The sequence below is a fragment of the Leptidea sinapis genome, chromosome 23 (assembly GCF_905404315.1).
Source record: "Leptidea sinapis chromosome 23, ilLepSina1.1, whole genome shotgun sequence".
NCBI lineage: Eukaryota > Metazoa > Arthropoda > Insecta > Lepidoptera > Pieridae > Leptidea > Leptidea sinapis.
Window position 1 is genome coordinate 2,227,079 of NC_066287.1, and position 144,179 is coordinate 2,371,257.

Below are 144,179 nucleotides of genomic sequence, written 5' to 3' on the forward strand. Positions count from 1 at the left end.
GTATCACTGTAAATGATGTGAAAAAGAAAATAGAGAATATGAGAGCCGCGTACAGACGAGAGAGGAAAAAGGTTAGTTAAAATCAGTCTTTCATTTTAGTATTTTTCATTTATTATTTATATTATGACAGTAGGTACAAAAATTAAGATTTGTGTTTTTTTAATTGCAGGTAGAGAAGAGAAAATCTAGTGGTGCCGAGACAGAAGACATTTACACACCATCCTTGTGGTATTATCAATATTTTACGTTTTTACACGAAAAACAGAATCCAGCGGTACAAGGAGTAGACAATTATGACGACTCTGACAGCGGCAGCGAGAGAATTGTAAGTTTTTAAATATTCAACACATTTATCATCCTTTCTTGAAAATCAACACGACCTTCGCCATTAAAGTGATCAGTAAATATTTGCCGAACTTGTCTCCCAACTTCTGTGCGCTCCCTTTCACTACGAAGACCGATGGAGATATCGTTTTGTCGCCAATCTCGTGGTCGGAAGGTGTGTTGTTCGACATCTTCAAAATCAACACAATTTCTAGTCATATAGGGGCGACTCTTTTTTCTTAGAAAGTTGTGCAGGGCACACGAAGCCATTACGATTTTTTGCACATTGTTTACGCTAATCGTAGTTGGCTTTTTGAATATTCTAAATCGTTCAGCTAAAATACCAAATGCATTTTCGACAATTCGTCTGGCCCGAGAAAGCCTGTAATTGAAAATTCTCCTGTCATGTGTCAAATTTCTCTGTGGGTATGGCTTTAAAAGATGTTCACTCATCGCAAAAGCACTGTCTCCAACAAAACAATACGGAGCCATGGTATTCGATCTTGAAAAATTTGATGATGGTGGTATATGCAGCTCATTGGATAGTAGTTTATCATAAAATTGTGTATGTTTAAGTGCTCCAGTGTCGGAAATACTACCATTTATGCCTGCGTGTACGTACAAGAGTTCATAATTTGCATTGACAATTGCAAGCAAAACTATACTGAAAGATCCCTTGTAATTATAATACAAAGATCCACTACGGGCCGGTTTCTCAATAATAATGTGTTTACCATCAATAGCACCCAAACAATGATCAAATTGCCATTTTTGTTCAAATAATCTCACTGTATCCAACCATTCATCTTCTGTTGCAGGAACCTGAAAAAAAAAAACAAGAAACTCAAACAAACGACAAGCAAATGAAATCCTTCAAAAACAAGTACAAGTGCTTAATGCTGCAAAAATTTTACTAAATGATTCTGGTGAAGAATTTTCAGCTGATACTTTTGAACGTTCTGTTAGCTCTCAACTAAAAGAGATCCCAAATACATTGCAGCGCTGTTTAGCAGAGAAATTAATAGGGGAAATTTTATTTTATGCCAAATTAAGTGAACTAAATATAAATACTGTAATTAATTTAGATTTACGTCCAGGTCAGTCTCAAACAGGTTTTCCACGTTCATCATCTCTGTACCCATCTTTACATTCGATGATTCAGCCATACTCACAATCACGTCGGGACGTAGTCCAATATACACATTCATTCTCACACTCGCTGTCACCTCTACAACAAGATCAGTCTCCAAACTCACATTGGCAGTCACCTCGCCACCAAATCCAATCTCCACACTCAAACTCAAACTCGCCGTCACCTCTTCACCAAGTTCAGTCTCCAAACTCACACTCGCAGTCACCTCTTCACCAAGTTCAGTCTCCAAACTCACACTCGCAGTCACCTCTTCACCAAGTTCAGTCTCCAAACTCACACTCGCAGTCACCTCTTCACCAAGCTCAAACTCCACACTCGCTCTCACACTCGCGGTCATCTCAGAATCAGTCCCTTGATTTTAATTTAGATTTGAATAATACGTCAATTGATACTACTGATAATTATGTGGTAAGAGGCGAATGTAAAGATCTCAAAGATTTTTTGATTTTTAAGAAACCGCTTTAGTAATAACTAATATGTTTTTAATAAAGATAAATATTTTATTAATTTTTTTTTATTCAACCTCTTTAACGAAAATTGTAAGTTGATGTGTAGGTACATACCTTAATGTAATCTTTAAGTACGTTGTAGATTGCATCGCAAGTTTCTGGTATTATTTCGGAGAGTAATTGTGACGATATACCAGTACTGAATTTCAGCTCTCTAAATTATCTTCCTGATGCAAGATATTTTAACGTTGCAATAAGTCGCTCTTCAGCAGTAACAGCTTTCCTCATCACAGTATCAGTTTTCGTGATTAGAGGTTTAACCAAATTTAAGAGTTCCTCAAAGGTTTCGTGATCTAGTCGCAAGTATATACGGAAGTCTTCGCAATCGAGCGATTTGATTAACTTCATGTGACTAAATTCATCACGGTTTTTTAAATATGTTTTGCCCACTCCTTTCTTTTTTTTCGTGATATTTGTGGCGGCATTACTGTTGCCGCAACAACAATCGCAATTTTAGCGCGCTTGGATAACGTCGGAGGCATGACGTCTGAACTGTGTACACGCCACGCGGTTACTGCGAGATCCGGCCGTGTGTTGTGAGTAGCGGATTTGGTATGCCATACCAATCCGCTATCCGGCCCGTACCAAGTTCGATCGTCTGTTAATACTATATAGCCTAAGCACATGGTCGAATTTGGTACGGCCGGACCATTGTCGAACAGTCCGGTTGGCGCCTCGCAACAATTGGTCCAGGGTCGTACTCGTTACGGTAAACGGTAAAATAATAATTTTATCCGATGGATAATGCGACATACCATCGAATATGGTCTGAACGTAGTATAAATTCTCTTTGTATGATCCGGTACCGGACCGCGTCTAATGGTTCGACCGGACCAAATCCTGTGTTTAAGCTATTAGCACGAACGGGTAGTACAATAGCATCAATCTGTTATTACTTTTATAATTACTTAGACCTTGTGAAGGGCGAATTCGTCACAAATCGTATCGCGCGAATTTATACGCGCGTTGTCGAGGTACTAGACATCAATACATCGCGTCCACAAGCATCGCGCGAATTCAAATTACACGCGTAAATCGCGTGCACTACGCCAGACTCTCGACTCGCGCTTGATTCGCGCGTATTGCGCGCGAGTCGAGATACTAGAGACGCCTTGTTGCGTCCAGTTAAAGCGCGAACTCTAGAGCGAGTGCACGTATCGAGGGAAATGGAGTGCCATAATTTTGACACGGAATTGTTTATAGACGAAATAGAAAAAAGACCGGCGGTATGGGATTTGGAATCACCTGATTATGCCAATACGATTTTAAAACGTAGGTCTTGGGAAGAATTGGTGTTAATATTTTCTGATAAAGAACACTCCGAGGAAAAAAATAAAGATTTCGATAAGTAATTATTATCTTATTGATTAGTAACAAACAAAGAAAATTAGATCATTTTATCTTGCCACGGCAGTCGACCTTCCTTCATGAAATAATCAGCGAATATATCCCTCGTGTTTCGAGACCTTACACCAGGTCGAATTGTAGTCGTACTCAGACCATCTAGAGCTGTATCGAACAATGTGTCTTCGTATCTGTATCCATCTCTTAACCTGACGTAATTGTGACGAACACAAAAAGCTTTAATTATGTTTTGCGCAAATTCAATATGTACATTGAGTGGTGGCATTGTGAAATATTCGCCATTTGTTTACCAGAATTCGAAAACAACACTCAATATAACGTCTTGCTCTAGAGAGGCGGTAATTAAATATTCGTTTTTCTTTGGTTAAATTCTTGCCGCAATATGGTCGCATAATATTTTCTGATAAGCTAAATGCCTCATCTCCAACTATAACATGACGGAAACGTGTTGTACGAATCTATGATACTGGTTTTGGTCTCGGAATGTTCAAAGATTTTTCCGTGAGTTTTTAGAAGAATGTGGAGTTTTTAAAAATCGTTGAATCATTACTCTTCCCACATGTTCCAACATCTATACAGATAAAGCAATAATTTTCATCACATACGGCAAGCAGCACAGTCGAAAAAAAATGTTTATAATAATTGTAGAACATAGAGCCGGAATCTAAAGGTTTTATAATTCTAATATGTTTGCCATCAACTGCTCCAATGCAATTAGGAAAATTTGTATATTTTTCGAATCCTCTCACAATTTCCATCCACACTTCTGACGAAGGTTCTTTCATTACTCTGTCTTTTAACTTATTCCAAATAACACATACAGTTTTTTGAACGATGTCAATTACAGTTGATTTCCCTAATCTATACAATGATATTATAGTATTAAAAGAGGTAGATATGTCACTAGCGCGCCGAAAATCAATCACTTAAATGGAGTCAATTGGTTCTTTTGGTCGCAGTCGCTCTCTCAATACGAAAACGGTACACACGCGTTTGTTGTTGACAGAATTGCTTACAATTTGATATAGGTACAGCATTAAAATGCCGTCTTGTGTTATGGGAAGATGCACTAATTAAAAAAAAACCATAGAATTACATACCACACTTAAGAAATCGTGAATTAGAAGATTTTATTTGATTTCATTATTTATCTAACAAAATAAATATGTCGCCATGACAACGACGATCACCGCCAAGCCGATCATAGATTAACGTACAGAAATGACGAAATATTGATGCAGTCTGTTGCGGGATGATTGAGGTAGAATATTTTAGGAAATGATGTAGAAAAGTCGTTGTTGCAGTGAATGTAATACGAAATGTAATAATTTTTAATAAACAAGTGCGTATATAGGTAGCTGAACTATCAAACTACTAAAACAAGTTTTAGGGTAGGTAGCGGATGTAGACAGTGAGTGCTATTTGTTTACGTAGGAGTTTTTTCAGTAACACTGTCCCTTTCAGTATATCCCTTGCTAACTGCAGAAGAATCAATGGATCATTTTCTTCTTCTCCCATTACCTTATTGTAATAAACCCTCAACAAAAAGACATTCAAAAATAATATAAGATACAAAAAATAATAATTGTAATCTTAAAACTTTTTGGAAGCCGTCGTAGTAAAATTATAAAAATGGGACTCTTACTGAAGCAACCTTTCGGTTTTGTTTTGGTGTCTGTATGTTTTTTATTATTTTATGTATAAATAATTGATATCATCAATGTGGCTATATATTATAATGAATATTAAATTATTTTTTTATAAAATCAATGACAAATTATCTACCTAATTTCAATACAGTTTTACTACTTTGAAGCTTTTACTACATGAACTCATGAATGAATCGTAATTTAGGCATAAATCACGGTGTACGGTAAAAAATCATATCTGATGAATAAACTGTATTTTTCTATACAAATACGAAGCAATAAGCAAATTAGATTTATCTCTTTTTCGCTTGCGATACTTGCATTTACTATCCTTCTTTGACGTGTAATCGTAATGTAGTGTGCTATTGCAATGTTAAATTTTTCGTGTGTGCGTTAGTGTATCATTTTCAAACACCGAATGTTGTCTACGTAACCTATCTATACTTTTAAATATCATTGAATCTATAGGTATAATGTAAGTCAGCAAAATAACATCCAGTTGCTATATACCTGAAACAAAATTGAAAATTATTGTTAATTTCAGGTAATACTCTTCAAAAAAAGTGGAAAAGCCTTTGCGACACATTTGTTCGTGAAATGAAAAAAACAAAGAATGCACCATCAGGCTCTGGAGCTTCGAAGATTCAATATTTATACTGACACCTCTGGATACTCAGAGATAGGTAACGAAGAGTCTACAGTAGTAAAAGGGAAGACATAATGAGGCCGCCGAATCAAAATATTAAAAGAAAGAAAATGACTGCCGCTGATGCTGAATTCCTGAACATAATTAAACACAATATAAGCTCTAGGAATCAACAACAACCACTGGCTTCCAGCGTAACGGAAGGTGATGATGACAAACTGTTCTGTTTATCTTTACACAAAGAATTACTGATGGTACCTGAGGCCAATCGTATAGCATTAAAAATTGAATTAATGAAAATTTTGCAAGCGGCTCAACAATCTTCGCAATCAACTGTGTATTCAAGCAATTCGTATTCGTACTTTTCTAACAGTTCGGTTCTTCAACTTCAATTCCGGTTCGACCTCGATACCATGCACAACCTTCAAGAGCAAATGAATTTACTTTTCAAGAATATGACCCAGAAACACCATCCATAACAGCATGGCAAGGCCAAAATTCTATTTCAGTGCCAAGATCTTCACAGGAAGCATTATACGAAGATTCTCCATCAACATCATCAAGAGATTCTCAGGATAGTGAATGTCTTGACCTCTTCCAAAACCATGACATTCTTTAATTATTATATTTAATCTGATACTACATTTAATTTGTTTTTATTAGTAAACCTGATTTTGTATCCTCAAGGACTGTATAAGTATTATAAGAGATTATGAATAAAACAATACTTAGCTTAAAGTTATCACGAGTTTTTGTTCCGCTGAAACAACATCCTCGCGCGGAACATAATTTGCACGTGGCGATAAATCTTCTTCAATTAACAAAAGTAAATCATCAAATGATTTCACGGACATACGAAAGTAGTTAAAAATTTCTTCTCATGTTGTCTTAATTTCGGATACAAAGTTTCAAACATACTATGTGTCATTCTATCATTAAGAATTGGATGTACTAAATACATTCTATTTCCACTCCGTTTCTGTCTCTTCCAGCGACGGTAAGCTAACCACAACGAGACCGCTTCGTTCAACTCCATGTTTTCGACTGGCTCTGGTCCCAAATGCTCGCACGTTAGTATGCTCCTTGTGGACTCAACGTACGCGCGTATTACGCGCGAGAGATTCGCGGCGAATTCGCCCTTTCTGGACAAGGCCTTAAGTATTTATATTAGTAATGCGTAGAGAGCATAGTGTAGAGCATATTGTAACGGCCTTACAAATAAACTTGGTATAAAGTTATACCTGATAAACAAATGATGATAAACAAAGAAAATGCAAAATGTTTACATTATCGTTGACAACAATGTCAATACAATGACAATTCTGAAGTTTTCCTAATGACAAGCTGCCTTGCAAATAAACGCAAACGTAAGCAAAATGTCTATTTATAAACATTACATATACATATTCTTGGTTTATGCTTAGTTATAACTTTATGCCTTAGTTATATTTTATTTGTTAGGCCATAAATGTATAAGTATAATTTTTTGACACACAATTATAAAGGGTTTTCGATTTAAAATAATGAATCAAAATGTAAAGGACACCAAAGAAAATACAACAAGTATAAATATAATAATATTTATTCTTCATTACAAATTAACAAGATTGGTTCATCAACAACTCATCCTCATATATAAATGTACTTAGAGATCTGTACAATATAAAGTTGCTATTTCTAAAAGCTGTTTTATGTCTGTATATTTTTGAAGTTAACTTCTTTAGGCACGTTATGAAAATATTATGAGAGTGAAATTTTAAGATGCGCCCGCATCACTGTAACACAAAACTGTAATGTTGTTTTGATCTGATTATTGGGTGGAAAATGCTGCATCCCTCCATAGAGAGGGAAAAACTCATACAAATTACTTCCCACCTAAGGGCCGGATTGAACTTTAAAAATAGAACTGCTGTCAGCTGGTAAAAAAAATGCTGCGGCCATGTGACTTTCTAAACAGCCAGTGTGAACTTAGCACAAACTTCTTTGAGCGGAATAAGCCGCAACAATTACGCGGTGAGTTCCATATTTAAAATTTAAAAAGTCGACATAAATTGTTCTAATTTGACAATTAATTTTAAATAGGTACTACTAATGTTATTATATACTATCCAACAAATAGTTTAGATATACAACTACTATTATTTTCCTCATATTGGAAATGAAAAGTAGAGTGTTTAATACGGGTAAAAGAATTAATTCCTACTCGGACTATAGCCGCAATTGCTGCGCTCGGTCGTCTAAATACCTCGGGAATTGATTCTTTCGACCCTTGGTTAACAATCTATTATACCAATTCACCACTTTAAGCGTGACGAAGTCGGACGTGTCGTATACAAGGATGGCTCCAGACACCAAAAAATAGGTCTTTGCTTTTTTTTTTTTATAATTAATATATTTAATTAAATTTTTGTTTCAATAAAATATATACACAATATCGTTAAAAATTTAACACAGTATCTCCTAAAGTAATAAAGTTATAAATACAAATACAAATACACGTATTTATTTATTACAACAAAATACAAAATACAATCAGTGTTGGGGTCTCCTTTTTAGCAAAGAGTTGCCTGTAGTAGGAGGCCCCGCTCTTCCATAGCAAAAAACATAATAATAAGGTGTAATAATAAACAAGTTAATTAACTAAGGGAAAGAAATCTACTAACAATAATAACATACTAAAAATTTATTTATTTGTTATCTAAACTTAATGTGCTGTGTGTGTGTGTGGGTGTGTGTATGTATGTACGTGAACGAGTGTGTGATTGTATGTATTGTTGAGTGTGTGTGTGTTAGTTTGAAAGAAAACTTAAAGATTTAGTACCTAACTATAAGTAGGTTTTCTGTGTCATCATAATTAAATGACCTTATCCACTCAATTATTATTTTCTTGCATTCATAGGATGATTTTTCATATATATTGTTTAGTTTATTTATTTTGTTATACAGTAAGGCCGCACGTTTTTCATACTGTATACTAGCAAACGATGTTTTGGTGTGAGGTACATGAGCAACAGTGTGTTTAATTCTCTTATTTAGTAGTGTACGGAATAGTTTTATTTATTTTTAATACCGTATGTACTATATACAACTTTCTAACTGTTAATAAGTTACTGTCAGAATAGATGCTATGCGTGGGATGACGCCGTTTCTTAAAATACATAATTTTAATTAAAGCACATTGTGCCCTTTCAAGTTCTAAAAATTTGGATTTTGCTGCGCCTCCCCAGATAGGTATACAATATATGAGTATAGACTGGACTAACGCTACATATACTCTTATTTTATTCAGAGGATGCTTAGGCGTGTTTGTAGAATTTGAAGAATTTTCAGGAACAACGTGTCTTAAACTTCTAAAAATCCAGGTAAGTTTTCGAATTCTCTCAGTAAGTTGCTCAAGATGTGGGTACCAAGATAATTGCTCATCTATCACGATTCCTAAATATTTGGTGCTGACAACTTTCCTTATAGTGGGGCATTCACAAGTCTTACCATATATTATGTTATCACACTTATGAACTCTTATATCAAAGTTCTTTGGCTGAGAGGGATTACATAATATGCTGAAACAGATATAATTAGTCTTAACTGTATTCAGTGTTAATAAATTCATTTGTAACCAATTAGCTACATGTATTATTCCTGATTCAGCTTTTTCTCGAACCTCATTCCAAGAAATTCCGCTAAAGACAATAGCATTATCATCAGCGTAGGATAGTATACAAGCACCTTCTATATTCATGTTACAGAAGTCATTTATATAAATTAAAAAAGGGTAGGACCTAGAACACTGCCCTGAGGAACCCCAAAAGATATTATCGCATCATCGCTAACATTCTCACCAACCCTTACTTTTTGTGTTCTGTGAGTGAGATAACTTCTAAACAAATTAAGCTGTGTTCCTCTTATTCCGATCTTCTCTAGTTTGTCTATAAGGTTTGGGATTGAGACGGTATCAAAGGCTTTTTTAAGGTCTAAGAATACAGAAATACACTTGTTACCTTTGTCTTTGCTCTGTCACTAAAGTTGATAAAGAAGCTACTGCATCCTCTGTCGATTTACCTCGTCTAAACCCAAACTGGAATGGAGATAATATATTAAATTTATTAAAAAATTGTACCAACCTATTATTCAGTAGCTTTTCTATTAACTTTGAGATACATGGTAAAACAGATATAGTTATTAATATCATCCTTATCCCCCCCTTTATGAATCGGTGTAATTATAGATCGCTTGAGGAGGTCAGGAAAAACACCTTTTTCAAAGCATAAGTTAGCTAGATGAGTGATAACATGTACAACTTCATGACGTATGTGTTTCAAATAGCTCGTAGGTATGTTATCCCATCCCGCTGCACTAGACGACTCAAGACCAATTATAATTCTGTTTATCTCCTCTACGTCTGCCTCCAGTAAGACCATAGAATGTGGTATTGATTGATTATTGTCATTCTTTAAGGATTGCACAGTAGAAGGTAGAATTTGTTGAGCCAGTTGTGTACCAATGTTAACAAAATAATCGTTTATGAAATTCACCGACTCTGATGCAGTATTTTTTATGTTGATTAATTCTGAGTTAGAATTATTAGTTAGAATATGTAATTAATTTAATATTTTTCCACAATAGTTTATTATTGCTTATTGAGTTAGCTAAAAGATCCCTTTCGTATTTTCTTTTAAGTTTTTTTAATACATTATTACAATAATTTCGGTATCTAGTATAAGTTATTTTAAGTATTACGTTGTGCGGTTCCTGGCGACGTTTTTTTGTAATTTGTTTCTATTTTTTATGCAGCGTAATATACCCGAAGTTATCCATGGTTTTAAAGTACGTTTATTGTTTGGGATTCTTGTATTGGTGGTGTTAGTTCAAATTGATTCTGTTAACATATTAATCAGTTTATCAGTCAGTAGGTTTGGATCATAATAGAATAGTAATTGAGGTAAATTTTGATCTATTAGATATTTAAGGGCCTTATCATAATCTATGATTGTTTTGATTTTAAAGCATTATATTTTAATTTAAGTTTAGATAAACGCAAGAAAGGTGTAAAGTGCTCAGTAATAGAAGTATGGATAATCGCTATATCTGCCGAAACATTCTTTTTATTAATTTTTAACATAAAATGATCTAAGCATATTTTATCTCTGGTGGGTATTGTGTGTCCTGGGAGAAGCCCATGCGTTGCCAGCATATTAAGGTAGTTTTATCTATTCCTATGCTGTTGGGAAGATGCTGTGTCTTTATAAATAATATTAACCACAAGGGTCTATTCTTGGACCCTTCCTCTTCCTAATTTATATAAATGATCTACCTAACCTTGTAGAAAAAAAACACAAGGTGGTATTGTTTGCGGATGACACTTCACTTATATTCAAAGTGAAACGAAGCCAAGTTTTGTATGACGAAGTAAACAATGCTCTATCTGACAACGTGTACTGGTTTAGCGCCAATAACTTATTGTTAAATAATCAAAAAACCAAATATATTATATTCACCGCGCCAAATGTCAAAAATGTAGATGCGAATATTTTATTAAATGGAGAGGTGGTAAAACCAGTGGAATCTGCAATATTTCTTGGCATTACTCTTGATTCCAAATTGCAGTGGGGCCCCCATATTGAAGGATTGGCGAATAGGCTTAATTCTGCAGCATATGAGGTTAAGAAAATTTGACGGTTAACTGACATAGATACGGCGAGATTAGTATACTTTAGTTATTTTCATAGTATTATGTCCTATGGTATATTGTTATGGGGCAGTGCGGCCGACATTAAAACTATCTTTGTGCTGCAGAAGAGGGCTATTCGCGCGATTTATAACCTAGGTCCTAAAGAATCATTAAGAGAAAAATTTAAATAAATAAACATTTTGACTATTGCTTCTTAATACATTTTCGATAATGTTTTGTATATTCATAAGCACATTGAGGAATTTTCTAGAAACTGTGACATTCATAATGTAAACACGAGGAACAAACATAAACTTGTTATGCCTACTACTCGGTTGGGTCGAGTTAGCAAGTCTTTTGTTGGGCGATGTATATGCTTCTACAATATGATCCCAGAAAATGTACAAAACAAATGTGTTACGAAATTTAAAAGAATTGTTAAAAAACGTTTGTGTGGGAAAGGTTATTATAGCATAAACGATTTTCTTAATGACACCACGGACTGGGAATAAAGCGAACACCCTCATCTCTTTAATTATAAATGTTTATTGTACGATATTACATTTTAATCCATATTTTATATTAAAAAAAAAAGGCTCGCTGAGTTTCTTGCGCCCATTCTTCTCAGGTCTGTGGCAGTCTCTTTTGAATGGGTGGTAGATTTTGACGTTCAATAAGTGATTTTAAATCCTATTTTCAATAAAAATATTTGAATTTGAATTTAATATTAATATCACCACTTAGAACAATGTTTTTATGAGTTGTTGATGTACCGAGATTGGTACTTAGGGATTCTATAAAGGTATCAGTGTTAGTGTACGATGGGGAGCGATATATATACGTAAGATAGTATTATTCAATATATCTACTTGCATACATGATGCTTGAGATAGCATGACTTCCTTAACTCTATGTCTGAGTTCTTCTTTAACATATATCGCTACTCCATCCTTTTAGTTATTCTGCCATGTGGTATGATATGCACAGTAATTAGATATTTGCGGTGTTGGTTTATTACTTTTAAGCCTGCATTCTGTCAAAATGATAACGTCAGTTTGAAATTTAAAATCTGCCAAAGTTAGTAGAAAGTCGTCAAAGTTGCAATATATACTACGGATATTCTGTGATATAATAGTCAAATCATTTTTATTAACGTTTAAAATTTTATTTAAATTTGAACTATCACATTCAAAAGTACGCGCGATTTTAATTTTGTCTTTTGTTTATCAATTAAAATTAAAACGAGGACATGGGTGACGGAATATTAATTACTGCGCGAAAAGTTAGCAATCATGGGTATAATGAGTGTTTTAGTACCAGCGGACTTATTGTACTACGAATTCGAGATCGTTTGACATATTATTAAATCTTGTGACACCACAGAGTAACACCGTTTATTCAAAAGCAAGATACTACTCCTACGAGACAGTATTAGTGCAAAAGAAAGATTGGTCGTAAGACTAAGATTTCATGCAACAGGAAATTTATATTATCAAGATTTAAAATTCAGTTCTTTAATATCCCAATTCCTGCTGGCAAAAAATATCCCTAAAACTTTAATTAATTTAATTAATTATGGCTATTATTATAATTATATATATTATTATATTATAATACTAGCTGACTCAGAAAACGTTGTATTGCCGATATTCAAATCGCGATACTTAAGTAACTGTTGATCGTAGATGGGTGAAAATTTGAAGTTGTATGTATTTTTAATGCTGACTCATAATCAAGCAAATTTAAAAAAAAATGTAAGAGAATGTAAGAAATGCAAATTTAAAACAAATAAGAAATCGTATGGACCACCCTTAACATTTAGGGGGATGAAAAATTGATGTTGTCCGATTCTCAGACCTACCCAATATGCACTCAAAATTTCATGAGAGTCGGTCAAGCCGTTTCGGAGGAGTTCAATGTTTAACACCATGACACGAGAATTTTATATATTGACACACTTTTACACAAATTATCTTGCCCCAAGTTAAGCATATATAGCCTGTGTTATGGGTTACAAGACAATGATATATTTAATACTATATACTTACTTAAACATACATAAATTCATATAACATACATAAATACATTTAAACATCCATAACTCGGAAACAAACAAACACCTACCGGGATTCGAACCCGGGACCTCTAGCTTAGTAGGTAGGATCGCTAACCACTCGGCTATACAGGTCATATTAGATTATACTAGTGGACCCAACAGAAGTTGTCCTGTACACACGTCTTAAATTTGAAAAATCGGGCCAGCCGTTAGGAGGAGTTCACTAACATACACATAAGAAGGAGAATTATATTATATGGGCGGAATTGAGAATCTAAACCAATCTCACGTTCACTGAAACAAACAAATAAAATCAAAATCGGTCCAGCCCTTTAGGAGGTAGTTTAATTGTGAATCTAAACCATTCTCGAATCCACCTGAAGACACACACCAATCTTAAATTTACTGGAATACAAAAATTTCATCAAAATCGGTCCAGCCGTCTAGGAGGAGTTCAGTGACATACACACGCACACAAGAGATATATATATATTTAAAAGAATACACAAAACAAAAAGAGCCACTAGCGACTGAAATCAGAAACTTAATGCGAATTGCGAACGCGATTACACATTACACCTTCCTAAATACGTTTCTATATTATGATTAAGTCGGTCAGATACCATCCTTATTTCTAAATTTAGGATGCTGGCTCGCTGAATGCGATTATATTTGTCTAAATCAAGATTACAGTAGTCAGTAACGACTGAAATAAGTCGACTAAAATTCAGTGAAGAGTAATACTTATAATTAATAGTAATACTTCACTACTAATTTCTTCGATTGTATTAACATTCATCAGTATAGGTTAAATTTCATTTATATTTTATTCGTAATTAACTATTTATTGTTATTTCATATAGTTTACAATATAAAATATTCATAATAGCAAGATTCATTAATAAGAGCCTTTTCTGCACTTGCATGCAAATAGGCTCACTTCAAAAATAATAAACTAATAGTGGCAGTGGGCATTACTGGGTAGTAATAGCCTACCGTGTATTAAGAAAATATATTACTTGTGGATGTCGGTTAACTTATATATAGCGCGTTTTATTTTCTGCGGAGATTTGTTTTAACGCCATCTGCCGGTGATTTAAGTAAGCTTGGATGGACTCTACCTACCATTGTAAAATCAGTGCAGGCGTGATTCATATCAATATCGACTATGAATTCGATCTATTTTAATTCAAATCAGGCTTATAAAAAGCTTTTTACTAATGACAAAAAATATATATTTGAATAGCACAAGTAGGTACAAATGTTGAAACGGAAATTGAGACGCTCAATGCTCATGTTCTCTTCTAATCATAATAGGTAATTACTAACTAATTAATTTGTTACTCTTATAAAATATACATCGAAATTCGAAACAATTGTTAAATGTTAGTGACCATGTCTACCTACCTACCGAATCCAGCAAGACGCAATCGTTTGTATAACGATTATAAAATACTATCTAGAGTTTGGAGTTGGGACCAATTTTCATAGTGATAAGTTAAGCTGTTGAGGTGAAACGATAACATTCTACATAAGTATATAAAACATTAATAATATTAATACACTAGCTAGGTATACTGTGCGCGTTGCTACGCCTCTAGCTAAAATAAATTGAATATAATAGAAATTCATTGCAATGATAGTGGCGCCATCTGTTGACGAGTGGTCGTACCAACTCGGAAACCTTCGCTGGTATTGTAGAACCGTTACCGGCGTATCCCATCTAGGAGACGGGAGTTATACTCCGCGCACCCTACCTACGGTCGACTGCCATCCACAGCCAAATAAATAATCACAAAATGAACAAGCACGAATAATTTAAATTTAAATTAAAATCTGTGAGCCATTAAATTATAAATTGTACATGAATTAATAAAATAAATAGACAGACATAAAACAGCTATGAGAAATAAAACCTTTATTCAATTAAATTAAGCAATCAAATTTACATTTAGTTTATATATAAATATATCTATATAATATGGTCGTTTATGATTAACTATATTATCTCATCCAGTTTCTCATTCATTCCTCCTCTAACATTCAACGTCGCAAATCGGCATTCCGATGGCCACTTTCCACTCCGGCGAGAATAATTTAGTTTGATGCAGGATGATAATAATAATTATCAAAATATGAGTTATTCATATATTCTGTGATTGAAAATAATAAATTAATAATTCAGAAAAGCATTCTAAAAGAAAATAAAGTTGTTACTGTATGAAACGAATATAGAACCTAGACTTATGAACCTATAAATATTACAAGTAACAACAGAATTCACTTATCGACTTGTTACTCTGTGTTAATGGTTGATTATCGTTTACAGAACAATTTCTCATCATCATCATCATCATCAGCCGAAAGACATCCACTGCTGGACAAAGACCTCCCCCAAAGATCTACACGGCGACCGGTCCTGCGCTGCCCTCGTCCAACGTATTCCGTCGTCGGGCCATCTTGTGGGGGGCCTACCGACACTGCGTCTTCCGGTACGTGGTCGCCATTCGAGGACTTAGGACGAGGAGGCGATATGACATCGCCAATTTCTCATACTTAGCTCTGATTTACTTATTTTCAGACTTAAACTTATCATATAAATCTTATAAATTTTAAATTTCTCATACTTATTTCAGATTATCTCTTATTTATTGATCCGGCTTTACTCACGTTTGATCGGTGTCGGTACCGACTAGTTTCGGACCATTCGGAGGTCCTTCATCAGGGTGAGTTCGGTGGGTTTAAACCTTTTACTGCGGACTTGGGCTCGTAGTGTGTGGCTGGACAGGACGGGGTCGCGGGGGACGCCGGTGGTCATGACGAGCACAGTATCACTGACACTGTGTCACTATTGGTGTCCACGAGTGCACAAAATGTACTCACAATGTCCACTACGTGATAATCAGCACTATGGGTCTTATTGCGTTTTGTAGCACTGGTTTCCATGTTGGTGGCAGAGCCCAACCCTTGTCTCTATTAAAATTAGGTCGACGTGAAGAAACTTGAGTATAACCGGATTAATAAATAATTTAATAATGACTAACGAAAGTTTTAATAATTGATTTTCAAACTTGTTTCTAGCTGAGGTATATGCCAGAAAAAGTGAGATACTAGTCTTTAAAGCCAGCGGTGGTAAATGCCCTGATCCGTGCCCGCGATCAAAGTAAATGGTAACGAATAAAATATTATCTAGGTCTATCTGTTCAAGTACCTTGGACATTATGTAACCGATGGCCATGATTTTATGATATTTATTTATTTATTAAAACATACCACATCATATACAATACAATTTTCTTAATCTTATGTTACAATTAGTGGTTCTAAAGTATAGGACAATTATGGTGAACATAAAAATTAGAAAAAATACTCTCTACTTACTATTGAAAAATTTATCTAATACTATCGCTACAATAAAAACCAAATAATAAATGAAAGTGCAAAATATTATAAATTGAAAATGATATTGAGAGGGAACGAAGGGTGGTGAGGTGAAGCGAAGCAATCCATTGGAATGTGTTGGTACGCAGTTTTGCACGTTATAAGTTATAACAAACAAGTTAAAATTACGCTTTTTAAAGTTTATTGCTAAGTATATTACACGTATTTTACACATTTTACACTCAGCGCTCTGCGGGTGCAATATTACAATGGATTCAGGATGCTAATGGGGCTGTCCTGCTGCTACAGTGCATCTGGTATGCACAAGTGCAAGCTCATTGGTGATGGGCGTTATGATGCATATTGTTTGCAATAATTTTTGCATTTACATCTGAAAATTATTCAAAAAAAGGGGCAGTTGTGATGGGCGTTTTGAGCACATACATGAATTGTAACGATAATCACCATGAGGATGTTAATATTCGCTAACGGTGTCTGCCTCATTATTTCCAAAAAGTAAAGAGAAAAAAGAATGTTTCGCCTGTTCGCCTTTTTCCTGGCAGGGTCGCCATGTTGAGTTTGGCAGTCCAGGTCTGGGTTATACACACGACTCTGCTTGAAATCATTTATTCTTTCTTCACAATATCAATAAGGAGTACAATCTGACTCTTATCCTAAGCTATCTATGTATCTAAATACTCGTTTTATATGTACCACAAGTGACATTAAGCACGTTTGTTAGATAGGTGCGTTTTTAGGTCTTTCCAGGTTACAATTGATGTGCGAGCACAAACCACCCACCACAGATTGCTTGCATGTCATCATCCGATATAAATCTGCGACGCTGCTCTGTAGAGTGCGAGCCAGCCGCCTTATTATTTAATAAATAATAATAATAAACTTCACCAGCCACCCCCGTGACTGTAATAATATTTATCAGTCGTTGAGTCTATTAGAGCCGAGCAGCTTAGTAGTCTCAGTGTTGGTCGGATATTAAAAAAATAATGTTCGCTGCAGGTACTTCAGGCCAGCAAAAAATTTAACTAACTATCTACTTACCCCCTTATTCATAATAGTCTGCTAACTTAAAGCATTGCTAATTCTCACTCTGTCTTCTTCTATTGACCTAAGTCAGAATGAGAAAAAACACTCCTAAGCGGCTGTTTAAAGTTAGCGGACGATAATGAATAAGGGGGTTACTAAGTAGCAAGAGTAGTAACTAAACTCGTGATAGTAAAATCAGTAAAATGTTATTTGCTAGTTTCACCACTCGCAGGTAGATGGCGCCCATAGAGTGTTTCACAAAAAGAATTTATCATTTAATTTCCGACTCCTACAAGTATATCTTGAACCTTAAATCCTCAACACACGGTTTAGTAGACAATTAGAAAGCCGGTTTATAATAAAATTCCCGCCCGGTGACGTCGTGCGGCGTGTAGTCAGTTGTGCCCGTTTCGCTTTAAAGTTATTTATAATGTATGCTGCCGACATGCTTATAAAATAATAATAAAGTTAGCGTCAATAATAAATAATCCATACATGAACACTGAACAGTATTATTTATTATTTCATAACTTCATTTGTGTATTATTAAATTAAATAATTAATTAAATCAAATCAAAAAATCAAAATCAAATATATTTATTTTCTCTCACAATAAAAACTTACAATACACAGTTTATTAAAATCTATATAGATACATTGTTATAATTGTGAGAGACCGGCGCTTGAAATAGGTAACAAAATACCTGTGCTACAAGTCACCGGGCCCCCAAAGCACATGGTTAAAATGATGAAGCGAATATACAAAAAATAAATATATTATAACGAAACTTAATTAGATAAACAAAACTTAATTAGATACAGAAAGTAATTGGTTGTTAAGGTGTTAGTGTAGATGATGGTTATGTGAAGGTGTGTGTGTGTGTGTATGTAGTGACTTAGTGTATGTGTTGTAGAAAATTTTTACCTTATAATATTAAGGACGCGTTTACGAATCCGACAAAATTAAGATATTTTGCGGTAGAGTTTGTGATGAAATGAAACTAAATCTAACAAAACTAAAAATTGGATTAAAAATCCAAGATGGCGCCTATGAATTTTACCAACTTCTCTTCATGGGTGTCATTTTTATGGTTTTCGGGGTCAACAATAACGAATATCGGGTCAAAATCGAAATCCAAGATGGCGCCTATGAATTTTACCAACTTCTCTTCATGGGTGTCATTTTTATGGTTTTCGGGGTCAACAATAACGAATATCGGGTCAAAATCGAAATCCAAGATGGCGCCTATGAATTTTACCAACTTCTCTTCGTGGGTGTCGTTTTCATGGTTTTCGGGGTCAACAATAACGAATACCGGGTCAATATCGATATCCAAGATGGCGCCTATGAAATTCACCAACTTCTCTTCATGGGTGTCATTTTCATGGTTTTCGGGGTCAACAATAACGAATTTCGGGTCAAAATCGAATTTCAAGATGGCGCCTACGAAATTCACCAACTTCTCATCATGGGTGTCATTTTCATGGTTTTTGGGGTCAACAATAACGAATATCGGGTCAAAATCGAAATCCATGATGGCGCCTATGAAATCTTCTATTTCAAAAATGATCCCAAAATCGTTCTCTGCACCCTCGAGAACCTTGGATACGATACCCATATTGTGGAATCAATTTTTTTGCGCCGCGGCCATCTTGTATTTCAAAAATGACAAAATCGTTCTCTGCACCCTCGAGAACCTCGGATACGATACCCATATTGTTGAAATCATAATTTTGTGCGGCAGCCATCTTGTATTTCAAAAATGATCCCAAAATCGTTCTCTGCACCCTCGAGAACCTCGGATACGATACCCATATTGTGGAAATCATATTTTTGCGCGGCGGCCATCTTGGATTTCAAAAATGATCCCAAAATCGTTCTCTGCACCCTCGAGAACCTCGGATACGATACCATCAACAATATGTTGAAATCATAATTTTGTGCTGCAGCCATCTTGGATTTAAAAAAAACTGCATTTACTACACACGACGTTATGCGACCGAATTGCCATCTAAAGTTCTAATATTTAACTACTAAACGAATACATCAAACAATTATCAAAAATACATAGGTATCAAAAAAAACAAAATTCAAACTTGCTAAAGTATCAAATTTATTTCATTCCCGCAACTAACTTTAAGTACGTGTATGTGTTTGAGCGGTGTCATTGTAGTGGTGCGATTCGATACCTCTCTGTTTTGAGAACGCGTCCTTAAGTAAATTTTCAGTTACAGTGTAGTCCAAGTGTTTCAGCCATTCAAATAGAAGTTTTATACATAAGTTTTTTACTTTTTTGATAGTTTACTTTGTGTAATTTTAACTCTTTATTTATGTTATTAAACAAAAAGCTACCTAAATAACACGGGAATCTATTGATGAAGAATGTATTAAATTTTGGTACGCTAAATAGTTTATATTTAATACGTCTATTTTGGGCTTCCTTTATGTCTTCCACATTAACCAGACCATGAAATCGTAACATTAATCTCTGAACGAAGAGTTGCCTCACAGTTAGTACATTACTGTCTTGATATAAAACAGAGGTAGGATACAAAAATGAACGGAAAGTACTCACCTTAAGGATGGCTCTTTGAGCTCTTTTTACTGTTATCAATTGAGTTTTTGCAGCACCTCCCCACGTGTCAATACAGTAAGAAACTAGAGATTCGCACAAGGCATGGTAAATAATCTTCATTAGTTTAGGATCTGCAGAATGACGAATATTTTTAAATAAGGCTATCAGTTTACGAATTCGCGTAGTTAAAAGAAGAATATGTGGTTCAAAAGTTAAATTATTATCTAAGATGACACCTAAATATTTTACTGTTGTAGTTCTGTTGATAATTGGACAATTACATGAAGATGAAGTGGACAGCGCAGTACAGGAACAAGAATGAGCTATGATTTTAAAACTATCTACTGAAGGTTGGAAGTTTTTTTTAATTGAGAAGGTCATATAGTTCGTTTTATCGGTATTTAAGCTAAGGAGATTGGTTTGAAGCCAGTTATAAATTTTATCAAAACCAATTTGAGCATTTACAAAGGCTTCGTCCCAACTCTCTCCCCAGAATATGCAAGCAGTATCGTCGGCGAATGTAATTATGCGGACGTTGTGTAGTGTAGTGTTACATAACTGGTTGATGTAAACTAAAAAGAGAGTTGGACCGATTATACTTCCTTGAGGGACGCCATAGATAACATCGCGAGGGCTACTGGTGATATTATCAATACGCAAACACTGAGATCTCCCCTTTAAATAATCCTCAAATAAGTCCAACTGGTGGCCTCGTACACCTAACTGGTCGAGCTTTTTTACTAGAATCTCAATTGATACTGTGTCGAATGCTTTGGCAATATCTAAAAAAATTGTAAGACATTTCTGCCCTGCATCCAACTTCCCTGCAACAGTGTTTGTTAGCTCAAAGACTGCGTCAGCAGTAGATAGAGTTTTCCTAAATCCGAACTGATTATTAGATATAATGTGATTTTTTTCTAAGTAATTTACGAGTCTATTATTAAGGATTCTTTCAAGTATCTTAGTAAGGGTAGGAAGTATAGCAATAGGTCGATAATTTTGGATAACTGTCTTTTCCCCACTTTTATAGATTGGTGTTATAACTGATTTCTTAAATACGTTTGGAAATTTCGATTTTGCAATAGATAGGTTGAAAATATGGACTAGCGGGCCAGCTAAGATCTCTTTATTTTCTTTTATTATTTTGGAATTAATATTGTCCCACCCAACCGAACTAGTATTTTTGAGAGAGTTTATTAATATTTTAACTTCGCTAATGTCAGTTTCCAAAAGGCCAAACGATGAAGGAGGAGAAGGCAACGTTACTAACCGAGGACATGTTGGGTAAATTGAATAATTTATTGAATTTGCCATGTTTTTTCCTATATTCGCAAAGTAATCATTCATAGAATCAACTGCGGTTAGTGGTGTAGGGTTATTGGCTAATAATTCATGACTAGTGTTTGATTTGGATTTAAAGTTTGTGATCAATTTTATAACATCCCAAGTCTTTTTTACACTTGTTTTACTCGCCATTTCCAGTTATGACTTTTCGTATTGGGTTTTTAATTTACGGAGCAATCCTGTACAGAAATTTCTGTATCTTCGATAAGTCACGCTAATAATTTCATTTAGAGTATCCGTTTTCAGCTTAGCGTGCATTTTGTCCCTCGTTCTCAAGCAACGTAATAGGCCAGGGGTCATCCATGGTTTTAAAGGCCTCTTTCCACGTGGTAAAGTTACCGTGCAAGAATGTTTATCAATAATTTTTGTAAGCATCTTTACAAGCAAAGAAGCAGACTCGTTGGGGTCATTTGAAGTCAGGACTGGCAGAAGGTCGACTTGTTTCAGGTCTGATAAGATACCATGGTAATCAATTTTAGTAATTTTATGTTTTGATGTGTTTTGGTCAATGCGCCTCCTTAGATCGATAGACAACATTACGCTATAATGATCTGTCAAACTATTTTTTAAAACCAGGGTTGTACAAGTGAGGGTGGTTTTTACTAAGACATGATCGAGACAGTTTTGAAGTCTAGTAGCTATGGTATGGGCTGGAAGCAGTCCATGCGCGGAAGTAAGATTGAGATATTTTTGTGAATTGGGATCTGTATTATTATGTTTAATATCAATATTTACATCTCCTATTAACACAATGTTTTTACTTTTACTCAGGGATTCTAACAAGTTATTTAAAGATTTTATGAATACATCAATCTGACGGAAAGCTGGTGGTCTGTATATGGATACGATTGTTACAGCATTTTGTATTGTAGTTACAAGGCAGTTGGCCTCATTGAATGTAGGTTCAAAACTGTTTGTTATTAAGTCTTGTTTCACATATAAAACAATACCGTCATTTTGATTATAATTATTTATATATTTTTGATTTAATATATTCATTAAAAGAGCACGTATATGCGAAACTGAAAATAGACATCACTTACAGGATATCATTTTTCAAAGCTAATTGCAAAATTATTCCCCAATAATATACCTACTGTATTTTTAAAAAATAATCTGATAATTGCATAAAGAAAAAAAGTTATAAACCATTTAAACCTATAGCTCATTCTGCGCCATCTGTACTATTTACTGATACTGGTAGTTACAGAGGTAAGAAAGTTCAAACTCTTCAGCATAGATTTAGTGTGTGCGGATTGATACTTACTGTACAATCCGTTTGCACAGTTGGCTGCCGACGATATGACGTCACTCAAGGCGTAGTGCTTTCGATGCAGTATGTACTCAGCAGTGCGGTAGGCTGTTGGGGAGGTAGCACGCATTCCACGGACCGGCAAACTTATAGCCTAAGCACATGATCGGATTTGGTACGGCTGGACCATTGTCGAAAAGTCCGGTTGGCGCCTCGCACCAATTGGTCCGGGGTCCTACTCGTTACGGTAAACGGTAAACTAATAATTTTTTCCGATGGACAATGCGACATACCATCGAATATGGTCTGAACGTAGTAAAAATTCTCTTTGTATGATCTGGTACCGGACCGCGTCTAATGGTTCGACCGGACCAAATCCGACCATGTGATTAAGCTATTAGCACGAACGGGTTGTACAATAGCATCAATCTGTTATTACTTTTCTAAGACCTTGTCCAGAAGGGCGAATTCGTCACGAATCGTATCGCGCGAATTCATACGCGCGTTGTCGAGGTACTAGACATCAATCATCATTTGTTTACCAGAATTCCAAAACAACACTCAATATAACGTCTTGCTCTAGAGAGGCGGTAATTAAATATTCGTTTTTCTTTAGTTAAATTCTTGCCGCAATATGGTAGCATAATATTTTCTGATAAGCTAAATGCCTCATCTCCAACTATAACATGTGGTAAACGTGGTGTACGAATTTCTGATACTGGTTTTGGTCCCGGAATGTTCAAAGATTTTTCCGTGAGTTTTTTGAAGATTGTGGAGTTTTTAAAAATCGTTGAATCATTGCTCTTCCCACATGCTCCAACATCTATACAGATAAAGCAATAATTTGCATCACATACGGCAAGCAGCACAGTCAAAAAAATGTTTATAATTGTACAACATAGAGCCGGAATCTAAAGGTTTTATAATTCTTAATATGTTTGCCATCAACTGCTCCTATGCAATTAGGATAATTTGTATGACTTTCGAATCCTCTTGCAATTTCCATCCACACTTCTGTCGAAGGTTCTTTCATTACTCTGTCTTTTAACTTATTCCAAATAACATATATCTAAAGTTTTTTGAACGATGTCAATTACATTTGATTTCCCTAATCTATAGGCATAAAGTAAGTCAGCAAAATAATAGCCAGTTGCTAAATACCTGAAACAAAATTGAATAAATATTGTTAAATATTTAATTTCAGATAATACTCTTCAAAAAAAATTGGAAAGGCCTTTGCGACACATTTGTTCGTGAAATGCAAGGTGAAATGCAAGTGAAATGAAAGAATGCCCCATCAGGCTCTGGAGCTTCGAAGATTCAATATTTATATTTTCAACGTCTTATGTATCTCGAAAGGTCAGTAGGTAATAAAAAACAGAAAGCAATATTCAAGACACCTCGGAAAACTCAGAGACAGGCAACGAAGAGTCTACAGCAGATGCAAGTGAAGACAAAATGAGGTCGCCGAATCAAAATATTAAAAGAAAGAAAATGACTGCCGCTGATGCTGAATACCTGAACATAATTAAACACAATATAAGCACTAGGAATCAACAACAACCACTGGTTTCCAGCGTAACGGAAGGTGATGATGACAAACTGTTCTGTTTATCTTTACACAAAGACTTACTTAAGGTACCTGAGGCCAATCGTATAGCAGTAAAAATTGAATTGATGAAAGTTTTGCAAGCGGCTCAACAATCTTCGCAATCAACTGTGTATATAAAAAATTCGATTCGTACTTTTCTAACAGTTCGGTTCTTCAACTTCAATTCCGGTTCGACCTCGATACCATGCACAGCCTTCAAGACCAAATGAATTTACTTTTCAAGAATATGACCCAGAAATAAATCTTCTTCAATTAATAAAAGTAAATCATCAAATGATTTCACGGACATACGAAAGTAGTTAAAAAATATTTCTTCTTATGTTGTCTTAATTCCGGATACAAAGTTTCAAACATGACGTGTATATGGGCGCAAATCGCCACCTACCGTCAGTTGTTTGCAACTATTGATATTTATGTTTTAGTTTATCGTTAAAATGAATATATTATTATAGATATATCTGAAATATATAAGATTTAAATACTAGCTATTTGTAAACATAAAACTGTTATTTATTAAGGTCTAACTAATTTAATAGACACTGTTTTGACTGTTTGAAGATGTTTGATGTTTCATTTATTGTTAAAATACTTAATTGAATGTGTAAATGTTCAAATTAATTTGTATTAGAATTAATATCGTTATTCTGTATCAACCTTTATTATTTTATGCAATAAGTCTTTCTTAATCGTATTTTGAAACTTGCTTGCAGCGCCTTGCAGTAAGAAGATTTACTTCGTAATGTTTGTTCAAATTAAATGAACAAACTATTATATAAATCATTTGAAGTTATATATAAATTCACTAAAATATTTATTGAGCTGTATTTAGGAAGTATTTTACAATACCTAATTTTATTTGTGTTTTAAAAGAAGTTGTATCTACTCTGTTTCATCTATTGTATGAAAGCTATAAAAGCGGTTGTTTTATGTAAAGACGGCTCATATCTATACTAGCAGTTGTGCTTCAATAAACTGAGAAATTCTAAGTGTTGTATTTATTCATGGTGGACAATTCAAGGAAACTCTGGTTTAACGCCGACATGTACTATGTGTCATTCTATCATTAAGAATTGGATGTACTAAATATTTTTCTCTATTCTATTTTTCTCCGTTTCTGTCTCTTCCAGCGACAGTAAGCTAACCACAACGAGACCGCTTCGTTAAACTCCATATTCTCGACTAGCTCCGTTCCCAAATGCACGTTACACGTTAGTACGCTCCTTCTGAATGCAACGTACGTGCGTATTACGCGCGAGAGATTCGCGGATTAGACGAATATTTTCAACTAAAAACTTGACTATATACTACTGCTACTAATCTTTTGTTAAATTTACATTATTGTAACTAATGATTTTTTTTTGTATTGTAAGAAATGTATTTTATAAAATTTGCACGTCATAAAAGTGGTAAACATGTACTCAATAATATTTATGTAACATCAATCTAATATGTTTATGCAAATAAAAAGTTTGACTTTGACTTTAAGTATTTATATTAGTAATGCGTAGAGAGCATAGTGTAGAGCATATTGTAACGGCCTCACAAATAACCATTCGTAAGCTAAATGTCTATTTGTAAACATTTTACATATTCTTGGTTTATGCTTAGTTATAACTTTATGCCAATTTTATTTGTAAGGCCATAAATGTATAAGTATCATATTTTTTGACACACAATTATAAAGGATTTACGATTTAAAATAATTAATCAAAATGTTAAGGACACCAAAGAAAACACAACAAGTATAAATATAATAATATTTATTCTTCATTACAAATTAACAAGATTGGTTCATCAACAACTCATCCTCATATATACATGTACTTAGAGATCTGTACAATATAAAATTTAGAACTCTATTTACAAGTGGGTAGTTCTAAATCTCACCTTAAGCTAAGTCAAGTCGCTAAAACGCGGCTCAATGAGATTGACGTTCCGGTCTCGCGGCGTATTCGAGACGATGTCCACACTCACATATTTACACAACCGATGATACTACACTAGCCGACACTTGTGGAACTGGCACGCAGGCGGACGTAGTGACGCGCCGTGTTACTACACACTTCTGGCATTTTCGGTTGAATTTAAGGTAAGAGGCATTTTACAAGAATGTGGAATAAATATTACATTAGAGTACTGTTATTCGATTCAGATTATCAAAAGGCTTGGAGAAACATATATTCGACTGCGCTTCTATTGGCTGGTTGATTTCCATTAAAATTACGGGAACTTACATATAGCTGATACATCGACCTTTTAACACTGACTCCTGTAATGTATTATTTGCCAAGCAAACAATTCAATAAACCAATTGAGGTGAACAGGATAGGGTTATTGACTGCTCATTGGTTGCATTATAAGGCCGATGAGTTGTTATAAATGTACAGTTCTAGGATTCCATTACTATTCATATTTAGATGAATTTCAAAAATGTCTCCAAGAAAATATATATTTGTACATTTACTACAACAATAGAATGAACCTAACTGAAAACTGATTTGTTTGATTGCAAGAACAGTAAGAGTTGAATTATACAATATACAGTATAGTATAGACATTTAAAGCGCACAAGACTGATTATAACACATCACTGTCTTTAACATAATTTTTCTATGTATACACAAGTTTACTGACAAGTAGAACGAAATATAAAATTTATATTTAAACATTTGTGTTAAAAAAACACTGTAGACTTACTACACGGACAGAGTTCCTGCGTTATTGAGATTAACTTAATAAATACAAAAATCAATTCCAAATTAGGAATGTTATTAGCGGCCGTAAGAAACTACCTTATGTATTACAATTGCAAATCAAATATAAAACAGGATTTTATTGAAATCACAGATAAAATACAATGTATCAGTACATTTAGTGGCAATCAAAAAATTATATAAAACAACACAGATATATTTTTTGATGTAGTTACCAATTCATAACGTGAAAATGTATAGTCAACAAATAAAAAAGAAGTTCAACTAGTTGCTAGTTTTACAAGCGGAACTATCATATGGCATAATCGTGTAGTTTGTATGTGCTTCTGTTGAGATTTATAGAGATAAGTGTAGAGGGGACCTACAGGATAAATTCCATTACACTGTTGATTTAAACAATTTGTTATTTAAAGTTAAATCCCTCACTTCTGCAATTAATTTTCCAAATAAAATTTTGTAACAAAAATTTATGAATGATGCGCGACTCGAACCCGCGCCCCCGGGATTCCGTCCGAGCGCTCTTTTTAACAAGCCAACCATTCGAGTGACGCATGGATTGTAAATCTTGGTTATGTCTTGTGGCTTCATCTACAGGATCTACTTTACAGTTGATAACCTGTCAACCCCAATAACAGCATATTTGGAAATTTACTTGAGATGTCGCTCTTTCAAATCTAAACAATTTGTTATTTTAAAGTACTATTCCTCACTTCGGTGATTAATTATACCAATTAAACTTTGTTGGCTGTTCTTAAAGGTTTATAGAACTGTGTTATAGTGATACTTCACTAATACTGTCTTATAAAGCCTTTGTAACAGTTCCACAATGTCGGGCGATACGAAACTACGTTGAGACGCGAGTGGCCAGCCAGGCTTGGAAGCGTTCCCGCCGCGTGGATGACACGCGCGGTTGAGACTCTCGCGCGGCGCGGAGACACCCCGCGCGATACAGTTGGTGCGGTCGGCACGCCACCAACCTGTAACAAAAACATTTGGAATTAGATATTTTTATGACAACAAGGACCGAGACGCGCAGGACGTTCAGCTGATGGTTATTGATACGCCCTGTCAACTATAATGCAGTTGTAGCTCAGAATTCTTGGAAACTCAAAAATTCTCAGCGGCACCTTGAGACGTAAGATGTTAAGTCTCATTTGCCCAGTAATTTCACTAGCAAACGGCGCTCTTGAGACCGAAACACAATACAACAAAACAACGGCAGAAAAAGACGCCGTTGTGGTACCCATAACCTAGCCGGCATCCAGTGCAAAAGAGCCTATCAATGGTAAAATATTATTATTACTAGCTGACCCGGCAAACGTTGTTTTGCTATATAAATTGTATTGATCTCGTGCTTGCTAGTTGATAAGAGATGGCGCTAGTTGTATTAATTAGTAACAATCACACTTATTTTATATTTTGTATAATTCACACTATAGTTTTATAAATTATAGCCTACTTGTTATTCTGGTGTGTAAGCTATATTATTGTAAAGTTTCATCAAAATTCATTCAGTGGTGTTTGCGTTAAAGAAGTTCATACAAACCTTCACATTTATAATATTAGTAGGATACTAGTGGTGCAAGTACCTGATGGTGTGTGCGAGCGTGCACTCGGCCAGGTCGGTGACGCGCGGCGGCTTGCGGCGGCGCGCGGCGGGCGGCGGGTCACGCGCGTGCGGCGCGGCCACGGCGTCAGCTCCGCCGCCGTTGCGGCGCGCGTTGCGGCGCAGGTACACGGGTCGCCGGGCGCGGCCGCCGGCGTCGGGGCGCGCGTACCGCTCCGTGTACAGCGACCACGCCGCCGCCGCGTGCACCATCGTGCCGTTCTCGCGGCCGCACTGCGCGTCAGTAGACACATTAGTGTTGCGTTCTCAGTGTTATCAATTTAAATTAAATTTCTAACCAAAATGTATGAGCAATGCGTGACTCGAACTCGCGCTCTATCGGTTTCCGTCCGAGCGCTCGTCCAACTGAGCCAACCGGTTCAGAGACTGAACGTTTGTTAATCTTATTTTGTCTTGTTCACCTCTCAAGTTGTGGCTCCATCTACAGGATCTCCATCTATAATTGATGACCTACTCGACTCCAATAATTGCATATTAGGGAATTGACTTGAGATGACAATGATGTCAAGATGTCGTTCATAAATTTTGGTTACAAATTTAATTTAATTAATCCCAGAAATGAAGAATACTTTAAAAATAAAAAATTGTTTAGATTATCAATTTCTAATTAGTTATTTGTGATACTGGTTCGATAAGTTGTGTGTGCTAATCAAAGTTTTCAAACCATATGCTAGAAGACAAACAAAATAAAATTGTTTAACAGCAGAACTGTCAAACCGTGCGTCCATACATATATTATATAAGTTATGAAGAGAATTTATTGACGCACAGTTTGACAGTTCTGCTGTTAAACAATTTCATTATAACAACAGGAAGACTATTTTACGAAATACTCCTTGATATTATAAAATATTATTGAAAAATTATCTAAATACCAATATTTAATGTACACCGTTACAACAAATATATGAAGTAAAACTAAATGCTACATTATTTCCACCACTGGCTCTTAATCAAACTGCTGTAGTATATAATGTCTCACCTGATTGGTAGGTGACAATCTGGAGTTGTCATTAAGCTGAGGCGACGTCCGTCCTTCACTCGCCGGCTCTAACAACTCAAACGTCACTTTGCACTCGTTACCGCCATACTGTGTGACAAAACAAACCGCATGTTACGATAAAGAATACCATGTTACATTATATCTGGACTTTACGTCGATTAAAGGCCGGCAACGCTCTTGTGATTCCTCTGGTGTTGCAAGAGAATGTGGGCGGCGGTGATCACTTAACACCAGGTGACCCGTGCGCTCGTTTGTCCTCCTATTCCATAAAAAAAAACTTTACTTCGATGACGTTATATTATCGTCACTTTGGTACAGTGTGCAAAAAGAGCATTACAGGGATATTATTATTATTAAATAAACAATGTTTTATTTTTCAGTATTATAGATTGATGTAAAGATGCTGTGTTGTAATACTGATTATTATTATTGTAATGATGAAAAATAAATGAAAGAATCTCGGTTAGATGAAAAAGTATTTATATTTCTGGCAGACACAGAAACTACAGAACTAATAATTTACAACAAAGTCAAAACGTAGCAATGAAAACTTCAAAAACAATGCAGTGATCGCACGAAAATATCTCGTCATGTACCTAAACGGCAATGAAACAATATTATATTAGTAACTTTAAAGTAGAGACGGGTTGTAGAGACGGTATTGCGTCTATTACCAAAATCGAAAGCCGAAGTTTCGGTCCGAAACGAAAAAACGACAAACTTCGAATCAAATCCTATTACCAAACTGCTTTCGTACCGGAACCATAGCCATAACCATATAAAGCGAAGTTGTAGTACGATCATAATAATGTCAAGTGAATTTGGGAACAAGGTAAACGAAAGACAAAATGTCTAATCGCTAACTTCGTGTCGATATTCGGATCCGAAATACTTTCATAATTGGAAAATGTACGATCCGTCAACCGAAACTTTGTATTTCGATTTTTTGTAATAGGCCCCTGGTTATAGTTGCGCGACCATCTGTCGGTACTCACCACTCGGACCAGGAAGGTGGTGTGCGAGCGCTGCAGGAAGGCGGCCGCGCGCCGCACGTACGACAGCGGGCCGCGCATGCCGCCGCGGGCGCACAGCTCGGCCGCGCGCACCGACCAGCGCTCGGACACGCAGTGCTGCAGCTGTAACAGTATTTAGATGATTCAAGTCAAGTTCGTCCGACAGCTATATAAAATCCCCGCGCGTCGCAGGCCGCCATTTTAATGAAGTCAGAACCAGACGCACACACTAGAAAATTCACCAATCAGTAGTACCGTTTGCATATTGACAGCCATTTTTCCATACAAGTTCTTGCCCGTTTCCACCTCGGTTTCTCAATAAAATTTTAATTTGTTGTTTTTAAAGTGATAACCCTCACTTCTAGGATTAATACACAAATTTTATTTCAAAATTTTAATTTCAACATTTTCTCAAGATTAATATCATTATTTGCCCTGTGCTTCCCCGGGGCGTAAAAAGAATAGGGTAGTCCCAGGCCCTAGGGTGTCGTAAGAGGCTACTACGGGCTTATTGAAAGTGGGAGAGTCACGCTACCGTCTTTTGACGTCAGCACAATCGGCCCAGACTCGTCCGGGTTACTTACCACACTCGCACAGAATACCGGCGTGAAGCAGCGGCCTAGTGCCGCTATGTTTCGCATAGGTTGATGTCGAGGACCGGAGGCCATTCCGAGGCAGTAACACCACGGCACCCCGCTCCACGCTTAATGTGGACTTTTGTAACATCAGGGAAATTCACTCCAACTTAAACGCCGTCCACCATCACCTTGAGACGGCGCAGCCGGCCTTGTGTTTCTTTACGGAGACGCAGATATTTCGCCCTAGCGATACGTCATATTTATCGTACCCCGGGTACAAAATTGAGCACAATTTTATGCCTCATGCCAGGGTATGTGTACGTTAGGGAGGATATCTGCTGTCGCCGTCTCGGCAATTTTGAGAGTAGAGACCTGTCTACTCTCTGGCTCCGCGTAGATTTAGTGGACCGCGTCCACATCTATGCGTGCGTCTACAGATCCCATAGTGGTAACGCAGAAACCGATCACCTCATGGGCTACGTTCAAACGGCAATTGACGACGTGCTTGCACAGATCCTCCTCCGCAGAAATCGTAGTCTTGGGTGATTTCAACGGGCACAATGCCGAATAGCTTGGATCACGTACCACAGACTACGCAGGGCGATCTGTGCATAATTTTGGATTGGCGTATGGTTGAGTCGCCAACGCGGCTCCCGGATGTGGTCAGCCACATGCCGTCTTTATTAGATCTTCTGCTGACTACACATCCTGATAGTTACCAGGTCTCTGTCAACGCCCCTCTCGGAACGTCCGACCATTGCCTGTTCAGGAGTGTAGTGCCCATCCGACGCCAACGCCGCAGACCACCAGCGACTCGCCGCGTTTGGCACTACATGTCAGCAGATTGGGATAGGTTGCGTTGCTTTTTTGCATCCTACCCTTGGGGCAAAGTTTGTTTCCCCTCGGATGATCCTAGTGCCTGCGCCGTTGCAGTAGCCGATGTGATACTGCAGGGCATGGATATTTTTATACCAAGCTTTGTAGTACCGATCGGTGGCAGATCACAGCCCTGGTTCGATGCGTCAGTTAAAGCAGCATCTGACTGCAAAAAACAGGCGTATCGAACTTGGGTTGCGGCGCTGGGCACAAAGGATCCGAACTGCAAAGTTCTTAAGAGGAAATATAACCGTGCCTCCAGATTTTTAAGCGGCAAATCGCCCGTGCGAAGTCAAAGCACGTCGTCAAAATCGGCGAGCAGCTTTCCAGTTACCCGACCGGAACACGCAAGTTCTGGTCGTTGCCGAAAGCTGGTCTCGGTAACTTCAACCAGCCGTCCATGCCGCCGTTGCACATGAGGAATGACACCCTGGCCCATACGGCAAAAGAGAAAGCCGATCTCCTGTGCGCTCTTTCGCCTCCAACTCGACTCTTCACGACAGCGGAAAAACACCGCCGACCATCCCGCGGTGTCAGAGTTCTATGCCTGAAGTACAGTTGAGACAGAAAACTGTTAGGCGAGCTCTGTTTTCGTTGGACGTCAGGAAGTCGAGCGGGCCGGATGGCATTTCTCCAATCGTGCTTAGAACGTGTGACCCCTGAGTTGACGCCGGTGCTAACGCGTTTATTCCGGCACTCTTATTCCAAAGGCGTAGTCCCTGACTCATGGAAGTCAGCCCTTGTCCATCGGATCCAAAAAAGGAGACAGTTCGGTTCCGGCAAACTACAGGCCTATTGCTATAACCTCCATGCTCTCCAAAATCATGGAGAACATAATTAGCCGCCAACTTTTGGTGTACCTAGAGGGTCACCAGTTGATCAACAACCGACAATACGGCTTTCGCCATGGTCGGTCAGCAGGTGATCTTCTGGTATACCTAACACATAGATGGGCGGCGGCTATTGAAAGCAAGAGGGAAGGCCTGGCAGTTAGCCTGGATATAGCGAAGGCCTTTGATCGTGTATAACACAAGGCACTCCTCTAAATTATAAAAAAATTCCATCATTTGTGCTTCCCGAGAGCTTATGCAAGTGGACCTCCAGCTTCCTCACTGGGCACAGCATACAAGTCGTTGTCGACGGTTTTTGCTCGAATCCCAAGCCCGTGAACGCTGGAGTGCCCCAAGGCTGTGAGCTATCTCCCACGCTGTTTCTTCTGCATATCAATGATATGTTGGACACCTCCAACATGCAGACGACAGCAATGGAGATGCCGTATACACCGGCCATGCAGGTCTCTCTCGGGAAAACGTCGACCAGTGCCGGGAGAAACTTGTGTCTTCTATAGAGTCCTCTCTCGAGGTCGTGGAATGGGGTAAATTGAACCTTGTCCAATTTAACCCGCAGAAGACTCAAGTTTGCGCGTTTACCACTAAAAAAACCCCATTATATATGATATCGTATCACCGCTCTTCGATAACACTTCCCTAAAAGCCTCGCCTAGTATCGGAATACTGGGTCTCGAAATCTCGAGCGATTGCCAATTCCATGGCCATCTGGAGGGCAAAGCCAAATTGGCTTCGAAAAAGCTGGGCGTCATCAGTGCACGGCAATACTTCAAGCCCGCCCATATTCTAGCGCTCTAAATGTAAAGCGCAGGTCCGGCCACACATGGAGTATTGCTGTCGTCTCTGGTCTGGCGCACCCCAGTATCAGCTCGATCCATTTGACCGCGTGCAAGAGCAGCTTGAATTGTCGGGGACCCAGTACTCTGTGAACGGCTGGATCACTTGGCGTTGCGTAGAGACGTCGCTTCATTGTGTGTCTTCTACCGCATTTCACGGGGAGTGTTCCGAAGAGCTGTTCAACCTGATTCCTGCCGCCGAAATCCACCTTCGCACGACACGCCACAAGTTAGGATATCATCCCCACCATCTGGATGTGTGGCGGTCCTCCACAGTGCGGTTTTTAAGGAGCTCTCATCCACGTACTATAAAGCTGTGGAATGAGTTTCCTTGTGCGGTGTTTCCGGGACGATACGACATCATGGGTACCTTCAAAAAAAGCGCGTACACCTTCCTTAAAGGCGGGCAACGCTCTTTTGATTCCTCTGGTGTTGCAAGAGAATGTGGGCGGCGGTGATCACTTAAAACCAGGTGACCCGTATGCTCTTTTGTCCTACTATTCCATAAAAAAAAAAACATTATTATCTTTGTCTATTTATTTCGCTCTTTTTAATACTTTTTCATGTATAACAAGGCTCAGTTATATAGTTGAAATTAAAATACTAGTAAATCCGAAAACAAATACATTATATTTCCATCCCATTCAGTTTAAAAAAATTCTTTACGATTGGATAAATTATTGAAGGAGGAAATAGTCAAGAGCGAAACCCTTCATTTCTGAGTTTTTTAGTCAGGATTTTACTCAGCAGTTTTTTGCGCATTTGCTGTATCTCTTTACCTGGATTGCGATAAAAGTAAACGCAGTTAGACCACGCTGATTCAGCTTCTCGAGCCATACATGGCAGTGAATTTGCTCATACAATGATGTAAGTGACCAGGTTGGACGTATTTAAATATTAAAACAATTATTAATTAATAAACATTGATGAATTACAAATTAAATACAATCACCCGATGCAATTTACTTTTCTATATTTTAGTTAACAAAATTTATGTTATTTAGAATACATTAACTGATCGTTTAGGTTTAACTGAGAATTCCTAGGTCAATTTATTATTTTTAATTATAACATTTGATTTGAAGAAATGAAAAAAAAAAACGGTTGTAGCTTGAGTGAATATTTGGCATTCAAAGTCAATTCAGGCCTTAAAAATAAAATCTCATGACAGTAATCACCTGTCTGACGGCGGTGGACACGATCTTGTCGAGCGTGTAGGCGGGGTACGCCTTGATGCCGAACATCTCGCGCGCCGCGTCCTCGTAGGCCGCCGCCTCCATGTTGCCGTCCAGCACGCCCTTCACCAGCTCCAGCAGCGCGGTGTAGTACTCCGCGGGCGACGACGCCTCCGACGGCAGATCTGACATTTATTTAAATTATTGAAGTGAAAACTTCTTCGCATCATTGTAAATTGAGAGTCGATAAAAAGAAAAAGCGACAGTAAAAAGAGGGGACGGAAGGAGATGAGCCGCGAAGCAGTCAGGTTATTTCCACCAAAGCGGAGAGGAAATGTGAGCTGGGAGAGCTCGAAATCGTGCCCGCCTACACGCATGCGGCACAGAAGAGACATCTCTGCCCCAGTACTCACTGTGCGGCCGCAGCCTCAGCGCGCGCGCCACGGACGGCGGCCGCTCGGCGCCGGCCTCGCTGCGGGCCTGCGCCAGCGCCGCGCGCCGCGCGCCCGCCAGCCGCGCACACAGCACGCCGTGCAGGCGCAGGAACAGGTACCACGACGACGTGCACACGAACCGCGCCTCCTGCACACGATACTAACTGTATTACAATCATTGTAAAGTACTCGTTCATTAAAAGAATGACCCTCGAGTCTCTTGTAAATTAAACTACCCCGGTTGTTTTACTGCGTTTGAGTAATATACTGTACAAATTAATAATTAAACAGGAGTACTGCATAAAGATGGCGAAGGCAGAAGTGAGCTACTTTAGCCGTGTTGTAAACTGGATCTAAGGACTATATACAAATGTAATTTGTATATTGTCTAAAGCATTACAAGTGCAGTTGGTTTTGTCTGTGGTCTATAATGTCAATTTACTCTGTGTAACAAAGATCCGAACTGTGTTGACGAATATTGTGTACCTCCGAGCATTTCCTTGAAAAATTACTCTCAATTCAATCGAATCTTTATCATTGCTGCGTTTTAACCAAAAACCCATCAATCCGAATATAATATGGTAAATCCAGTAATTTGCATTACTTAAATATTTATAATGACAACACAAAAGCCCGGTTAAGTTTAAGCCTTTTTGAAAAAAGATCAGTTTTATGTAAGAGAAGGACCAAACCAGCGTAAGATGATATTAAGTGATCACCGCCGCCCTCTTCACCGCATTCTCTTGCTACACCAGAAGAGTCCCAATGATTCAAAATTGCTTTAGTTTCCCTGATATTTAAATATTTATTTTCGACTGAATAAATTTGGCGGCATGTAGCTATTACAGACTTACTACACTTATTGACTACAATAAAGCAAATGCATACATTAGGTGGATGATCTCTGTAGTCGTCCTCAATGTCCATCTCAGTCTTCACTTCACTCTTGACACTGTCGTCATTGCTGCTGCTGCGTTTGATACTGGCGTTTGAGCTCTCTGTACATAAATACATATTATATTATAGCAATTATTGTAATACAAATAAGGTCGAGTATTAACTTAAATATAGACATCAGAAGGAAGGCAGCATGCGTGTATCACCAATGTAATTCTGTACAGCACATCGCATGTGTTTCATCATTGTCATTTTACCTTAATTTAAAATCAATTTTTTTTCAAAAATGCCTCACGTAATAATGGACGCCATCTTATGAAAAAAACAATTAATTTTATTACTGTTATGGGTAGAAAATGTCCGTCAACATGAGAATGACCTGTTTGTTCAGCCACTATCTCTCACACATAATAATACCTTTGCTCTCAGTGTTGTTATTGTTCTTGGGTTTGTTCTCCTTGTCTACTTTGTTGTGACGGCTGCTCTTATCCGACGCGTTGTCAGATTCCGATGACTGTTGACAATAAACTTTTATTAAATTATATAATTAGTTATATGAAGTTGATTTTAATATGTATTTTATAATTAATAATTTGAAGTTCACACATTTGATCGAAAGTTATTTTTAAAAATAATTTGCATTTATAAATACCTATAAATTATTTTATTTATTACTACCCGTTTACATTATTTCTGGACCTGGAGCCCTATTACCGAATTAATCGAAATACGATGTTTCGGTTGACGGTTCGTACAATTTCGTATTACGAATGTGTTTCGAATCTGAACATCGATACGAAGTTCGCGATCATACATTTTGTCTTTTATTATTATTGTTATTCTTACCTTATTCCCAAATTCACTTGACATTAACTTCTTCGTTGTTTGACATTATTATGATCGTAACTACAACTTCACTTTTTATAGTTATGTCTAGGGTTCCGAAACGAAACTCGTCCGCACTTTTCGGAACCGAAATACTCGGTGAGCAAAACAAGCATCTGTCACTAAGATATTAATAATAAATAATCAACGTAAAGAAACTGAAACTGTAAACGGTATTAACGCAACAGGACTAGCGCGAGGGGGTTGAAGGTTGAATGGGCTTCACGTTCCAGCGAAGTCCACAGATAATGTGGCCGATATACAGCGATGATTTTTATGAAACATTGAAAATATCTTATGAGAAAAACACCCTGTGTACACACCTCATGTTTCTCTTGTTTGACCGACGCCTTCTCATCAGTCTGTTCTGTAGGACTGCCAGGGCTCCGAGCTTCATCTTTATCTTCTGCTGCAATCAGAGCTATAATATTACTATAAAGAATTGTTTCTCGGCCATTACATAGTTTTTTAATCGACATCAGAAGGAAGGCAGCATGCGTGTATCAACAATGTGGTTCTGTACAGCACATCGCATGTGTTTCATCATTTAAACTTTTATTAAATTTGTTTTTTAGGAGGACAAACAGCGGTGGATTTCCACTAGGGGCAGTTGGGACAAGTGCCCAGGGCGGCAAAATTTTAAAAGTGAATAATTTTTTTTTAGTCTTATCAAGATTGCTCAATATTGCTCAACTATTCTATGCATCAAATGCGAAGATATAATCAACCAATTCGCAATTCAAAAAGTCAGACGTGTTTGCCTGTGAAAAATTGATGTTATCTAATTATGAGTCACCCTCAGTGCCAAATTTATAATTGTTAAAAAAAACAAATATTATGTTTTTAGAATATATAACATATAATAAAGTTTTTGCAATAAATTATTTATTTTAGTTTTCAAAAATAAAATATATAAACTATTAGTTTAAGTAAAATTCCAGTATTGGGGCGGATTTTTTCCCGGTGTCCATGGGCGGCATTAAGTTTAAATCCGCCCCTGAGGACAAACGAGCGTATTGATCACCCAATGTTAAGTGATCACCGACGCCCACTTTCTATTGCTACAACAGGAGTGTTGCCGGCCTTTTAGAAAACAATTACTCTCTCCAAATCGATACAAGTCAGGAGAAGTGCAAAAGATTTGCACCAGAATAATTAATTAATAAGTATGTTGTACAGTTCTACTGAAAAGTTGAATATTTGGCCACGTCTTGAGACACGAGAGATACCAACTGCTCAACTTATTATGATGGGCAAAGTAGAGGTCAAACAACGCTGTGGAGGAAAAAAAATTCCTGGTGTGATTTACCCGGAAATGGATGCAGATTGGCAACGTAGAAAAACTATTTCGCTTAGCGCAAGACCGCGAAAACTTCGCTGAGCTAAAGGTCAACCACCAGTAGTGGAAAGGCACAAGAAGAAGACAGCTCTACTTCAACTAAATGGGTACCTTCAAACATAGCTTGTACGAGTGGAACATCGCACATCACGTTGCGCCCTGTCAGCGGTTGCGCTGGCGCGTGCCGTGTTTCCACATTTTCCCCCAGTTCACGTTCGAGCATCCATCGGTTCGCGTGTGCTCATAACCATTTACTATTATAACCATTTAGACTAAGTTCAATAAACTAATTGTTCTTAAGTCTAGTTTAATCTATGAACCAAACATAAATTAATCTGTACGGCAACCAGAACACCGTACATCGTGGTCCTTCGAGCCGGATTATGTGCATGTTCAAAAGGCAGGCAATGATTCCTCGTGCAAGATTGTATGGGCGGTAGTGATCTTTACCTTAACGTTCCATAATAAATGACAAGAGTGCGAGCGGGCGGTACCTTCGTCGCGCTCGTCGTCGGAGAGCGGCTGCCGCGGGTGCGCCAGCAGGTCGGGCAGGAAGTGCCGCAGGAGCTGCTTGATGCGCCGCTTCTCCGCCTTCTGTATGGCGGTCTGCCGGCGCGCGTGGTGGATCAGCAGCTCGGCGGCGTCGCGCACTATCTTGATAGCTACACAAATCAAACAAACATCATCAAAAAATCAGTAAAAAATACTTAATGGAAGTTTCTTTGAAAAGACAATAAATTACAAAAAAGTATTTAATATTGAATTTGCTTAATTTGAGAAAAGCTTAAGTTATCATTTAAATTTTATGTATATTATCATGACATAATGTAAAGAAAGGTTATTTATTAATAAAATCTTTTATTGATTATAAAATTTTTTTTTTTTATGGAATAGGAGGACAAACGAGCGTACGGGTCACCTGGTGTTAAGTGGTCACCGCCGCCCACAATCTCTTGCAACACCAGAAGAATCACAGGAGCGTTGCCAGCCTTTAAGGAAGGAGTACGCTTAATTATTTCATTCTTAGTTACAAGTCTTCAATATGTACATTAGAATTTTGTGTATGTACATTATTAGTATCATTATTTAATCCAATAATAGCAACAATTTGTTTGATTGGGAAGGAGGAGCCTGCCCACTGCTACAGTATGCGTGAGCGAAAAGGAAGCCAGACAGACTGGCGCCGTATCGCGTGACGTTAGGAAGTGGTTTACCATACCCTAAGAAGTTATCACTTCAATAACTTGAGATAAAGGCATGAATATACATTTGTCTCGAAAATTTTTAAGAGATTTGAATAAGAGGGTGGTAAGAGTGGTAGTCACCTTCCTGGCGGGTGTGCACGTTATAATCGGCCACGTAGTGCGGGCCCGGGCGCCGCGCGGCGTACGCGCTCTCCACGTCGTTGAACAGCGACTTAGATCTCATCGCCTTCAAGTCGCTCTGCTTGAAATTGATGCCCTGGTGGTCCAGCGACTTCAGGTAATACTTCTCGTTCTGCTCACGCCACTGCTTGTTGAAGCCCTGCAAAACAGTTTTTTTATGAAGTTGAGGAGCAGGAGAAGGTTCAGCTGATGATAATTGATACGCCCTGCCCATTACAATGAAGTGCTTAGGATTCATGAAATACCAAAAAATTCTGAGCGGCATTACAATTGCAGTCGTCACTATGAGACATAAGATGTTAAGTCTTATTTGCCCAGTAATCTCGCTAGCTACCGCACCCTTCAGACCGAAACACAATGTTGACACATTACTGCTTGACGGCAGGAAAAGGTGCCGTTGTGTTACCCATAATCTAGCCGGCATCCTGTGGAAAGGTGTCTCCCCCACTGGTAAGGTGTTCAGTAAGTTGTCATTACTAGCCTAACCTAGCAATGGCTAGAGCCGTAGCCTTTAAATGTTATATTCGTGAAGCATTGGTATGATACCACAAAATTTTGCGATTTTCGAATCATCCAAGATTTACGAACCATGCGTCACTCGAACAGTTGGCTCAGTTGGTAAGAGCGCTCGGGCGGAAAAAGCATATTAAAAATAAAAGTTGCCTTACCTTTTGTGCCTCTCGCCATTCTTCCTCTTTAGCTTTCAGCCTTCTGAGTACGACAGGCACAGCCACCACAGGGTTCTTCTTCAAGCCGGCTATTATATCCACCGCCTGTTGGACATAAATAAAATATTATTTATAATTTCCGATGATGTGCGGCTCATATATTTTTAAATCTCGATCGCATTTTCTAGCGAAATGAGTGTGTTGTAATAGCTCTTGCATAAAACTTAAATTGCAAAGATATTCATGCCTTTTGCAGTTAACAAGGGGCATTAAACATTGTATGGATTAGTTATGGTATTATATAGGTGGAGTGGAGTGATTCACAATAAAACGTGGTAGTAATGTTCAATAGAGCCTTGCGTTTGTATAGTTAGCAAAAAGATGTATAACATTTAAAAACACTTCAAGAAAGTAATCCATAGAAAACACAGTCAATACATGTAATACAGTCAAATTATGGCTTACTTCAAGGAATTCTATAATATAACTAAAGCAATCTGCTACAGTATTATAGCCAGCTGGACCCAGCTGGATTGATCAAATTAGGATGATTTACACTTTTCCGTTCAAAATAAGTGAGGTAATCGGGTGTAATTTAACTCATTATAGGTACTTTATTAAAAAAAAACTATGTATAAAATGTATTTCTAATGTTAAGATTAGACTACAATCAAAAAGAATCCAATAATCTAGGATTAACCTATGCGGGGGCCTGCGCGGCGTAGTGACAATCTGAGACGACAACAACTCGCACACACATTGCACCTTGCTATTTTATATTATTTTGTCATAAACTGTTAGCACTGGGCCCGGTCACCAGACCCATTATATTGGTGTCGGATCCAATAAAGGTTTAAGGATGATGGATCCGCTGGATTCCCAGTCCTTTTTTCTGGAGTGCAAACCCTACTCCTTTTTTTATATGGAAAAGGAAGAGCGTACGGGTCACCTATAATTGTTAAGTGATTACCGCCGCCCACATTCTCTTGAGGAATCACAGGAGCGTTGCCGGCCTTAAAGAAAGGTGTACGCGCTTTTTTTGAAGGTACCCATGTCGAATTGTCCCGGAAACACCGCACAAGGAAGGTCATGCTACAGCTTTGTTGTACGTAGGTATAATTCGGCGGCTAGAATCAGGTAAATCAGCTCTTCGGAACACTCCCTGTGATAAATGCGATAGAAGATTACACAGTAAAGCGACTTCTCTATGCAACACAAAATGATGCTACTTACATTTAATATCAACTCACTCAATACCAGACAGTGTAAAAGTCGAACGATAAGGTTTAAGGTTCTTAAATTCTAAGCTAAAAGGTAACATGCAAAAACAATACGTAGGCTTACTGTTGGCGCAATTATTTCAGTTAAAACAAAATGTGGAAATTCTAACAAACATTGTCATGCTATAAAGTGCGAAATTGGTGTAAGCTTTGTTGTTCTAGCAAAACTACTTAAAGGTGTGTATATAATTATGTATTATGTGAAAGTTTTGATTAAATTAAAAAGACATAAGCTACTTAGAGAGCCTAAGTTGAATATAATATTAAAATGTTGATGTTTTAATACTGAATAATAATAAATAAATTGGTCTGGTTTTGACCAATGGATAAGTTTGTCAAATAAGTTCATTGTATGTGTAACTTTGTTACATTAACTATGCACGTTTGTTTCACTAACTATCAAAATCAAAAATGTATTCATTTAGCATTTTTGTAAATAGAATTTGAAGGACTTCCCTTTCAAGTTCGCAGAGCGTGTGCTAGGGACGCTTTTTAATTAAAAATAATGCAAGTTTGTTACATTAAATATGCAAGTTCGTTACATTAAATATGCAAGTTCGTTACATTAAATATTCAAGTTCGTTACATTAAATATGCAAGTTCGTTACATTAAATATTCAAGTTCGTTACATTAAATATGCAAGTTCGTTACATTAAATATGCAAGTTCGTTACATTAAATATTCAAGTTCGTTACTTTAAGTATGCAAGCTCGTATGTATTCTATATGTTCTTTTTTTTGTATTGTGCAAGTACTGTTTGTAGAGTGTGTTATGTAAAGCTTGTCATAAAACAGCGGTACTCTAGCTAGCATGCCAACAGTGTGCACCGCTCGTACCACCTTATCACCGTATATCCGCCGCAGCGCGCGCTGGTGGATGGTCGGCGAGTGTCCACCCAGACAGTCATCCAGCCGGTACCGCGCCGCCTCCTCGCTGCTCATGCGCGACAGCTTCTTCTGCACGCCCTCCAGCACCAGGATTGTGGACGCGTTCGTTTCAATCACCACGTCCAACTGCAAACGACCTCTTGTTTATATATCTATGCTATTTAACGATCCGCTTGTTTAAACCAATAATCTACAGTTAGCGCACGAGTTGAATGCAGTCGGGGCTTGGGAAGGGAGCATCTACCCCCGCTGTCCACACGCCACGCTTCGCGCGCCTATAGTAAACTTGCTGTGCCGTAGTCGTCGCTTACAGTGTTATCGCGTTAATACTAAAGTTGGGATCCCGTCTTATTTTTTTATTTTAATAATGAGTGATCCGAGTCCATCAGATTTCGTTCCAAAAAAAATAGGTTTTAACCATCGCCAAGTACGAGAAATGGGAAGAGTGTTTGAGACATGTGTTGAAGAAAGGCAGAACGTGTATGATTTAATTATTAGGTTAAAATGATGAATGATGAGGAAAAAATTAATGAAAATATTTTAGTGTAAAATGTTAAACTTAAAGCATTGTTTAAATTTATCGACACACTCATGATTATGGTCATTAATTAGGTCACAGCACTATCGCATTCCTGAACACTGCATTCAATCGCGCGTTATCTGTAATATGCTGTAATATTTTCAGCAACAAATTTTATCCCCATTCTTTGTCCGCCTGTCTTTTCGTTAGTTCCGACTTATTTGTTAATAATTTATTATTAATATACTTAAAGACATTGAAGCTGACTCTTTATAAGTTGCTCCAGCCTGCCTTGATATTTTATGTTTATCTCTATTTCTTCCTTCACAACTGTGAGTTCTAAATATTTATTTCATATTATGTGTAATGGAACATTGAACATGGTTTTGCTATAAAACAAACTATTTTTCAATTATTTCAATTTACACTTGTGCATAATATTTTATATTCGCGCAAAATAGATATTTTTTTATTTACATACATATGTATGAAAAGTACTATTATATTTGTATATTAGTTAAAATCGGGTGATTTTAAATGTTACCATAAATAGTAGAATTCATTACAATTAGCCAAAAATGATAACCTTGTAACAGAATAACCATATGCCCTGAAAACTTTACTTAAGCCATAATATGCAGTATTACACAAATATTACCTCGAACCTCTCGTCCTCGCATCTGTATATGTACTCCTCATATTGAGTCTTGCGTGATGTCACAAACGTCGAGTCTTCGCTCCACGTCGGTATCGACACCCAGGTATCATTCAGCACCTAGAGTTGTTAAAATTGCATTGTGATTCAATTATATGTTTAAAGGTTTTATAGCTCTATCCTCGAACTTCTAATTGTGTCAAGTAGCAACAATTAAATCCAATATTAAGGTTACTTATTATCAATAAAACTATGTTCCTTTTTTTATGCCAGGTTTGGAGACGGACATGACGTTTAGCTGATGGTAATTGATACGCCCTGCCCATTACAATGCAGTGCCACTCAGTCTCATTTGCCTGGGCGAATGACTGGTAATTTCACTAGCAACGGCGCCCTTCAGACCGAATCACAATGCTTACACATTACTGCTTCACGGTACAAAAAGGGGACTTATGGCTGTAGAGTGCCAATAAATTTAAGATTTCCAGGCATACAGCCTTTAAAATTCTGTAAGCCAGCATCTGGTTCTACCAAGTATGTTTTACCTATATGAGAGATAAAACAGAAACATACCTCTTTACACAATGGAGTTCTTCCCGAGCACCGTTTGTTAGCTGCCTCGCGTGGCAAAGCGCAGTACGAGGTGCCAAGCCGCTTGCACGTCGACAGATCTAGAAACATTTAAGTTTATGTATTAAATCATTGTAGTATAAATTATACTTTTTAAATCTTCACTATTCATGAGAATCATTCTTGAGAACTTGTATAACTAAGTTTTGAAGTTACACCTCATGTTGATGGGCAACATAGTGACTGTATGTACCCTTTTGTATTCTTCCCTGTATGGCTCCATCTACAGAATTGGCAGTTGATAGCCTGCTCAACCCCAACAATTATTGCATATTATGAAATTGACTTGAGATGTCGCTCTTTCAAATCTAAATCATAACCTGAGTGTTGAAAAAAGACATACCGAGACTTAGGAACCATGCGTCACGCGATTGTTTGGCTCAGATGGTAAAAACGCTCGGACGGGACCCTAGAGGTCGCGGTTTTGAGTCCCGCATCGTTCATAAATTTTGGTAAAAAAATTGAATTTGTATAATGTTTATTATAATACATACCGATATCCATATTGGTGTCTGTGTGTGGTCTGTCATGTCTGAGCACTGAACTGGCAGTGGCGAGCGGCTTCGAGTCGCTGACCAGCCGCGAGCGCTCATACCCCAGCACCGGTGTCGACGTGTTGTTGCTGATACCTGCAAACAAATTGCACTCTCAATACAAATATTTGCATTACTAATATTAACTATTGAATAAATCAACAAATTTTTCATTCATTAAAATAAAAATAAATATTAATTAAGTGGTTTTGTATAGAAATTTAATATTTTTTTTCTTAATTGTACATTGTGAGGCAACGACAGTGTGAGGTACAGGTTCCTTTGGATCTGGAGGGTAACTTAATAGCCACAATTTAAAACTATAAAACTGTTAATAAAGTATTCCTATGACAATGTAACTCATGATTGTCATAGAATTCGTAACACACACATCAGGTACATCACTTACGGGCACAGCAGGTATGTAGATGTATATATTTGCAAATTTGGGCAAAAGTAACCCCCCCAGGTTCAAAGTACTTACCCCATTGTATGTTACTATAATTTATATAATTTAATAATATTTTAAGGCTTTAAAGGTTCACATTTTACTAACTTATTATAAACATTACTAGTCACATATTTTTAATATACATTGATCATCATAAAATATAATAGTTGATATTTTAATTTTAATGAATGAATTATTACTTATAATGATTAAGAGACATCAGAAGGAAGGCAGCATGCGTGTATCAACAATGTGGTTCTGTACAGCACATCGCATGTGTTTCATCATTGTCTCAAACATTCTCCTAACTATAATAAACCTGGAACTAAGCAAATTTCGAAGAATTTATATATGAGTTCATCATTTCGACCTGTGAATTGCATACTAAGAAGAATTAACCACTGGACTCGAAACTCAAGTAGAATATATTACACACTTACAATATAGACAAATCATGTGAGAAGGAAGAATGTCTATAACAGACATACAGCATGATAGGAAAACTAAGCGAATATATTGTTACTGTAACCGATTCTGATTTTACAAGTCATAAACAGTCAGCCACGCTTGACATTAGCTCCTGAGTATTTGAAATAGTAAACCACTAGCTAATGCACACATTGACAAATTTAACATTGGGCTCACATTATCAGTCTGTCAGGTGATCCATATGCCAGTATGTTCTAAGTCTGTACATACAGTGTGGAGTTACAATGGCGACATTAAATCAACACACAGGTAAAGCTACTTAACCTAAATCATAAAAAAATAAATCAAAAATAAAAATACATAATTCACCTGAATAAATCAATTTTCATTAACATAATTTCTGAACATCCTGTGAGTAATCTAGTAGCCGCGAGCTATCGTAGGCTCTGACACTACTACTTCCACGCTGTGCCGTAGCTGTCGTAGACCCGTAGATGAGTAACGCCCACGTGAGGGTTATTTTTTTTCTAAATGTATAATTCTTTATATTTTCTTTTAGTTAAGTCACTCTACCCGTGTGTTCATTTATTGTCGCTACGCTGTATATGGAATCATTCATTGAAGTAGACGTAATGGTTTGGATGAAGTACTCTCTGTGACAGAACTTGGAGAGGGAAACTAACCGGGATGGTGCGTTGTGGGTGTGCTCGGTGGCGACACAGGCCCCAGGAAATCCTGCAGCCACTTGGTGAGCTCAGGGTGCCGGCACAGGAACGGGGACACCACACACATCAGCTCCGACGACGATATTATCTCGTTTGTGAACAGCAGCAGGCATCTGTTGGGGTCAATTATGTAACCATTGTTTATTATAAAGTCAAAACTATTATAAGTATAGCAGGGTCACAAAACTGTACTTGCAAGAAACACATGTAATTGGTAAATTAGTCTAATCTGTAAAAAAATTATGGCAAAAGTTAAAATTTTAATATTAGTATAACTCAGTATTAAAGTAATGAAATATGTCTACAGTAAGGAAATGTATTATTTGTTGCGAGACTGCCGTTGGAAGTGAAAACTTACAACTTTTAATATTAAAATATGAAAACAAACAATAACACTATTTCAACAAAGCACATTGAACTTTTCATTAAATCCATTTAATTTCACTTATGACGCTAACTCACGAGATTTCACACATCCAAAAAGTGTATAACACACATAAATTTATATCATTTTTTAAATTATTTATTTATAGCGCACGCCAGTCATGAGCATGTCGGTGACGCAAGCCCATAAGATTTTCCCGTAACAAAAAGTACCCAACGCAGGTAAAGAAGTTTTTACTTCAATGCCTATTTGTTCTCACAAATACAGTGACGTCGGTTGATGTACGAACCTGAGGAAGTTCTCGTAGACGTGCTGCGAGCGGAGCGCTTTTCTCGCGCGGTCGAAGAAGTTGTACTCGTGCGCGGTTGCCAGCTTGGCCGCCTCGGCGTGCGACACGTCCCGCACCACACTCGCGCCCGCTGACATGGCCGCCGACATGGCCGCCGACACTGGCGCCGCGCCCGCACACCGCGCCTTCTTACTGGGTGGCGCGCCCGCGGCTGCAACGTGCACGGACACATATAGCGCTACCTTTATATTAAGGCGAAGAGTAAGCAGAAAACACGAAAAATTACAATTGAATGAACGTAGAGACATCAGAAGGAAGGCAGCATGCGTGTATCAACATAAAAATTCTGTACAGCACATCGCATGTGTTTCATCATTGTCTCTTTTTAATTTTTCGGTTAATGGGACAGTTTTTATGTAATATCTTCTAGAATTACGCATTAGGAGGAATTCAACTATTAGATTTAAACACAAGTATTATTTACGGCTTTTCTAACAAGTCCTTTATATTATTCATTAAATTCTAATTAGAGATAACTTACACAGTGGTGTGGTGGAGGAGAAGCTAGGTGATCTCTTCAGGTGGTGGTGTGGAACCGGCGGCGCGCTCACATTGCTAGTGCTTGTGTGTTTTGGAATCTGCGCATATTAAAAAATATTTAATGATAATTAAAGGAATTTAGAAAATGACTGCTTATTAAATATTACATTGGCCGCAAAATAATCTATTAAAAGGAGATATACATATAAAAAAAAAGTGCTGATAATTTTCGATGTCATATAACTCGCGCACGATATGAAGAGGACAGGTCGCCATCTTTGTGACTTCAGGGGCATAGGTTGATAAACTATAAACAGTACATACTTGTGCGTGGTGTATCGTGTGCTGAGCTGCAGGCGGCGACACCGACGCAGTGGGGTACCGATCCGGTTCCGGTTCTACACGGGCCTGTTAACAATCACAAAATAATATGCATGAAGCAATTTCAAATCTATACATACAGTATATAAAGTTTATTTAGTTAGAACGCGTTAATTTCCCGATAACCAGAACCGATACGACTTAGGGACCTAAAGCATAGATCATACTCTCAACTTAAAAGCAGGATGTACACGGGCAGTTGCCTCACCACGCTATGCCCCCTCTTATATAAATAAAAACCAGATTCATGAGCAATAGAAGGTCACAGGGTCCCAACGTTTTACAGTTCACGGCGCACAAAAGATTTAATACACTGTCTCAGCGGCTTACCTATTTCGAAATAGGCAGAAAAAGTGATCTTCCACAATATGTACATACGTCTTTTAAGGATTTTTTTTTAATGCACACAATAAGGAACCGTGAACTACAACAATACAGCAAGGGTTATGTGTTCCATACATAGTTTTTGTTAAAAACTATTCTCTATAAGATCTGTACGGCATCGCGGCGCACACTTTGTGAACCCTAGGCATACCACTTAGTGGTAGACTAAACCTCTAGTATTATTAATTAATATTGATTTTTAACAGACTTATAAAAAGGAAGAGGTTCTCAATTCGTCGGTAAGTTAAAAGTTTTTGTAAAGCAAGTTGGAAGAAAAAGCTTGCCGGAAAACTGCTTTACCAGCGTGTTAATGTTCCACCAAACTTTTTTTTTTATGGAATAGGAGGACAAACGAGCGTACGGGTCACCTGGTGTTAAGTGATCACTGCCGCCCACATTCTTCTGCAACACCAGAGGAATCACAAGAGCGTTGCCGGCCTTTAAGGAAGGTGTACGCGCTTTTCTTGAAGGTACCCATGTCGTATCGTCCTGGAAACACCGCACAAGGAAGCTCATTCCACAGCTTCGTGGTACGAGGAACAAAGCTCCTTAAAAACCGCACAACTACTATATTGAAATTGAAATATTACATTTAAATACACAAATTTTCAAAGGCAACGCGAGTTGTATTGTACATATTGTGTCGATATTTTGGACTTAAAAAGATGTGGACCTAAAGGCGTTTTACTATAAATTAAGTGTTAGAACATTTTCGGCACGCCACCCACCACAGAAGCCGGTGACGCTTCCAATGTCCTGTTACTCTGTCCCCAAGTACGCAGCTGACACGCCTATTATAAGCGCGCAACGGGATATGGGGACTAACTCTGATTGGTATTTTGTTTGTGTTATCTTTTCCTTAACCTCTAACACCTTTATCCTAGCAACTTACCCGTTACCTCCTGAATCGTGTTAAAATAATAGCAAATAATGCATGAACAATAATAAAGAATAAACTGCATAAGAATTAATTATCGTATATTGGATGCATCAACCTTAAGAGCTTGAAACTTATTGTTAACGAAACATCCTTACATATGAAAGGATGGTCGTGATTACTGTCATAATTAGTAATCACATCCAACAAATACAATCATCAGCCCATAATATCGTCAATATGAACAGTTTGAAAGAATACAAGAATTGAACGATCATACTATCATTTGTGTATATATGAAGGAGAACCAAAGTTACCCACGTAGCCCAGATGATTGCGAAACTGAAGTGGCAGTGGACAGGGCATATAGCTCGACGGATAGATGGCCGGTGGGACAGTAAAGTACTCGAATGGTGACTACGTAGCGGAAGACGAAGTGTTGACACTCCCCATCAAGATGGATTGATGATCTGGTCAATGTCGCCAGAATAGGCTGAGAGCAGCGCAGGACCGATCGTCATGGAGATCTACGGTCTTTTGTCCAGAGGACGTCTTCCGACTGAAATGATGATGATAATATGAAGCACTCACCGGTGGAGGCGTGCGTACGTGTGGCGGCTTCGTCACCGCCTTGGCGTCCGGTAGAAACTGACCGAACTCGGCCAACAAGTCCTCCTGATTCTCGAACAGTTTCGCCACCTGTACACAGTGAATACACTTTAACAGTCTAGCCGAGTTAGACATTATCAACATATAAATGTATTGTTAGACGTATAGTGAGGAGACACGTCATCTTGGAATCGATGACAAAACTCGTGTAGGTACTGTGAACTAGTATATGGGGAACCCCTACCCGTCTGGAAAGTCAACCCATTATTGTAATTTAGATTGGTATCTATTTAAATTATTAATTACATGTTAACTCTTTTTTGTAATTGATGTTAAAATTTCTATTTAAAAGTTTTTTCTATTTCAATTTCACCTCAGGTGCATAAAAATATCTACTTAAGTAAAAAAAAACTGGTCAACTGCAGATTATCTAAATAACCGACGGAAGAGCTAAAACAAAAAAATTTTTAAAGGTACAGACAATATCACTTCACACTATACTATGCTCTAGTCCGTGTTGTATCCGCCAACGGCGACCTCTGCTAATGGCTCCTGGCACGCGCTTGAAAGTGGCGGTATAATGTATATATACGAGGTGATCACCTGTGCGTACACCTCCTGCTCGGTCTGTTGCTTGGCGTGCGGCTCCTTGAGGTCCCGGTGGCCGCGCTGGTACGCGTGCAGTATCTCCAGGAACCGCTTGTACTTGTCCGGCTGGCGGGAGAACCGGGACTGCACAACATACGGATAATTTATTGTTCCTGTAAACTTCAGTTTATATTGAGCTTAGCGACGTTTAAGTTAAACACAAGCTTAACAATAATAGAAATAGGTAAACCCCATTTGCGACGTCGTAATAACACCGCTTGTCTTACCTTTGTCACTACAGAATTACATGACAAGGAGAAGTAAAGTTTAAAGTTGAAGTAAGTTTAAGACAGAATAAAATTAATAAACTATAAAGGTTTCAGCCGTTCATTCAAATTAAAATACTATAATTTAACTCGAGATAAGCGAAAAGATATTAATTATTACTCATTGTAAAACTTAAAAGTATAAGAAAAACAATCTAATAATAGTAAATAGTACGTGAGCGATTGCTTTGGCGAGTTTAAGGGGATTGCGGGACGATTTGCATGGGGGATAGGACCGCGCTTTCTATCGAAGTCCACAATCTTTCTGACGGGTGATATACTTAAGTTCAACCTTTTAGAAGTGTACCTATGTCTTAACTCGCGATTTGTATTTCAATTTGTGTGCATTGCTTTAAAATAAGAGTTTTATTAACAATAATTATAATAAATATGTAATTCATTAATTAATAATGAAGAACTTATAAGATAACGTTTTTTTAGTTTGGTGCTAGATGTAGAAAAATATATAGATCTACTTCAATTTTAAAAAGTCGTAACTTCTGCAGGATCTAGATCCGACACGTCAGCTACATGTTACTAGTAACATGTAGCTATTTATAATAATATAATAATAATATTGACACACTTTTCACACAAATAATATCTTGCCCCAAGTTAAGCATATATATTATGGGTTACAAGACAATGATATATTTAATACAATATACTTAAATATACATAAATACATTTAAACATCCATGACTCGGAAACAAACATTCATATTCATCATATAAATGCTTGCACCTACCGGGATTCGAACCCGGGACCTCTAGCTTAGTAGGTAGGATCGCTAACCACTCGGCTATACAGGTCGTCATATTCATATTTGCACGATAGTTCCACTTCGCCATGGGAGTGTGCAAAAAAGGCGTGCGCAATTCCAGGCATGCCAAGTAACTCTGGACTGTTGATCTTACTAATGATGGTATTTATATGGCGTTTGTATTTTATTAAGAAGTGTGTTCTAACCTTGATCTTGTTGACGTACTCGATGGCGTGGTTGAATTCGACCGGTTGACCCGCCGTCGTAGAGCCGTGCGAAGCGCCCGTGTTGGGTGGTCCACCTGTTATACACAATATTATTTGAAAACGAAAATCTTTGGCACACGTCTTTTAGTATTTGCCGCGACTTAATTACTACTTTTGGGCCGCTGGAGCAATAGACCTTAAATGGCGACCACGTTCCATAAGACGCATTGTTGGTACGCCTCCCCACGAGATGGACCGACGCGACGATCTGTCCAAGATCGCCGGAATAGGTTGTGTGAGGGCAACCCAGGACCGATCGTCATGGGGATCTTTTTGTAGGGACGCCATTGTTCAACAGTGGACGTCATCCGGCTGAATTTAATTACTTGTGATTGTTTTAACTTTGGTAAACTTACAATAAAATACCATGAGTATGACGAATTCTAATGATGGCCGACATATTAGATCCATAGACTATATACAATTCACTGTGTTGTATTATTCAAAATTTGATACAGTCTTTTAACATTTTTTAATTGATGACGGTGCTGGGGCGAATCATATTGTATTGACACAGAACAATGTCCATTGAAAAACTTCAGATATTATAATAAAGAAATAGTGTCCTAAGGAAGACGTACAAGTGGACGGTTAATAAAAATAACGATGTCCCTTTTTCTTTTAAATGCAAGAAACTTAATAAATACTCTATCAGCGGCGCCTTAAGTAATAAAATGGGCACTGGTGACCACTTATCATAAAGTCAATTCGTTAATTGGTGACAAACAATTGGTTCATTTAGATCTGCTGTCTTTAGTGTACTTCAGTAAATAATCACCAGACTATTATTGGCTACCATGCGTAAAAACCCCTATCACAAGATCGAGAACATAGTTGGTAATATATATGGGTCGGCCATCCCATTTTATGTTCAAAATTTATTATGTACACTTTTAACATTATAATATATCTTGCCAAACTTTAACAGTTTGTAAGCAAGTTATTACGCATAAAAACATTTTTATATGTATCTACTTAATTACTACTTACTTTAAACTAAACTATAAGTTAAGAGAGAATAAAAAGGAATCGATTTACCTAAGCTATCCTAAATTATTATGTTTCATTGATGAGTAGAATTGAACAGTAGTTGGTTAAGATTTATTCAATGCTATTCAACAGCGTATTTACTTGGAATACTCTTCAGCCACGCTAGGTATATCGTTTGCATATGCAACATCGATTTTATATTATATATACAAGCCATTCCCATCCGCTTCAAAAGGAAATAAATTTATGAAGGAACGTTGAAATTCGAAAAATAAGTAGCCATAATCCATCTAGGCTAAATTTCGAATGGTGGTGGTTTCATGTAGATACGATCAGTGGTTTAGGCGTGATTGAGCCTCAAACAAAGACCGTTTTCATTATATACATATAGATATAATACACAGAGATTTAGCTTACCACTTGTGTGATGTATGGCAGCCGCTTCAATCTGCTGGTGTGCCTGCGATATGTGGTGCAGGGTGTTAGCTGGCGTGGGGTTCACCGCCAGGTTGTGAACCACTTGACTGACCGATCTGCATGGGATTATACTCTTTAACATCCGTTCATAATAAAATTAAAATTATTTAAGTGTGAGGATGTGATCAGAACTTAAAAAAAGCAGCCAATAGTTTTATCATGGTTGTCAATCGGTAATTAATGTCATCATTGTGAAATGATTCAAAATTCAGCAATATCAAAATAAATTAATCGTTGCTTGCGGCGTCGTCCTGGGACGGGTCGTTGCATTAACAAGATAGGTCGAGGCCAGCGATGGCTGGTTCGTGAGACGTGCTTTCGAGCGGTTTGATCGTTTCGGACATCGATAACACTGGTTTTGTGCTGTCGATAAAACGTCTAACGTTGTTTATTTCTTGCAAAATATAATTTATTTAATAAAAAAAAATATTTATTTCATCAACACAGGCACACATTGCGTACATAAAAACACGAAACAATTTCATAAATAATACCTACTATGAAATTTAATTGTTATTTAAAAGAAATATTACGATTCTTGTCAAAACATTCCACCTTCGCACGACACGCCACAAGTTAGGATATCATCTCCACCATCTGGATGTATGACGGTCCTCCACAGTGCGCTTTTCAAGGAGATTTCTTCCACGTACTACAAAGCTGTGGAATGAGCTTCATTGTGCGGTGTTTCCAGAACGATACGACATGGGTACCTTCAAAAAAAGCGCGTACACCTTCCTTCAAGGCCGGCAACGTTCCTGTGATTCCTCTGGTGTTGCAAGAGAATGTGGGCGGCGGGGATCACTTGACACCAGGTGACCCGTACGCTCGTTTGTCCTCCTATTTCAAAAAAGATTTTAGGCAATGAGTATTAGAGTTCTTCTCCCCGTGTCAATTGCCCCTTTACGAACTGATGTAGTTTCATGACGTTTACCAAGTGTTGTTGCAATATTATGTTGTTTTGTATATATATTTATTTACCCTATGGTAAATAAATATATTATTTATATTTCTATCAAGTGGCGGAATACTACACAATAGAACAAAATATAGAGATGACCTGAAAAAAATAGTGGGGAACCGCCCAAGATTATGTGATTTGTGGGGTACTACCTATGTTCAGCAATTTCTTCGGGCTGTTGATAATTAAAAAAAATACAAGGTATACTTACTGTGGCACGGGCAATAAATGCACCAACTGTGTTTGGACTGTAGCGTGGTGTACGCCCAGTAGGACCCCGCTACCGTGCGTGGCGTGCTGAACATTGCCCACGGTGCCCACGTTGCCCACATTGGCCACGCTGCCCACGCCCAGGCCAGTGGGCGACGGCATCGAGACAGACACCTGAACACATTCGTCATAAGGCGAAGGGTAGACAGAAAACACGCAATCAAGGTGTTTTTAGACAAGTTCTGTGGTGAAAATATAGCATATGGAGCTATGCACACTACTTTATCCTGTTACACATACCCTTAAGTCTTACTTGTAGGTTGCTTGTGCTTTCTGTTGGTTAAAGTTAACACTCCAGAACTATTATGAACTACCAGTTTTCTTTGCAGTTAAACAAGTTTTTTCTCGGCATGATGCATTTGTTTAGTATACTACTCTCATAAAAGTTGTTTTTATAGCTTTTATTTTGTGTAGGTACATTTATTCAGATTAGTAAGCAATAATGAGGATTGTAAGCAAATAAACTGTTTGCGCCTGCTAAAATGTTACATTTTCGACGCAAGAATTTTTCAAATATAAGCTTTGTTTTTGTTACATAGGAGCCGTGAACTCATATCGCTCAAGGTCGCCGGCATTTAGTGTCGCCTTAAGGCACAAACAATCAATTCCAGCTCTAAAGATTGATGCATCCAATATACGATAATTTATATTTATACAATTTGTACTTTATTATTTTTTATGAAATATTTAATATTTAAAATGCTTTTAACTTTGAACACAATACATAATATATTGGATGAAAGCACCTTACAAACTAATTTGTTTTGTAATTGTAAAATACTCTAGTGATTGAAAAGAGTGGCCGTTAAGTTTCTTGTATGTTCTTCTCACGAGCTCTAATTTTTGCAAACATATGGTAGATTCAGAAATTTAATAGAAATATTTATATTGACGGTTCAAAAGCGCGTATACAAAGCGTAATTGAATAAAGATTATTTGAATTTGACTTTAAGGAATTCATTCATTACACACGGGAAGCTCTTAGTAATGATGAAGCTGTAAATATTTGAGTATTTATAAAAGAGTGGAAATTAGATTATGACCACTACTTCTCATAACCGCACAACTTTTCCGAAGTGGTGGTTAATCGTAAAACATGCATCTTTGACAATCATATAAGTGGCATGTTTTTGATCTTCATCAACAAAAATTTAGCGTTTCGAGTTTCGAGAAAATCCTGAACATTTTGAAGATTTTAATGGTACTCTCGTAAATAAATTACTGATAAGTAGACAATATATATATTAACACTATTATAATGTTATTATTAGATATATGAATTTAGAACCAAAAACAATACATATATTAACCTCGAGTTTTTTCTCTTCTATCGTGTGGTTAACACTTTCTTTTTTCTTCTAGAAGGTAATGTTATATTTGTGTAGCTGGAAGCATTCGCAAATAAATTGATGCATGTGAATGAAATTTTGTCAAAACCGAGGAGGAGAAAAAGCCTCAGGAAATCAAATCAAGGAATTTTGAAAAAAAAAAAAGGTTTATTGTTGTAGTAATGGAAACGCCAACAGCCAATTGTACAACATTAAACTATACAGCCACGAAGTCTTACAACTAAGGGGATATCCATAAATTACGTCACACAAGTTTCATGATTTTTTGACCACTCCCCTCCGACCTTGTCACGGCTAGTCACATTTGTGCTAGTGTGCTGCCACATTTATGAAATTAAAACAGCATTTTTCTGAATTAATTTTTGATTCCATTTTAATTATTTATCTATATGAAAAAACTATATGAAAATGAATAAAACATAAAAAAATATATATCATATTAATTGCAACATTAGTAGGTATGTAGTTTAAATTAGATGTTTAGAATACTTAGATATTTTTAAATAAATAAATAAATTTCGTTTATTTCAAAGATTACATATACATTTTTTTAGTGGTTGAGACTTCCCAGTAAGTTGTCTTAGGACACTTGTATTGGGAATATCCCGCAACTTCCTTAGCAGATACATTTTATTTAGTAAACAATATAGAAATAAACAGAAAAGATTAAAAACAAAATTTTACAATATACAATTGTGTGTGTATGTGTGTCGGTGTGTGTGCGTGAGTGAGTGTGTGTTTGAATTGGACCTTTAATTGGGTCCATCTATACAATGCGTGTGTTTGTCATGTCAGTCTAATCAGAAGATTTTCGACTTCATCATAAGCAAGACAAGTTAGCCAATTATTTAATTATATATAAGATATTAAATATTATATTTTGAAAAAATGTGGTTTCACAAACTACCCTCCTCTTGTCACACAATATCACACCAACTCCATCGCCTGCCTACCCCTAATGTGTGACGTAATTTATGGATGGCCCCAGACAGTAGTAACTTACAAAACAAATTAATTACCTGTCCATTGCTCTGTACTTCGATCTTATACCCTGGTGGTAGGAAAGTGTTGAACCCAACTATCAACTCCGGATGGCCCTTGAACAGGTTTGAAACTCGAGTGATGACTCCGGGCGTATCAATCCTGTTTACATGGTTATATTTTGTCAATAATTTATTCTATAGATATCATAAAAATCAATTAAATGGTGAGCAATCAGAATTATAATGCAGCCAAATTATTTTTCATTTTGTTCAAACGGTAATTGATGTCATCATGAGAAAACTAGACGTCGCATACAAAAAATTATTTTTATGGTCTTCCACAAATACGACTCGCCTGATGTTGAGAAAGACAGAGCGTTACCGGCCTTTTAGAAAAAAGGTACACGATTTTTTTAAGGTACCATGTCGTATCGTCCTGGAAACACCACAAAAGGAACCTCATTTCATAATTCGGATGTACGTGTAAGAAAGAAAGTTGAAAACCGCACTGGATAGAAACGCCAGTCTTGCAAGGTGCATGGTGGGGATGAAACGAACGCCGAAATATGTCCAGATGGTAGGGATGATATCCTATATAGTGCGAAGGTGAAATTCAGCGGCGAGAATAAGATCAAACTGTTCATTTTAAGATCTCGTATAATTCATACTGAACTATCATAGGTTATTACTTAAATTTTATGTATATTTATATGATAATGTAAGGAAAGGTTAATTATTAATTAAATCTTCTATTAATTATAAAATATATTTTATTTTTAGTTACATATTTTGAATATTATGTATATGTAAATTATTAGTATCATTATTAAACCCTAACCCCCTTATTCATAATGGTCCGCTAACTTTAAACAGCCGCTAAGGAGTGTTTTTTCTCATTCTGACTTAGGTCAATTGAAGAAGACAGAGTGAGAATTAGCAATGCTTTAAGTTAGCAGACTATTATGAATAAGGGGGTATAAAAGTAACGACGAGAGAAAAGTAGCATGCCTATCGCTGCCGTATGTTTGAGAGAAAGGGAAGCCAGAAAGACTGGCGTCGTCCTTAAAGAAGTAATAACTTCAAAAAACATGATTTCCCGCGAAAATAGCGCAAAATAATTATCGGTGATCAATGAAACGCTGTTCTTTAGATAGCTTTGTTAATGGAACCTTAAATTAAAGTCATAAAGTATAATATGCATTAACCGATGTTTTTAGGACAGTTCTAATTGTAAATCTTGTATGCGATATTGTATCAATAGTTATGGCTGACAAGGTTGGTGTACTCACGTTTGGCTCTTGAACTCCTTCATGATGTCCAGAAAGTCGTTGTAGACCTGGGGCTGCGCGTTGAACCTGTACTTGACCTGGTCGAGGTATGACAAGGCATCTTCCACCTTGAGCCGCTGGAAGGAAGCGGGAGCGGCCAGAGCGCTTGGAGACTGCCGCCCACATATGGGGGGCTGCACCAACTGTAACCATTGACACCATGTTACTGAGCGTTCTGTTTACATCGTCAATGATAGAACAATAATATTAATAGTGACAAGTCAGATTAATAATATGCAGCCAAATATTTTTTTCATTTTGTTCAAACGGTAATTAATATCATCATTATAAAACATTCGGCATATAGAATTCGTTTACATTTAAGTTGACATAATCGTGAAGCAAACGGGGGAGATTTTCCGATTATCTACACATATAAATAAAGTTGGAGTGTCTGTTTGCAATATTGAAATAACCGTTTTTTAACCGACTTCAAAAAAAGAGGAGGTTCTCAACTCGTCGGTATGTTATTTTTACCACATGTATTTGAATACATAAATACCGTACATACATCAAAATAACATTCTTTACAATTTTTGTCTGTCTGTCTGTTTGTTCTAGCTAATCTCTGAAATGGCTGGACCGGTAGCTGATGTAATAAGGAGTAACTTACTAAATTTGTGTATTAAAAACCTTAATACAAAAGTAAAACTAGGCAAACAATTGGAATTACTCGTTACGAATTGTGATTAATTATTATTATTATTACGAATTATGAGGTCGTAAAAAAACGTTGAACAAAACCCTTACAACGCGTTTTCCTATAACGCGGAACCACTACCGCGTTATAGAGAGAGATGTACCAGCTAAAATAGCAATACGCGGATAGATTGAGAAAATGTACACGTGTGACATTTTCTTATTTCTCTTTGATCAGTCACACATCAACTTATATTTCATTAAATTCAACGTTGCCAGTAAGATAAGAAATTAGCATAACATTGGGGCTGATAAGGTAAAAACACACACAATAATATTGATAATAATATAATTTGATACGGTTGTAAGCTGACTGATACACAATCGTTTGCACTTTATGCAATTGTTATTATCAGCTGTTGACTCTACAGTATTTCCAAACCGCGATATGTCTTGGGGTTAGGACCCCAAACTAGTAAGTACTTCAAAAATACGCTTAAAAGTAAGCAAATAGTATTTTTGAAGTGAAAACTTCTTTATTCGCGTTGGGCACTTTTTGGTAGGGGAAAAATATGTGTTCGCGTCACCTACATGCTCATGACTGGCGCACGCGATAAATTAGTAATTAAAAAACTATATATATAAATCTGAATTGCTGTTCGTTAGTCTCGCTAAAACTTGAGAACGGCTGGACCGATTTGGCAAATTTTGGTCTTGAATTATTTGTGAAAGTCGAGAGAAGGTTTATAAGGAATGAATAAATAGGAAAATGCTCGGAATTAACAACAAATTTGTTTTTCCTTTGATGTGTCCATACGTAATTTCTATAAGAGAATTTATTGACGCACGGTTTGACAGTTCTTCTGTGAAACAATTTCATTACGACAGCAGACAAATTCATAAAAAAACATTATTTTATTTATTATGTACAGAACAGCGTCTGTCAGCTAGTTAAAAAATAAATATAAATTTATATAGTTAGACACTTCTTGGATGGGCGGAATCTCGGGAGTACGTGCTGTGTATATATTCAATTTAATGGATTTAGTGAAAAGTTCAATGTGTATATACTGTGCATTGTTGAAATAGTGTTTTTGTTTGGTTAATATTATTATTTTGAAAATAAAATTAAGAAATTGTTTTTAAACATTATGTTATTTCAAATTTTTCAATTCTATCTGCAGTCTTTACAACTGCCAATTTCTTGTTGTACTTGGACCCTTTTTTAGGGTTCCAAACCAGAAGGGCAAGTAACAGGAGTCCTATTATTAAAACTCCACTGGCGGTCTGTCTGTCACGTGGCCGTATCTCACTAACCGTTACAGCAAGACAGCTGATATGTTGACGTGCGTTCTATTGCAACTATAGACTTTTGGCCTTACAAATAAACTTGGTATAAAGTTATAACTGAGAATAAACCAATAATATGCAAAAATGTTTACAAATAGACATTTTGATTATGATTGGTATTACGTTTCCCGCGTTAATTTGCGAGGCTGATTGACATTCGAAAACTTCAGAATTATCATTCTATTGATAGTGTTGTCAGCGAAGTCATCATTTTGCATATTCTTGGTTTATTCTCAGGTATAACTTTATACCAAGTTTATATTTGTAAGGCCGTAAGAATATACTAGAATATAGACGACCTGGCAGCGCGATAATGCGTGACCTTGACATAATAAATATGTGTCAATAGTGAATAAATACTACGGAGCTAATGCCAAGTTACGCTGACTGATTAAGACTTTTCAATTAAAATCGGCTACAGTAAGAACAGATTCGATTTCCTTTCCTATCTTGCTCCGCTATCTCCGGTAGAGACATTCTTCTCGCACGCTCTGTTGGTCTATACACTAGTATTCGAATATCGAATTCCAAATTAAAAATCTTAGATAATTTATACGTCTAGATAGTCTCTTGGTGTTAGCAGGCCAGGTTTATAAGTATGTTAATTTTATTTTTACTTTATTTTAGTGAGCATTCATTGCTGAAAATAGAGGCTTACAGTTTGCCGCTATTTATTGATGAGTGTTCACAATCGTCACAGTTTTTCTAGACGTATAAATTATCTAAGTTGAAAACAATGTATCGTTTTATGAACATTTAGAAAGTCCAGTGTCATATCTCGATCTTGTCCATTTTTTGGATCTCGAGAGCTAACCTCGAGGCGTCTGCAAGATATAAAGTTCTGCAAGAATCAATAGAAGAATTTCGGTTCTGTCTATTGGTGTAATTGGTGTAATTGGCGTTTACCTATCACTTATGATATTATATTGCAAATATTTAAAATAAAAAATATTGGTAGCGAATTTCATTTTGTCATGGGAGAAACGGATAAATGAGCGAACAGGTCAGCGGATATTAACCGATCACCGCCGCCCACATTCTCTTGCAACACATAGGAATCACAAGAGCGTTGCCGGCTTTTTAGAAAGTTTTACCCGCTTTTTTTAAGGTAGAATCGAAAACACCGCGCAAGCGTTCCGTTCATTGTACAGTTTGGCCGTACCTACGCGGGCAGAGAATTCCTTGAGATCCGTATTGTGGAGTAATTAGTTATAGATTGTGAGGAAGTTTCGTATGAATTTTGTGGCGTGTCGTTTGAAGAGGCAATTAAGGAATCAGAAAATATATACACATATACAGACAAATCACTTAGCAACAAGTAAGCCTAATTTATGTACTAATTTGACCCCTCTTTTTTATTGTACGTAGAGATTTTATTTGATTATTAAGAACTTCGTTAATTCATTTTAAGAAGACACATATTTTAATAGCGTGCAATTTATACAATTTATTTTATGGAATAGGACAAACGAGCGTACGGGTCACCTGTTGTTAAGTGATCACCGCCGACCACAATCTCTTGGAACACCAGAGGAATCACAGCAGCGTTGCCGGCCTTTAAGGAAGGTGTACGCGCTTTTTTTGAAGGTACCCATGTCGTATCGTCCCGGAAACACCGCACAAGGAAGTTCATTCAACAGCTTTGTGGTACGTGGAAGAAAGCTCCTTGAAAACCGCACTGTGGAGGACCGCCACACATCCAGATGGTGGGGATGATATCCTAACTTGTGGCGTGTCGTGTGAAGGTGGAATTCGGCTGCAAGAATCAGGTTAAACAGCTCTTCGGAACACTCACCGTGATAAATGCGGTAGAAGACAATTTATTCAATTTACACTTTAACACATAAATGTACGTACCTTGAGCCTGGGTGGTACTTGCTGCTTCGGCGGCGCATACTGCACGGCGTTCGTCTTCAGATAGTTGATGACGGGCGGAGCTCCGGGGCGAGTGGGGCCGCGGCCGAAGCCCGCGCCCACCGAAAGCATGGCTGTCGCGCCTGCGTACATATCTATATACGTTATCATATGGTGAGTCGATGGAATTAAAGCTTTTAACAATACATAGAAATACAATAACCAATAACTGAATTAGGCGTTATTCTGTGCAATATCATAATTATCCAAATGTTCTGAGCTTTCTTGAGTGTACATTCGGCTATGAATAGATCTCCTGAAGATGCCTCGTGTAGAGACGGAACACGTATCGAATACAAATTCTAATATTTTTATTCAAAATAGTATTCCGAATCACTTATTGAACGTCAAAAACTACCATTCAAAAGAGACTGCCTCAGGCCTGCGAAGAATGGGCGCAAGAATTGATTTTGAATTGACATTGACGAATTGTTTGAAGACGAATCTTAACGGAATTTACACTCAAGAAGGCTCACAACATTTGGATACATAGCAATACAATTAATTATTATACATCACGCCTGTTCCAGAGAAGAAGGCCGAGAAACGAACAAAATAAAAAATAACGAAATATTGCTATTAGCTAAGGGGTTAGGCTGAGATCTGTACGACTTTGCTCAGACTTTACTTACGTAAAATTTAGCCGAGTAAGTGAGCCCACATTCTCTTGCAACACCAGAGGAATCACAGGAGCGTTGCCGACCTTTAAGGAAGGTGTACGCGTGTGTATGATTTCTTATTATTTGATTCCTATTATCTGGTAGACAGAACAACAACGAGCGCATCAAACCGCCACGTCTAAAATCTTGTATTACCGGTTTTGCATGAGTACTTATTAGGAGATTCGGCAGCTGGGCGTAATATAACATTTAACTATGTACACAGCAACGGCTATAATAGAACTATATTCATGAAAACAGGTCGAGCGATAGTTTGGTTTGAAGGGTAGGTGACGTTACATTACAACAAGAGTGGCGAAGGCAGGGTTGCATCAACTAACTTTAGCAATCACAAACATGTTAAACCGGTTAAGCAAAAAATGAAGGATACCATTTGACGATTTTTAGATGACGTCATAGCTTTTAACTGTTAAACGTAAGGCTAACAAATATTCACCGGTTAAAGCTATTTTACAAGCTTTTTATTAGCTTCACCTGTATGTATGTTTGTAACCGACTCATTTGGGCGCGATTTTGACCCACTTTTGACGGCCAGATTTAAAAAAAATCTAGTTTGTTTTTTTCAGTTTTTTATTTGGTGTTTTCAGTTGAAAACGACAAAAACTGAAGAAGTGCTCGGTTTTTTTTTAACAACAACGAAGTTACTATTTTTATGACCCAACGTGTATTACAACAATATTATTGCATTTCTTTATTTTTCACAAATAAATATTTCTTTCTGAATTGATGGACATAGTCTCAAGCAAAAGGATAAACCTTTGGTACCAAAAAATAATGGGAGTTTCTTATCAGTTCTTCACCCCATGTCAAAGACCCTTTACGAACTAATGTAGCTTCATGGCGTTTACCAATTGTTGTTGCAATATGTTATTTACGATGGTATTTTGAGAAGGGCGGTGATCGTCGGAAACTTCGAGACTTAGAGAAAAGTCGTGAAAGGAGTCATGACCTCGATTTATAAGAAACCAAAACACCATATTTAGTTTTTATAGTCTTTTCTATACGGGCATAATTCTCGTATAATACACAAATGTAAGCACATTTTCGGCACGCCACCCACCACGGAAGTCGGGTGACGCTTCCAATGTCCTGTTACTCTGTCCCCAAGTACGCAGCTGATACGCTTATAATAAGCGCACAACGGGATATGGGGAGTGCTAACTTACTTATGACATAGTGATGTCATATAGCAAAATAAGATTTATGATAATTTATGTAACTTTTTCATCTATCGTCAATGTGGCAGTAATTGATGTAAGTACATTTAAAATTTTGAATAATTATCTTTTCAAACAAAGTGTTTTTCAGTTTTTTTTAATTATTTTTTCTATTTATTTAAATACAAATTTTACATGATCTAAATTAGACTACAGTGTTACAACAACAAAAATATAAACAACTTTATAACACATAACAATTATAATATTAGCAATAAAAATGAAAGTTACTATTAGAATTAATTGTTAAGCGTTCGGTCATAATATTCAACTTATAAGGGGTGGTCTCAACAGTGGTTGAGATGCGTTGTCAAGCGCACTGGGTTTTAGGCTTAGATCTATAGAGCTTACTCAGTGTGATAAAACGCGAACTATTGTATTGTTCTGTTTTATTTACCTAGAGCTCAGCATAATAAAAGGGCAGCTGTCAAATGCCTACAAAAACGAATTCAAAAATTATGCAAAGCTTCCACTCAGCTAAGTTTTAAGTAAGTAAAGTCTGAGCAAAGTCTAAGAGTACGCTCTATGAAATTTAGCCTTAGATTTACAGATGTCGTAGATCTGTTGATGGATCCTATGAGTAAGCTAGATATGAAGCTAGAATATCAATAAGCATCATCAAATCCATTAAAACACTTTCTGACCAACAGAGTTTTTCATATATGGAATAGATTGCCAAGGATGTGGTTAATCAAAATATGTTAATCAGTTTAAGAATAGACTGGACAAACATTTGGATAGATATGGTAAATGATATAGACGCATCAGCGAAAGCGGCTCAGTCTATTATAAATAATAATAATAATAAGCGACACCTCAAATATCAGTGTATATGAAGGTATCATTTGGTGAAATGGAACTGATAAATAAAACCACAAAATTGGACTTCGTAATGATAAGTATGTCACCAGCAGGGGTGAGCATTGGTTTTCTAAAAGGTAGGCACTGTAGATATAACTGTACAGACAGTACTAAGTTTTGAGGTCTACATATTGAAGTTGTTTGTGATTTGCATATAGTTTCCTAACCATTTGGCTAATCTAATACTGAATGGATGTTCAAGAGGTTCTATTGAATACAATACTGTTGTATTAATACAAGTTTGGTTAATAAATAACAACCAAATTGAACTAAAAAAAACTTTAACACTAGTGCTTTATTTATTTAGGTTCTTAAGTCGAAGAGTAAGCAGAAAACACGCAAACATGGTATTTTTAGACAAGTTTAATGGTGAAACTATAGCATTTCGAGCTATGAACACTATTTAATCCTGTTACACATATCCTTAAGTCTTATTTGTAGGTTGCTAATGCTTGCTGTTGGTTATAGTTAACACTGCCGAGCCTTTTTAAACTACCACTTTTCTTTGAAGTTAAACAAGTTTTTTGACATGGAGTGACGCATTTTTTTGGTACTTCTCTCAGTAAAGTTATTCTTATAGCTTGTACTTTTTTGTGTAGGTTCATTTATTCAGATTAGTAGTGAATAACGAGGATTGTACGCATATAAACAGCTGTTTTCCACGCAAGAATTTTGATAATATTGGCTTTGTTACATAGATGGCGGGCCGGCAGCCGTGAACTCATATCGCTCAAGCTCGCTGGCATTTAGTGTCGCCTTAACGAGGTAGGCACTGCCTGATTGCCTATATGGTATGCACGCCCCTATTCACGAGTGGCGACAAAATATGTCATTGTTGATTGATTACACAGTGTTTCTACGATTTTCAGTTATCTTGTTTAAAAATATCTTAGATCTCCGTATTGTTTCCTTTTGTAAATAGTTTCATGGAGATATCGTTCGCTAACTTGATACCATGGGTCCTCGATAAATCTACGAAATTCAATCTAAATACGATTAACTGAGTCGGTTACAAACAAACATACAGAGTGTTTATTTATGAAAATAATGGACGAGACGCGCAGTACGTTCAGCTGATCGTAATTGCAGTGCCGCTCAGGATTCATGAAAAACCCAAAAATTCGAGGCGGCACTACAATTGCGCTCGTCACCTTGAGACATAAGATGTTAAGTCTCATTTGCCCAGTAATTTCACTAGCCACGGCGCCCTTCAGACCGAAACACAGTAATGTTTACACATAACTGCTTCACGGCAGAAATAGGCACCGTTGTGGCTATAATCTAGCCGGCTTCCTGTGTAAAGGAGCCTCCCCCTGGTAAAAGCGTGTAGTAAAACAAACTGTTTAGCCAGTTTTATTTGGTTTCTCGGTGGTATATCGAAGAAGGTATGTATTACAATATTAGTAGACTCACCTAAGATCTGCGGTTGTGCTGACTGAGCCAAGGTATGCATGTTGCTTGCACCTGCCTGCTGTATCTATAACAAGAGACAAACTTAATTACAATACATATATAAGCTTTCTTCCTCGTACTACAAAGCTGTGGAATGAGCTTCCTTGTGCGGTGTTTCCGGGACGATACGACATCGGTACCTTCAAAAAAAGCGCGTACACCTTCCTTAAAGGCCGGCAACGCTCTTGTGATTCCTCTGATGTTGCAAGAGAATGTGCCCACATTCTCTTGCAACGCGGTGATCACTTAACACCAGGTGACCCGTACGCTCGTTTGTCCTCCTATTCCATAAAAAAAAGCCAAACACGTTAGGGTTATGATGGTTATAGATGTGCATGTATAATATCCGTTCGGTTAGATATCACAGAGTTTCGAAGGAAAGAAAAATCAAAAATTCCGCGCCTTTCGGGTTACGTCCCAGCGCTCTTGCTAAAAAAGCTAAGCGTCCGTATGCCACATGATCGCACCACGTGCATCGCTGTAAATAAAATCCTAAAACTATAAACTTTATAGATTTAAAAGAGTGCGAATGACTTTTCCAAAATGATGGTAAAATATTTGACATACATAAGTGTAATTTTAACCTAATTTTTCTCTTTATTTTTGAAATAAAAGAAAATATTTTTACTTAGCACGCAGCGTATATGAATATGGCTCAGCTAGACCCGAAGTTTATCAATAAACTAATAATAAAGAGGAAAGATTTGATTGTTTGTTTGAATTGAATATGCTCCGAACCTACTGCACCAATGTGAAACATTCTTTCACCGTTGGGAAGCTAGCTACACTATCCCCGGGTGTCATAATGAGGCTATATTATATTTTCAAAAAAAAATAGGAGATAATTACTAAACTCTAACCCCCTTATTCATAATAGTCTGCTAACTTAGAGCATTGCTAATTCTCACTCTGTCTTCTTTTATTGATCTAAGTCAGAATGAGAAAAAACACTCCTAAGCGGTTGTTTAAAGTTAGCGGACCATTATGAAATAAGGGGGTAATAATGTAACCTAAGGTGTAAAAAATTACCTAAAATATTATTTACATCGCGTGCGCTTCGAAAAGTATTGATGATAAAAATTGAATAATGTACTACAACTTTACAGAACACATACTTATTTAGCGACAGCATATTAATACCCCCTTATTCATAATGGTCCGCTAACTTTAAACAGCCGCCTAGGAGTGTTTTTTCTCATTCTGACTTAGGTCAATAGAAGAAGACAGAGTTAGAATTAGCAATGCTTTAAATTAGCAGACTATTATGAATAAGGGGGTGAAGTGTTCTTCAATTACTTACTACATGCTCGGTCCTCTTGTGTGTACGCGGACGAAGTCGCGGGGTATAAGCTAGTATATTATACATATAAATGTAAGCACATTTTCGGCACGCCACCCACCACAGAAGTCGGGTGACGCTTCCAATGTCCTGTTACTCTGTCCCCAAGTACGCAGCTGACACGCCTATTAAAAGCGCGCAACGGGATATGGGGACTTATTTAATAAGGAGTTTTGACAATTGTCGTTAAATGTAACATTTAATGAACACACGAGTACAACTACTTAGCCATATTCATAATAATAAAAATAGTAAAAAAAAACTTAAAAACATGGTTTTTTTTTACAGAAAACCGAACTAAAAACGATAGATGAAAATTATATAAATCTTATTTTGCAAATTATAAAATGGAATAATATTTATCAAATTGTGATCGGTCCTCGATAAATCTACGGAGTTTGGACAAAAACCTGGTTGTTAAAGTGGGTCAAAATCGCGCCTTATAAAAAGCGTGTAAAAAGAAAGCGAAAGTTTATAGTATTAAGCGTAGGAGCTCCAAATTTTGATATTTCGGTACATAGTATTGGTATCTCATAACTAAATACACAGAGCGACGCTGGCGGTATGCGCACACAGTGCCGATAAGAACAACTTTTTACGATAGAGCGAGGAAATGCGATTAAAAACAAAACTGTATTACGGTCCTAAATATGAAGCTCGCTAACGCTCAAATTTGACGGGCTACCGGCCCGAACGTCCGTATAATAGCTTCGGTTCAAAAATAAATATAAACATTGACAACCACCAGGTACGATCGTTTGACCTCTTTTTCCATAAAAAAAAAATAATATTTAGATTGAGAAAAGATAACACCTTTAAAGTAGGAATTGGATTAAAATATCAATCTGGGATTGCGATTGAATAAAGAAATCGAATCGAATAAACATTGCAATGTTGCGTGGCTTGTTATGATAAAAACAAAGAGATTGCGGCCCTTCACAATCGCAAAATAAACAAAAACAAAGTCATACAAATACATAAAATATGTAATTAGCCCTAATCTCAAGGTTTACACGCGGAGCGGAGCGGCGTAGCCTTGAGTGTATTGTACCGGCGGCGTCAAGAACCGGAACGACAGCACTCAAACTACGCAGAACAGTGAACGAATCAATGTTAATAATGGCCTAAGCACATGGTCGGATTTGGTACGGCCGAACCATCGGACGCGGTCTGATAACGTACTATATTCGATGGTATTGTTATGAACAGTCGTTATACGAGGTAAATGCCGAGTTGTCATGTTAATTTTATATAAAAGCAATGCGAGAAGCGGTCCTGAGAGTAAGTTCCGTGTCAAATTGTGTTTTTTTAACAGGCAAGCAGCGCTTCCGTCCTAACAGTATGATGCATTGTCCATCACACAAAATTATTATTATTACCGTCTGGGGCCGTACAGAGTACGACGCCGCACCAATTGGTGCGAGGCGCCCGTCCGTACCAAATCCGACCATGTGTTTAGACTATAAAGTTTTACAGATTAATGTACGAGATCAGGTTTTTGTTACAAATGGCGTCTCAAAACGTAATCCATGTCTGTTGTATTTTATGCGCAGTTATGAAGGTAGTTGATAAAAGAATTTTTTAAAGACGTAGCTTGCCACGCACACTAAAGTTATAAACATGCCTTGTTTTCATCAGACGTATCTAAGCTTAGAATCGATGCTTACATTGACGATCCCAAATAATATTAAAATATTACCAATCAAAAAAATTAAGTGTATCATAAAAAGTTAATAAACATCTAAGGCCTATTATAATGCGAAAGATTATTTGAATGACAAATATAGTTGGGATTAATGTTTCTAAATGTATTGTGAATATTGTTATACTCTTGAATTTAATGCTATTGTAACTTTTGTACATCACTATCCTGACTAAAAAACAAAGTTTTACAGTGAATACAGATTATTTTGAATTTGATCGAGCTTACAATCTGTAACCACACTAGGTATGTCTTCAATTTTAAAACCGTATAAACAAAACCTGTAAATATCTCAACGGGTCTAGAAACATCGTGTAAGTTCACAATTTAGTCATAGACACGATAGCCCCGAGTTGGATCTATGTCGGGATCGTTAACCATAGACAATTTATATTTGTGAGTGCCAAATGACTAAGCTCTAGGCCAAAAATAACAACGTTTTATAAATATACCAACCACCGAATTAATAAATGTTGGTTGTTGTAGAATTAAGTGGGTAACTGTGAATACGCTGGCTGCCCTATTGATTTATTTATTTATTCAGGAACAAAACAGTCGTTTACAATAGTAAGGTTACAAATATACATAAACTAGAAGACCAAAACAGTTGCATAAATTAAATACTAATATATTCTTTTTTAGTTAACAATGTAGGTACGGTATGTTTAAACAAAAAGTGAAAATAACAACAAACAAAAAGAAAATTTAAACAGCTGTAAGAGTTTATGTAGAAAAGAATAAGACACAACCATAGATCATTTACTCGTCTAGATAGAAAGTGACAGCTGTGAAAAGTTGAAAAAAAATGAGGTTGACTGTTTACCTCTATTTTGAGCAATGTACGCACACTAACACAAATTGACATACAAATCGCGAGTGTAAGGCGTAGCTTGTCACGCACAGTAAAGTAATAAACCTGGCCTGTTTTCATCGGTTGTCTAGCAGCAAGAGGCTCTATCTAGACATACATTAAGACACCATTATTTTAGTGAGTTAAATTTTTCACATTGAGTATGGCATTATATACTATTTTCTTAAATGTTTTATATATAATAATGAAAATATGCCAATTTCACTAAAATAATCTATACTAATATTATAAAGCTGCAGTGTTTGTTTGTTTGTTTGTTTGAACGCGCTAATCTCTGGTACTACTGGTCCGATTTGAATGATTCTTTCAGTGTTGGGTAGTCGATTTATCGAGGAAGGCTATAGGCTATGTTTTTTTTTTCAAAATTAGGGATCCGTTATAAAATTGCTATTTTGACAATAGAACAAAATGATGTACAGGCTATAATATAGGCAATATTTTATTACTTATAAAACTATCGCGTGAATGTCTATCGCGTGAATCTATGACAAAACAACGTTTGTCGGGTCAGCTAGGATAAATTATAAAAAACTACAAGAACACCTAAGAAAAAGTATTTCTTGCATTATTGGTTTAATGAGGTGATATATAAAAAGTAATCTTAGGACGAATTAAGGATTGATCAATAAAATTTTATGGAGCTTTTTATTGGAGTTCTTCTTTGTCATCTTAAACACATTGAGATGCACGAAGTACTATGAAATGATTAATTAACAAAATATTGTGAGGAAGACCATGACTGATATGAAAGTATAGAGAAAAACTTATTAGTATGAGTATTGGTAACTGTAGACTGGAAAATTATTGCAAATTATAATATTATGTATTAACCAGGGTGCACTCTTATAACACCCAAAGAATTTTTTAAGAGCGTTTCGGAATAGAAGTTTCTCCAAAACCTAATACCAAAGGAACAAAGTGGTATAATTTCTAGCCTAGTTTCTTAATGCGATTAATTTAATTAAAAATTTAAATTACTTTAATTGATCTGATAATGACTAACACTGTTATTGTATTTAAATTATATTACATAAGTGATGTGTAGGTACTGTAATGACGTTATATATATACATATGGACATATCATTCGCAGTCTGATAGCAAAACGGCAAAAGTGTGCTTAAAGACAATGTAAGCACACTTTTCTCCTTAGTCGTATGTCAATCACCAAGCCTGTGTGTGCTGATAATGAAAAAGTGCTCAAATAATATGTTAACGAGACAAAAAAAGATGTGACTGCTCACCGATAAATTTATTTTATTTATGTTAGTTTGGTGTGCAAAAAGCGTAAATAATTTAGTAAAACTAATATTTTTTCAATAAATATGGTACAATTTTTGACAAGTATTCACATCCCTTTCTCTCCTGCTTGTCAGAATGAGACAGATGAAGGACGCGTCAAGCACACAGACAGAAATAAAGACTATAGAGTCGCTTTTTTTAAAGGCCCATTGAACAATTATTAGCAATATTGATTTTGGGTGCGGAAACTCATGATGATTAGCAATATTGTATTTTGTCAGTTTTGAAAGTCATTGTCGGTGAATATAAACGGATTATAAGAACGTACCTAATCAATTATAAACTAGTGCTATTTACACGGTATCACAGACGTAACGTAATAACCAAGTGATAATTGATACTTATTAACACCGCAAATCTGTAAATCTTTCTCAGCTTTTCCGTACACAAGATGATGAAAGAGAAATGGCGCCAGTTCGTAGCAAAAGAGAGATGTGAAGAATTTTATAAACTAAGTTAGTCGAGTGGCTTTTGCTCGAATCATTTCCTGGAGGCTGGTTTATATTTCACCACTAAAGGCTTAAATCCTTTAGTGGTGACATGCGTTTAAAAATTCATGCTCAAAGAGTATGACAAAACTTTGTTTAACATTTTAAGTATTGATATCTCTTTTGAATGTCAATATATTAAGTCATATTGACGCACACACAAAAGTCCAATTTAGCAACACATATAATTTATCATACAAAGATATGTTGATGTCCCCGCTTACACTACATATGCAAAAAGACACCCTGGAAAAGATGTCCAAGTCTTAGTCTTTAACAAATTAAATTTATTTCAGCGAACTTAACTTTTAAGTTATATGCCGAATTATTTTATGTAAATAAAAATATAATATTGGAGTTTTTATTTATCTTATGAAAATCAATTCCATTTAGAGTATATAACTTTCGCCCTTATAATATGAGCGCGATATTTAATTAAAAACGTATAAAACCTCTGACTGGACAGATCCTGAACAGAAAATAGGGACAGACTGACAAACGTAAAACTTATAGCAACCCCCTTTTTCGTCAGGGGTTTAAAATAATACCTAACTGCTACTCAACTGTTGTCACTGTCCAAATTGGGTTCTAAATTCAAAATACGCAGCCTAAACTGAAAAAGTGTTTACATTGCTGCTTATTGACCAATAATATTTTAAACAAGTGGAGTAAACGCCGAAATAAATAAACATAGCAGTCGAAGCATATTATGGTGGCATTTGTGGCATGTGCTATATTTCGGCTTTGATTTTGTATGACGTGCATTGTCTATATGACGTATAGAACGTCGTTGGTGTACTGTATCTATAATAAGTGATGTGTATCAGTCTTTGGTCCTTTATTAACTGAAACTAATTGACTGTTAAATATAACATGATTTTGATGCTAGCTCTCGGAAATTAAGCCGTCGACTTTGGTCACAGAGCCATCCATATTATTTTAGATCAATGCTATTGTTTTAGGTCATGTTCTTTAAATATATAAATTAAGTGTCCTGATGTTTGTTCCCAGTGAACACCTAAAATAATGAACGGATTTTAGTAGGGATTATTTCATGAAGTAGAGTTTAGTCCAACTTGAGGGATTTTATTCCAATTTGTCACCCATAATCATTTTTCTATCCAATATTTGTTTTGTATGGACATATTTTCTATGAGAGAATTTACTGACGCACGGTTTGACAGTTCTACTGAAAAACAATTTCATTATAACAACACGGTGCAAATTTTACGAAGTAATTATTGATGTTATGAAATATTATTGATACACAACGACTGTCGGGTCAGATGGTCAGTACAATAAAATATATTTTTCAGATAAATAATAATAGTAATAATAATGATACACTCTTATACAAATTATTTTGCCCAAAACTAGGCATAGCCTGTACTATGTCATGGGTGCAAGACAACGATATATTTAATACAATATACTTACTTAAACATACATAAATACAAATAAACATCCATGACTCGGAAACAATTTGTTACATAAATAATAAATATTTGACAATGACAGATTGACCTGACTTATCGGCTACAATAATGGCTAAAATAAATAATGTCATGTTAAAATAGCAATCGTTCAATTCACAATTTCATTCATAAATCACTTCCGAGTCCCGCTGTACTCTATCCCCGACATTGCCAGAATTGCTGCATTGATACACTTTCATTCGTAAGATTGTTGCCAAGCTTGAATGATTTTTTTATGGAAGAGGAGGTCAATCGAACGCACGTGTTACCTAATGTTAAGTGATCAAGTGAAATGAGTGTATGCGCCTTTTTAAAGGCACCCAAAGTAATCTGCTACAGTTCTACATTTTTTATTGGTAATTATACACTACTACTAACCTTATTAGTAAAGTATTGTACGCCGTTTTGATGTTTACATCAAAATGCATAGAATTTCCACCTTAAGGCGAAGAGCAAGCAGAAAACACGCAAACATGGTGTTTTTAGACAAGTTTTGTGGTGAAAGTACAGCATTTCGAGCTATGAACACTACTTAATCCTGTTACACATATCCTTAAGTCTTATTTGTAGGTTGCTAATGCTTGCTGTTGGTTATAGTTAACACTGCCGAGCCTTTTTGAACTACCACTTTTCTTTGAAGTTAAACAAGTTTTTTGGCATGGCGTGTCGCATTTTTTTGGTACTTCTCACAGAAAAGTTATTCTTATAGCTTGAACTTTTTTGTGTAGGTTCATTTATTCCGATTAGTAATGAATAACGAGGATTGTAAGCATAGAAACTGTTTTCCACGCAAGAATTTTGAAAATATTGGCTTTGTTACATAGATGGCGGGCCGGCAGCCGTGAACTCATATCGCTCAAGTTCGCTGGCATTTAGTGTCGCCTTAATTCTATAACATGTCTAAAGCTCTGTTCAAACACGTCAATACAAGTTAGCTGACACTATCGGCGCGAGCGACATCCGGCCCGCGTCCCGCGCGTTATTCGCCTCAGTTTGAACAGAGCTTAATATAATATCAATTCATTCCGATCACCTTTCCTATATCAAGCACCTTGGTACGCTATTATAGTCATGCTTACAAAAAATCCAAAAATGAAAAACTGTCACTGATAACGTTAAATACTTTCTATTATTTGGCGTATAAACACAAAACGAATTCATAAGCAATTCCATTCAAAGTATACGCGTCATGTTTATTTACATAATTACCGCGACACCACGATAACATTTTTACCGTTGTAAATATCGGCTTGTCTCTGCATACAAATGCGTATTGCGTATGGGAGGATTTTACATGGCGATCAATAGCTAATTGTATAACTACGGTGCTATTCACGTAATTTAACAGTGGGAGGCTGCTTTGCACAGAATGCCGGCTAGATTATGGGTACCACAACGGCGCCTATTTATGCCGTAAAAGGCCCCGTAGCTAGTGAAATTAATGGGCATGAGACTTAACAGACCATGTCTCAAGGTGACGAGCGCAATTGTAGTGCCGCTCAGAGCAATAGTCTGAGGGCGGTCGCTCCATTCCCTATCTGTGGTATCATTAAGAAAGTAATTTATATTATAGTTACCTAAGTTACATGTAAGAACACAATATTTCTTTGAACATTTTCTGGGATCATGTTGTAAAGGATATACATCGCCTAACAAAAGAAATACTAACTCTACTTTTTTCAAGTTTATGATTGTTCCTGGTGTTAACATTATTATCACAGTTCCTAGGAAATTCGCTAAAGCGCCTATGACCAGAGATTACACTGGCAACAACATTAATGCTTTTATTTCTTTAAAACATAAATAACTTTTCGCTGTGACAATATTTATTGCAATACTAGGTACATGATTTTTCATAGTCTTCAGTGTCGTGTTTCAATACTGATCATATTTTTTCCCTATGCAGACATAATAATACCGTTAGCTTTAAATTTGACATTTCAAAAGTAGCATTTGAGCTTATTATGTGCAAATCGCAAATCAGCAGTTAATAAGCGGGTGTTATTTGTATTTGTATGGAAAATTTCCATTGAATAAGCATTGCAATAACTGCTCAGTAATAGTAATTACCTACATAACGATGTGTCAAATTACAACAGCCAAGTTGTTTGAAATGTACGGTTTGTAAAATGTATTTAGCGGACACCCGAGAAATAATCAATCATGTAGTTTTAACAATTGGGCATAGTATAATAAATGGGAGCAGAATATAAAGCCTTCTTTCATTAAAATCGGATAAAATAAAGTAATTGTCATTTTAATATTTTGCACTTTACTTAGAAACTTTGGTTGCAATTATAAAGCGTATATATTTTTAGTTAATGTAAATATGAAATTCCATATATGTATATATTATAGGCACAAACTAATAAGATAAAAATAATTTTCAATAAGATTAAATCAGGAAATGGTTTTAGTAATATTTTAGTTTACTTCAAATATATATTTTCGAGTTTATAGTTAACATCTATCTTGAGCAATGCACGCACACTAACACAAGTGTCATACAAATCGCGAGTGTAAGACGTATCTCGTCACGCACATCAAAGTATTAAACCTGGCCTGTTGTATCGGTTGTTTAGCAGCAAGAGATTCTATTATGACATATAAATTATCTAAGGCAGCAAGCAACCAATAATCTACTTTTTGGTGTGCGCAAGTCCTAACCTAAAACGCGCCTTGGTCTATGTCACAAAAACAACGGTGTCGGAAGTAAAAATATCGCTTATGGAGATCCTAGTAAGTAGTACAATGGGACAGACTATTTAAATTAGTCGAAAATTACGTTGAAAGATTCCGTTACATACCAACAAACATTCATAACAAGCTAATAAAGTTGAGGCTGACTGTTATACTTGTATTGTCATCGGTACTTGATAAGTGCTCCAAGTTAGAATTCAATTCGACTTCTAATTCATTAACACCGATCAAATGCATACTGTGGTCTACTTGTAAACGTGACATTGTATGAATTATTGTGGTGCCCTTTCCACAGAAGCCGCAATAGGAGAAATAGAATAAAGTGTTTAAAAATCACGTTGCAAGATTTCATTACATAGATTCACGCCAAGCTAATAAAATCGTATTACAAATATTCGTATTTCGTATTAGGAGCCTCGTCTTAACTCTTTTCGTGTGATTTTAATCACACACTGTTTTTTGTAACAAAAAATCGAGCTTCGGGTTACCTAAAGGAGAGTGGTACTCTACTCTCTGCTGGACCAGATAATGACAACGCCTGAGACAATCGGATTAATCCAGGCATGTCCGGACTTTTAGACTCTAGTCCGGATTTTGTCCGGCTCTCTAACTAGTCCAGATTTTATTTTTAATTATTTGGAATATAGTAATGAAACTACACCTTAACTAATATTATCAAATATGTCCTCAATCTTTACGAGAAACGAAATCTAAACGTGATCAACTAAAAAGTCCGGACTTTTATCAAAATGTCAAGCTTTTGTTGGCCAGGACTTTCAGATTACTGAATGGTAACCATAGGTGAGATACTTGGCCACCCCTTTTGTTCACGCACTTTTTTGTTATGGTTTAAATTGTGCTGTAACTACCGAGACTTAGAACTTATATACATTGAGATATAAATTAGTGACGATCTATGCAATTAGAATTCAGCTATTACAATGATTATGCCCGCCACCGTTTTGAAAGTTTTTCTCGTCTTGTCACTTTTTATCCTAAAAAACGACTTAATTTATTTATTCCAGTTTTGAGTAATTCATTTGTTTGTACTATCAACAAAAAAAATCGTGACCCACGTGGTCATAATAAACAATAAGTCTGAAATTCGCTTGAACATTAATTTCTCAAGTAACTGTTAACTGATAATCCACCAATTGTCGTACAATGTTTTTCGTGCAAATATAAACCTAAGTTCTGTTTATATGATTATAAAAGAATCATCAGCAAAGTGGGTCATGGGTAAATTTTGTCGATGGTACACAGCCCTAGTAGCAACCAATGTTGAAATCGATCGGTTCATACACAATGCAGCCGCATGCTCGCGCCGGGCGAGAGAAGCACGTCGATCCTTTGGCACACAATCGGCAGGGTCAGTGACACGTGACAAAGGGAAGGACACCGTCACACCTCGTATATTATCTCCGCGATTGACGCAAGGGTTTACTGGCAAAGAATACTCGTGTAGGGTTGCCACATTGACGACCCCTATAGCCGAGTGGTTGCTGCCTACTGAGCTAGAGGTCCAGGCTTCGAATCCCGGTCGGTGTATGATTATGACGTACGGTATTTTACTATGCAAAAGAGAGCTGTTCGTGCTATGTATCAGCTTGGTTATAGACAGTCTCTCAAAGAAAAATTTAAAGAAATAAATATTATGACTGTTCATTGTCAGTACATTTATGAAAATTTGATATACGTTCACAAAAATCGTCACCTTTTTGCTCTTAATAGTTATTTTCATTATTATAACACTAGAAATAAGGGATTGCTTGTAACTAATTCTAGTAGGCTTCATAAGATACATAATAGCTTTAAGGGTAAATGTATACAATTTTATAATAAAGTCCCAACCACTTGTCAGGCATTATCTATAAATAAATTTAAATGTTTTATAGAAAAATGGCTCTGTCGTTAATCCTATTACTCCACTGCTGAATATCTAAATGATCGGACAGCCTGGGATTAGATTGTGATTATTTTATAGCGATAGAAATGACTGTACAATATTGTATATTATTATTGAAAAAAGCGAAAAAAAAGAATGCTGGGAGAGTTTCTTGCGCCGCTTCTTCTCTATCAGAGCACCATTTGTTTCCGAAGCGGTAGTAGTATCTAGTAGTTATTAGAAATGACATCAAAAAGAATTCTAAAGGAATCAATTTTGAGAAAATAAATGCCTATTATGCCATTTTATTATGAATGTTTGTTTCCGAGTCATGGATGTTTATAAGTATTTATGTATGTTTAAGTAAGTTTATTGTATTAAATATGTGTGTCAATATTATTATTATATTGTGGGATAAATAAATATTTTTTGGAAATATTTTGTCGAATCTTAGTTGTTGTAATATAAAATATTATTCTATACTCTCTATTTTGGCTTTACAGAAGGGTCACGATAATAGAGGTAGGTAGACCACTATGTATTATGTTATTTGTGAGTTGATGATAAATATTCCCAGTTTTACAGTAATTATTGGTGTTTATATACAAGTTTCTTTTACTTACAATACAAATACGAAAACAAATAATTTACATATTAAGTATTTAACTTAAACATAATTATATTAATGTTAAGTTATTTACGAAAAATATTAACAAATGTTGTGAAAACCCGGGGAAAGAAGACATTCAAGAACAAGTAGGACATGGAGTTTTGAAGGTATAATAAAATCTTAATATATATAAATCCAGTGTCCTGATGTTTGTTTCCAGTGAACTCCAGAACTAATGAATAGATTTTAATGGAGGGCAGTTTAATCCAACTTGAGAGGTAGGATAGTTTTTATTTCGATTTGGGATCCAAATGGGAATTATTTTTATTTCCAATATTTGTTTTGTATGGACATATTTTCTGAGATAATTTATTGACGTACGGTTTGACAGTTCTGCTATGAAACAATTTATAACAACAGGGAGCATATTATTCTACAAAATAATTCTTGACAAATTCATAAAAATACTGTATTTTATTTATTACTAGCTGACCCGACAGACGTTGTTCTGTATATAATAAATAAAATTATGTTTTTATATGAATTTGTCGATAATATATCATAACATGAAAAATTACTTCGTTTGGCGCCGTAGCTAGTGAAATTACTGGGCAAATGAGCGCAGTTGTAGTGCCACTCAGAATTTTTGGGGGTTTCAAGAATCCTGAGCGGCACTGCATTGTAATGGGCAGGGCGTATCAATTACCATCAGCTGAACGTCCTGCTCGTCTTGTCCCTTATTTTCATAAAAAAAAATCATATTTTGTAAAATATGCACCCTGCTGTCGTAATGAAATTGTTTCACAGCAGAACTGTCAAACCGTGTGTCAATAAATTCTCTCATAGAAATTATGTATGGACACATCAAAGGAAAAACAAATTTGTTGTTTCTATTTAATTTAGCAGCATTTTCCTATTTATTCTTCTTCTTCCACAAATAATTCAAGACCAAAATTAGCCAAATCGGTCTAGCCGTTCTCAAGTTTTAGCGAGACTAACGAACAGCAATTCATTTAGGATATATCTATATATAAATATACCTGACAGATCGTTGTGTACATCTATATGTACACAACGATCTGTCAGATCAGCAAGTTATATATAAAATAATGTATTTAGCCCAAATAAAATACAAACAACCATTCATACAATTCAACTGATGTTATATGATAGCCACAACCCATACTTTCTAGTAACATTGTCAATCCCACAATAGTGTTGCTGACCTTATATAGCAGTGTCTCTTTATGTAATTTTTCAGTTAATAATATAAGTACTACTTAATTATGGTGACCTTTTCCACAAGATTCACTATAGAAAGAAAATCAGGTTGGAATGTTTTGATCATGTTGAGCAAAAGGATGTATATGCAATTTTCAAATATAACAAAATTATCCCAGAAATTTACAAAATTTAAAGAAATTATTTAAAAAAGTTTGTGTTTTCACAAAGTGTCCACGGACTGGGAATGGAGGGAACAGCCTCAGGCTATTTAATAATAAACTAAATCTTAAAAAATAAGAGCCGGCTTGGTTTCATGCGCCCATACTTCTCAGGTCTGAGGCACACTATTTCGAAAGGGTGGTAGTTTGTGTTGTTTAATAATTTATTTTAAATCATAATTGGAATAAAACTATTTGAATGAAAGAAGATTCTATATATGTTATAGATTCTATTCTATTCTTTCTAGTGGCTTCTGTGGAAGGGGCATCACAACTCGCCAATGTCATGTTTCAGTAGACCAACAAGCTTAGTGTGTCATTATTTATACACCAGAATTTTATAATTACCAAAAAAACTGGTTTATTTTCTAGTAGTCAAATTACTTACTGAACACATTTATGAAAATAAATCTAGATAAAAATCTAGTCCAGGGGGGATGCTGTTAATATTGATGGGCTAAGGATATAGTTATCCCAAAAGGTTACATCATCATTTTATAAAAAAATCAAATTTTCTCAAACATAAAAATGAGATTTAGGGCTCTGCAAGCATGCCGAATAGGTGGCCCCAAAAGCTTATAAGTCCACCAATCCCATTAAAAACTTATGACATGCTAATATACTTGTATATACATATTATATACATTTGATTTTGAACTGTTGATATAGTATAAGTCGTTGGAGTAGTATATGGCAATAAATTAACAAAAAAAAACTCAAATATGCTGCTAAATGTTGAACCAATTACCCAAAAATAATATTATGGATATTGAAAAAAAATGTAAATAGAAAAACAAGAACATATTCAAGGTAATGACGAGACAATTACATGCAGCTTGCTAGCACCTTTTGCGGAAGTTAGGACTTCAGTCTAGAACTCAATAAGGTCATTATTTGCAACTCTTTTTGCTAGTATTGAATGTTGTTTATTTTCTATAAATAATAAGCACTTTTGCATCCTTATTCGGCCTCAATTGTAAATTATGTGTCACTCATCAACAGTTGGCAAATACAGTGGTATAAATGTCTGCCTATAATATAAAGCAATGGTTTTTTGCTGGTTTGATCCCCACTGGGAACTTTGCATGTTTTTAATGTATTGATATATAATTTATATGGTTTTATTGAATACTAGCTGTATATGTGTGTAAAGAAATAAAGTGTCAATTGTTATGAACATCACAGTCATCGCCGGAATACTCTATCAAAGTAAACCTTTGACCACAATCTGATCTTAGTTCCCATACAATGTTGTGTCTTTGGACATGAACTTCAAATTTGCACAAAGGTGTATAGAAATGCTCAGTATTACCCTGCAGGGCAGAAATAAAGACAATGCTGACGCCACAAAACTGAAGTCATTGTGATGCATGTAATGAGTGAAGCCCTCAAATGACTAAGAGAAGTAATGTTGACAGGCACTAACCAGATGATCCTGTGACATCAAAAAGATAAGTCTCTGTAGTGTCTGCAAGCCATGAAATGGATATGGAAGACAACCAAAGCAGTGATATGTATATATTATATATACATAGTAATATACAGCATGCTGAAGGAATGTTTAATTAATAAATTCCGATGGGACGGCTATACACAAATGGTAATACCACAAAGTGCAGCCAGGAGTGTGTTATACCACACTAAGAACGAAAACATACCTTCAAGCATGCTCAATGCTTGCAGCAGTTATTCACACATTAAAAGTACCTTTGAGTAATTCTAGTGAACCGTAGCATAAAAAGTTATAATATCAAAATTTAATGCACTTAAAAAGTGTAACAAGCTTGAAAGAAGAAGATTTTTTTATCTATTAGAATACAGTAAAAAAATTTATATGTACATCACGCAAATAGTTTTTATTACTGATTCTTCTTATTTTGTGATAATAGGAAAAACTAGCATATCCAGGATTTTGTCACACAAAGAAGCTGCAGATAATTATTGAACTCTTCCATAGCCGTTAAATGGTAACAATCTAGCAAAATAAATCTTCCTTTAGCTTTCTAAGGTACCAACCTTTCTCTATACACATTTAGGATATCTATATAAATGTAATATCTTACCTGAGCAGGACTCTGTGAAAGAGGAGTGGGCTCATCAGGCCCGATTCTGGGTCCTGTGCGTTTCATCATTGTTGATCACAGGCCCATCACCTAATCACCTGAAATTACATTTGAACAACATTAATACCTAAATAGACTACAGAAACAAGTTACAAAAGGCTTGTTATGTTGCAAGACAATTAGGTGTGTCTGTTTTAAAGATGGGGGAGAGAAGCAACATAGGGAAATGCTGCAAATATGATAAAATAGTAGTACATGAAAAATTCCACCCAAATAGTAAATACATGAGCTAAAGGACTATATTTAAATTTATATGCATTTTATGAGCAACAGTCTTGTCTAATATTAATATTATTAGCATGGTTTCTAAAGTTTGATTGATTGTTTCATATCTCATATAGTACAACAAGGGCAGGTAATGCTTAATGTCAATTTAAACCAGAGTGAGATGGTGATGATTAGAAACAAATACAATAGATAATGGCATTTAACATGAAATTCTTAAAGTGGCTTGATGGAAGGTAAACATATATAAAAGGTGCACAGTAAGGTTACTGTAAACCTAATACCAATAAGTAACAATAACCTTCTCGGTATCAGTGATTTAATACCACTACTAATAAAATATACTTTGTTTGGACCTTAAATTTTTGTATGGCATGGAACTCAAGATTGCATTTTTTTATCCATAAAGTACAAAATATTATAATAATAACAATATATACCAAGGGATTGCAGAACTAAATGTGAATTTAATAAAAAATGTACGAAACGAACAGGCAACAGCTGTTTTCTCTAATAACATCTTGCCTGCGCGTTACAAGTTACAACGCGGGCCTCGCAGCGTGAAGTTAATATAATACGTCATAGTATTGAGTCCATCAGGGTTATGTAATCAAAACGCATCGAGTTGTTACTTATAAAGTATTAACTATTCAAATAACTTCTAAAGCTACTTTAAATATACAAAGTCATACACATAATATAACCTCAACACGCTCGAATCGTTGTTAGCAGATTACGTCATCATTAAATTATTGTTATAAATATGACATTATTGCAGTGCGATACACCTTTCAAACGAATTACGCAACAAAACAAAATATAGGCGGCGGGTGAATGCTAGTATGGAGATTGAGACTACATACTTCGAAATTCCAAATGGTTCAAACCGCGCGCAAGCCGCACAGGTTGAAATGAAAACCGGTCTCACGCGGAGCCGATGACACAAACTTACATTTATTTATAGCAGAAAACGTACACAAATCGATAATACTGTACACGCACAATTACAACCAAAAGCCGCGCAAAGCGCAATCCTTTCACGTAGCGTAACTTTCGAGTTTCGGAGTGCAACAAAAAATGACACACGCAATTTTGCAATGACATTTATTTATTAATAATCCCGCCTTTTTTAAGGGTACGTTCACAGATGCGACAAGAACAAAAACGCGTTCATGTACCTAACACAGATTAGATACATGTAAATTGTAATTTCAAGCGCATAAAGAAAAAAATCTAAAATGAATCATAGATAGCATTTTGATGTTTCCAGCGGTGTTTAGTGAAATCGTCTCAATGAACACAGCGGTAAGGTCCGGTTTTCATTGGGTCGTAGGAAACGGGGACGGCGCGACTGTATTCGTCACTACGTAGAAAATGGCGATTAAATACCATTAACAATTAAATCGCGGGAATTAATTTACTCGTGATCGCAGTAATTCCTTCGATACATAATATAATAAATCTCATATACCTGATCACGTATTTATCTTTACTAAATAGATAACGCTGTGCCTTGCATTTAATGATTTAAAGATACTTACCGTTGTATATGATGCGGGGTAATGATGTATTTTTCACTATTATAACTGTGAACTATATTATAACTGAAATATCTATCAGAAGGAAATGATTTGAGATAATAACGCGTCACGATATGCTCCGTGTAAGTACATCCGTGCGCCTCCAAATAGCGCAACGGCGCAACTTTTTCGAGCGCGGCGTCAACACGGTCAGGTGGGCGAGGTTGCGACATCGTCATATCGCTATCCTGTTCTAGGGCAACTTCCTCTCTCTCAAGTGTGTCGTCTCGCTCGCACTCGTATCACATGCGAATCAAAATCACAAGGGAGGCGAGCAGAGCCCCTCCGCGCACGAACGTCGCGCACCAAGCTGCGCGCCCGACTGACTGTGACTGCATGAGGCTCACAACTCGCCAGCACAGCACAATTCAGCGGTAGCTTGTGGATGACCGAATAATCGAGCCAGGAGCTAGAAACGTAGCGGCAACATCGCTTTAAATAATAGCTGTCCGATCGCGCTACAGATACAACGTACAATTATGTACAGTATACTATAACATTTTTTACAATATAATACATATTATTTCTTACAATATGTTTATTTTTGTATCATAATATGGAACCCAATACGAAAAAGCGTTCCTAAATTTTCATAAATTATACTTTGTTTTCATACAAAAGGGGCCCCTAGAGCCTACAAGTCACCTGTTGGTAAGTGATCACCACGACTTACTTTCTTGCAACACCAAAATAATCAAACGAGCAGTGACGGCATTTTAGGTGGGTAGGTACAGCACATACCTGTATCGAAGACAAGGCTCGCCCTTCACTGATTTGCGAACAGACAGACATGATAGACTTTCCAGCTCAAAAGAAATACAACTTACTGAGGCCCAAAGCATACTGACACTTCCTGCAAGAACGGTTTTAAGTAGCAATATTTGAAGGACCAACCAACATAAAAGATTAACCTCAGGCCGTGGCATTGAAAAACCCCAAGTCAAACAGATATATAATAACTAGCTGACCCAGCAAACGTTGTATTGCCAATATTAAAATCGCGATACAGAAGTAACTGTTGATCGTAGATGGGTGAAAATTTGTATGTATTTTTTAAGGCTGACTATTAAATCAAACAAATTTAAAAAAAAATGTCAAAAAAATAAAAAAATTAAATTTCGTGGACCACCCTTAACATTTAGGGGGATGAAAAATATACGTTGGCCGATTCTCAGACCTACTCAATATGCTCACAAAATTTCATGAGAATCGGTCAAGCCGTTTCGGAGGAGTACGGGAACGAACATTGTTACACGAGAATTTTATATATAAGATAATATCTCTTTAAATATCGTTGCATAAATGGATACATTTAAGAGTTCGTACATGTCACTCGGTGTGGACTCCCAGTAAGATCTGCATTTGTTAATACCAATATAATTTTTTCGTTTATTGTAAATACAATAATTTAAAATCTTATTTAGGAAATCCCACTTTTACTTTGCAGAGTACCTAGTTAGACAGTTCAGTTCAGATTTTATGTGACCGGGTTACACCGTCACGTATGAAGATAGAGACAAGACAAGCAAGTTAGAATAGAAAATGCACTTGCAATTCATTTCTAAGCAAAGGGACAAGAATATCGATTTTCGTATTCATATCAAACAGGTATGATTTTAGTTGTTATTGAGCAACGTTCACGTTAACGATCAGTTTTTTTTGCAATAGTAATGTCAGATTATTGAAAGCTAATTACTAAAGTAGAAGGTAGTAATTTATCTCTATCTGTATGTATATTGGGAACGGCCGTTAGAGATTGGTGAAATATTTATAAATTTGTTTATATGATAAAATATTACTAATTGTATTCTAACAGCTGTGACCGAAGAGAAAAGTATGTTTCCAAGAACTTCCTATATATAAGGATCGTAAGTCAATAAACTATTATGAGATGGACATAATGCTTTAAAATAACGCACATTATAAAAACAGATAAAGAGCAGATTAACAGATTCAAAATCGGTAAGTCCCTATCTGCACTGTTAAGGAACGCTACAACCCTGATGGGTTGATCAGGTGATCCTGATGAGGATTTTCGACGTCTCTACGCTACGCAAGGCAATCAAGCAGTTCACATAGTTCCCCATTTATTCGAGCAGCTCTGCGTTGCACGCGGTCAAATTGGTTTGAGCTGGGGTCCACCCCAGTACCAGCATGGTGCACCATAACAGAGGTCAAAGCAATACTCCATAAGTTGCCGAAGTTGCGCCTTATAGAGCGCTAAAATGTGGGCCGGTTTTGAGTATCGTCTTCTCTAATGATGATCCCCTGCTTCTTCCAAGACAGCTTTGCCAGACAAAGACGGAATTGGCGTTCGCGAGATTTCGTATAACGAAGTTTTAACAAGGCTCATTTTACGCTATCACGCGCATTGCACCAGAGTATTCTCGACATAAGATACAAATTTCTACCGGCAATGGTCGGCGATTTTCCGAGAGATTTGCATGGCCGTTTACATCGCAGCACCGGTAAAAGAATATCTTTGAGTCGTCCTATCATTGATAATACGAACAGTGTAGCAGCAACAGCAGTGGGTGAACAGCCATGGGGAACTTCCTCGTTCACTGTCAACTATTCACGAATTGTATTCTGTACCCAGTGAGGATGCTGAAGATCCATTTCTAATGAGCAACCTGTATATATGCCATGAACTGGCTCATGTTCACTTCTACATATTATTTTAAGAAAAAGGTAGCTTAAAGTAATAAACCTGTGGCTGGCCGTGTCTGATCTGATGTTTAAAATCATATTATAATATGTGTCTGCAAAAGTAGAGTTTGATAACTATCATTTATAGTGATGCTTGATTAGGTTGATAATAATGCAAATAGCAAGGGAAGTAGGTCAGAACCGTTGCTAATGAAGGTCTATAGTCTCAGACAGCAGACAACGGGCGCAAAATTTATGTTTGTACATAGTGTTGATTCTATTTGTTCTTGAATTTTACTTTAATGTTTCCAGAAGAAAGTTAAGAAAGCCTAAAAAGTTAAATCACAAAGAATAAATACACGCCTCAATGATATGTTATTATTTTGCAGTATTTATTTACTATTTTCATAATTAAAGTCGTTGAGGGAGCAATACATAGTCAATTTTACTGCGTAAGACAGGTACCTTGCCTTTCAAGGTTATATAAATGCAATTTCGACCATTAAATTTCCATAATAATAATTATTGATGGGAAAAATAATAAACTGATATTTTATCACTTTATTAAGAAATTATAAACAATTATGTTATTAATAAGCAATTTTACTAAAGCTGAAATTTATTTTAAGCTATTCTACTCTATTCTATCTACAATCTAGAGAGCTCCAAATCATATTCTATTGCAATAATCTTAACTTGCCACAATAACACGTGTGACTTATAATTAGATAAGACCAATTACATTTCTTAGTCTTTGACCTAAAAAAGCCAAAAGATGAAAGAAAATTATAAGATGTAATTTTAAGGGTCAATAATTAAGTATTATTATGTCATATAATTAGGTATAATATACATGTTATTTTTTACTAGTATGCCATTTGTCCACATGTTTATAAGATGCGTACAAATACAGCATTATCAGCAACTTTATAAAGTACATATTGTGGAAGATTTGCTGTTGTAATTCTTATGGGACTCGCTTATAGAAAGTACTACCGTTCACCTTAATTAACATGACCCGAGAATGTATAAATAGGTTAGTCTATAATGAACTCTGATTTAATTTATCAGACGTAAATATTCGCTGTGAGAAAACGAATTGGCCAGCCTTGAAAGTTCTTATCGCACGAAACAAGTGACTGGGTTTAACAACGATGCGACGTTGCCAGCGTTACTCACTAACTGCGTCTTAAATTTACGATAACATCCGCCATTTTGTTTTACTTATCGTATGCAACCTCATGATCACTTACAAAACTTACATTTACTCTCGATCTATTTTCTACATTCCTTTCAAATCCGAACGAATTAACTAAATGTTCGCATTTTATAGATGATTTTTTTAAACAAGCTTAATATAGAATATACGGTCCAGGTTATAAAGTCGAATTACGTAACACCTGAAAATCATAATTGCATTCGTACTTTTTACAATTTACAATGAAACGTTATTAGATATGGATATGCATACGACATGTACATATATGTACAGGCTATATATGATTTACTGTGTCAGTCATATCCATAACTAAGTAGGCGCAATATGCTTGAAGATACGTACTTTAGGGTGGGCCGTCTTGCGAGGCACACACCTCGCGCTCCCAGAGCACCATTCGGGCCGATCAACAACCAGATAATTCACAAATACGGACATTTTAACTAAAATACCACGGTATCGATCACGCACAGGCGCCATTTTGAACCTACACTGAATGCGAACGCAGTGGCGTTGTTGCCACGTCGCTGCTGTTGCGTTTCGAATCCGCGCTTCTATTTCCAGCACCCGCCCCCCCCCGCTCCGCGCCCACAATGCTCAACCGCGTAGCCGTGACGTTCAACAAGGCACAAACAGAACCAGTTGACTCGACATTCGACTATCGACAAACATTCACGACTATCACCTACACTGAGCACGGCGAGCAATGTTTTATAAGAATCTAGTTGGTCGCGGACTGCGGTTAGGGCAAAGAGAGCGATGTAACAAAGCAAGTATGATAAGATGGTTTGTATTAGAGAATTGTTGATTTGTATGTATAATACGCCGGCTTTCACCGGAGCGGGGCGAGGCACAGTCGCAGAACATGTGCTATTGGCCACCGCAAAGATCGATAGACAAACACGGACGAGGACGCCGACCTACAATAGCATAGAACGACTTGCGCCTCTCGCCATAGAGGCTGGTTTGCATCGACGCGTTCTATAAACAAACGCTATATTATCACACTGACGTATGCTCAGTAAATACAGTGTACACACCAACACAAGCATGTAACATCGACGCGGGGAACAGAGCACGGCCGAGCTATGAATGTATATCATCATATATTATGATTTCTAGAGTCGAAATTCGTATACCTCGGCGCACCCAGCTTTATTCTATGAAGGACAAAGGGCTTATTTCACACAGAAAACAAAGGGAAATGCCGGTCGGTATAGACACTTGTTTACGACGATTGAACTTTTTATGTAATTTAATTGGACGTCGCGTTGCCAAGTTGTCGAATGTTGAGGAAAGCGCGCGGTCAATCATTACGAAATTACGTTTTTTAATGTAATCACAACGAAAAATGTTTTTATACTTAATATAAAATACTTATAATAATCTGTTACCTATACTATTTAGGGAATATGCCATGGGAAGGGCACAGTTAGGATTATTGTGAATACCGTGTGGTTATTAATATTTTTAAACTTCAATAATTAGGTCTACATTTCAACATAACAGCAATTCTAATATTATTAAAAAGCAAAGAATGGTAAAAGACGCAGGCTGTCAATTGACCACTTACCAGTATTTTTAATCGAAATGGATTAATATTTTCACAAATTTCACTCGAGACACACTTAACCGTGTGGTTAACAAATTGATTAAGGTATTTTTAAGTTCTGAGAAGATTTAATGTGCACAAAAAATATATGCATTCCGTCAAACAAACGTCCCGCACTCACACGAATCGAATGCGAACTGATGCGAACTGTCTTGTCGGGAACTGGTAAGTTTGGGTCGGCTTGATTGTGGAGGGCAGCGCAGCGGGCGGAAAACCGTGGAATGAGTGAAGGAGGGCGAGAATAAAAAAAAACTATTATAACCCCCATAACTCTAATGAAAGTTTTAATTTATGATATTTCCTAGAAAGAAATTATACGTAACAATTTACTTTAAAAATTTATTTATAAAAGTGTTGAACTGATATCCGTTCACATTCCTTTCAATTTGCAATAAAATATTGATGAATTGCCAGTTCAAAAAAATTTATGTTGTTTTTAATTTTTTTCCAAGTCTCCGTTATTTACCTATATAAACAATCTATCTAATCTAAAATAAAAAATACATTTATTACAGTAATATGTTTGCATCATTCGTTAAAATATTCCCAATCAGTGTTGCAAGCTCCCTAAGGAGTCATAACTTATAAAATATTTCTGAAAATCAAGGTGAAATAGATATAAATTTGTAAAAAAATAAGATTTACTGAAGTAAGCAGAGATTAAAAATATTTTGTTTGTAATGCCAGATGCTCCAGATATTGACTTCAAAGGCTTCACAGCATGATGATTTTGACTGTTCTTTCTAAGTGTATTTTGTCACATGAATTAAGATTACGTGTTACGGCAAAATTCCCACCGTTTATATATCATATTTCTTGGTAATTTCAACATCCACTTTGCCAAATGGCTCGGTTCACGTAGCACTGATCATTCGGGAAGGATCTTTTTGCTACTTAGTTTATTATGGTTTGACATAAATGGTTACTGCACCAACATGTATCCCAGACAACTACTGCTTTACATGGACCCTTGGGATCGTTAAACCACTGTCTGATCAGCGCCATGCCAGTAACGCGATTTTAAGGTTCTGCAAATTGAGATGAGATATAGTTCTTTTTTTAATCCAATCGTGGATGCAGATTTTCTTATCGATGCTGCTGACTCTGCTGATCATGTAGAGCGGTCGTGCGGGGTATGGAAATTTTAATTCTGTTATCATCAGTGGCTATCGGTGACACGACTCAACCTTGGTTCGATCGCTCCAAAAAAGACCCAAACTTTTCCAAATTTCTTACTGATCAGACGTACGCCCCAACATATCGTAGACGGCATTAGGTGTACGCTCGAATCCACCCTACCGTCAATACCCCCTTTTATGCAAATAAATGCGGATAAATAGACCATCCCTCAACAGCTCTTGAATAGCTGGACGTGCACCAACTGATTAGTGATTGCATATTGGACTGATAGATGGCCGGATTCTGAACACTCCCGGTGATATATGTGGTAGGAAATGCAAAGAGTCTACGGTAACCAAGTTGGTGGTTCGGATGTGAGGCTAACATATTTGTTCAACAGTGAAAGTGTATTATTTTCCATATCTGGAAAATAATACACTCGTTCACATAGAAAGCAGTTGTGCTAAAGTGAAGTTGCGAAAAGATCTACCTCTTCTGATTCGTAGTATGTACGTGAACTATTTGACATTGCAATCGCCGGTGGAGATCTGTACTTATAATAAGGTTAATTTGACTTTCGCGTTTACTCAGGCGTCGAGAATTGACATTCACTCTGACATAACCGCACAGCATGTATCAGCTAATTCTTTTTCTTTCTTTCTTTCAGAAAATACTAAAACCGGGTGTGCCAAAGTTCACCTAAAGTTTCAACCACCACTTCCACCTGGTTAGGTACCTAATAAGTAAGTTCGAGTATATTGCAGTGGTTGTAAATTGTCCATGTATTATGAACCCAATGCTACTTCGATCTATAAACAATTTAAAATAGATCTTATAGAAATTCGCATATAGTAGCTATTTCTTAATAAGGGGTTCTAAGTGAGACTTCTGTCTTTTCTGTGATACAGTGATCACAATAATAATAAAGCTGATATAAAAGATGAAGTGATACAAAACAAACTATTTACTATATTTTTGCAAATGGCAACACTTCCTCAACATTGCTTATCTTTTGGCCTATGGACTTGCATCCCGTGCGACTAAATAAATTAAAAAAAGAAAAAATTGTTTATCTTTTTTTAACCAATTGGAAAAGGGTTCGTGTATTTTCTGTAAACTGATAAAATAAACACGTCGAAAGCTAATTTTTTCTCACTTTACTAGTGAATATTTGGGAAATAGAACTACTTAAACGAGATAATTTAAATAAAAGTGCAATGCGTTGGAAAAGCTCTACAATTTTTCTTCCTTTTCTTCTGGTGCTAGTTTCGGCTGCGATAGACCCAAAAAATTTGAAATGCTTGGGTATGAAAAACTGTAAAATTTCATTTTTTTATGTTTGTCATCTATTTATGCCAATTTTAAAAAATTAAATAAATGTTCTAGTTTGCCGAATGACGTTTGAAGAACTTAACAAGGCAATAAAAAATGTGGATAAATGGAAAAAAGTAGATGTAAGTAATTTAATATTATGATACTTTTTAAATTTTAACACAAGTTCACAAGAAGTCGGAATAAAACGTTTAGTTTGCCCCCTACCTCAAAATAAAATGAGTAGAACAGATGTGGGAGAGTTCCATAGTTACTTCTATAAATTTATTTTATTATGTACCTACCAGTATTTACAGAAAAATATGGGAATCTATTGACCTGTGGTGATAATCCCTACCTCATCAAGACTTATGGTGTTATATGAGACATTGGGGTATAAAGGGTGATTATAGCTATAATAGAACAATTTCCTGAATTGAAAATAGTGTCATAGCACAGTTGATTGTCTATTTAGTATAATACAGTACATTCCAATCAATGAGTTAAGCAGTGTTTTTTTTATTTTATTTAGGAGACCAAACAATCATACAAACAGTGTTACTTATAACTAATCGTTTAAATATTTAAGTATTTGTACAATCAACCCCCTTATCCATGACTTACTAATAATAGTGGGGTCATGAACAAACTTACGTAATATTTATAAATTAAGTACTTAACTACTACCTATAAACTAAGTCCACAACATGTTTCCTGAAGCAAATAGTTTTAAATATTATTTAACAATTTTAATTTATCCAAGACTAAGCACCTGTATTTGTGCTCTACTATTAATTTGTAGCATTACACAGCACAATACCGCCACTGAATCTATTGTATTTACTTATATTGTAGTACATAAGGATTTAAACTAGTAGCTTAATAGGTAGGCTGCAAAACAAATGAGTCCTTATCATGTCAAATGCAAGCGGTGTCAGGTTTCAAGTATCCCACATGCAAAAGGTGTTGCTCACCCATGCTGTGTAAGCTAGAAAGGTCAAAATTCATTCTGTAACAGTGTCACTCAAATATCACCCTGAACATGTTGTTATTCGATTATGAACAATTGATAAGTTTAAGTAATAATCACCTATAGCTTGTTGATTTATATCATTTTCCCTAGTTAATTCTTTTGCTCTTGATCTCATAAAAGTTAAACCACTGTAGTATTTATTAAATTTCAATAATAATAAATTAGCAGTTAAAATATTGGTGATGTAATAAAAATAATATTATTCTGAACTATCACACATGTTGAACTTATTAATAATTGAGTTACAAAATTTATAATATAGCCAATAATTTCAACTGTATCCGCCACCACTCTTAGTCAAACGAGACCTAAAGTCATTTTCAGCTTGTCATCTTCTCACTTTTTGACCTTGGCTCCTATGACTATCTCTTGGGTACCAGACAGTCACCTGTTTGCTCCATTTTTTCTTGCTCGCAAATGTAAAGTTCATCTTCACTTATGTTGGTCAATACGATTGAATATTTCTTTAAGTTTGCTCAAAAAACCAAGTTAGCTGAATTGCAAACAATACAAAATAGACTCATAAAAATGTTATTTCATTTCGCTTATTTAACACCTACTTCTAAAATATACAAACTAACCTCATGAACATAAAACAACTTTACACATACCATACATGTATACTGATACAAAAAATTCTACATAATTCCATCCATACATCAATCTTACTCACCCAAACTAAACATGCGTCTAAACACAGCACGAGACGAGCCAGCTACTTGATACTACCTAAGACAAGAACAAATTACGGCAAGCGTATGTTTATTTACGAGGGCGCAAAACTTTTTAATAGTCTACCTTCATCTCTCAAAAAGATTAAGTCTTTAGTTTTTATAAAACACATGTCTGAAATTGTTTGTTATGTGATAGTGACCTGTAAAAGTGTGTAATCATAAATTTTGTGAAGAAGAATAAGTACTATAGTGTATATGTATGTACTGAACATGTAAAGAACGGCGGATAAATTATTACATCATAATTTTATGTTCTCATGTAAGTGACAATATTATGTTTTTAATGAGAAATAAATATCTTTAAACCTAAGTTTGATAACTTTCCTCAGGTCAGTGTTACTAATCTTATCCTATAGTTTATAACTGCCATACTCGCCTGATGTATAAATTTCTGACTTGACCTTTTTGATTCTCAGAGCGCCATTTGTTTCCGGAGCGGTAGTAGTATCTAGTAGTTATTAGAAATGACATCAAAAAGAATTCTAAAGGAATCAATTTTGAGAAAATAAATGCCTTTTATGCCTTTTTACTCCTTTCCATTGCTCTCTGGGTTTCAGCAAGTTTTTCTCTCAGTGCTTTGGTGCAGGTTTCGCAGTATTATTAGTCGTTTGAAAACTCAGAATACAGAACATACCAGAAGGAGTTTTCAATCACATTTCTATGACACCATGTCCAAAATAACTCCCTGCCCGCACCTCCCCCCCTGATCAGTGCTACCAGCACCAATACATTATCATTCTTTGGGCTTATTTAATTACATACTTACAGATAAAATGTAATCCCATTCAATTTCTTCGTATGCATAGCATATAATTTGATTACCCATATAGCGAAAGGGCTAGTGGCCCTGATTATTAAGCTAAAGGTCCCGGGTTCGAATCCCGGTAGGTGCAATCATTTATATGATGAATATGGATGTTTTTTATGGATGTTTTGATATTTATACCAGAAAATAACCAAGATTTAATAAATTTCAGGTTGGCAACTTTAGAATGGACGCCAGTGGCAACACTATGCAACAGAAGGTGCCTGCCCACAGATCTGCGGTCTACATATCTGAAATGATTGATGGCATATGTGAGCTTAATATTCAATTAATGTATTAGTTTTGTGGTAATATTAGCAATATCAATGTAAAATAGTAGTAAACAAATGCCCCTTTGCAGAAATAACTGCTGTGATAAGCTTATTTTTATACTATTCAAATTCAAATATTTTTATTCAAAATAGGATGTGACATCACTTATTGAAAGTCAAAAAACTACCACCCATTCCAAAATGAATGCCTCAGACCTGAGAAGAATGGGCGCAACAAACTCAGCTGGCTTTTTTTTTCATCAAATAAATATGTTTACAAAGTAATATTGTACAATTAAACTTATTATTTAATAGCCTGAGGGCGGTCACTCCATTCCCAATCTGTGGTATCATTAAGAAAGTCATTTATGTTATAGTAACCTTTACCACAAAAATGTTTTTTAACAATTCTTTTGAATAACGTAATACTTTTCTTTTGAAGTTTTTCTGGGATCCTGTTGTAAAAGCATATACATACACCGCCCCACAAAAGACTTACTAACTCGACTTAGCCGAGTAGTAGGCATCATCAGTTTATGTCTGTTCCTGGTGTTAACATAATGGTTATGACAGTTTCTGGCAAATTCACTTATGTGCCTATGAAAATACATTACATTATCAAGAATATATTGAGAAGCAACAGTCAAGATGTTAATTTCTTTGAATTGTGCTCTCAATGATTCTTCTTTCTTCTGATATTCAAGGTATATTCCATAAAATCAGTTCTGTCAGAAAATTTTCTAGGAATATCAATTGTAGTTGGGTCGTCCAAATCCGGCTCGTATTGATCATCAGTAAATGCCATACAAAACTGTTATAATAGACGAGTCGCTCGCTACCGACATTGAGAAACACGCGAGTGTGGAGTCAATGCAAATTCTCATCTGTGCTAATTTTCTTAGCTCATTTATTTCGCGTCAAAAATCGGAGAACAAGGCGAGAACCTGCGAATATTATGTGAGTCGGTTTCACATACGCGTTTCTCGTGATTTTCTCGCTTTCTTTCTGGAGCGGGCTTTTTAAATAACAAATAATTTCTTTCAGGCAAGAAAATGGACGACTACGTACGAGTGTACTACAAGTCGACCGGCAAGTTGGCCATAATGCAGTTGATGACGGACAACGGTGGCATGAACCCTGAGTTCTCGAAAACCAAGTTTGTGACTGACGACGATCTCAACAAAAGCTTGGAGTACTATGTAAGTTTAAGGCTAGACTTGTGTAGTACACGTACTAAGTACTATGAAGAATAAAAAAAAAATTAAAAATGTTCAACTGATTTCGAACATATCGGCATACGATTTCACGACTTGAATTATTTTAAGAAACTGTATTTCAATAAAAATTGGGGTATTTATTATCACTTAAAAATATTAATTTGTATTGTGTATTTATTTAGGTTTTTATTCTAGGTTTGTCAACTTAGTTACGACCGGCGGTTTATATCTTAGTTTCGACGAGAATTCAAATTCACATTAACAATGAGATGTAGAATCAATTACTACCAAACGCAGCTTGCGTGTAAACAATATCGCTAGATACGGATACTATTTTGACAATTTGAATAATTTTCAAATCTAATTGATAGTATAGTATATGTCGGCGTTAAAGCAGGGTTTCCTTGAATTGTCCATCATGAAGAAATATAACATTAAGAATTTCTCAATTTATTGAAGCACAACTGCTAGTATAGATATGAAACATCTTTACATAAAACAATCGCTTTTATAGCTTCCGTACAATAGATGAAACAGAGTAGGTACAACTTCTTTTAAAACACAAATACAATTAGGTATTGTAAAATAATTCGTAAATACAGTTCAATAAATGTTTTAGTGAATTTATATAACTTCAAATGATTTACATAATAGTTTGTTCATTTAATTTGAACAAACATTACGAAGTAAGAAGATGGCGCTGCAAGCAAGTTTCAAAATACAATTAAGAAAGACTTATTGCATAAAATAATAAAGTTTGATACAGAAAAACGATATTAATTCTGATAGAAATAAATTTGAACATTTACACATTAAATTAAGTATTTTAACAATAAATGAAACATCAAACAATTGAAACAGTCAAAACAGTGTCTATTAAATTAGTTAGACCTTAATAAATAACAGTTTTATGTTTACAAATAGCTATTTGTATTTAAACCTTATATATTTCACATATATATATATATATATATAATACTATATTCATTTTAACGATTAACTAAAACATAAATATCAATAGTTGCAAACAATTGACGGTAGGTGGCGATTTGCGCCCATATATAGCTACTTCTTGCCTCGCACAGCCAATTTGTGGAATCAATTACCGGCTGCAGTTTTCCCAAACCGATACGACTTAGAAACAGATCATATTCAAAAAGCCGGCAACACATCTCTTGATTCCGTACGTGGTTCTCCTCCGTTTGCCCCCTCTTATATAAAGGAATAGGGAAAATTGAAGGGAAGAGACCAAGAGGCCGGAGCCCACGACGCTGGTCTGATCAAATATCCGAGCAGACTAACCAACCCATCAGCATCGCACTCCACCATGCGACAGACCGAAACAGATGGAGGAATGTAGAGGCGAAACACGTGTCGAATTGTTTAAAAACAAATATTGGCGGAATTAACACTAAAGAAAACTTAAATCATTTATATACTATGTGGGTTATCTAGTGGTTTAATATTATTAATACTTAGGAGTTAAGCGTGGCTGACGCTTTACGACTTCTCAATCAAAATCGGTTACAGTAACAAAAGATTAGATATGTTCTTCTCTCTACTACTACTCACCCGTTGAATTCCCGGTAATAACATATTAGGTGCGAATTCGGAATCGGTGGATTTTTAGTAAAATGTAATATGAACTAACCTCTTATATGATTTTCAGTGTGAGCGCATGTTTGAGGAGAACGAGGATGAGATCACGGATCTATATAAGAACCGGCCAGAAGATGACGTCATGCCTGACGCGGAAAGAGACGTAAGTGTGAATTATTTTGAATAATTATAATTCTACAAAGGAGTTGTTCTTGAATGCTATGGGCCTTATAGGCCGGGCACTTGAAAGATCAGCATGGCAGGAATGTCCCAAATACACCACTAATATAAAGCTAGATGCTATGTTAATTTTTTTGAATCCCACTAATATTATTAACGCGAATGTTTGTATGTATGTATGAATGTTTGTTACTCTTTCACGCAAAAACTAACCAATGGATTTAGATGAAGCTTTACTATTTATATATTTAATACCTTATACTATATTTAATCCCTTTATTATGGGACCCACAGCTTTTGTTCTTCCAGAAGAATCACAAAACACAACAACATCAATTTGTCATAGTGCCGTGCTCGTGGTTTTAATGTTTTGTTTTTTCTATGACAGCATGCGACATCTCTGTGCAGGTTTTGAAGTTAATATAATGCTATCTGATTAAAATGGTAATATTTATTGTTACTTCTGCATTATTTTGGCACTTTTTAATTTTGCATAGCCACTGTACTTTATTCCCATTGCAATACAACTAAGATTATATACCCTGGTGTACCTACATAAACTAATTTAATCTTTTAATATTATTCCTCCGCACGAGCTGGGTACGATTTCAAATGAAACTTATGTCCGGGCAACTAACGTAGCTTTTTCTTTAAAAGGTGTCACTAAGTGAAAATCCTATTACTCTTTCTTTTTGCTCTATATTCAAATAGTGTTGGCTTGAATCAATATTATTATTATTAAATGAAAATCATATTCGTTGTCCACATCCATCTAATAAGAAAGCTGTTCCATCTGTAATTAGATTTGCATATACATACAGACAAATCACGTCGTATAAAAACAAAGTCAAAATATGAAACATGCCACAAATTACACTATAATAAGCTTTGACTGTATCTATATAATGCCGCTTTTACTCTGGTTAAAAATAAAAAAATATCTAATAATTATATAAAATTCTCATGTCGCGGTGTTTGTAGTTAAACTCCTTAGACACTGCTTGACCGATTCTCATGAAATTTTGAGTGCATATTGGGTAGGTCTGAGAATCGGACAACACATATTTTCATCATTTAGGAAAATGTTAAGGGCCAATTTTTTTTTTTAATTTTTTTGACATTTTTTTTTAAATTTGTTTGATTATGAGTCAGCATTAAAAAAATACATACAACTTCAAACTTTCACCCATCCACGATCAACAGTTACTTTTGTATCGCGATTTTAATATCGGCAATACAACGTTTGCTGGGTCAGCTAGTCTTATATATAAAATAATCTTGGTCTTCACATTTATTTTGTTAAAATTATTATTATTTTTTATTCATACCAATATAAACTTTAAAACCTGACCTTAAATGATAGGTGCGTGAGCGTTCATATCGATCTGTTTACATTACTTGTTTGTCAACAGATCTGCTTCAAGCAAACCAACTACTGCGAGGAATGGATGTTACCCAATGAGAAGGATACGACGTGGACGCCGGAAATGGAGGCAGAATATGTGAAGGTGAATGGTTATTTGTTATTTTATAGAATAGGAGGACAAACGAGCGAACGGGTCACCTGATGTTAAGTGATCACCGCTGCTTAAACTCCTTTCTCGTCTCTTTCCTTCAAATATGTGTGAAGGGACGATTGCTGATCCATGCATCAACTAGTGAACGGATGCTGCATGTGGTGTCAGGTCGACCTGTTATAGTTAATAAACAAATACAATGATCTATTTGTTGGATGCAATTACATACTAATTAAGACAGTAATCACGACCATCATGTTCAAGATGCATTCTTACACAAACAATGAATTGAAAGGCATAAAAAAGGCATTTATTTTCTCAAAATTGATTCCTTTAGAATTCTTTTCGATGTCATTTATAATATACTAGATACTAATACCGCTTCGGAAACAAATGGCGCTCTGAGAGAGAAGAAGCGCGCAAGAAACTCTGCCAGCATTATTTTTTTGCGCTCTCACGAGTTAATCTTTTTCCGCACATAACGTAGACTCAGTAATTTAAAATAGATATTTTTAGTGATGATTCAAAAACGCTTAGTTTGAATTGAATAAAGTTTATTTGACTTTGACTTGCAGTAAGAGAGGAACAACAGAAGCGTTGCCAGCCATATAGGTGGATGTATACACTTTTTTTTGGAAACACCGCTCAAGGAAGTTCATTCAACAGTTGTTTGTATGTGGAAGAAAGATAGAAAGATATCTGAATAGCGGCAAGAATAGTATAATAATTAATATATGGAATAGGAGGACAAACGAGCGTACGGGTCACCTGTTGTTAAGTGATCACCGCTCACTTAACAACTTGCAACACCAGAGGAATCACAGGAGCGTTGCCGGCCTTTAAGGTACCCATGTCGAATCGTCCTGGAAACACCGCACAAGGAAGTTCATTCCTTAGCCTTGTCCCAGGACCGCCACACATCCAGATGGTGGGGATGATATCTTAACTTGTGGCGTGTCGTGCGAAGGTGGAATTCGGCGGCAGGAATCAGGTTTAACAGCTCTTCGGAGCACTCCCCGTGATAAATGCGGTAGAAGACACACAATGAAGCGACTTTTCTACGCAACGCCAAGTGATCCAGCCGTTCACTGAGCACTGGGTCCCCGACAATTCAAGCTGCTCTGCGTTGCACGCGGTCAAATGGATCGAGCTGATACTGGGGTGCGCCAGACCAGAGAAGACAGCAATACTGTATTTACAGTAATAATTAATGTGCTGTCGGACCTGCTTTCTGTGGTAGTGTAAAAATAAATTGACGTTTCAAAAGCTAATTTCATAAACCTATTTAAATAAAACACTTTTAAAGGATTGTAACGCGTGTAATTGTTACTTTTTTTACATTGTATTTTTGCGTAAAAGTTACATTATTATTTTAGTTAACCCGACAGGGGGGCTGCAGATGAAATTTGTCAAAGATAGTATTTGTCATAGTTTTTGACAAAATTTACTGTGAGTTCCTCTACCGTTTTGGTATGTGTATCATTTTAAAAACCTAATTTAATAAATATTTATATCAGAAAAATATCGCTTTTTCAGATTCATGGGCCTGATCCCTACGGTTTCGGTGGCATGCCCCAACCACCCATGGGAGGTGGTGAAGTGGACGATGATGAAGGCTACGCCGACAGCGATGAGAATGTAGAAGAAGAAGAGCCTAGAGAGGAGCTTTGAATACGTACTCAGCGAGATACTATTGTGAAACCAATCACTAACTAGTATTGCTAGAAACTCTTCGAAAAATATGTCAGTTACTGTAAGCTGTAAATTCAAGTGCGATTTTTTTCTGTTGTCAAGTAGTATTATGATTCGGTTTGAACAGTGCCATAGCTAGTGGAATAAATGAGACTTAACATCGTTTGTCATTTGACTGTTTATATCATGATAATATGGGACGAGACGAGCAGGACGTTCAGCTGATGGTAATTGATACGCTCTGCCCAATATAAAGCAGTGCGCTCAGGATTCTTAAAAAACCCATAGCACTCGTCCGTCACCTTCGGACATAAGATGTAAAGTCTCATTTGCCCAGTAGTTTCACTAGTTACGGCGCCCTTCAGACCGAAACACAATAATGTTTACACATAACTGCTTCACGGCAGATAAAGGCGCAGTTGTGGTACCTATAATCTAGCCGGCACCCTGTGCAAAGGAGCCTCCCACTGGTAAATGCCCTAAGTCGCCTCTTACGACACTCTTGGGCCTGGGACTTCCCTATTCTTTTCATGCCCCGGGGAAGCACAGGGTTCAATCGAGAATTGCAAGCGATACTGTATTGTAATGGGCAGGGCGTATCACTTTTTATCAGGTGAACTTCTTTCTTGTTCCACCTTTTCTTATAAAAAAACAATACGGAATAGATTGCTCCACGGGCATCCAGTGATTGACATGTGCTATTACCACCCATTGTTTGTTCTACACTTAGATACCTCAGGTCCAAAGTGAAACAAGTCTGAATTTCAGTAAGTAAAATACGAAATTATTTCATAATAGATAACCCGCCATAACCACAGAGAAACAAGTCGATAAGTGAAAGCAGTTTGGTGGATACCTCCTTATATATATCTTATAATGAAAATGGTCTTTGTTTGAGGCTCAATCACGCCTAAACCACTGATCGTATCGACATGAAACTACCACCATTTGATGCGAAATTTATCCTTTATGGCTTATGGCTACTATTTTTCCAACGTTCCTTCCTTTTAAAATTCGCCCAGCGATGCTGACGGGAACGGCAAGTTTCTTTGTAGTCTAAAATATTTTCGTTTCAAACAGTGATAACTCGCTTTTTCTTTTTGAACCTATTTCTGAATTGTTCCTCTTTGGTACTGAGGCATCGACCTTAATAAAAATTAGCAGAGAATTAATTTAACAAATTTACGTATCGATCAGTAATGACTACTTCGTGATTTGAGTGAAACTCGACGGTTTCGTGAGGGTATCTTATATTTTTTTTAATGTAATAGTACTGTAGTTTAAAGTTGTGATTATTATATGTATAAATGTATGTATATATGCGTGATATTAATTGAGCGATTTGACTGTTGAAGTTATAGAAATCTAAATGACAATTTACTAGAAGTGACTTAGACGCGTTAAACAAACCGTTACACCAGTGAGTAATTAGTGATTTACTGCCTTATTCATAATAAAACGCTTTTCGAAGGTATAAAGCTATATTAGTTAAAACGTGTTTTAAGCCTATCGAACGTTCGATAAAATTCCTTATTCATATTCGTTAGATAAATCTCCCATAACTAATACGTCTCTATAGTACGCAATGTTGCCATTTCGTACAAAAAACATAATTTTAACTAATTTAATGAGAAACTGTCAATGGAAACAGACATCTTTTCAATGTCAATGGTTTGTCAGTTGTCAAAAATCGATGTCAAAATAACTTCAAACTTCAAAAATCAAAGTTTTGAAGTCTGTCGGTTGTCAATCTGTGACGGATATCCAATAACTTTGATCGGGAAGCTATTATATCACATTATAGAACGAACAGGTGATCGATGTCGGCCATGGTTTTTGCGTTCGAGTGCTTAAAATAGGCTTATAGAGGGGTCCTAGCTACTATAAGGCATGTCAGCTTTATCGAAGAGATATTGAGCGTTTTAGCTGTAATATGCGATTATGAATACCATTTTTTAACAAGCGTATATTAGCGATGTTTTAAATCTCCGCTAAGTCATTATGAATAAGACAGTTAGTATATATGAGTATATAACGCTTAAAAGTTGTGTTTTTCAGTATGAAATACGTAACCACTTATCATTTAACATTTCTATTACCTCCTTATTTAGATTTCTATTAACACAAATAAAAATCCACGGGATTCGGTATCAAAACTAGTGCAATATTATTCATAATTATGTGTCAAAACTGTATAGCGAAATATGTCTTATAAACTATTGTGAACTTGTGAAGTCACATATTTTACAACAAAGAGCTGAATTTATTAATTCAGATTTTTTTTTATATCAACAAATTTATTTCAATATCTTTTAAACCAATTGTAGACATCTCTCACGTATAAAGTAATTAGGATATGTATTAGAAGGGAAACGTGTTTTAGTTCCACATAAGACACATCTTATAAGATAGAGACAATTATTATTATATTATGTGTTTGGATATAATTTGAAAATAATGTTAGATAATTTTTTGTACTTAAACGGATTTTATTGTACGATTTGTGTGAAAACATGACATTATTTGAACCGATTTAACAGGCGAGAGAAACGCAAATTTAATAAACAATATTATTTCTGTTTTCTCCAAATTTTGTTCTTTAAAAATCATGTAGGAAATAAAAAGTTTAGTTCGTCTTGATGGGATACAATTCGATATTCGACAAGTGGTTTGAAACAAAAGAGAAGAAAAGCACCTCTATGACTTTGTTCTTTTTTTTTCTTTCAATAATAATCATACTTGATAAAAAAAGGAACTTAATGAACGCAATATAATAAAATGGCTGAATGAGCGATTTTTTCAGTTTTGCAAATTCTCTCGGCGCTGTTGCCATAATTATTGTTATAAATATTATAAATTATGCATTTATTATGATGTGCTGCATAATAATTAATTGACATGTGATATATTATATATTATCTTTGATTAAGAGTAGCACGCATTTTAATAAAATATATTATAAAATATATCTTTATTTTCACGTTCACTATTGATTGGTATTGGTTAATAAATTATGTATTATAAAACAAATTGGTTTGTTAAAATAATTGATATTAAAATTTAAAAGTGCTTAGTCCTTCTCAAATTTGTGTAATTAATTTGAATAGGGGTCAATATTATACATTAATTTCATTAGAAAAGACAATTTTGAAAATAAATCATTTTGCGTTAAAAATGGAGGTCTACTCACGAATTTCTTTCGATTATTGTTATATATAGTATATTGACAATAATTTAGATATTTTTTATTAATATTGCTTTATTCTCATCTGTTTGTTCCTAATGCTGTAAAGAATACAATAAAAAATCATTTTGTTGTTCCTGTCACTGTCAAAAGTGACATATTTTCAAGATGGCCCCTCTATTGGAAATGCTTGTCTGTCTATGTGTACTTAATATTTAATAGCTATTTTAAGAAGAATAGAGACTGTGACATTCCAATATATAATGTGTTAAGTGCCTTAATATTTTATTAGAATTATTCAAATATATTATATTATCTTTCAGGGTTTCTATTTTAATGTTAGACGTTTTAAACCATATTATTAAGTTGACTAAGAGAAGCAAGTTGTAGTTTGTAAGAGAAGAGCTGATATCAAGGCTTCCAAACCGAAACTAAATTCAAACCGGTTAACGTTTAAGTATCGTGAACTTTTCAATCGGTTTTTACCGCCTTTATCCGAAATTTTAAGGGGTTTTTTCAATTTTATAATGGTTTTGTTCAATGAACCGGTTTGAAACGGTTTATTTCACCGCTGAGGCATGCCTTTTGTTAGATAGGCATGTCTCGTTTCGACTCTTGTGTCATATACATGTTAATAATAGTTACAATACGAACGAAATAATAGATACAAACCGGTAACAGCTGTTAAATTTTAGATCGGTGCCAAGCCTTGGATAAAACATATTAGCAGATTACAAAAAATCTCTGCCACTTGTCTTCGCTTAGGTATTAAAAGTGTTAACTTTTTGATTTATATATTGTATGTTCTGTATCGTATTTTGAAACTATTAATAAAATTGTAGGTCTTCAATATGCAAGTAACATGCTGAATGCAGATTGCGTGCAGCTTGTGTCGTAAAGGAATGAACATGCATGCTGCAAGTAGAGAGCTAGAACTACATGTTGCATGCGAGTAGTTTTGAGTTTTGTGCCAATGTTATGCAAAGTATTTATCAATAAGCCATCTCGTTACTTACTTGTTGTTTTTGAATACGGTTCAGAACACGTTAAAATGAATTAATTTATTGTTTGTTTGTGTTTGAATTTTATTTATATTTTGAATGAAATTGGTCGTTTTATTTACGTACACCTCCTTATTAATTGATAAAAAATAAGACACCTCTATAATTGGAGACTCAAACCACACTTTGGTCAAAATAGAGTTAACTATGCAATCGTACTCCTGAAGATATTTATATGGAAGATTGTTAAGAGCTGAAACTTTAAATGTCTATAACTCAAAAGTGCCTTTGTGTGGTGTGAGTCCTTTCTGCTTATCTTCGTCCAATAACACCATGCCATAGTGACGTTAATAAGTGTCAAATTCTGGGAAGTAAACTTAAGCAAAATGTTGGATTGTAGCAAACTGCTTCTAGTTTCAAAGTATTCACACCTGTAGCTTGTTCGAACATATGGTTAATAGTTTGACTAACACACACACGTCACCTTTACTACATTATAGTATTTTATGCAAAAGTTAAGGAGTGTCAAAAACACGAGTGGTGTGGGCTCGTCTGCGCCTCACAATTCACATCGCAATTAACTAGTTATACAAAGTTCCATATACAATTATTATTTTTCTACGACTAGTTAATTTTAAATGAAACAAATACATACCACAAGTTTCCGAGTTGACGTCAACATGTTTAGTGTATTGATTTATACATGGAAATATTGTGTATGTAATATAGTACCCATAGAATAATAACGCTCAAAACAATAGTTTCATTCATAGTTCCTGTCAATATAGAAGTAAAATTATAATTAATGTGTGCCTGAACGTCACGTACTTACATTCGCCAACACGCACACAGACAATCAAATAATGTTACAAGTGAATAGACATTTCCATAAATCAGTAAATTGTAAGAAATACTAGATAACATGTAATAAGAAAGAAGAAACTAAATATAAATTAAGAATTTAATAAAAATCACGTATTTAATTAATGTTGCAACCATTTTTGAAGTGTATGTAAAGAAGTCCTTCTGTTTTTTGAAACTCGAAACGAAAAAGCGAGACGATAGAGGTTCCCGAGAGTGCAGAGAACGAATTTGGCATCATTTTTAAATCCAAATGGCCGCCGCGCAAATCTAGTATTTCAACAATATGGATATCGTATCCGAGGTTCTCGAGAATCCAGAGAACGAATTTGGGATTTGTTTTTAAATACAAGATGGCCGCCGCGCAAATTTATAATTTCAACAATATGGATATCGTATCCGAGGTTCTCGAGGGTGCAGAGAACGAAAATGGGATAATTTTTGAAATCCAAGATGGCCGCTGCGCAAAATTATGATTTCAACTATTTTAGTTCCATGTGGCACTTTGAAAAATGCCTATAAGTTGTTTGCCATCTTGTATTTAAAAAAAACAAAATGGCGCGTATCCGAAAATCATGACGATTTACTATAAAATTTCTCTCATATGTCGATAAAGAAGTTTCACTTAAAAAATATACCGACGTATTGAGAACCTCCTCCTTTTTTGAAGTCGGCTAAAAAGAGTGGCCGTTAATGTTCTCACGAGCTCAACTTTTTCCGAAAATATGGTAAATTCTGTAATTTAAAGAAATATTTATAGTGACTATTCAAAGCGCTTAGTTTAAGCCTAATTGAATTAAAATTATTTGATTTTGACTTTGAATACTTATAACATCATTTGGCGTCGTACATTATAGCCTCCTATCAATATCTACCAATAAACACAAAAAACTATCCCAGCGGAGGAACTCTGGGTATATAGAACTTTCATAGCTGGCAACATATTTTTAATGGTGTCTGTTTTGTTTACAAAATATTTTGCTGTTTTGACGAATGTATTAGCTTAAATTAAAAGTTGTGAAATAGTATTTAGGTGTGAAATGTGATTTTCTTATCATAATTTAAATTTCGCGCACTAATTGTCCTGAAAGTTGACAGAATGACAATGACGCGGCGGGAAACTTATGTAGTCATAAAATACCACATTGAAACTGCTTCATTTCGCTTGGGCCTACTCACGTTATTATTCTAAGATAATACCTATATAATACGTATTATTACCTGATATTTGTATGAAGCTCCGATACCTAACCCAGATTTAGTTGTCTGTGGCACCAAAAAAACTGCTTTTTGGCGATGGTTTAGTTTCGTTGAATGTTTCAACTACAGCAACAATTCGCACAATCAAAATTCGAACACCCTTCAAGAGCACCTACAGCTTTCGCGTAAAGCGTGCAGTCAATACCAACTAGGTGGCAGAAAATTAACTAGTGATGTCTCTTTAAGTTGGCATTAATCGAAATTATATTTATAATATATTATCGTTAGTTATTTTGTTTATTGTTGGAAAAATCTTTAAACTAGTTTTTTGGAAATAATAAAAGTTAACTCAGACTGTGTTAAAAAACAAATATACGTATGGATGAAGATACAAAGTACAAACATTGACTATTTTTTTATATTCCACATTTAAAATGTGAATACAATTTCATTTTAGAATTCGAAACTATAACACTGAATTGAGCACACTCTGTTGGTGTATTTGAAAACTAATTCACGTCCCAACTTAAGTATTATTTCGGCATTGTGCAGCACTGAGTCGCTTTATTCTCTATAATTGGAAAAGTACCTTTAGTACGATAAACAATGCTTTTTAGGACATATAGCATCGAATTTTTCAAAGACACATTAAAGTATGTACTTATATGATCATGGATCTATAAGTACTATGGATATGGAATAGATGGAATACATTAAAAATTATAGTTTCGGTTTGAAGGGCGCCGTGGTTAATGACATTCATGGGCTACTGAGATTTTTTATACAATATACATAAGGGCAAGCCTAAAGATACAAACCTATGTAATTTAAGTACCAGACACAAAAGAGGCCAAGAAAAGGATAAGGTTGTCGTGTGTATGTGAGATCGTAACTCCTACACTGATTTAGCAATTTAAGATGTGATTTAATTTAATACATTAATTATTGTGGGTCAGTCTATAATCTCTTTCTTTCTTGGTCTTTTAATAAGTGAAGAAATCATATCATCAATAAATACTTAAGTGTCTCGTCGTGTTATTTCATAAAATTTTCAATAGATAAGTTTCGACACAAAGGGTAGGGGAGGGGTTGTAAATAATAGGGTATGGAAGTTCGTCATTATCTAAGATAATACCATAAAACTTTTTATTCAGCCACTTGATAAGAAGTTGGTAAATAAAAACTTAGTGTAGCGTTTTTAAAATTTCGACCTGTATAGGATGAAAATTCGTATGGAAGTCCAAATAACGTCACGCCTTCACGCCTAACTCGGAATACGATTTGAATATAGGATTTGGTTCATAAATAGACAAGACCTTGTGAAAGGACGTAACCTACCACTTTTTCTAAAAAAGGGCATTAACTGGTTGAAATAAGGGATAAATAGTTTTTTAGGCAGTTGAAGTAATTTATAAACATTTGTTCGAGCAGAGTTTTTGAGTTTTTGAATCTAAGACTTACATGGGGATGAAATAGTAGATAAAAGTTTGCAGGGAAATGCTATTTAAGAGACTGTCCACAATGACAAGGGATATCCACTGTATCGTAGAAGAGCGCCAGCAGCGGAAAGAGCAGTTTGTGTGTCTATTATTTGCAAAGTATCGCAAAAAATAATACACTAATTTAATGTCTGAGAGTTGATTCATCATAATATCAGCCGGAAGACGTTCACTGGTGGACAAAGACCTCCCCTAAAGATCTCTACGACGATGGGTCCCGCGCTGCCCTCATCCAATCCATGGTATAGCTTTGCCCTTATTGGTTGAGGGTGTGAGATGATCTAAAACTATATTGATTACGTCACACCATCCTCATGGTATACGTTGCTATATTAGGGAATCAAGTATAAAGTTCAGACAATTTTTGGTAAGTAAAACCCCCTTATCTATTCTTTTCTGCCTTCTCATGGAATGGTCATATTTTATGCCTTTGCGGTAGAACTCTGCGGATGTGTACTCAAAGTCTGTGATATGCCATCACAGAGTATTTCATTTTAGAGAAGAAAATTTTCACCTATGTAAAAAATTATTCGAATCCGGGAATAAAAGGAATAGGTTGCGGCAAGGTCTTGACTACGGATGATATCGGAAGTTTTCTAAGCCCGTATATCTAAGGTCCCGTAGAGTTTTACGGCTTTACAAATAAACTTGGTATAATGTTATACCTGAGAATAAACCAAGAATATATAAAATGTTTACTATTAAAAATTTTGCCTATGATTGGTTTATTCGGACGTATAACGTTTCTCGCGTTTATTTGCAAAGTCCGAAAATTTTTTCTCGAGATGTGAGTCCTTCCATTATCCTGGAGCAATAATGATGAAGATCGATTGATTAGTCGAGCCTGTCTCACTGCGAATTTCGCCATCATTGTCCGATGTTTGTTGTTTTTAAGTGATAGGCCTCACCTCTGGGATTATTGAATATTTTTGGACGATGCGGGGCTCGATTACGTCCGAGTGGTCTTAACAACTGAGCCAACCCTCCAAGTGAAGCAAGAACCTGACTGGTTCTGTTTTCTCTGAATGTCTTGTTCAACTATCGGGCTGTGGCTCCATCTACAGGATCTACTTTACAGTTGATAACCTGCTCAACCCCAATATTTCATTCATTATACATTAAAGGAAAACATATTTTCAATTTTTATTTCATTTTACATTTTTGATACCAATGGGTAAATATTGTGGGTCTGCTATTGCGAATGCAGTGACTTTATGAGCTCTTTCTGTTCTGTGAGTTCCACGCTCTGTACTCGTATTAAAAATGTTTACTTTTAAAGCCGAATGAATGAACAATCCAATCGATAGTCAAAAAATCCAATAAAATAAACTTTCACTTTTAAATTTCGCATCAAGGGGCTTCATTTTAACGTAAAGTACGCCAAAACGGCAATTTTATAACCTGCGCCGTACTGAAAATTCTGGGCTCGGACTTGAAATACAATTACAGTATTTGAAAGTGGAACGCTCCGAGAGTAGGTAACAATTTAGTTTGTGTGATTGTCACTTGTGTTTACATTGTGGCACCGTATCTATTTGAAAATCGTGTGGCGGTAATGCAAAGAATAAAACCCGAGAAAATCTTCATGCCGTATTTTTTTATGATTTTCACTTTAGATGAATTTAACAGGAAAGTTGCTAGAGACTTCTATCGGCATTTGATGTTGAAGTGAATTCAGACGAAGACGCGATCATCGATTTTCGTGAAGGTCGCCTGGCCACAGGACACAGTTGTTTTCGAAACTAATATTGACCACATAGGTACCATACGACAACTGATTCAAACTGATAACAACATAACATATCCGTAAATTCGTATTGTTTTAGATATTGCTACATCTTTGCCTTTTTTATAAAGATATCGTAAAAAAAACGAAATAAATACACTCTACAATTTTTTTAAGTTGGAGCTATTTCATCGCTCGTGCAATACTATAGTTAGATTTGTCACCATAAACATATACGGACGGTAGTTTATTTATTATGCTTGGTAATAATAATAAAATGACACTTTACTTGCCTCTAAGATGTGACTGTTATTATAGATTGGAGGTATCTCTTATATTATCAAGCTCGTTTGCCTTTCAGTAATTAAAAAAAATAACAAGCATAAAACCACAGAATAAGTATTCTCATATCAAAGCTGCTAAAAAGAAAAAGTAAAACCAATGAAAGTTTCAAATATGGAATCCAATCGTGACCAGCCTGCGGCCAACTGGTCTGTGATTGGTCGATTCTGACACGTGATATGCGATTGCAAATTATGTACTCAAGGGTTTTGAAATAAAATGAACATCTTTATGATTTATTTAGGGAGATATTTTGATCCTAAACGGCAATATGTAAGCGATGATATGGGTATCCAGCGGAATCCATTTGATTTCCTTTGACTTATTGAAATTAAATAATAAATTGTTGGCTATTCTTTTTTTTTATATTTACGTAGGCCATAGGTACTGAAAATTTGTGGACTCGCCACTTGTAGTACAATTATTACAAAAAACAATTAATACGTTATTGAAAATGCAACACTCCCAGAGTAGATTAAATTTTAATTTTTATATTGTTTCGTTTTGAAAGTCACGTGCCGTCAATGTAAAGAATTTAACTCGAGATAATATTCGCGCCCACGGACAAGTAAAAAAAGAAGGACTCCCTGTCACCTTACATAACAGTGAAGCACCAAAACTAGCCGGTAAACGAGAAAATACATTGCCCCACGTACACACTTACACTAATACAAGCCGATCGGCCGCCATTATGAGACTTGGCATCGTCTGACAGATCAGTTTGCGTCGCAATAAAATATTTTAAAAATGCCGTCGTGCGTTGTGAAAAAGTGTAAAAACTTTACTATAACAGTATTTGTGTCCATATATGATTATTTAAGGGAGAAAAAATGGTGTAAATGGTATAACCGTAACCGCACACACACTGGCATAAAGGTGCTTCACTTGCTAATATTACGGCGCGGAGTCCTTCTTTTTTTACTGTCCGTGATTCGCGCCATCTTTTTTTATGATTTTTACTGTAGCGTCAACAAGAAAGTTTCTAGATACTTCAATTTGCATTTGGTCATGGAGTTTCAACGTCGAAGCCGAGACCAGGTTGAGGCGTCCAAAAAGCTGAAGATGCGTAGGCGACCATGGATGTTCGGGCCTAGTTACACAAGGGCGAAGGGGCTACCCAAAGAGGATGTAAGTAGTACCTAATAAGAGGTAGGACTGCCTAAGTAAAAATTGAAATTTAGTTTAGTATGAAACGTGCAGTCATTTAACATATGTTTGAAATAGTAGTAATAACAGTATGCCGATTGGCCACGAAGTTAAATCTGGCTAAGTTGCATAAAACGTAGTGGATTTCGGCTATCTCCGTTTTTACAAGATTGTAGCAATAATCTGTCAATCTATCAATGACTGCACGTTTCATACAATCGAGTGAATCGCTTTTCTCTTAGAGAGTTACGCTAGGCTGGGGTTACCCTCATCGCAGCGTAGACCCGAATTAGTCTTTGTATATGATCGTTGTTCAAAGGCAATCCGCAAATGGCATAGACACCCTTTTCAAAAGTATTAAGTTACTCGCCTAGCCTCAAATTTGAAAAGTTCAATGAAAATAAAACTACTCGGTTCCGCGCTTTGGGGGTTGAAGGGGGGGCTTGTTACCACTCCTCCTTCCCCCTCCCCCACCCCTTAACCCTTAATTTAGGACGCGATTTCTAATGCATATCCAAATATAGAATTGATGATGCATCCACCATACATTCCGGACCTTGCACCGTCTGATTTTTTTTTACTTTCAAATTAAAGATAAGAATTACATTTATATAAAATATATAAAGCCTGAAGGGGTTTTGAATGCGGCACGTATTGTCGTGGGTTAACTTATTGTCATTGCTTTGTACCTAGCTCTTCTGATACGTTTATATTATGTTAATTAGTCACTTGTTTCAATAATGGTGACTGGTAATTAAGAGACATCTTGATTGGTAATCTTAAAATATTCTTTTATCCAAAATTATTCATTCTACACATTCGTTGTATTCTTCTTTTAGAGCCTGCAGGAATCGGGGAGAAATGCTGCTTAGGGCTTGTGGCCGAAACACAGGGTGGGATTTGGTACGGCCGGACCGCTACCGGACCACGTTTGATGGTATGTCGACTTGTCCATCGAAAAAAATATTTTTATTACCGTATGAACCGTACCGAGTACAACGCCGGACCCTGCTGTCTTCTTCTTCGTTGGAGGACCGGATGCTCCCTTTCTGGTCATATCTTGGAGTTGAGGGATACACAATGATGGTGGATTGTGTCTAACATGCATTGTTATACCCTAAGATCATTTGTCTGTCTAGATAAACTGTGACAGTTACATACAAATCGCGAGTGTAAGACGCATCTTGTCACGTACCCTTAAGTAATAAATCTGTCCTGTTTTCATCGATTGTCTAGCAGCCAGAGCCTCTAGTCTATCTAGACGTAAATATCTAAGGTTATGTATACCATTGACTGTACAGAAGATCGCTAATTAGGTTTCTCTGGGAAATCATTAAAATTTAGGTGATTAAATGTTGAACGTTCGCTAAAATTTCCTTTGCTTTGGTTTTGAAAGCGATGGGTGGTAGTGCGCTGTAATTAGTGACTAGTCGATCATGTCATTGAGAAATCTTCTATTCTAGGTAGGTAATAAAAAATATGTATTTTTTTAAAGTGTTCTCCCCCACTTCTGGGATTAATTACACAAGTTAAATTTGAAAACAAAATTTTCGCTTTTCCACTGAGCCAACTGTTCAAACAAATTGTTTAAATTTGAAAGAGCGACATCTCAATTGCCTAATATGCAAATATTGGGGTTGAGCAGGTTATCAACTGTAAAGTAGATTCTGTAGATGAAGCCACAACCTGAGAGTTGAACTAATCATACAAAATTTATCGACGATACGTCACTCGAACGGTTGGCTAAGGTGGAAACCCGCGAAAAGTCGCGGGTTCGAGTCCCGCATCGTTCATAAATTAGATTTTTATTATAGTTTTCAAATTTTATTGTACACTCAATCTTTCACGTTTATGCCTAAACGTTGTAATATACAAAATCCTCGAAACTGAAATTTAATTCAATTAGGAAGTACCTATACCTATTTAATTACACAGCTTTAAAAATTTTTTTTTCATTATTATTGTAAATCTATGTTGCTGTATTGTTAAGGCGTTCAAAAATAACTTTCCAAATATTGAAATTGTAAACATTTTATTAATTTCATAACTTTATTATATTCATTTGATAACTATATTATTATTTCACTACCATGTCAATAAAACTTTTGTTAAAAATAACACATTGCTGAAATTGAAGAGCGGAGACACCTGATGCAGGCATTATTTGCTTAAAAGGTGACTCCGGCCACTAGTTGTGTAAACCTATGTTTATAAGAGAAATAAGTTATTATTATTTTATTTCTCTTATAAACATACGCTCAGTTATAACAGTCATAGAGTAAATAATATATTCCTTGATCTTGCTATGTTCTAAGATACAAAAATTCTCGCTGGTGAGACGAGATTTTTTAAAATTTAAACCACTACTGAGTAATTATGGCTACAAAATTGTACCTATATATTTTGACAGCACTAATTATTAGCCAAATTCGAACGAGCGATATATCACGGTGCGTGAGAACGAATTCATCGGCGTCCTGTAATCAGCAAAATGCAAATGGCTGCCTTGCAATTAATACTCCACTACTATTCCTGTATTAATACGTGGGCCATACTGAAAGTTTCTGGACTGGCCATTTTAAATAAAATAATTACGATATTTGGATGGAAATGCAGCACTCTGAGATTAAATAACATTTTAGTTTGTGTGATTGTCATTTGTTTTAAGGCTGTCGCAACGTTTTGAAAATATTTTGTGGCGGCATTGCAATATTAACTCGAGAACTCTCTTTGTGCCTTAATAATCATAATAATTTTTAGGGTTCCGTAGCCAAACGGCAAAAAACGGAACCATTATAGATTGTGGCATGTCTCTCTGTCTGTCCGAGTATACCACAGCCACAATCGGTAAGTAGATGTATTCTGTGAACCGCATTAATATTTTCACACAAAAATAGAAAAACAACAATAAATTTTGGGGGTTCCCTTTACTTTACCAGGCTTCTTTGCACAGGATGCCGGCTAGATTATGGGTACCACAATGGCGTCATTTTCTTCCGTGAAGCAATAATGTCTAAGCATTACTGAAATTACTGGGCAAATGAGACTTAACATCTTATGTCTCAAGGTGACGAGCGCAGTTGTAGTGCTGCTCAGACTTTTTGGGGTTCTTCAATAATCCTGAGCGGCACTGCATTGTAATGAGCAGGGCGCATCAATTACCATCAGCTGACCGTCCTGCTCGTATCGTCCCTTATTTTCAAAAAAAAAAAATAATGAGAACTAAAACTCAAAAAATGTTTTTTCATCAAACCCATACGTATCTATGGCTAGATCTTGAATTATGTTGAGGTGTCTAATATATTTTTTTTCTAAACTGAATAGTTTGCGAGAGAGACACTTCCAAAGTTTTTAATAGTGGTTATCCCCCTCCCTGTAACTTCTAAAATAATAGAATGTTAAAACTAAAAAAATATGATGTACATTACATGCAAACTTCCACCGTAAATTGGTTTGAACGAGATCTAGTAAGTGATTTTTTTTACGTATAAATGATGAGAACTTTTTTGCCTTTTCCTTTTAAATAATTTAATATCATTTTCCTTTCTATATAACTTTTATATTATGTTACTTGCTGCTACGGAACCCTTCTTAGGCGAGTCCGACTCGCATTTGGCCGCTTTTTTTCATGATTTTCACCGTGGCTTATGTCAACAAGAACGTTGTCAGAAATGGTGAATTCAAACGGGGACGTGACCATTTTAGCAAAGGTCGCCCGGCGACTGCTGATCACAAACCTATATGGAGACCATACCACAACTGATTGAAATAATATCTTTTTAACAATTTCTTATTGTATAAGGTATTAGTGTGAGCGAAGTTTACATAATTCATATCTCTAGATAGAGTCTCTTGCTGTTACGCAACGTAACAGACTCTACAACAGGGCAGGTTTACAACAGCTACGCTACACTCGCGATAAGTTAGTCACTTAATTTAAGTGTGCGTGCGTTGAAAATAGAGACTAGCAGTTCGCAGCTATTTTTTTCGACGTGTTCTCTAATAATGTTAAACTATTAAGGCTTAAAACTGAGAAATTATCTAAGCTTGCAAGATTCATTTATTCATTCATATTTTTTTTATTGGAAGAGGTAAAACAAGCGTACAGGTCACCTGGTGTTAAGTGATCACTGCCGCCCATTTTATCTTGCAATACCAGGGGAATTTAAACTTCATGGAAGGTGTACGCGCTTCTTTTGAAGGTATCCATGTTGTACCGTCCCGGAAAGACCGCACTAGGAAGTTCATTCCACATCTTTGTAGTAAAAGAAAGCTCCTTGAAAACCGCACTGTGGAGGACCGCCACAAATCCAGATGGTAGGGATGATATCCTAACTTGTGGCGTGTCGTGCGAAGGTCGAATTCGGCGGAATGAATCAGGTGAAACAGCTCTTCGGAACACTCTCCGTGATAAATGCGGTAGAAGACACACAATGAAGGAACGTTTCTGTGCAACGCCAAGTGATCCAGCCGTTCACAGAGCACTCGATCCCCGACAATTCGAGCAGCTTGCATGCGGTCAAATAGATCGAGCTGATACTGGGGTGGTAAATTGCGTTACATGCGACTTAGATATTAAACAATCATGAAAGTATTAAATTCGTGAGCACCCACAAAGCAATGTACAGCACAGGGGCAGACATTCAAAATGTTTCCTCTAAGTATTCATTTTTTTATCTAACTTTCAAACATTGTCGTACAATTTATAATCAACTAGACTCCCAATCGCCTATTTAAAGGTCGTCAAAATTACCGTGCGGCATCGTACATACATATCAACAACATTACAACAACAGTACATTAACTTATACAAATAACATTAAAACATATATTTAAATAAAACACTTTTAAAGGATTAAAACGCGTGTAATTGTAACTGTGTTTTTACATTAGATTTTTGCGTAAGAGTTACATGAAAAGTGGACTGCAGATATAAAGAATTTCATCTGTAGTCAGCCTGAAAACGAACTCTGGAAAAGTCTTGAAACGTCAGGTTAACTAAAATTATAATAAAAACAGTTAAAATTACACGCGTTTTAATCCTTCAAAAGTGTTTTATTTAAATTTGGAACACTCGCGTTAATCAAAGTAAATACTATTGAAAAATTCATTCAAATTACACTTTATTTCTTGGCAGTAATGTTCAAAGTATTCGCGAATTAGAAGCTCGTACGCGAACAAGAGGCAAGAACATCTTGTTTTACCAATTGAAATGTAATTATTTAGCAAAATTATTAAATTCGTCAAGTTAGTTACACAATTTCATTAGTTTAAAGGGGCACTTGTGGCTAACACATTATTTTAGTATATGTATTTTATCATACATGTATATATTACACAAAACAAGTACTTAAATATTTTATTTCATATTTATATACCTATTAAAACATAACACAATCACTAAAACACAGAAAATTCAGACATTCATTACACTCTCACAAAATAATTATAATATTTATTTTTTATGACATTTTCGCGGTATACGCGTAGTATGCGTACGGCGACCAAATAATCTTAAATTCTGCGGGTAGGTAAAAATATTTTTAGTGATAAAATCTTTACGAAATACTTGAATGTCATTCGATTTTTTCCATTGAAAGTATAAGCTCACGCATCTCACAACTGTAATTTCTTATAATTAATCTTGTTAATTATTTTCTAAAGTATTGTATTTTGTATTGTGTGATTAATGTAGTATATATTATCAGTGTTTGTGTAAGTGCTATATATTTTGTATTTTCATTCTATGTATGGCGTATAATAATTAGTGAAAACGTGTTGGTGTTTTTCTGACGATGGCACTGTACCCCCAAATTATTTGATTTTTTTATGGAATAGGAGGACAAACGAGCGTACGGGTCATCTGGCGTTAAGTGATCACCGCCGCACACATCCTCTTGCAACACCAGAGGAATCACAGGAGCGTTTCTGGCAATTAAGGAAGGTGTAACTATTATATTCACACCCCATACGCTAAACACTTATCTGAAATAAGACACTCTACCCTTTTTAAGTTTGGATATACTGTTATTTGGACAGTTTTTCACTGAACCCTTGTCTTAACAGAATGAAAACTCTGCCTAATAGACGCATAGGCAGAGTTTTGCTTCAGACAATTTTTGAGCGTATTGTGAGTCTTGTTTTATATTGTACCTACGTCAATGCTATCAATAGTAGCTTTTTTAAAGAGCTTATGATCTATTTAATGTTTGTCTCGGCTCTCAAGTATTCTGGTAAATTTTAATAAACTTTATCGTTGTAATTGTTATTTATTTGATACTCGTATGATATCGCAATGAAAACAACAAAATCATGTCTTCACCCTTCTAAGACATCAAGCATTTAAAGGTTTAGAACAAAAAAAAAGCAAACGAAGAAAGATTACCGTGAAAAAGATCTCGGATTTGGGAATGTGCATTTAATTGGGATTAATTCAGGGCTCGGGGCGATGATTACAGCCGGGAATCGAACCAGCGGCCGTCATAATTCCCAACGGATCTGACTGTTCTGTGATTTATTGAGCATTTGTGCTTTTCAAAATACCTGCAATTTTTGCTTGAAATAGGGCCGAGCAATTACCTTTGAAATATTTAGTTTGACTCATATTGTTATATTTTTAGAATTTTATTTAATAAAATGTGGCAACGTTATTAAAACCAAGCTAGTTGTAAGGTAGGTACATTTCAGCAAATATAATAAGAATAAGGAGACCTAAGAAAATGACAATATAGTAGCGTATAGACAACCAAAGCGAGAGAGAGAGAGAAGAACATCTCTAACAGCAAGGAGATATAGCAGTATTTTTTTTATATTGACACGCTTATACACAAATTATTTTGCCGAAAACTAGGCATAGCCAGTGGTATGGGAGAAAGACAACGATATATTTAACATACATACATAAATACTTATAAACATCCATGACTGAGAAACAAACATCCAATTTCTTCCTATAAATGTTTGGACCTACCGGGATTCGAACCCGGGACCTCTAGCTCAGTGGGCAGGGTTACTAGCCACTGGGCTATATGAGTGGATAGAAAAGTTAAGTAAATGAAATACAGAAAGTTATTTTAGTTATTTTTTATTCAAAAGCTTGAATATGGTTTGGAACTGGCCAGAAACGCTTTTATATATATATATATAGAAGTGGTGAGGCAACCGCCCATGGACATCTGGAATACCAGGCGTTGTATCCCTTGGGAAAGCTGTAGCCGGTAATAAATATTGTAGTAAAAAGTAAAAGAGTTGTTAGAAGAAAAAGCTTAAAATGCCATAGTATTAGTTATGTAGCTAAATGGAAAACTCTTTTATGCACCCCAGTAAATGATAAAAAGTTACAATGCGTATTAACGTATTAATTTTAGATAAGTCATCATTAGATAACTTATCTAAAATTACTCAAACATATTCCTTTGCCAACTTTTTTTTAGACAGAATATAGTATTTTTCGATTTAGTAGGTACCCATAAAATATAGTAGACAGGGGACTATATAAAATAAAATATTCTTAAATCATTTCTATAAATATTTATTTACAGCTTTGAGCTTTTATAGATAGGTTTTTATTTTGAAGGAACCCTTCTTAACTATCATTACAATATAATTTTGAGTTACAGAATACCACTAACTCTACTTTTATTAGACCGATAATGGCTTCTACTGGGCTCAATTTTCAACTTTGTTTATCCCAGAAAATATGCACTCTGTATGCTGATAAAATATAGAAGTTTCACCTACTAACTTTATTATATATTTAAAATAATAGTAGACATCTTAAATAGTATTATATTATATATTATTTTTTTTTATTTATTTAGTGGCACGGGATGCAAGTCCATAAGCCAACTATATATTATTATATAGTGGGGCTGCCAACCCTAAATATTCCATACAAGAGTGGACAGAGGGGAAAGGCAAGAAATTTAAATTGATTCGCAGATTACAAATTCAGACTTCCGTAGCCGTAGTAACTCTAAATAAATCTCTGCAACAGGTCCGTCTATGTGTAGTTTGTATAAATTTTGTCGCTAAAACAACAAATCAAAAAATATTTAGTTGGGAATTTCCAAAATGGTGCCTTGCAAATTTAACTCTCCTGCAAAATAATTTAAAAAAACACACTCACATACTGTACGGTCAGAATACTTTATACTGTTTTATGAAAAAATAATTTACGTGGGCAGTTACAACTTCGAATATGAATGAAAACTTCTTGTGTCTATTTTATTTATAGTAACTATATATATATGTTACCCTATTTTATCGTATTATTAATAAGATCATTTATTGTACCGCGAACGATTTAGCGTAATTAAGGTAAATTAAAACTGTTTTTCAACATTAAGTGAAACAAACTTAAATATACATAAAAATCACAAAATAATCCCATTAGTGAAACTGGATAATTATTTCCAAGTGTCTTCGAATAACATAATATTATTCCGAATGTAATCTATTAGGTATGCTAATTAGTTGATGCTTCCATCAGCCATTTTGAATTTATTTAGACTACTTGTATCTAATGTCAAATAAACTTTTATACTTCCGTTTCTTAAGGTAACTGTTTCCTGTGTTAATTCGATGAAAAGTATATTGAGGACGTTTTCCTGTCTTTTCTATTATTGTAATATAAGTTGTGGTAATTAATATTTTTGAAATAAACAGCTTCAAATCATTTGTCTCCAGAGGTATTGCTATTTGATACTAGATGGCGCTGCTTATATCACTTCACCTACAAGATTTTCAAAGGTGGTAAGAAATGTTTGAAAAAATTATCTCCTACATAATTCTTATAAAGATAAGTGTTTAATAAAAAATAAAAACACGGAGTATATTTGGAACGCTCAAGGGAAGCATCAAGGAATCACCAAGAAGGAGGTAATAATTGCAACACTTTCTGAGGATTTGTTAAATCGAGGAAATCGTTAACAGAACCTTCAATTCAGCAATCGAATAAAACACAAGACTGGATTCATTAGAAATCTTGAAGAATAAAACTCTGAAGACTCAATTGAAATCTATCCAGTAGTGTTTCGGTGATGCACAAAATGAAAATATCTATAATTTTTTATATACCTTAAATATTAACTAGTATAAAATAAATGAAATCAAACGTACAAAGTACGTATCAAAGGCTACAGAAAAGTGGGAAAGGGGTAGACCCCAAACCATCCGGATGAAAAATGTTTAAAAGGACATGAAACGCCTTAACCTCAACAACGAGGATACCAATATACGAGCTACCTACACTACGCCGTATGATAAGGAAAGTAGATTCCTTTAAGGCGGGGTAAAAGAAGAAAGAAGAAGAAAATCTAAACAATTAGTTTGGTTACAAATTTAATTTAATCAATCCCAGAAGTGAGGGATATCACTTTAAAAATAATAAATTGTTTAGATTTTAGATTTAATATGCAATTATTTGGGGTTGAGCAGGTTATCAACCTTAAAGTTGATCCTATAGATGGAGCCACAGCCTGAAAGTTGAACAAAGATTCCAAGAGTCGCGAACCATACGTCACTCGAACGGATGGCTCAGTTGGTAAGAGTTCTCGGACGGAACCCGAGAGGTCGTAGGTTCGAGTCCCGCATCATTCATAAATTTAGGTTACAAATTTAATTTGAAGAAGAAGATGCCTATTGCCCCAACAACTAAGGCCCATATAAAAAAATATTAGTTAAGTTTTTAGCATTACATTGGTACGTGCAATGTTTTAACGCATATTTTAATGCGATACAGCCCCGAGCATATTATACTTCGTCACCTAAAGACAAGTTGTACAGAGCTATTTGCGTCATACGTTAGACAAACACCGCATGAAATGCACTGCATTTTAACCACTGGCTCCTTTGCACAGGATGCCAGCTTGATTATGGGTACCACCACGGCGCCGTTTTTCTGCCGTGAAGCAGTAATGTAGAAGCATTGTGTTTCGGTCTGAAGGGCGCCGTAGCTAGTGAAATTACTGGGCAAACGAGACATACATCTCAATCATACATCTCAAGGTGACGAGCGAAATTATAGTGCCACTCAGAATTTTTGGGTTTTTCAAAAGTCCTGAACGGCACTGCATTGTAACGGGCAGGCCATTCTACCATCAGCTGAACGTACTGCTCGCCTCGTCCCATATTATAATAAAAAACAATGCAATTCTCCGGTACCTACTTTGATTTAACAAAACATTTCACGCCAAGAGATAGTAAATATCTTTCATTTTCCGTCAGCGATAAACTCGGCAACATGCGACCATTATCCTGGCTGAGACAAAAGCATGACCACAAATAAAACAAAGGTATATAAATATAGTTATCTAGTTGAAGGTAATTGTTGTCTATCACGCGATGTCTATACAACCTCTTTCGCAATACTACTCGTATTTACGTTTTTATTTCATTCTACACAACTCAAGTTCACTAGAATTATATTTTTGTTAACCATTACCAAAGAGGATGTAAATACTACGTAATAAAAGGCGGGATTGCAGTAAAAATTGAAATTTATTAAAGTATGAAACTTGCAGTGATTTTACATTAGTTTGAAATCTTATACCTTTAAACGAGCAATTATTGTATATATATAATCTGAATCTCCGAAACGGCTCCAACGATTTTTATGAAATTTAGCATACAGATAGTTTCGGGGGCGAGAAATTTATCTAGCTAGGTTTAAATTTAAAAAAAATGTAGTTTTATCCGTGTTTTAATGAGAAACAGCTAAAATAACATTAGAATACAAAGGTAAATTTCGCCACTATATACAAGACTATAATAGCTCAGATAGGGCAGGGCATTGGGTGATCCGGAAAGCAGAAGTCCCCGGTTCGAATCCAGATGTACTAGTAGTTTTTTTTGTTCGAGTTTTGTACATTCTTAAAAATCTGAGCAAGGCTCGGTCGTCCGAATATTACTTCGTAATAGGAGGTGGGACTGCCTAAGTAAAAGTTGAAATTTAGTTTAGTACGAAACGTGCAGTGATTTGACATAAGTTTGAAATAGTAGTAATTACAGTATGGTGTTTGGCGACGAAGTATTAGATAAGTGTAAGCTAAGTTTGAAAGCGAACAGTTCAAAAACGTAGTGGATTTCGGCTATCTCCGTTTTTTTACAAGATTATAGTCGTCATCTGTCAATCTATCAATACATGATTAGCACGTTTCATACAATTGAGTGAATCGGTATTTTCTTAGAGAGTTTCGCTAGGCTGAATATAGTAAGCCCACCTAATATGGCAGGTTGTTAGCGTTTTTACGAAAACATAATCAATAGAACAACTTTTAATAATAATTTCAATATTATGACTGTTCATTATCAGTACATTTATGAACATTAAAATTCAAATATTTTTATTTAAAACTACCACCCATTCATAAGAGACTGCCTCAGACCTGAGAAGAATGGGCGCAAGAAATTCAGCGGGCTTTTTTAAAAAAAATAAAATATGGATTACATTGTGATATCATACAATAAACATTTATAATTAAAGAACCTGAGGGTGTTCGCTTTATTCCCAGTCCGTGGTGTCATTAAGAAAATCGTTTACGCTATAGTAATGTTTCCCACACAAACGTTTTTTAACAATTCTTTTAAATTTCGTAACACATTTGTTTTGTATATTTTTTGGGATCATATTGTAGAAGCATATACATCGCCCAACAAAAGACTTACTAACTCGACCCAACCGAGTAGTAGGCATAACAAGTTTATGTTTGTTCCTCGTGTTAACATAATGAATGTCACAGTTTCTAGAAAATTCTTTAATGTGCTTATGAACATACAGAACATTATCAAAAATGTATTGAGAAGCAACAGTCAAAATGTTTATTTCTTTAAATTTTAACCTAGGTTATAAATCGCGCGAATAGCCCTCTTCTGCAGCACAAAGACGGTATTAATATCGGCCGCACTGCCCCATATCAATATACCATAGGACATAATACTATGAAAATAACTAAAGTATTCTGGTCGCACCGTATCTATGTCAGTTAACCGTCTAATTTTCTTAACCGCATATGCTGCAAAACTAAGCCTATTCGCCAATCCTTCAATATGGGGGCCCCTTTGCAATTTGGAATCAAGAGTAATGCCAAGAAATACAGCAGATTCCACTGGTTTTACCACCTCTCCATTTAATAAAATATTTGCATCTGCATTTTTTACATTTGGCGCGGTAAATTTAATATATTTGGTTTTATGACTATTTAACAATAAGTTATTGGCGCTAAACCAGTACACGATGTCAGATAGAGCATTGTTCACTTCGTATATAAAACTTGGCTTCGTTTCACTTTGAATATAAGTGAAGTGTCATCCGCAAACAATACCACCTTGTGTTTTTTTTCTACAAGGTTAGGTAGATCATTTATATAAATTAGGAAGAGGAAGGGTCCAAGAATAGACCCTTGTGGTACCCCCATACCGAGAGAAGTCCCATCAGATCTCCTGCCATTCACCTCGACCCTCTGAATCCTATTATTTAAATATGAGACGAGAAGATCGAGCGCAGATCCTCTTAAGCCATAGTGACATAGCTTCCTGACCAGCGTTGAATGTTGAACACAATCAAAAGCCTCAGGTAAATCATAGAAGATACCAAGTGCACTCTGTAATTCTTCCCAGGCCTCAAAAATATTCCTGATGAGTTCAACACCTGCATCCGTAGTCAAGCGTCCCCTAGTAAAGATAAATTGTTAAAGTGAGTAAGCATTTGGCTTAAAATATTTTTTTCAAAAATTTTACTTAGGGTCGGCAACACTGTAATAGGGCGATAGTTATTCGGGTCAGTCATTCACAAAAATTCACCTTTTTGCTCTTATTAGTTTTTTTCATTATTATAACACTAGAAAATTAATAAGAGAATGTAACTAATTCTAGTAGGCTTAAGACGAACAATGCATATTCAGTTCGTTCTACTGCTACTACAGAATTAGGCAGGTGGTGGCAGACATTCAACTACTGCCAAAATTAAATTTTTAACAAAAAGTCTTATATAATTTATACGTAGATAGAGCCTTTTGCTGCTAGACTACCGATGCAAAATGGCCAGGTTTATTACTTAAGTGTGCGTGACAAGCTAGGTCTTACACTATCAATTTGTGTTAGTCTGCGTGCATTGCTGAAAATGGAGGCTAACAGTCAACCTCAATTTTTCCTATGTTTCACAGCTGTCACGGTATATCTAGACGTTGATTTTGCTAAGCCAAGTGTAATTGCAGGTACCTACACTCGCCACAGGTGACTTTGAGTGGGATAGCTTCGTCTAGAAACAAACAACCCAAGCGGTAAGGCACCGACTTCAACCCTATCAATAGGTAGCACATACAAATAATAGTATTTTATTAATATTAAAGGTATAATATTTGCATAAGAGGCGTATTAAGTTATTTAATACTTTTCAGTAATTGAAGTCGTTTTTTTTTATTTTACATTATAACAACATTATAATATGCAATAAAAAGTAAAAAATAATTGCATATTCTTCTACAACTTAATAATCAACTTATTTTTAGAGTTCTCCGAAGAATAATGAAATGAAACATAAGATTACCTTAAAGTCACTCAAATTATTACGAAAATATAACGTTGATACAATTATTGTTATTGGTAATGATAGGTACTCAAATATCCGGCTAGCATATAAAAGATTCGGCCGATTTATATTTCCTCTCCCTCCTTTCTAGTTCCGAGATCCCCCGCCACCCCATACCCCTTTTATATTTATATTTATATATTATACACGTAAAAATGTACATATCTATGTATTTATTTACCTTAGTTTTAAGTTAGTTATAAGCTCTAGTCATTAGTTTTAAGTTAGGTTAAGTGATAGCAAATAGCCAGGTTTTCCCAGTTTCCTGGATTTTCCCCCACAAACCTAATGTATTAGTTTTTTAAGCATAATAAAGTTTTATCCCTCAACATGTAGATAGGGTTGTACATATATAAGGCTTAATTGTAAATTGCTTTAATAAGTAGATTATAAGTAATTTTGTATATATATTTTACTATCAAATATAGAAATTTGGAATTTGATGTTTTTTTAATAAATGAAGAGTTCCGTTACTTGCGGTCGAGTGTCAAGAGCGTTCCGTTACTTTGTCATGGATCCCATAATCAGAACCTAACCAAACTCTCGTCAAACTACCATTGAAGCATATTCTTTCTATTAAATAATGAATCATCGAAATCGGTTGGCGTGATATTGAGTTATTCTTCCATTTGTCGCGCAAATACTTATTGCAAATTTAAGACTTTAAGGGTTTGTTCTAAATTGATATGGGACCACACGGGAAGCAATAGTTTTCAAATAAAAAAAATAATCATAAAATCGGTTCAACTATGCTGAAGTTCTGAGGTATCAAATAGAAATAACGTCGAATCAAAAACCTCCTCCTTTTTGTAAGTCGGTTAATAAGAGGACAAAAGGGCAAGAGGCTTACGTGCTGGGCAGTGATACAACCGCCAATGGACATCCGCAACAACAGGGGTCGAGAGATGCGTTGCCGGCCTTTAAGATGGGAGTATGCTCTAATCTTGAAGGTCCCTCATGGACGTTCCCAATAATATCTACAGAGAGAGATAAATTACTACTTTCTACTGTCAGTAATTAGATATCAATAATCTGAAGCTGTCCCAATATACTTACCCGCTAAGTCATTCTTATCGCGTTGTATTGGGACGCGTGTATTGCAATTTACATACATACTTCTATCGCTGGTAAGCTATACGTCGTCCCATTGATAGACAGAGTGTACGGATAAGGTGAGTTACCGTCGATAAGTTTATTGGGACAGAAAAGCCAATGATAGTTACGATTTTTATCTCAAGTAAGAGATAGACTGAATATTGGGAACGGCCGTTAGTAATTTAAAATTATGAATCAACTACGTCTATATTGATTCGACAAAGTGGCTGTGCGAGGCAAGAAGTTTCTAGCAAAACGCGTGGCTGTAGAATGCCAGACGTCAACATGATGCGGGTGTTTTATGCTGCTGGTATCACCCTGGACACCTCTGAGCACTCCACGTGATATATACGGTAGAAAATGCAGAGTTAATCCACATCTCTACACGATATATACCGCAGGCGTAGTCGCAAAGTGCGGCAACTAATACTACGCTCATATGGAAGTACTCAAGCCAGTTTCGAACAATATGTGATGTTCCAGTACATGTTCTGTTTAACGTTGCTAATAATTGATACTAAAATGCCAGAATGCCTAGTAAAACTTTGTAAAAATAATACTACAAGAAATAAGAAAGAAACTGGGATCACATATCATCACCAAGTATTTTGTATTTTATTAATTTCAATGTAAAATGACACGAAGATGACACAAAATTTTAAAGATGCCATTGAGCGTCAAGATGCCAGAAACACAAGCATGTTATAGTTGCCGTAATAAAGAAGCTGTTGTTCTTAGGTAGTGCGGTATCTAGTTGGAGCAAAGCGGAGAGAAATCCTAAATCTTAGAAAATAATATAGTAAGCCCAAGTGGCTAGTGAACCTTATGCTAATGCCGACATAAAAACCATTAGAATTTAGATGAACTTGTGAATGTAAAGATAACAAACGGAACGGGCTGCACTAGACATCACATTGTATTATTGCTAATTACAGGTCTCAACTCGATTTAATAACAAGTTTAATTTATCGAGAACCTACAAAATTTATTGCCGAAACAAACTTGATTGATCTGTGATGAATCGATGCTAGAGAAAACTGTGGAGTCGTTTCGCTATTTCGTCTTCGTTTTTTTATAATATACCTAGTTTAAGACCGTGATTAAGGCCTCCCATAAGTTTATGTTTTTTTTAAATATGTAATTATGGCATTATTAAATATAGCATTGTGATATAAATAATAGGACGAACTGTTCACTTTAAAAATATTTCCTAATATTTAAAAAGTATTATTAAACAATAATTATTTTTTTTGTTTATTATAATGTGTGTCGACATTTTCTTATAATTCTGGAGATCTTGGTTAGGATGCAAGGCAAAAGTAAAAGAAATATTGTGTTTTCATTGGCAGCTACTGGTATTTTAGATGGAAGAACTTGGATTGGGAGAATACCATGGTCAAAGATTCCATTGAGTACAAAGACGCAGGCCGAGCTTAAGCTAATATCAAGTGTTTAAAAGGTAAAAAAATTACACTTGCAAATGTCAAAACAATACATTGCGACTAACACCTTTGCAACTCTGATGGGAAGCAGTGGCAGGAGTCACATTGCCAATCTTTTAAATCAATATTTACACTTTCAAAAACAAAAATTATTTTAATTACAATATAAATAGTGATGCAACATTTAATACAGGTGATTCTACTTTCATCCACATCTGTAATTGCATAAAATGTACTTCTTCCTTCCTTCTTTTGATCTTTGTAATTGATGATATCTTTTGTTTATGCTTTTTAAATAAATAATAACGAGTTCTTAATCAGACCGTTCAGGTATAATTATTTAGTTATCGTATTAAAAATTTCCAGGCTGAATTATTAGGTAATTATATAAACTGATTAATCAACTGTGAAACTCTACTTTTAGATTACAATCGACTCCACAGGTTTCCGTAGTGAAATTTTAATTGGCGTATCGTTTCCATCATTCTTATTTTTGGATGTTCCAAGCCGTTCGGTATGTTCGATTTTGATTTATGCCTGGAGCGATCATGATTTGAATTTTTGACGAATGTTACGCTGTTTTTGGGAAGTTTTTTGTCGATCGGGTCTTCATAAGAATTTTGGTTAGCGTGCTGACTAAGACGGTTGCTTATTGGAATTAAATCGTTTCGATTGATTTTTATTTGTAGACGTGGTTGCTAACTATGGGCCTGATGAGAAAGCTCATGGTCACTCAAAGGGCAGTGGAGAGGGCTTTGCTTGGAGTTGTCCTGCAAGATCTAATCAGAAATCCGTAGGAGAACCAAAGTCACCGAAATAGCCCAAACGATTACGAAACTGAAGTAGCAGTGTGTAGGGCGCATAGCTCGATGGACAGATGGCCGTTGGGGCTGTGATTTCCTTGAATGGCGACCACGTACTGGAAGATGTAGCGCTGCTAGGTTCTCCACAAAATGGACCGAAGATCTGGTGAAGATCGACGGATAACGTTGGATGAGGGCAGCGCAGGACCGATCATCGTGGAGATCTTTGGGGAGGCCTTTGCCCAGTAGTGGACTTTTTTGCCTGTGTTGAAAGAAGGATTTATATTGGTCCCATTATGATAAAAAGGAAGGAAGGAAAAATAATATGTAGATGTATATTTTTTTTCTTCAACAACAATTCAAGCATTTGTATACAGAAAGTATTAATTGGTGAAGAGGCATTCATTCACATACAATAACAACTGAACTCACAATGACACTCAAAAAGTGTCTATAGCAAAACTCTGTCAACGTGTTTCTTAGGCAGAATTTAAAAACAATAGATTTTAAACATTAATGCCACTAAATAAGGTGTTAATTTGAATGAATGTCTGTATAATTTAATGTATGTCGCAAGGAAATGATTATAACAGAGATTTGGTCAATTCCCTAAGTGATTTGATCAAATCAACGAGTGTGTTTAAAGAACAACATGATATTATCATTTCTCTAAACAAATTTAGTAATTTGAACAAATGCAAGGGTTGGTTCCAATGACAATGATGTAAAAGCGCGCCGAGCGAGCATCAGACTTGAGTAATACCCCATACATGGACAGGTTAGGTGGAGTGTGAATTTTTTTTTAATAATATGGGCCCCGCGGGGCTTCTCCTTGGACTCTAGAAAAACATTTATCTGTTTTGAGATTAGGTTACATTAATTTGATTTACAAGAAACTGGTACGTTACCTTTTCATGGGAGTGGGGGACAGGGGACATCTCCCTCCCTCCCCCTTCCTATCTCAACCCCCTCCACCTGCGACACGATACTAAATTCTTACCAAATTATGTCTAAGTTACCAAATAAACCTTATAAATACCAACTCAACCAACCAACTCTGGCATTTGGTCAAATCACTAGATTTGTTAAGAGAAATGATAAAACCGTGTTGTTATTTTAACATCCTCCAAGATATGATCAAATCACTGTTTTTATCATATCCCTGCGACATATACTTATATAAAACGACGCTCAGATATTTTTTGACGACTTCCAATAGGCGTTTGGGAGTCTTATTGTACATCAATGAGAAATGGTTTACAATACCCATCGGAATATTCCAACGAAAAGTATAATTTTATGTTCCGCGAGTCAACTAGAAGTAACCAATTTTTTTAGGAACTGTTTTCTGTGTTACAAGCACCATGCTTAGCGCGGAGCCACCACTCAGTACAAATATACTACAATGTATTCAAATATTCACAATTAAGATTAAGTGTATCGTGTTCACTTTAATTACTTTGTATCCATCTTATTTTTGGTAATAAATGTATTATTTATTATTGTAATTATAATAGGTGTTGAAAAAAAGCGACAATACGAAGCAAATGACAACTTAATACAAATGAATATATGTATATATATACCTTAATGTATATATTTTAATGTATATATCTCAAAAAATTATTGGGTACTTATTACGAATGTGATGATATTACCTTTTTTGGTAACAAGGCATAAAAATAATACCTACAATATTCCGGGGAGTGCTCAGAGGAACTGTTCTGATACCAGCGATCGAATTTCACCCGCATTATGTTGACGTGTGGCATTCCACAACCACGCTTTTACCAGTTAGGCTCCTTTACACAGGTTGCCGGCTAAATTATGGGTAAGGGTGCCATTAGCTAGTGAAATTACAAGGCAAATGAGACTTGATATCTTCTGCGTCAAGGTGCAATGCCACTCAGAATTTTTGTTTTTTTCTAATCCTGATCGGCGCTGCACTGTAATGGGCAGGGCGTATCAATTTCCATCAGCTAATCGTCCTGCTCGCCTCGTCCCTTGTTTTCATTAAACAAAATGCGTTTTGCTAGAAACTTCTTGCCTCGCACAGCCATTTTGTGGAATCAATTAGCGGCTGTAGTTTTCCTGAACTGATAGGGACCTTCATAGAGCATACTCCCAACTTAAGAACCGGCAACACCACTCTTAACCCCTGGTGTTGCGGATGTCACCATTACCCATCGCGTGATCCTCTAGCCGGATTTCCCTGTTTATTGTCCCATAAAAATTTTATCGGACCAAATGGCATCTATTCCACATCAAACTAAAGAACAATTACAAGAACAATTATAACACTAGAAATAAGGGATTGCTTGTAACTAATTCTAGTAGGCTTCATAAGATACATAATAGCTTTAAGGGTAAATGTATACACTTCTACAATAAAGTCCCAGCCACTGTTCAGGCATTATCTATAAATAAATTTAGATGTTTTATAAAGAAATGGCTCTGTCGTAAATCCTATTACTCCACTGCTGAATATCTAAATGATCGGACAGCCTGGGACTAGATTGTGATTATTTTATAGCGACTGTACAATATTGTATATTTTTATTGAAAAGAGCGCAGAAAAAAGAATGCTGGGAGAGTTTCTTGCGCCGCTTCTTCTCTCTCAGAGCGCCATTTGTTTCCGAAGCGGTAGTAGTATCTAGTAGTATAAGAAATGACATCAAAAAGAATTCTAAAGGAATCAATTTTGAGAAAATAAATGCCTTTTTTATGCCTTTTTTTTTACATAAATTGGATCATAAATCTCAGCGTAATCGGTGTACATACACAAAAAAAATACAGATTCAATTGAGAAACTCCTCCTTTTTAACCGACTTCCAAAAAGGAGGAGGAAAGCTTCCGACTGGGTGTACCGATTTTGACAATCCTTTTTTTATTTGAAAAGCTGGTGCTTTCCGTGTGGTCCCATTGTAATTTGGTCCAGATCTGACAGTGGCATCCATGAGAAAACCATAAAAGTCTTAAGTTTGCTATACGTATGTGGATGATAAATTTACATTTGTTTTTAGATTTTTCATTGCTGTATTGAAAAATTTTGTATATTTACACATATTTACTGGTATATTTTACTTGTAGACCAAAGCAGCGATGGGCAGATGACATCGTGCAGGCGGTGGGGAGAAACTGGATCGATCAGGGCAAGGATAGGGAAAAATGGAAAAAGTTGGGAGGCCTATACCCAAAATGGTGCCATAACCAAAATTATATAAGAATAAATAATGAAATTGGTCACTTTAAATAAAACTATGAAATAAAATATGGGTTATGGATTAAATGGCTAATTAATATATTATTATTACAACTGCTGCTGTTTTATTATTCTCGTCGTCGTCATCGTCATTCATATTTTATTTAATATATATTTATATTTGAGTAAGTTTGTGAATGCGCGCGATGATAACGACGATGATATAATAACAATACGGTTGTGTTGGTACTCTCGGGGCAGAGCTACACATATTTAGGCAAATTGTTAGTTAGTGTACTTCAAATTCACTAAAAAAAAATAAAGAAATTTTTTTTTTGAAGTCGGTTAAATGTCAGAGCACCTCAATAATGCAAAAAAAGTATGATATATGATAAAAATGATGAATCTATATGTATGTACAGAAGAGATGTGTGTGCACATGTTGTGATTCTCATTATTCTAGCACAAGAATTAAGTTATTGCCTGTAACTAATTCTAGTAGGCTTTATAAGGTACATAATAGCTTTAAGATTAAATGTATACACTTTTATAATAATGTCCCAGCCACTGTTCAGGCATTATCTACGCTCGTCACCTTGAGACAAAAGATGTTAACTCTTTTTTTCCCAGTAATTTCACTAGCTAAGGCGTCCTTCAGACCGAAACACAGTAATGTTTACACATTACTGCTTCACGGTAGAAATAGGCGCCGTTGTGGTACCCATAATCTTGCCGGCATCCAGAGCAAAGAAGCCTCCCACTAGTAAAATCTAATCTTAAAGTAATCTTAAAGTGGTAAACAAAATAGCTAGTCTATTCAAATTATTTTTACATGTTTTCGCATTTATAAATTTTTTATCACAACATGTAAAATCTTAAAAATCGATTAAAAAGAACGATGGGATCGGAAGCTCGACTCGATATACCAAAACATCGATAGATTAATTCGATAAATGTACGTTGTAACCTGCAATTATGAATTTATCGATATATTTATCGATGCCCAAGTTTTTTTGGATAAAACTTAAATTAGAAGCCCCTACGCATTTTTGGTTGTGCCTTTTGACAGATTTTGATATAAGGAGATGGTGTTGGCATTTTTATTATGTTTTATGTTTAAGAACTCCTCGTAGCTTATGCAGTAAAAATATTGAAATCAAAGAGATATTACGTGGGTAACACTGAAAATGTTTAGAACTGGCTAGTTAGAAACATTGCTAATGAAAACTTTTTTTGAATTTCAATTTAAGAACTCTTTGGTAACCTAATTTAGTATATTGCAGTCATTTGTCATTTGTTTTTGTGAATTGGCGACAAATCTAAAACTCTTGTTACACGTGAAAATGAACCTAACGCGAGACAATTTTCGGTCAATGATTTACTATGACTTTCGTTGTGGGCTTATTTAACAACAAAGCTTAGATAGGCTGCGATTAGCATTTCTTAATGAAGCCCCATCTCGTGCCACTATTTACAATTGGTTTAACGAGTTTAAGCGTGGACGTAGCAATCTCAATGATGATCCGTGTGAGGGACGTCCTTTAACAGCGACTACTGAAGATAACATCAGTGCTGTGCGACGCATGATAGAGGAAGATAAGAGAGTGACCTATCAACAGATACGGGCAAGCCTAGGCATTGGTATGAGTCAAGTTCAAATAATATTATACGAACATTTAGGTGTCAGGAAGCTTTTTACCAGATGGATTCCCCATACTTTAACCGACGACCAGAAACACCTTCGCATGGATTGGTGTCGCCAAATGTTAGAAAAGACCAACGGCGGTGACTCAAATGCTGTATTTGACAACGTCACAGGTGATGAAAGCTGGATATATTGCTAAGAACCCGAAACCAAAAGACTATCAGCTCAGTGGGTGTTTCCTTTCGAGGATCCGCCAAATAAGGTAAGGAAAGGAAGAAGTCAAGGAAAAAAGATGATTGCCTCATTCTTTGGTCGGAAAGGTCATTTCGCGACAGTTGTGCTAGAAGATGAAAGGACAGTTACTGCAGACTGGTATATCAATCGCTGTTTGCCTGTTGTCTTGGAAAAAATTCGACAGCATCATTATGCATATTATGCAGCAGCATTAGCAGGATCCTCCTTCACCACGACAATGCTTCAGCGCACTCCGCAAAACGGACTGTTGAATATTTGTCTATGGCAGGTGTCGAGATAATGAGGAATCCGTCATACAGTTCTGACCTGGCGCCCTGCGACTTTTATTTATTCCCAAGAACTAAAGATAAAATTCGAGGTATTCGCTTTACGAGCCCTGAAGATTTGGTGAAAGCGTACGAAAATGCCATAGAAGAGACCCCTAAGGAAGAATGGGCCCACTGCTTTTCTCAGTGGTTCCATCGAATGCGACGATGTGTAGAGAGGAACGGAGATTACTTCGAAAAACAATAAAAGTATTGGCAACTTTCTACATTAAGCTGTTTTGACTACTGGAGTATAGAATAAAATATATGTAGAATACGACTACCAGCTAGTCAGTCATTTATTATTTTATAGCTTTTATAAATATAACTGAATAAATAAAATAAAATCAGTCATCAATCAATTTAATGGTTTTACTTTAAAACTATCTCTACTTAAAAGTTATCTTGTACGAGTATGCCAATTACAATGCTGAGGAAATTTCACTATAAGATCTTCAAAAGCGTCACGTAGGTAACTTTCATTTAAATTTTGTACTTTTAAGCGTTGGGCATAAATCAAATGACAAATGAATTTATTTCGAAAGAAAAACTTTACCACACATTCAAACAAAATATGTTAATGAAAAGAAACATTAAGCTCAATCTTAAATACAAAAGCAAAAAGAAATAGAAATTTGCGCCGTAGCTAGTGAAATTACTGGGCAAATGAGACTTAATATCTTATGTCTCGAGGTGACGAGTGCAGTTGTAGTGCCGCTCAGAATTTTTGGGGTTTTTCAAGAATCCTGAGCGACATGGTGATCGCGTCATTCGTATTTGGGGGAGGCCTTTGTCCAGCAGTGGATGTCTTCAAGGCTGAAATGATCATGATGGTGAGACCCAGGCTGTACGATCGTTTTTCGATCGATTTTCAAGAATTCTGAGCGGCACTGCATTGTAATAGGCAGGACGTATCAATAACCATCAGCTGAACGTCCGGCTCGTCTCGTCCCCTATTTGCATAAAAAAAAACTTAATTAGTTCCATTTAATGCCGCGAACTTCTTTCGTGATACAGGATAAGTATTGCGTTGATAACAACAAATAATAAAAAAAAAAGCGTAGGTGATCCAAAATGGCTGCCAAACAAATGAAATGAAATATTTACTGTTAGATGTACGATGGTACAGTTTTGTATGACTTTTTTCTAAATATCGTGGCGAGAAAGTTAGTGTTTTACTCAAACTATGTTACCTTTTGTTTTGTATTTAATAAACGGGCGCTTTAAGCGTAATATAATAATAACGTTGGTTTGGACAAACGGGCGAGGCGTGCCGTTTTCACTGTAACTCCGGCAGGCCTTGACTTATCTACAGGCTGTTGGAATTTTTATTACAATATTCCTCGTTATGAAATAAATTCTAATGAATATTAATATAATAATTCAATCTGTGTATATATCTGACAACCTGTTTAGCCGAGTGGTTAGCGATCCTACCTACTAAGCTAGAGGTCCCGGTTTGAATATTGGTAGGTGCAAGCATTTATATGATGAATATGGATGTTTGTTTCCGAGTCATGGATGTTTAAATGTATTTATGTATGTTTATATGAATTTATGTATGTTTAAGTAAGTATATTGTATTAAAATATATATCATTGTCTTGTAACCCATAACACAGGCTATATATGCTTAACTGGGCCAAGATAATTTGTGTAAAAAGTGTGTCAATATTATTATATATTATATTGTTTTGTGAAAATAATTAATATCTTTTTGAAGTGAAAACTTCGTGAAAAAAAGTCGTGTTGCCCAATTTTTGGTAGCCGAAAATCTTATGGGTTCGCGTCACCGATGTGCTCACGACTGGTGCACCCGATAAATAAATGATTAAAAAAAAAAAAAAATATATATTTCAATCCTTAATATTTTTTTAATTCCAAATTTTATTTCTGTATAATGCTTTGAGATTTCTGCTGTGACATTATTTCATTTCAAGAAGAGAAAAAAGCGAGATAATTATTTGATTGATTGAACTTATACAAATTACGTAAATACTGAAAATTATTTTAAATTTTGTATAGAATATAAATGCATTTCTTTATGTAGGTAGCTTTACATAACTTACGTAACTTTAAAAGTAAAAAAAATACTTTAAAATTGACTTTCTTTCCAAAAGAGGAAAACAAAAAAAAACGCAATTAAATGTTTTTTTTATTGAGGTCAGGTGTGCGAATCCACGAATTTTAAAATGTTTAGAGACATTTAGTAATTTTGTATTATCGTTGAGTCGAACTTTGATATATTTTGTACTATGTAAAATCTAAGCTGTGTGTCGAGCAACATGTAAGGTGGGTGCTTTGCCGTGTTGCTCGCGGCAATACGTCCTGTGTAATTATATTGCCTTTCGAAGAAGCGTCACTTGTGCTACCGACCTTAGATATTACCGAGATAATTCTTAGAACGCTTTCCGAACTTTTTGTATATCGTGCTGGAGTAACACGCAACTGTTTCACTATTTGAAAGTGGCTAAGAAACTTTTTTTTTAATAATAATGTCATACGAAAATCTTCTCGTCCCAAATACCAGTGTCTGAAGACGAAGGTTCTTAACCAGTGTGTGGTACCTTACGATGACTTACGGTACGCAGATGTGGTCGCTAACTATGGGCCTTATGAGAAAGCTCATGGTTTCTCAGAGGGCAATAGAGAGGGCTATACTCGGAGTCTCACTGCGAGATTGAATCAGAAATGAGGACATCCGTAGGAGAACCAAATTCACCGATATAGCCCAAATGAGTGGCATTGGGTAAGGCACATAGCTCGACGGACAGTTAGTTTCAAATTTATAAGTCAATTTAAAAAGTTTAGGTCCAAGGAGGCTTCATACATTAAATAAAATCGAATAGATTTTATACGAGTTAAGTGAATGAATGTACCACAGTGTCTGAAGACGAAGTTTTTTAACCAATGTGTGTTGCCAGAGATGATATACGGAACACAGACATGGTTGCTAACTATGGGCTTTATGAGGAAACTCACTCTAGCTCAGCGGTCAATGGAGAGGACTATTCACGGAGTTTCACTACGAGATTGAATCAGGAATGAGGAGATCCGTAGGAGAACCAAATTCACCAACATAGCCCAAATGACTGGTATTGGGCAAGGCACATAGCTCGACGGACAGATGACCGTTGGGGCAGTAGAGTCTTCGAATAGCGACCACGTACCGTAAGACGTAGTGTTAGTAGGCCCCCCATAAGAAGGGCCGATGATCTGGTCAAGATCGCCGGAATACGGTGGATGATTGATAGCGCAGGAGCGATCGTCACGCGACTCGTTATGGAGATCTTTGTCCAGCAGTGGACGTCTTCCGGCTTATGATGACAATGATGATGATTGTCATACTTTCACACAAATTGTCTTGCCCCAGTCTAGACACAACATAGTCTTGGAATATACTTACTAACGTATAGACGACCCGACAGCTCAATAATGCGTGACAAGTTTTTATTCGAAATTTGTGTGTGCGGTAAGTTGTAGTTTAATATGCATATTACTAATGAGCGTGGCGTGGCTGACTGTTGACGACTTGTCACTCAAAATCGGTTACAGCAACAATAGATTCGATTTCTTTTTCTATCTTGCTGTATCACTGTTATAGATGTTCGTCTCTTCGTCTTTACTCTATACGCTGGTATATTTTAGGTCTTTGGCCTTGTTGTTGATCTATTTAATATGATATACATACATAATACACAGGTATAATAATCCATGAGGCACAAACAAACATCCATATTCATCATATAATTAATATGCCACTATTGTTATTGGGGCCATATTGCCAGTTATTTCAAATATTTTCTCTAAAAATGATACTTAAATTCACCTATAGAAAGTCAAAAACCCATAAGAATAGTATGCCTCAGACCTGAGAAGAACGGGCACACCTCAGCGGGCTTTTATTTTTTAAATTTCGTTACATTATATTATGACGTAATATCGCACAATAAGATTTATTATTAAGTAGCCTCAATGCGGTCGCTCCCAATCTGTGGTCATTGATGTTATAGTAATCTTTATAGTAGTAATTAAGTTAATATAAGCTATAATTAAGTTTTCAGCATTGATCTTGTGAAGTAAGTCGGCGCTATTTTTAGCCCAAAGTGCTTTATCCACTTGCGTTGGCTGTCGGTTCATATATCAATATTATACTATATAATAGCATTTTGTTATATAGACATACATTTGTAAAAGCCAACTTTGTTCTATTAAATACTAGCTGACCTGGCAACCGTTGTTTTGTCATATAAATTATATATGTAAACCTTCTTTGAGCTTCAGCGAATCTATTATTCATTGAGATCGGTCCAATAGTTTAGGAGTTATTAGGGAACATACAAACATACATTCTCTTTTATATATATAGATAGATTAATCTTCAAATCATCTGATAAAACATTACGATACCATATGCTTATTTGTTTTGAGTAAGACTCAACAGCTAGTATTTGATAAGAAGCAATTCAGAGATTTATTAAATCGATCAATATTTTATTAGTTATTACTTGAAAGGCGTAAAATGTAACACCTGCCTAATTTTATATGGGTTACTTCCCGTTAACAGTCTGTTAAAATAATCAAACGATTTAATTTATTATACTAAATTACCTTTTGTGATAAGGGATAGCATGGAAAAACGCTGGATGAATTATCGGGCGTACAGGACTCTGTGATGGATGAGTGCTTATCCAAAAGATGGTTGAGTTAACATAAGTTGAGGCCTTTTTCAGATTTTTGAATTCTAAAACAACATATCATAACACTAATGCGGGCGAGACAATCTTTAATACGGAACGGAGCTGTGGACTATGCATAGCTAAGCCGTTTTATACCACATCAACCTTCTCCACAATAAATTCAAATACATGACAATTTTTATAGTCGTCAGCCGAGCGAAACTCTCTTACAAAAAGGATATAAGTCCTACGTATCAAGATACATAGGACTACGTAGGGAGTCCCTAAGTAAAAAATGATATTTAGTTTAGTATGAAACGTCCAGTCATTTGACATAAGTTTGAAGTAGAAGTAATTACAGTATGGCTATTGGCGACGAAGTATAATCCATACGAGTGAATCACTTTTTTCTTAGAGAGTTTCGCTGGGCTGCTCTCTAAGAAAAATTGTATGAAATGTGCAGTCATTGATAGATTGACAGATGACGGCTATATATATAAATATATCGTTGGCTTGCAACAATGATATTTAAAATATAAATATAAATATAGATACACAAACGCACACATGAATAATTTAACATTGCAATAGCACACTACATTACGATTACACGTCAAAAAAGGATAGTCAATGCAATTATCGCAAGCGAAAAAGAGATAACTCTAATTTGCTAATTGCTTCGTATTTGTATAGAGAAAATACAGTTAATTCATCAGATATGATTTTTTTAACGTACACCGTGATTTATGCTTATATTACGATTCATTTATGAGTTCATGTAGTAATAGCTATAAAGTAGTAAATCTGCATTGAAATTATCTACCTAGATAATGTGTCATTGATTTTATAAAAAAATAATTTAATATTGACTATTATAATATATAGCCACATTGATGATATTAATTATTTATATATAAAATAATAAAAAAACATCCAGACACCAAAACTAAACCGAAAGGTATCTACAGTAAGGGTCCCATTTTTTCAATTTTACTAACAACTGCTCCCAAAATGTTTTAAGATTACAACTATTATTTTTTGTATCTTATATTATTTATGAATGTCTTTTTGTTGAGGGTTTATTACAATAAGGTAATGGGAGAAGAAGAAAATGATCAATTGATTCTTCGACAGTTAGCAAGGGGCTTGGCGGCGATCGGCGTTGTCACGGCAACATTTTTGTTGGATAAATATATATAAATGTATATTCATTCATGATTTCTTAACTGTGGTATGTAATTCTATGATTTTTTTTTACTTTCATAATTAGTGCATCTTCCCATAACACAAGACGGCATTTTAATGTTACACCTATATCAAATTGTAAGCAATTCTGTCAACAACAAACGCGTGTGTACCGTTTTCGTATCGAGAGAGTGACTACGACCAAAGGAACCAATTGACTCAATTTAGTGGATTGATTTTCGGCGCGCTAGTGACATATCTACCTCTTTTAATACTATAATATCATTGTCTTGCAACCCATAACACAGGCTATAGTAGATGCCTAATTTGGGGCAAGGTAATTTGTGTAAAAAGGGAGTCAATATTATATTATAATCTTGTAAAAACCGCAGATAGCCGAAATCCACTACGTTTAAAGCAACTGTTCGCTTTCAAACTCAGCCGGATTATACTTAATCGCCATAATATTGTTATTACTATTTCACACTTATGTACTTCATATGAACATTTCGTACTAAACTAAATTTCAATTTTAACTTAGAAAGTCCCGTCTCTTATTACGTAGTATATTTACATCCTCTTTGGTGGTCGTTTCAACGGTGTTGAAGTGACTTATAGTTTACCATTTTTTATATTATATTACTAGCTGTACCCTGTATGCATTCCAATTCCACTTAATAAAGAAATAAAGATCGAAGAAAACGTTATAATTGATAATTATTGACATAACATGCAACAAACAATAATCAGTGTCACATGCGACCACTGAGTATACATGTACTTAATCTTTGTATATGTATTTAAACTAATAAACTATAGAAAGCCGGTTTTTTGTTCGGTTATACTGCGAAAACTACTACAGAACCGATCGGAATAATACATATATCAGAAGATGCAGCGTGTTTCGGAGAAGTATTTAGTTAATAATATCTTAGATTAGATTACTTAGATAGATTAATTAACTTATCAGGAACTTATGTTTTTTTGACTTAGAAATACGTATATAGTATCTCAATCTTCTCAATACAAATATTCAGTCAATGATATTTCATTACATAATAATTGACTATTCATTCAATGAGCGGGCGTGGGGTACTTAATTTATATAGCATAACAACGTTTGCCGGGCCAGCACTTGTGTAAATATAAATCATATTTGGCTTCTAGTAAATTAAACACTTAACAATTACTGTCACTAAGGAAAATTGTTTAATAGTATGCGCTACTCCTCAAAAGGTGGCGCTAGGTGTCGCTCCACTAAACTCGACCTGACACAAAATGGCGTTAAATCATTTTAATTACGTTGAACTGCGTCTAAATTGACATATGCGAATATTTAAAGAATTAACTTCTTGTTAGCGTGGTTGTTGTTAATTGTAAGTTATTGAGTTGTTGCGACTGTTGAGTCTTGATAGGTTAATTAAATTATGTATGTTTTTATAATATGAGTGCTATGTTTATGTTTGCGAAAATAAAATTATGGATCAATTGTTTCTATGGCCGCTATTAATTTGATGGTTGGATATTATCATAATCACCAAAATGCTTCATTAATATTGTTGATTGTGAAACAAAGATAAGATATATTTATAGGATCAGTAAAGTTTTTTTGTACTGACAGAGTAATTCGTTAACACAGTACACAGCGGAAGGTACCGACGCTACAAATCATAAAATTTGTACCTACTCAAAAATTTTAAGTTATCGATGGAATGCTTAGAAATGTCACCGCTAAGGGAATAAAAAAGGGATGAACAGCTGTTGTATTTACAGTTTACCTCATTTTCAAAGCAAGATAAACTATATAATATAGGTAATATATCATCGAAGCGGCTCAGATATGATATATTGTATGTATGTATCGTTTGTTCCAAATTTAGAGGTAAAACTAATAAATAAAAAAAAAATTCCACTTTTTTACTAAGCAGCACGATAATCTTAGAATTGAAGATCCAAATTGAATTTTTATATTTAAACTTGGGCCGATTGAAGCCTAATCTCAAACACTGTACAGCTAACGAAATTTCGTAATTAATTCAAATATTTATAAATATATAATGAGATTTAACTAGCCGGAACGATAGAGGCTATACGAATAATAACGATAGAGGGAATACTGAGATAATATTCTATTTATCTAAGTTTGAGCTCAGTTAGAGATAAACTTTTGCGAGGAAAAATACTTTTTTATCAAACATGCTCACTATTGCCGTCGATGACGCTTAAAATAATATAAGTAATATTCTTTAGTGAATAAGGTTTACTCCAAAATTTCGTTGTAGATTAAGGGCATGAATAAAAAAATTAATAACAGTATTAAAAAAATGTATTTGTTAAATTTTCACTTAAATAATTTGTCAACTTATTTACAATATGTAGACGACAGAGCCTTGCTCGGATTTGTAAGAATGTACTAAACGTGAACAAAATAAAAACTATTAGGACAACTGGATTCGAACCGGGGTCTTCTACTTTCCGGATCCCCCAGTCTCATTTGAGCTACTGAAGTCTTGTTTATAGTGGCGAATTTTATCTTGTATTCTAATGTCCTAGTAGCTGTTTCTCATTAAAACACGGATAAAACTATTCCACATTCCACCTTCGCACGACACGCCACAAATTAGGATATCATCCCCACCATCTGGATGTGTGGCGGTCCTCCACAGTGCGGTTTTCAAGGAGCTTTCTTCCTCGTACTACTAAGCTGTGGAATGAGCTTCCTTGTGCGGTGTTTCCGGTACGATACGACATGAGTACCTTCAAAAAAAGCGCGTACACCTTCCTTAATGGCCGGCAACGCTCTTGTGATTCCTCTGGTGTTGCAAGAGAATGTGGGCGGCGGTGATCACTTAACACCAGGTGACCCGTACGCTCGTTTGTCCTCCTATTCTATTTCAAAAACTACATTGTTTAAATTGAAACCTAGCTAGACCGATTTCTCTCCCCCGAAACTACCTGTATACTAAATTTAAGTTGTCTAATAGCAAGAGACTATCTGAACGTAAAAATTATCTAAGGAAAGGGCGTCGGGTTCAGATTATAGGCGATAACCTCCGCTGAATGATCACTAATAATGCACCGATTGAGTATTTTTTTGAAATCTAACAAAAACATAAATACCTACATACGCTATACATTTACACAAGCACATAGACATATTCTTATGTAAGATATATTTCTTGTGTTATTGTTGTCATTTTTATTATCTGTTTTGTTAATTAATTACTTTCTAATTGTCACTTAATTTTTTATTTTTTATTTGGAAATTTTACAGTGGGTCAGCTGTGTGTGTCATGTGCTTTTATAGCATGATCCAAGAAAATGTACATAACAAATGTATCACGAAATTCAAAAGAACTAATAAAAACGTTTGTGTTAAAGGTTACTATAACGTAAATTATTTTTGTAATAATACCACAGACTGGGAATGGAGCGACTGCCCTCAGTCTATTAAATAAAAAAAATTATGTACGATATC

At 35.8% G+C, this 144,179-nt stretch overlaps 2 protein-coding genes across 9 annotated transcripts; one reads left to right on the forward strand and one right to left on the reverse strand.

Annotated features, from left to right (window-relative positions):
* Nucleotides 1–26,322: 26,322 nt before the first annotated feature.
* On the reverse strand, nucleotides 26,323–90,204 carry LOC126971332 (paired amphipathic helix protein Sin3a). Of its 8 annotated transcripts, none has more exons than XM_050817576.1 (31): nucleotides 90,027–90,204; nucleotides 82,724–82,821; nucleotides 66,809–66,872; nucleotides 62,581–62,732; nucleotides 58,696–58,877; nucleotides 57,443–57,566; nucleotides 55,016–55,188; nucleotides 53,784–53,899; nucleotides 52,317–52,411; nucleotides 51,037–51,165; nucleotides 50,416–50,523; nucleotides 48,507–48,590; nucleotides 48,184–48,280; nucleotides 47,643–47,853; nucleotides 46,927–47,081; nucleotides 45,325–45,459; nucleotides 44,774–44,871; nucleotides 44,204–44,320; nucleotides 42,975–43,151; nucleotides 40,858–40,962; nucleotides 40,130–40,328; nucleotides 39,299–39,466; nucleotides 37,789–37,886; nucleotides 36,998–37,094; nucleotides 36,572–36,681; nucleotides 35,663–35,831; nucleotides 35,253–35,434; nucleotides 30,919–31,059; nucleotides 29,903–30,010; nucleotides 28,883–29,133; nucleotides 26,323–28,270 (listed from the first exon to the last, which is right to left on the reverse strand). In XM_050817576.1, exons 2-31 carry the CDS (start codon nucleotides 82,790–82,792, stop codon nucleotides 28,138–28,140), a joined length of 4,047 nt encoding a protein of 1,348 aa, XP_050673533.1. In that variant the 5' UTR covers nucleotides 82,793–82,821; nucleotides 90,027–90,204; the 3' UTR covers nucleotides 26,323–28,137. The 8 variants fall into 8 exon arrangements, with proteins under 8 accessions (XP_050673533.1, XP_050673535.1, XP_050673537.1 ...); XM_050817578.1 differs by lacking the exon at nucleotides 90,027–90,204 and adding an exon at nucleotides 88,799–88,999 and having other exon boundaries at nucleotides 62,581–62,720; XM_050817580.1 differs by lacking the exon at nucleotides 90,027–90,204 and adding an exon at nucleotides 88,799–88,999 and having other exon boundaries at nucleotides 37,789–37,871.
* A 2,076-nt stretch (nucleotides 90,205–92,280) lies between these two features.
* On the forward strand, nucleotides 92,281–105,834 carry LOC126971458 (protein seele). Its single transcript, XM_050817783.1, has 7 exons — nucleotides 92,281–92,489; nucleotides 92,571–92,638; nucleotides 95,240–95,339; nucleotides 96,384–96,538; nucleotides 98,226–98,318; nucleotides 99,748–99,843; nucleotides 101,389–105,834. The coding sequence occupies exons 1-7, from the start codon at nucleotides 92,402–92,404 to the stop codon at nucleotides 101,521–101,523; spliced, it is 735 nt and encodes a 244-aa protein (XP_050673740.1). The 5' UTR covers nucleotides 92,281–92,401; the 3' UTR covers nucleotides 101,524–105,834.
* Nucleotides 105,835–144,179: the final 38,345 nt, after the last annotated feature.

Coding starts and splice junctions, on each gene's coding strand:
- LOC126971458 (XM_050817783.1), top strand. CDS start 92,402: ATGCGTTGGAAAAGCTCTACAATTTTTCTTCCTTTTCTTCTGGTGCTA. Junction 95,340..96,383: donor TGAAATGATTGATGGCATAT/GTGAGCTTAATA, acceptor AATTTCTTTCAG/GCAAGAAAATGGACGACTAC. Junction 99,844..101,388: donor TGGAGGCAGAATATGTGAAG/GTGAATGGTTAT, acceptor TCGCTTTTTCAG/ATTCATGGGCCTGATCCCTA.
- LOC126971332 (XM_050817576.1), bottom strand. CDS start 82,792: ATGATGAAACGCACAGGACCCAGAATCGGGCCTGATGAGCCCACTCCT. Junction 48,281..48,506: donor ACACGATACACCACGCACAA/GTATGTACTGTT, acceptor TAATATGCGCAG/ATTCCAAAACACACAAGCAC. Junction 36,682..36,997: donor TAACAACACTGAGAGCAAAG/GTATTATTATGT, acceptor ATTTATGTACAG/AGAGCTCAAACGCCAGTATC.